The sequence below is a fragment of the Cucumis melo genome, chromosome 3, assembly GCF_025177605.1.
Source record: "Cucumis melo cultivar AY chromosome 3, USDA_Cmelo_AY_1.0, whole genome shotgun sequence".
NCBI lineage: Eukaryota > Viridiplantae > Streptophyta > Magnoliopsida > Cucurbitales > Cucurbitaceae > Cucumis > Cucumis melo.
Window position 1 is genome coordinate 1,567,699 of NC_066859.1, and position 144,179 is coordinate 1,711,877.

Sequence of the window (144,179 nt, forward strand, 5' to 3'; positions counted from 1 at the left end):
ACTCACAAAACCAATAAACTAACATCCAAGGTTATCTTCTGTAACCTAAACATGTATGTAGAGACATACAAGTGGATCATGTTTAAGTGATAACCTAAATGGTCTGTAGTAAATGGATAAGGCTGGATACCTTATCCTGGTGACACTACGAATACGGTCTGCTTTGTAGTTGTTACAATTGTTCTAAAGTGCTACAAATGATTTGATCCTAATCATTTATGTCGAGACATTAGAGCGGGGGTATTCTATACAAAGAGTTTGTATAAGACCGGACCATGAAATGAATAGTCTCTCTTATTAACACCGTTACTAGTTGAGACTACATTTCACCAGGATGACTATAGGTGACTTGACCTGAATCTTGAGTGAGTTGTGAACTCCTGCCTATGTAGGCGATCCTTTGATTTGTATGGGTGAGAGTGGCCTATGTAGCCGACTCAATATGCCTACCATTTTGGGGATTCGTCTGATTGGGGAGCTGGGAACGCAGCTACACAAGAAGGAATTCACTCCTTCTCTATAGATGGAGTAAGTAGAGAATTTGCTCTCTTAAGGGTTGATTTCAGGGCTTGAACAATGTGGCGCCACACCCTCTCTTGGCCTGAGAGGAGTTCAGTTATAGTAGGACTATAATTATTGTTCATTAGAGGAATCAATGGTACTTAAGGAGTTAGATGTAACTACAGGGGCAAAACGGTAATTTTTGGCCTAGCTGTACTTACGAGCAATTTGTGAAGGGTCATTGCACTGTTGATTGGTTATATCTAATGGACACAAAAATATATCTACAGTTAGAAGAGTGCAACTATTAGTCTTTAGTGGAATGACTAATAGTTAATGAATATAGATTAAATTTAATTAAAGAGTTTAATTAATTAATCTCATTTCATTAGAGCTTCAATCTGTAGGTCCATAAGGTCCCCTTGTTAGCTCAATAAGGATAAATGAGAATCAAATTTATTTTGGTTTAATTTGAATTGTTCAAATTGATTAAAGGGAATAAATTGTATATGATACAATTAATATAATTTATTTGATACATTATAATGTAAAGTTTTTTATGAGAGAAGTTAATATTTGAATATGATTCAAATAATAATAGTAATATGAATGAGATTCATAAATAAACTATAGGTTAAAATTGAATTCGATTCATATTAGAACTATAGATTATATGAGAGATCTAAATCATTGGTTATATTATATATGATATAATATAAAGTTTATATTATATGAGATATAATATATTTGTAATTAAATTTATATTAATTTTATGTTATATGAGATATAATATATATTAATTAAATTTATATTGATTTTATTTAATTTAATTAATATATATATATATATATATATTAATATATTTAAATAGAATAGAATAACTCCCTTGGGAGTTATTCTACGTGGGAAGGATGGGGAAGTTATTTGATAACTTCCCCCTCCATTGTTGAGATTTGTTTTAAAAGAAAATAAAAAGAAAGGTTTCTTTTTTAACAGCAGAACACAATCTTACGATCTCTCTGTATCCCAACAAAACAAAATCCTCTCAAAAGCTTCTTCCCTCACCAAAATTACAGAAGCCCACAACTCTCTGTGATTCTTTACTTGGAGAATAACGAGGAAGATTTTGTGGTGCCACGAAGCTTGGAAGAAGAATTGGTTCTACAAAGGTCAGTTTATTTTCACCTTTTCCATGAAAAGCATGTTTATTATTTTTCTTTGAATTTATTGGTTTCATAAATTGAATTTCACTCGCACGGGCGTTCATAAGCTTTCGCTTTAGGAATTCCATTCCTTCAAAAACATCATAAAGAAAGCATTGAAGACTGTCAATTGCAAACAATTGCAAAGAAAATAGCTTAGCTTGCAAAGAGTGCGACAAGGCTTGGGCGGGGTCGGACTAGTCATGTACCCCCTATAGTACATATTGAGATTTTTGGCCTTGGCAAGCTTGCATATGAAAAAGCCGAAATGTCACACTGTGGCTCGGCAACACGAAAACGAAAGAATTAACCTAGACTACTTTCAATACATAAAGATAAAGCAATTTGGGGGTATTCGGGCATACGGCCATAGGTAAATAATACATTGGACAATTATGCCCTTGACATTCTCCCCCACTTAAACGGTTGACGTCTTCGTCAACTAGCGAAGCTGAAGCTCTTTGATCTTCTGCATCCACGCTTCACGGTCTTTGACATGTCCTCCCTTGTTACCTCCACGAGGGGCTTCTTCCGCTTCACCAGGAATTGATGTGTCTCCCTCGTGGGCCTTCTACCAGTCCTTACTCTGTCAGCAAGGACTTCCTTGACTTCTCTGTCTTCCTCCAAGTCCAGGTTGACAGATAATCATACGGCGTTGTTGCACTGTTAATTGGAAGTTTGGTCATCCACTTGAACTCAAGAGGGCATCGCTCTCGATCTACCCCCTCCTCTATCGGCCTTGAAGCTTCTTCTAGGCACACTCGAGCGATGTCGGCTATCTGTCCCCGTTCCTCTTCAACTCTGTGATCTTGAGGGCTGTCCCCTACCTTAGGGCCATCAGCGAGCGGCGGCGATACAGAATGCCTCTTACCTTTAATCTAAAACAGACTTCTCTTGATCAGTGAGTCTGTCTGAGCACCATGACCGAATTGGGCTACCTTCAGCAGTTGAACCCAATTCTTTTCTCTGCCATCAACACAATGATGCAGATATTCTCCGAGCACACAGCTGAATTGCTCGGCTTTAACTTTGGGAGTCTTGGTCGTATCGACGACCCCAAGACTTGGCCCCTCGATCATGGCTTGCTTCAAACCATTGAAGGCGGCCTGACACTCGAGGTTCCCACTCCACTGAGTGTCTTCTTCTCTCAACAACCCACTTTGTTGGCACTCTCCCACATGATCCAGCACGTTTATTTGGCTCTGCACAGAACAACACTTTCCCCCCTTGGCATCGGTAAGACTCAATGGCACCACGGGGAACTCGTTTGCTTCATGTCCAGTGACACAAGTTGTCTCGAGTCCCTTTGCCTTCGTTGTTCTTACTCGACAACACCTCGATCGGATGTCTGACTTCGAGAAATACTTCACCCCATATGGGCGGTCAAACAGCCTGGTGAGAGTGGGGAGTGGATATTTGCAGCGAACTGTGAGCTTTTTCTGGATACGGCGGTCAGTACACTGTTGTGGGCTTCTGTCATTCTTCTTCAGGGAAAGGACATGGACTCTATACGGAGCTTATACAGGTCTACTAAATCATGTATTCAATAACATCTTCGATGGTTTCCGAAGTTTGGCTAACTCCGACGGCGCCATGCTATAAGCATTCTTCGCAGACGCTTTTGCCTCTGGCAACAATTCTATTCCATGGTCGATTGTCCTTCGCATCGACACGGATTTGGGCCAACTATTTGGCAGCACCTCATGGCATTTCTCTGGGACACACAGAGTGTCTTTGGGGACTGTCTCCCCTGGCTTTTCCAACGCCCCAAGCAGGATTGCCGCGGATGGTGGTTCCTCTTGGATGGTACTCTCGTTTAGTTGCATGGCTGATAACTGATATCATTTTGAACCCGTTAGGCTGATGAATATCTGCTTGTACTACCGTTGAGAAAGATCCGATAATCGCTAGACATTTGGCTGAGGGCATTGGAATGACTTGATGTTCAAAGAGGAACTCCATTCCTAGTATGACATCAAGTCGTCCATCTTTCCAACCACAAAATCTACGGGGCCTTTCCATCCTCCCAACTTTATCATCGTTCGCTTCACTAGTCCGACGATAGGTAGAGCAACGGAATTCACGACCTTCATCTTTCTTGAATCCTTCTCCCAACGGAGCCTTAAACATCTAGCTTCTGCCTCTGTAATGAAGTTGTGGGTTGCACCAGAATCGACCATAGTGCTCTTAGTCTGCTTTTGGTTTATCCAGGTGTCAACATACAGTAAGTCCCCTTTTTTTAGTACGTGTCTCTCTCCTGACTTTTTCTGGAGAGATGACATGTATTTTATGGCCCCTATTCTAGTCTTTCCGCTCCCATCTATCTGGCCCATTTCATCCTCAGCTTGATTTGACTTATCGTCTGAATCTACGATTAGTGAGACTTGAAACGCATGGAAGTCGACTTTATTCGAGCATTCTCTTGCCAGATGTGGCTTCCCACATATGAAACAACTGAGGGGACGCTTGCGTGGGCTCCGATTATTCGGCCTTCACCATGTGTTCTCTGTGCTTGACTGGTGAGATCTACGGTATTTACCGTGGCAATCGTCTCCCTCGACGGCTTTAGGAGAACTCAGACGACTATTCCTGTTCCTTCCACGTGAGGAACTTTGGTAACGTCTCACATCTTGAGAGTCACTTGTCAGATCGAACAACCATTTGGCTGCTGCATAAGCTGACGTGAGGTCTTGAACCCTTTGTTCATACAACTTGGCCTTTGCCCACGGTTTCAGCCCTTCGACAAAACAGAATACTTTGTCTTTCTCTGACATATCGCGAATGTCTAACATCAACCCCGTGAACTGTTTCACGTACTCCCAAATCTCGCCAGTGTGTCTTAGATCCCGCAACTTTCATCGAGCAAGGATTTCCACATTCTCGGGGAAGAATTGCGAGCGGAGTTCTCTCTTCAGTGCGTCTCAAGTATCTATTTTGCAACGCCTTTCCTGTATGTCCACGTATCGGGACCTCCACCACAACTTGGCATCTTCAGATAGGTGCATCGTTACCAATGTCACTTTGGCTTCCTCGGTGACGGTGTTTGTAGCCTTGAAGTACTGTTCAAGGTCGAAAATATAATTCTCTAAAGCCTTTGCATCTCTTGCCTCACAAAAGGGATTTGGTTCCGGGATCTTTACTCTGCTAACCGAAATTGCTTCTCCAGCTGGAGCTTGGTTTGCCATTGCTCGCATCGTGAGATTCAGCCTCGCGTTCACGTCTGCGATTTCATTCCTAACGACATCGAGGGTGACTCTAAAATTCTCCGATATGTCGTTTATCATCTTTAATAGTGTCTTTTAAGAGCTATCTAGCTCGCTGACATGTTCTTCCATGTGGGCAGCAAAGCCTGATGAACTGTCTCCACGCTCGTAGTTAACAGTTCTTCCGATGCTTATGTTTGTTTCTAGGGTGTCGACTCTTGCCAAAAATTTTTGTATCAGTAACCCTTCGACATGGCCAGCTACCGCATCGATTGTATCAGTTTTCTCGGAAATTTCATCGAGACGAGACTCCAAGTAGCGGATGGAGTCGGGAACTTCGACTAGGTAGAGCATCTGCTCTTCTAGCTCTGCTAGTCGATCTTTCTGGGCCTTGCCCGATGGATTCGCAGACGACATGTTTCGGTCTTGTCGTCAATTAGTCAATTTGGCTCTGATACCACTTGTCACAATCGTAACTTCTCAACACGATTGTGCGGCACTTGTTTAGCTCGATCAACAAGTTAGCTATTCAAAATTCGGAATCCGCGGACAAATTCGCGGTATGATGTAGCTTCCCTCCATGTTCTTGGGAAAATGTTTTTATAAAATGGGAGAGAGAAAGTAAATAGTTGAAAACATCATAAAGAAAGCATTGAAGACTGTCAATTGCAAACAATTGCAAAGAAAATAGCTTAGCTTGCAAAGAGTGCGACAAAGCTTGGGCGGGGGTCGGACTAGTCATGTACCCCCTATAGTACATATTGAGATTTTTGGCCTTGGCAAGCTTGCATATGAAAAAGGCGAAATGTCACACTGTGGCTCGGTGACACGAAAACGAAAGAATTAACCTAGACTACTTTCAAGACATAAAGATAAAGCGATTTGGGGGTATTCGGGCATATAACCATAGGTAAATAATATCTTGGACAATTATGCCCTTGACACTTGGCACTGCTAGTAAAATAATTATGAGAATTAATAACAGTTAGTAATGCATGATTAATGAAGAAGTTGATTAGCGAACGATATAGTTATAAAACCATATTTCTATGGACTTGTGACGGTTGAGGTATGTTGAAAACATTCTAAATTCTCTATTATCTAGCAATCTTTATCTAAATTATAAGTGACTTGATTGTCGAAGTATCAATGACCAAACACCACATCGATGCACAATTTTCTCTACATGTGTTGGACATTTGCTCGATTCCTCTTAATATTACAAATTCACAATTGAAACAAAGTTTTATAAATAACAAGATTAAATTTTTCTACTCGATGGTTTGGGTTTCTACCCAATAATAATTATTGTAATTGTTTCAATTACCTTTTTTATCTTTGCAATTATTAAGTCTGTTGGACAGTTTGGCTTTCCCCAATTCTTATCAATAAGAAGGTTCTAATTCTTTAGCCAGAGAGATGAAAATGAAGTATTTTAAGAGAATGTTTAGTTGGTTAATTATTATAGTAAGTAAACAAAGAAAGAAAGATAAAAAAAATAATAATAAAAACCTATAACAAATTGTAGACTAACAATGAAAATTTTGAAATATTATTAGTGGACTTAAATGTAGATTGACAATTAAAGGTTTTGTTTCTTTTTCTTTTTTCCCTTTTTTTTATAAAAAGAAAAATAATAGTTAAGATAGTTTTGATAAAAGAGGGGAAAAAAAAGAAATTTAGAAAATTTTCCAATAAATTCACATAAATATAACAAAATACTAAATATTCACGACAATATAACAATTTAAGGAAAATTCATGAAGCCGATTACTTTTTCATAAATTCTATATTTGCCATTGTTGAATTTTGATTATTGCAAAATGATTTTTCAGTTCTTTTCCTTCTTCTTTTTTTGTGATTTATTCTTCTCCTCCTCGTATTATTATTTCTCTTTCTTCATATTTCCACATCTTGTTTGCAATTTCTTTTTTTTCTTTTTTAGAATTTCTTCCTTCTTTTTCATCTTTTATCTTCTTTTTTTCTTTTTGGTATGATATTGATACAAAATCTAGACGATTGTGTACTAATATCTAAATAATCAGATAGACAAAGATAGACCACTATTACTGATAGATAGTTTAGCTTTAGTACAAGATTGTTTAGACTGGGTACATGATTGTTTAAACTAAGTACATGATCGTTAAACCATGTACAATAGTACAATATCGTTTAGACTAGGTACAAAATCGTTTTTCACGCGTGTGAGATCGATTAATTGAGGGGTATTTTTGTTATTTCACGTTGTGGGTTTGTGGACTTTTTTCTTTTTCAAAATTGTTTTATACGGCATAAATATTTTTCACGTTTTGTTCTTTTTTTAAAAAAAAAAAACCCATTTAATCTAACTATCCCTAATATTTATAATTTCAAACATATTTTTTGAAAAAAAAAATATTTTAACAACTTTGAAAAGGAAGGGGAAAATACAAAAAAAAAAAAAAAAAAAAAAAAAACTCTTCTACTTTAATATATTAAAATTTAGAAAGATAGTTTTGATTTAGAAGATGTATATTATATCTATCAATCAAAGCTTAACCCAACTAGCAGCTATAAAGTCGATAGTTGTATTTTTGAATTTTTAATTCATTTAAATCTAACCTCTCCTATTTACATTAATTATGAAAAGAAAATTTTAAATATCTCTGAACCTTATAATTTTATTAAATATCTAAAAATTTATATTTATTAACTCATTAATTTATATGACTTTGATATTTAAATTGTTTATTTTGAAGTATTGTTATTTTCTATTAATCTATTACAATAAAAGAAAGTGCAGATTTGAAAACATTTTCCATAAATATGAACAAAAAAATAAAAATAAAAAACTTTTTGTTAACATGTAGACATCATATTTGAAAAGAGAATTATCCCAATAAAGAAAAAAACAAAATAAAGATTAGTAAAATAAAAAGAAAAGATTTATAAAATATAAGAAATGATTACAGTAATTTTATAAAACAAAAATGAAGACAAAGTAGAAAAGAGGGAGAGAGGAAATGTTAATTAGTTTAGTAAAATTTGGTTTGGATTGAATGTGGAGAGAGAAGAAGATAAAGAAGTAATAATAGGGGGAATGCATGAGAATTTAGAATGAATGAACCAATGGAGGATTTTGGTCATCTGACACGTGGGCTTACAACATGATGGGAATATCTTCTAAAATCCGAGCTGTCTCGTGATGACGTGTACCATCAATTCAAAAGAAAAGAAAGAATTAAAAGCCGCAGTGTGTGAGCTGGAAACTATTGATAATGACCCCAAAGAGACCCTTCCAACCCAATTCTACACTTTTTTCTTAGATATTTTTCATTTCTTTTTTACTTTTTCCAATTTCCTTTCCTCCACAACTCTCTCTCTCTCTCTCTCTCTCTCTACATAAATTTTTATTTAATTTTTCATTTTCACCATACTATGAGACTTATATTTAAATATTTTTCTATATTTCTTAATTCTTGTGTCTTATATTGTATATATTAGGAGTGATCATCAGTCGAATGGGGACGATTTTGTACAAAAACTGACTCGATCGGTTTACAAGAGGAGAAACCAACCACTGGCTGTCAACAGCTTGAACCAATCTGTCGAACTGCTGGTCGATTTCGGTCGATTCAATATTTTCCAACCAAGATGAAGGAAGAAATGATATCCTAGGACTCATCTCAGTGTTTTTCGATCAAGATAAAGGACAAAAAGCTTTAGAGATATTGAGTTCTCGAGCTAATCCTGGTACTTGTCTGGCCAAGATGGAAAAGCAAAGAAATTAAGAAGCCTAGAACTCAAGTCATCTGAAAGAGTTCGACTAAGATTAAAAATTGTTAATAAATTAATATAATTATTAATAAGGAGGGTTCGAAGCTAACATGGGCTTACTAGGCTGGGCTAACGATTTTTTTAAAATTAAATGTGGGCTATTGGGCTTTCATTTCATTTTTAATAATATATATACGTAAATATTTTAAGTTACGGTCGGGTTCGGTCGATGAGGATATAAATTCAGTCAGGTTGGTTTGGGTTTTAAAAAATCCCTTCCTTAAACCGACCGTCGACTGCTTTTTCATAAAAATCGACCACTGAATATCTATTCATTGGGTTTCGGTTGTTTGGATCGATTTTTCAGGTGTTGATGCTCACCCCTATTATATACAGACATTTTTTGTTTGATTATTATATTTTCTATTGTCTCTACACTTAAACTACCACAAGACTATTTGAAAACACTTATCGTCTATATTGTTTACTATTTTGTAATCATCATCTTTTATCATTTGTAACTATGAACAAAACAATATGTAACCCAAATACAAACTAAAATAATCTACATTTTAAACATAGACTGCAATATCAAATCAATGTGTAAAAAAACTTCATAGTGATTGTTATCATTGCAGAGGAGGATTAAGAAGGAAAGAAAAAAAAAAGATGGGTCTATTTGTTTAGGAGAGGGGGAGTCTTCTCTTTTCTCTTTTTTCTTTTGGAAAAAGGATATGAATTGTTGGAGAATGTGAGTATAATTGGTTGGAATTGTGTTTGAAAGCTATCTATATAAAAAGGAACATTCCTTTTACAAATTGATAGTGAAATTGAGCACCATTGGATTGTATTTTATACGTAGGAGAGGAATAATAAAAAGACATTCGATTATATCTACACTATTAATATTATTTTTTTTCTTCACCACTCGATATTTGGTTATATCAATATGTTACAGATATTCTAAGAGTAACCTCTATGCATTGAACTAAGTTGATCGTGTTCAATTGATTAAGATATATGTTATCTATCCTTAAATTTTGAAGGAAAAAAAAGAACAATGCATCATAGTTTAAAGATCTGTTTTAAGTTGAGATTCTATTGGCATGGCATTACCGTATGGTGCTACATTCCGCCCTTTGATTATTGCTATAATTAAAAAGTTCTCTAGAAGAAGTATAATTATGAATACTTTATTCTCAAAAAATGTAGGAGCTACAAATAATTTTGGAAACCTAAAGAGAAAAAATATATATAATTTTTTTTAAAAAAAACAAACCCTAAACACTTGTATTGTTTTTGAACCAAGTATAATTAACATTTAAATTAAGAGGCTAAAAGGTGCAAAGAAGGGCTTCCACAACCTTTTTGAGAGAATTTAGAATAATAGGTTATAGGGTACAATAATGTGAACTTAGGTGAGAGAGATTCTTTAATGGCCCAGATGATTTCTAAGTTCTTTAAAATTCATCTTCTTCAGGTTTGGATTCTCATAGTAATTTGATTTCAAATAATTTAGGTGTAGGAACTTTCTAACTTTTTTTTTTTTCTTTTTCTTTTTACTATGTCAACCTTTGATTTGCATAAACCAAGACCCTAAATCGATCCGACGACTCTTAAGGATTCTGTTAAACAATCTTTACCTTAAGATCAAAGCTCTCCAAAAGAGAGTTTTTTTTTGACCAAGATGGTCGATTACACTTAAATCTTCTTGACGTACAACTCTAAAACATTGATTGTAAAATAAGAAGCAAAAATAGTCCAACTTATCACATCCAAGTTAGAAAAAGATAAAATTATATCAAAATTATTAGATAAAATATGAATAATATTTGATTTATTTGTGGTTTCCATCACAGCCAAAATTTGAGTAGACTGTGAACGAAAAATCTGTAAATCCATTTCTTCTGGACTCAAATATTTTTCAAATTCTAGAAAATAGAATGAATTTTATTTGATTTTTTAAATAACGAAAAATAAGTTTAGATAAAATCAAAAAGTAACATTTTTTTTTCCATCCATAGGTATAGATAGAATCAGCTGCTGGGAATATACTTAGGAAAGAATGTTGGGTTGGGGAATGTTAAGCCACTTGCCAAAGAATAAATGAAAATTGACTCGATACAAATTATAGTGGAACCCTTTTTATATATATATATATATATATAATGTAATGAATCATATTATTCTTTTCACACTAAATTATTGTAAAAATAAACCAATTAATTTAGTGGGATGCAACTTCAAATTGCATCATCTACAAACCATTTCCAGAAAACAGGTGAACCCAAAATCCTAAGCTTCCAAAACTGTGGCCACTAATTGTTTCCATGATGTTAATGACAATTACAACAAATTCAAACTTCTCATACATTACAACTCATTTGAAGAGGGATACAAATATTTAATGACAATGTTTGGTAAGATTTGGAAATGGCCTTTAGACCAAATTTGAGAAATGTTGAATATTTCAAACTGTTATTGAATTAACAGAGATTCAATAATTCAAAATGGGTTGGTTACCATAAGCCTGTGAGAGTCTCCAACCAGTTTTGGTCCTTGAGTTGATGCTGTGACTTGCAAAAGCAAGAATAAAACTGCATACAATTGATGCCGTGGCATGCTGAAATTTTTAAGCAAACGAAATGTTTCCTCAAAATAAGGAGAATTCATACCAACACAAGTTTGGTTTAGAGATTGTGGCATGCTTTTTCATGAACAAAAATGGAAGAATAAAGTAGGAGTAGCAGCAGGAAATAATACTCACAGCATTAACGCGTGGTTAGAAGTTACAAATTAAATAGGGAGAGGTTCTTCTCTAAGAACACCGCCCATTTCCATTCTCCATGAATTGTCAACTAAGCCAGCGAACTCTCTGAAAGGCACATAGAATTACAGGAGTGAAGAATACTGACATGAACAAACCTATCAAATGAAATCAGAATAGGATAAACTAAAAGGCAAAAGAATGACGTTGGTTTGGTAGAAGCAATAAACTGTAGTTGCATTAGGTTTGGTGCAATAAACTTGACTCTTGACAAATTTCAGAATTACTTGCAACCATTTGGAATATGGACACAACATAATGGTAAACTAATCGGGGGAGGATACTTTCTAGATCATTTTTTGAAGATACATCAACATCATTATTATCATAAAAACTTAACCAAAAGAAAAAAAGAAGCCCCATCAGCTTTTCATTAGTTATAAAAGCTAACATAAAGATAGCAAATCTATGGCCAAGTTGAATTAAGAGCTCCATCCATTGGACACAGGTGGACAACCCGAGCAGATATTGTTCAAGTAAGGTTGTTCCATTTAAAGAATTTTAAGAACATGATTCCAAGATAACATCAGTGTATCATCATTCATCAGAGGATGAAATTGGCACTTTTTCTCTCTACCATATCTATTTAAACTGACCAAGTAATGAAAGAATTGATTCTTCTTTTTGGGACAAGAAATTCAACGGATAGAACTAATAGTTGAAATAAAGCTTGGAAGAGGGGACTAACTTGAGATCATGGCTGACAATGAGAACAGTTAAGTCTTTCTTTAGATTCTTTAAAAGCTTCACGACATCAGTACGAGCCTTCCAATCTATCAAATAAGAATGAAAGGGCGTAAAAAAAAGCATAGGCCAAGATTACATCCTACGTTTCAAAAAGCATCATATGCTAAGATACCAAGAGATATGAACCAGTCCTTATAAAAACAATAGTAACATTCTTCTAAAAAAACATTTGTTCCTAGATATTATAAATAAAATAATGTAAGGCCAAGGAAAAATGAAAACTCAAGTATCAATAACTAAAAGCAACTTGAAGTGGAAGCTATTCATCCTTGCCCTCTGATTTAATTAATGGCAGACTAAAAGTCAAGTCCTTAAATTCCTGGAATTTTTCAATGATAAAAGTGCCATCAAGTCAACAGAAATACGTGAATTAAATGATGATCAAGAATTTCCTTGGTTGAATTTCCAATTTCATTGAATCCCCGAGTTTGTGATACATTCAACTCATTTACTTTGTAGACAACATTATTGTGTTTATAAGGATGCGTAAAATCGATCTTCATACCAAGACCAGCTAGAGGCTCATCCAGTATTAACAGATCTGGGATCTGCACCTGCAAAAGATGTGATTTATTCAATTTATAAGAACACAAGCATTGTGACTGGTAAAAATAAAACACTGAATTATGTTTTAACTAAATATTTTGGAATTAGAATCAGATAAAAGAAGAATAGCATTTATATTTTTCTCCATGTCAGCAACAGAAATTATTTAGTCAATAATAACAATAGTACTCCAACTACCCCAAATACTGTTGAGTAGACAGTATTTTTCATCAATAATTAAATATTCTATTTATCAAACTTTAAAATGATGTTAGATTAGACCAAAAATAAAAGCACAATTGCAGTAAAAAAAATTGTAGTCCAAATTATACTATAAATGCCCCAAGTTCACTCAAACATGTCTTTACCTTTCCCTAACAAATTGAAGGTCCCTACACTGAGTCCATTTTGTTATTTTAAACTTACCAATTGAATTGCCAAGGCAAGGCGGCGCTTGTAGCCACCACTTAGAGAGTGAGGATCTTTGTCCAAGGCTATGCCATTTAATCCCACCTACAGTCATTACTGAAAGCAATAAACACAAAACCAAGCTTACGTAGAAACCCGAGAATCGGGAGAAAAACTATGATGTTTTTAGTTTTATTATTTTCTAAAAATCATACAATAGGTACAAGAGGGGAATAAATAGAAAAGTACAAAGAGATAAAAAAGGAAAGAATATTTAGAGTAAATTTCCCCAATGGGCTAAGCCCACTAATTCTAACACTCTCCCTCAAGTTGGGACGTAAATATCAATAAGGCCCAACTTGCTAACACAAAAGTCGAACTTTGGTCTCAAAAGTCCCTTCGTGAGGACATCAGCAACCTGTCGGCTCGAAGGGATGTACAGAATGCATATGCTCCCACTGTCAAGTCTTTCTTTGATGAAATGTCAACCAATCTCAACATGTTTACTTCTATCATGCTGAACTGGGTTGTTAGCAATACTAATAGTGGCTTTATTATCACAAAAGAACTTTAATGGAGTCTCACATTCCTAATGAAAATCTGGAGCTAAACTGCCTTACATATTCCCAAACTCATTGCTCTATATTTGGCCTCAACACTGTTCCTGGCCACAACACTTTGCTTCTTACTCCTCCAAGTTATAAGATTACCCCAAACAAATGTACAATAATCGAAGGTAGACTTTCTGTTAACAATAGATCCTGCCCAATCCGAGTCAGTATATGCCTCAATGATCTTTCAGTCCGTCTTCCTAAACATCAACCCTTTACTAGGTGTCGTTTTTAAGTATCTTAGAATTCTGTTGACAGCTTCCATGTGTTCCTCATAGGGAGCCAGCATAAACTGACTAACAACACTCACAGCAAATGAAATATCAAGATGAGTATGGGATAAGTAAATCAATTTACGCACAAGACGCTGATATTGTTTTTTATCAACTAAAACTTGATCATCAGAGTTTCCTAGTTTACAGTTGAATTCAATAGGGGTATCAGCAGGACATCTCAACATACTTGTCTCGGTTAGCAAATCAAAGTGTATTTTCTTTGAGATACGGAGTGCCTTTTTTAGATCCAGTCACCTCCATTCCAAGGAAATATTTCAGATTTCCCAAATTCTTGATTTCAAATTCATTGCCCATTCTCTACTTAAGATGACTGATTTCTGCCTGATCGTCTCCAGACAAAACGATGTCATCCACATAAACTATCAGAACTGCAAACTTTTATAAATAAAGTATGATCAGAATGTCCCTAACTATACCCTTGGGACTTGACAAAGGTAGTGAATCTATCAAACCATGCTCTGGGTGACTGTTTCTGACCATATAAGGATCTCTAGAGTTTACAAACCTGCTGACCAAATTGGGCTTCGAAGCCAGGCATAGGCTCATGTAGACCTCCTTTACTAGATCTCCATTCGAAAAAGTATTTTTAACATCCAGCTAATATAGAGGCCAATTTTTGTTTACAGCAACAGAAAGAAGAACTTTGATAGTATTCAACTTAACAACAGGAGAAAAAGTTTTTGAATAATCAACCCTATAGGTTTGAGTAAACCCTTTTGCAACTAACATTGCCTTGTGTCTGTCAAGTGTTCCATCTACTTTGTATTTGAGAGTGAATGCTCTGAACTGTGGTGGGAGATTCTCGTATGACACATAATTAGATATAGAGTGCTTTGTACAAGACCTAGTACCTTTTCTCAATGCAATAGGAAGATCAAGAGAAATATCATACTCGTCAATTTGTCAATTTTCCCTTAATGACCTTGTTCAGTTTCATTGTTACTGGTTTCTGTTTTGACTTCAATCTCATCACCACTGTCCTTTTCTTCCACATTTTCAAGAATAACAACATCAGACTTGTCATTCTCACTCATTGTATTATTAGTACAAGGTTCAATAGGATTTTCCATACATTGATCTCAAGGAGGTTCTGAGTCTTGGACTGGAGCCAGCGGCTAACTAGTAGGGACTTGACTTTCTTTCTGAGATTTCTCTTGTGATACGTTTTCTAGGGAACTTGGTTTGTGGGTAGGATTATAGGATGAGGATCAATGTCAAACACGGAACTAGGAATACATTCGATAAATTCAAAGGTGCTGTTAGACTCTTCACTCACACTCTCTCCATGAAGATGGTTAACGAGAAAATAGGGTCGGTCCTCACAGAAAGTAACATTCATAGTGACAAAGTATTTCCTGGACAACGAGTAAAAACATTTATAACCGCGTTGGTCAAGGGGATACCTAACAAACACACAAGCCTGAGCCCGAGGGGTAATTTGGTCTACTTAGGGCAAAAATTTGTGGAATAAGCTGTACACTCAAACACACGAAGAGGAACTTCAGAAACAAGACGAATAAAGGGGTATGACTCCTTAAGACATTTTAAAGGAGTCTGAAGGTGGAGGATACGAGAAGACATTTTATTGATTAAATGAGCTGCCGTAAGAATAGCATCTCCCCACAAGTATGAAGGAAGGAAAGTGAAAAGCATAAGGGAACGGGCTACTCCCGGAAGGTGACTATTTTTTCACTTGGCCACTCTATTTTGTTGAGGATTGTAGGCGCACGAGGTTTGGTGAACAATCCCCTTTGAGGCTAGAAATTCACTAAGGTTTTGGTTTTGGAATTCCTGACCATTATCACTCCGAAGGATAGCAATTTTTTTATGGAATTGTGTTTCAATGGTGTGATAGAAGTTTTGGAAAATAGAGGAAACTTCAGATTTATCGGTGATAAGGTAGACCCAAGTAAGACGGGTATGATCATCAATGAAAGTTACAAACCACCGTTTTCCAGATGAGGTGGTAACCTTGGAAGGACCCCAAACGTCATTATGGATAAGGGTAAACAGTTGTGTGGATTTATATGGTTGTGAAGGAAAAGAAACCCAATGTTGTTTAGCCCAAACGCACACATCACAAGATATCGAGGAGACATCTATTTTAGGAAAGAGACTGGGAAATAAATATTTCATATAAGTAAAGTTCGGGTGACCCAACCAAAAATGCCACAACATAAAGTCATGTTCAGAAGTGCTAAAATAGAAAGATAGTAAACTAGTCCTAGAGATACTACTACCGGAGGTATCATCAAGGATGTAAAGTCCCTTGCTATGCCTGGCAGTGCCAATCGTCCTCCCTGAACTCAAGTCCTAAAAGCAAACAAATTTAGGCAAGAAAGTAGCTTTACAGTGCAGCTCACAGGTGATCTTACTGATAGATTAGGCACATGCAAAACATTCTGGAGAGAAAAACCGTCAAAGAAAACTATTTGTCCTTTCCCAGCAATCGGGGCTAAAGAGCCATTGGCTATCCAAATTTTCTCATCACCGACACATAGGGTATAAGAGACAAAATGCTCCGAAAAGCTTGTCAACTGATCTGTGGCCCCCAAGTCCAAAATCCAGGGATTCTTCTTATTAACACTAATAAGGCCTAGGGATTGAGACATACCTGACTGAGTAATGACGCTTGAAGTAGGAGAGCTGGTCTGGCTGGCAGTAGGGCTAGTTGGCTGAGAGGTGTTGGCACTCTCCCTAACATCGTTACGCCCTGAGTTCTGTTGCTCGTTGGAGGAACATTTGTTACCTCTTGGGGGTCGACCGTGGAGTTTTCAACATTGATCCTTAGTATGCCATTGTTTCTTGCAGTGCTCACAGACGAGAATTGGTTTCCCATTATTCTTTTCATTATCATGGGTCAAGGATCGAGTACTAAAGGCAGCAAAGTTAGTTATATAATTTGAAGGCACATTAAGAAGCGAAATTACTGGGTTCTTTGGAATACATCGGTAGATCTATCGATTTAAACTGTGCCGAGAATATACCAACTTAAAAAACAGCTCTCCTGTAGGTTTGGTTAATCCCGAGACCACAAACATATGGCTGTCCATAAATGGAGGGTGTCGATGACTCACCCGCTTCAATCCCCAATCTGTTATAGAGTTGGTCAGCCCCGTTCCTATAGAGGAAAGGTTTCTGTAAAGGGTCGTCGGACAGATTTGCATTGCTGTACAAATTTGACAGTTTTGCAGGTTGCTGTCTAGCGGCGATGCGACAGCAGATGACCGGAAGGGTGAGATGGTTGGACAGGCGATGACACGTAGAATCGAATGGGATGGGCGGTGAGATTAACAAACGGCGGCGCATGGGCCCACGCGCTCGACAGAGGCAGCGCGTGAGGTTGTTTCTGGCTAGAAGGTTGCACGGATGGTGGCAAGGGTAGGCCCATTGGATAGATTGACGGCGTCTGAATCCTTTGGAGTAGTTTTTCCATGGTGATGTCAACGGCGGTGGCGGCAGCGGCTTCTGTTTTGAACTGGGTTTTTCCTAAACTTTTTTCTAGGGTTTCGTTGTTACTTCTCTCTAATACCATATTGAAAGCAATAAACTCGAAACCAAGTTTACGTGGAAACCCGAGAACCGAGAGAAAAACCACGATATTTTTAGTTTTATTATTTTCTGATAATCATACTATAGGTACAAGAAGGGAATAAATAGAAAAATACAAAGAGATAAAAAAGGAAAGAATATTTAGGGTAAATCTGCCCAATGAGCTAAGCCCGCTAATTCTAACAGTCATCAACAGAAAATAATAAAGAAATCTATCGTGGCAATAATAATTAAAACAAAGCAATAGAAATATGTAAACAACTGTTGGTGAAAAATAAAAATTACCCAATTAATTGCTCTTTGGAGTTTCATGGCAAGGTTCTCTTTCAAATGAAAATCACTCCTTTGCCGGGGCCAGCCAAATGTGACTTCATTAAGCACACTGTCTGTGATAAAGTACCTACCTTCAGCAAAAGAATATTTTCAGATACTTATCTAGTATCATAGTATAAGCTATAAATGATGAAGAAGTTTAAGAAAAAAGTTAGATTTGTGCTTTCTGTCATATGGAACCTTGGAGATACTGACAGCAAGACCGTAGGAAAGCCATTGAAGAAGTTACCAATATTATTTAGCAAAGTAAGAGTACATTAGTCATTAGTCAAGGAGATGGATAAAATAGAGGGAGTAAGACGAGATGAAAGTAGGCACTTGTTAAGTGGATTTAGGCAGAGTATCTCGAGTGAGAAGTTCTAAGTATCTCGAATATTTGGAGAGTTATTGTATTCCTTTATTCTTTTACCTTTCAATTTTATATTATTTCCAGTTATTTAGGTTTCATCAAACATAAGCACAAACTATAAAATTTCTAGAATTTGACAATTTCAATAGTCAACGGGTGAATATATAAAAGATCGAACAAAATAAGTATTACTCTTACACTTAGAACTGTCAAAGACAATGGAGATAATGGTAATTTTTTTGCCCATTAAGTATACTTTCATGAAACAAATCAAAGATTAAAGAATGGTGAAGTTGATTGATAAATCATGGATTCATGAATCTCCATAATATTCTTGCCTTCTAGGAAAATTCTTATTTAGTTCTTTGCTCAAGACAGAGTGTATACTTATCAGTTATGAGGGGAAAAAACGTCCACTGATTTGGAAAATCAAAAAACATATATGATCCTTCTGTTCATCAGGCCACCAGGCCTTAAAGAAGGTTTAACATAATTGAAACCAACCCAAATACGACTTTTAATCCACTTAAATTAGTTTGTGTGAGAAGGCTTCAGAAGAAATTGATCACTTGGGTATTGCAAGCCTGAAAGAAACTTATGAGATTACATCGATTTCTACCATTTATAAAATTCCAATATTTAATTCTAAAATAAGAATTCTTCAGTTCAAATCCAATTTAGCGGTTTTCGCTTTTCTTGAAAAAAAAGTTAAGTGAACAGAACAGAAAGGTTTTATTGAGAGAAATGTAAGAAGCAGAACGAAATTCAAGATTGGATGAATGCAACTTGAAGACTCCCTACTTGGACAAGTTTTTTATTTCTCCTCTAGATTCTTTCTGACTAATTGAGGAGTTTTTCAATAATCTTCTTTGTTCCGTTCTTTCAGGTTGGAAACATAGTCCTTCTTACATAATTTGTTCACTACTACACATGGTTGCTGTCCAAACAAGTAAAGATATGATATGAACCAGTCAATTAAGCATCAAATTATTAATTAGATTTTTCTTAATAATTGTGATGTAATTTTAATATTTTTCATTTTTGTCATTTTTAATAACATTTAGGTAGGGTTAATTTAGTCTTTTCACAATGCATTAGAATTTTTATTGAGAGGCTATTTAAGCCTTGTCTTTAGGTTGTTTCAAGAAAGTTTTTGACAATTGAAGTTTTAGGACTTTTCTATCAATAGAAATCCTTTGGTAGATGACATAGTCTCATCACTACCTTTTTGCAATTCTTGATTCATAATTGCATGCCAAGAACATTTAGGTAAGCTTGTTCACTTTGCTTGTGGAGTGTTCGAACTTAGAGTGAGGAACTAGTTCTCCTTATCCCTTGGTTTTCGATCAAAAGGTAATCCAATTTTAGTCCTTCCCTTCGAATTGTTGTCAAATTGATTTTGGGGTTTTAGAATTTGATATTAGGGGTTCACCAATTGGGTTCCAAATTATTAAATTCTAGGGTTTTCATATCAAGATATAGCAAGCAAAAGGGAAAATGAGGTGATGTGTGCAAAAAGAAAGACCATATAACTTTATGAGGTTAAAGAAGCCTAGCAGTTTTAATGTTTCTTATAATCATATTTCAACGATTTTCTAAACTAGTTTCAAAATATTAGTAAAGGGTAACCAAATTGGACGCTACCTCTCTGGAAATTGAAAGACAATGCCAACTCTCTCAGGGGTTAATGGCTGAGAAGACTGACATGGTTTGCCATCTTTATCGTACTTTTGGACACAAATGGAACCTGACGTTGGTTTGCTTAGACCTGCAAGAAGCTAAACAAGAACATGAAGAAAGATTAACATATTTATAAACTATATATCAACAAAGAAAGCAGATAATAGAGAGCATGAGAGAGATAAGGGAAAGCCTTATACATTTAAAATTCAAAGAAAATGGCTTAACCTGCAATAAAGTAGTTTTCCCACTTCCACTCGGTCCAAAAATTAACCCAAAACTGCACAAATCAACAGAAAGGACAGTAATGTGGGAAGGATAATGAGGTATATGTGTACATTAATTAAACCGAGAAAGAAACCTTAGGGAAGAAGTTGAAATTAGAAATATGTTATGAAACATCCTACTATAAGGGAGAATAGACAAGTCTTTCACAAGTATTTCCTTGAATAGTTGATTCAGGTTAGCCAGGCTAAACTTCTTTATATAATTATTCGAATAGAACTAAAGAAAATTTTAGGCAGCTTCAGAAAGAAAACTTACTCAATCATCAACTTTTAAAACCAATTTCCTATCCATGCTCATCATTAGAGATTATGAGTTAACTTTAAGAAGAGTGCTGATTAATTATTGATAGAATTTTCAATAGAAGTTTTATTCATATAGTCAAATATCATGGTAAATTTGAAAAAAAAATTAATCAGTTGTAGTCAATCAAGTCACTAGAAGAAACCAAGTTATTAACAGCAGAAGTTCGAACCCCAATACAAAAATATACACTGAGAAATCAGAGATACAAATTGAACCTTTTCTCTCGAAGGGAAAAATTAACTGCGTTGAGAAGAGAATGCTCTGTCCCTGGAGGTCGATAGCTTAAATCCCTAACCTGAAGAATACAAAACAAACTCAGTAGCCGAATAAATTTTCAAAAAAAAGAAAACATCAATAACCCACCAAATTGCAGAAATTGAAACGAAATGAAATGGGTCAATCTCAATTAGGGCAACTAGAAACATGAACTTAAATTTAAAGAAGAAGAAGAGAGATAGGTGCTAAATGGGAGGGAATAAATGCATGCAGGCAGGCAAGGAAACAATTGTGAGAGTGTAACTCACTTCAAAGCAAGAGTAATCGGATTTGAGTAGAGCATTGGTTCTCCGGGAATTGGAACTACAAACGCCAAAATCAAAGTGATGGGGATGAAACAATGGCTTTGAATTTGCAAAAGGAAATGAAAGGAAAGTGGCGGGGGGTTGTTTGAATACCTGAAGGAGTGAGAAGCAGGTAGATATGATAGTGGGATTGGGTTTCGGGTAGCGAAGAAATTAGAAAAAGAAACAAAGCTCGCCATGGCATCTGCGTTCACCAGACTAATGGGATGAAGCCGAATAAATGGCGTCAAGGATCAAAAGTTGTCGAATCCTCTTAGTTCAGTTAAATTGAAACAATTATATATGTTTAGTTTAGAATGATTTTCTTTTATCAAATTACGAAAAATTAGGAAAGGATGATTCTTTTACTTTCTGTCCTAAACCTTTTCTAATTTTAAAACCAAAGTTCGAAAATTAAAACAAAAAAATGACATTCTAACCGCGAAATTGTCAAAAATAGGAAAAAAAAAAAAAAAAGAAAGAAGAGGGTTAAAAGAATTTTTAGAGAGTTAAAAGAATTTTGAGATTGATTTGGAAAAAGTTGATTTTTAGGACAATTTCAAGATAAATTATCAAAAATACCCTTCATTAAATTTTACTTTTACTTTTCCTTCCCGTTCCACATACAACAACCCCTAAAAAAATCAACTATTGGCATTCTTCTCTTTGCAAAACTTCTAAAATTGTTAGCTTTAGAGAATCGAAGATAGTCCGATATTGTTCATCGCTCCTCCATTTGCGAGTTCGAACCAATTCGATCACCTTTCAGAGTGTTTTCTCTTATTTCGATAAGTTTCATCTCTAACTCACTTTCAATCGATCTTTGTTTTGCATTACCCAATACCTAAAAATATGAAATTTTATAGGTTTAAAGATTAATCGATCACCAACCAACTCAGGGTTTGAGTCATTTTGGGTAACACCTAGTGGGTAAGAATACTCTAAACTTCTTTTGTACTCTTTTTAGAACTCTTATGTTACTATTGTTGGACTAATATCAGACCTATTCAAAAAGATTTCAGCAAGTGCCTAATCTCTTTTGAGTAGTAAAATTTGGTTTAGGCCTTTTTGAAATCAATGTATTTGTTGTAAATTAATTTAGTCCTTGAAATTTATGTAGCTTGAGTCTAAAATAGAGGGTTCAAATGAGTTTTAAGGCTTTTATAAAGTTAAGAACATATGTCCTTGTAATGTTAAGCAAGCAGGTATGTTGAGATTTTGTGAAACTATATGAAAGTAAGATATTCATGTCAAAATCAAAAACATGTTTGTGGTTGTTGGGCTGGAAACATGTTCTAGAAAGCAAAGTTTGAATTTATGTTGTATGCATTAGTTTGGAGTATTTTTATGCATGTTTAGTAAGTCTCTTAGGCTCTTATATTTTATCTAGCACACATCTCACACATTCCAAAGTATGTATTTCAAAATCAAATTGCTACCCCTCATAAGCCATTTTGAGTTATTCTATGCATGTTTAGTAAGTCTCTTAGGTCCTTATGTTTTATATTGCACACATCTCGCACAAGATTTCACACATTTCAAACTTTCATTGTGGGTTTCGAAATCAAATTGCTACCCCTCTTAAGCCATTTGGAGTGTTTTTATGCTGTTTAGTAAGTCTCTTAGGCCCTTATGTTTTATCTCGCATCCATCTTACACATTCCAAAATTTCACTATATATTTTTGAAATCAAATTGTTATCCCTCATAAGCCATGTTTTTATGCATGTTTAGTAAGTCTCTTATATGCAATTATATTTCATTTGCTCCTTTTTTGTTCAGGCTTCAGTTATAACATCGACATCGACTGATGGACCCATGTACAAGGTTAATCTTTCCCATCATTTTCATGCCTTAGTAAGTTGTTTGTCTCATTTAGAAAAAATACAACACGTAATATTAAGACCAAACTTAAATCGAATCGATTAGTCTTATTTAGAAAAACAAAGTTCAGCCACTTTTTGAACCTAAATATTGTCTTTAATGGGCCACTCATCCACTACTTATTGTTAAGGGAGGTGGAAGAAGAAGGGAAGGATCATATAAGTTTCTTGCTAAGGGGTGTTGTGTGTACTTTTGGTAGGAGGGAGTTTAACATCGTAATGGATCTATGGGGTCTTAAAAATGAGTCTTAAAAAACAAAGAGTGTATTTATATAAGCGACTTAGAGAACATATTTTTGGAATAAGAGGGTGATGACAATGATATGGTCAAATTAGCTTTGGTATATACTTTATAGAGCTATCCTTATTAGGAAAAGATAAGTGAACCAAAGTGGATTTGAATTTTTTTAAAGATCATTGATAATTGATTCGACAATTATGATTGGGGAGTGATTGTTTTCGGATGCACGCTTAGTGCCTTAAAAAGAGCCTTGGACATGCAACATGTCAATGCATCTAACAAAAAGAACATCTTTTATAGACTTTTTTACTACAAACTAAAATGTTTTTTCATTTCCAAAACACTTAATCTCATTGACAAATCTCTCTTGCAAAAAAAGTATTTGTCCTACATCCAACTCCTCAGTTGTATAGCTTTCTTCGAACCAATCACTTCTTTTTGTCTTCCACTTTCGGCTAAAGAAGTTGTAGTGAACTTTAGCTTTTCCTTTGTAATCTTTTGTAGAAGCATCTCTTTGTTGTAGGATGTCAAACGATTCATTGTTCATCTCAACTGACTCTTATGTAAAAGTATCATCTTTTGAATCATATGACTCATATGTAAAAGTATCATCTTTTGAATCATATGACTCATATGATTCCCATATAACTGAAGTGGTCCCTATCACACAAGCCAACCTGAACTTCACAAATATGAACTTCATTCTCATCTAATGTATCCATTGCAATTGGAGGATGAGAGTTTAAGTTATGAACTTGGTTGCTTCTGGATACTGAACTGTAATCTTTGTTTAAGATTTTCTTACTTTGATTGCTTCTAGGCTCAAATGCAACATATAGGGGGGGGGACCTTCAATGTATTTTCACTAAGAATATACAACTTCAAATCGATCATTGCTTAACTCAAATGGAGGATCTTCATTTTCCACTTTTATCTCATATCACTACAAGAGACGGGGGTACTCCCGACGCACAAATACGTCGGCGAAAATGCAAAGTACGTCGGGAAAGGATATCCCGACGTACAAAACGACGTCGGGAAGAACGTCGGGAGAAATGCGTCGCGAGAGGCTTTCCCGACGCTGTACCAAATCGATGTCGGGAAAGCCTTTCCCGACGCCGGAAGATGCGTCGGGAAAACCTTATTCCCGACGCCGTCTATGCCGACGCATCTCCCGGCGTCGGGAAAACCTGTTTTCCGACGTTTTTTTCCCGACGTAGTGAACGTCGGAAAATATTTTTTATATATTTTTTAAAATATTTTATTTTTACTTTTTTCCTTATAATATTTTGCTCAAACATTCACAATGATGTTCGGATTGCTCAAAAAAGTTTCGCGACGTTTTGGATTAAATTAAAATAAATTAATAAATATACAAACACAAATTAAAAAAATAGAATTAAAATTAATAATACGAATAAAGTTGACTACAACAAAATATAGTTCTCAATATAGAAAAAACATAAACATAATGAAAAATCTCCCAACGAGGTGCGTATGCGCGTCATTCTACACCTTCGGTCCTAAAAATGGTATAAAAATAACTAAGTTTAATACATAATCATATATTGCAAAAACTTAAGAATAATAGAGACATGTACGACGTACCGCAGAGCTAGGGATCATGTGGTGGTCCCTGTTGTGCACGAGTTAGGTCTTCAATCATCTTTTTCATAGCTTCCACTTGTGAAGCTAATGCTTGGTGATTTCTATCTTGTACTTCAATCCGTTCCAAAGCTTCATGAAGTTTAGCTTGTAATTCAATCTCTTTTTGTGTGGACTGCGAACAAGATGTCGACGAACTGCTTGCACTTGCCGTTCTGCGGGCCTTCAGCTTGGGTCCCCAACCAAGGCCTTTTGAGTAGCCTGGTCGTCTACCCAACACCTGATCGCATATCTCATCCTCAGAGAGTGGCTGACTACCCTCTGGGGTAGGCTGGGATTGGAGTTCCAGCATTTGATTCTGCAACAAATTTAAAAATTATGTTAGGTAACGCGCAAAAATATATAATAAAAGTGGATAATTAATAAGGGTATAACTTACATGCGCATCCTCGGCGGCTTGCGACACGAATGTCCCAGCTCGAACGTGTGTTTCCCGAAACAATTCCACACGATCGACCGGCTGCCCTCTTCTTTTAGCGAGCTCATACTGTCGTCGACTTGGACCTGCTACTATGATTGTAAGGCTGCTTCTGTCTAGCAGCCTTGTTTGTCCGTGATTGCTCCTGCATTAAAACAATTATATTGTTTATTTCTTATACATATAAAAACTTGTTATCATAATTAATCATGACAAATACCTGGAATGCACGGCTGATATAATGGTCGCAGAGGAAGTGTCAATCCTCATCACGTCCAACCAATGCGTTTGGTGGGTTGGCACGAGCCTCCTCCGGGTCGCTGTACTTTTTGAAATGTCTATGACAGTCGGCCCGGAACTCTTTAAAGATCGTGAGCATCTGATGCTCAACAAACCTGTTCATTGCTTGATCATTGAAATCAAGCACAAACAATCGCTGCACATTACAAACATAACACATTAGATTGGTTAAAGTTAGATATGTTTCAAATGAAATCATATATAAATGTGTAGTGCATTTAATTACCTGGAGGTCGCCCTTGACGACCTCAATGTATTCTCTCCCAACGTCCGTCCACTTAAGACAGCGGATGGAAAATGTCTTTCGCACACACACGCCTATCGCCTGGCTGAAGCGAACGGCGTGTGGAGAAATAGGCTTCTCCGCTCCAGGGGCGATCGTCATCGGAATGCACCCATTTATTGCAACGTGGCGCTCTAACTCCAAGAGTCGAGACTGCGCACGTCTCCTAGGAGTCGGAGTTGTTTGTTGAGAAGAAGACCCTGCTCAATAAATAGACAATAACATATAAAGTTAGAAACCCGTACATGAAATATTTGTAAGTTAAAAATGAAGAAAATTCTTAGACTCACCCGTATTGTCGCCCACAGATGACGACCCTCCCGCAATGTTATCTAAATCCTCCTCAAACTGGAGGAACATATCATCCGTCTCCATAAAATTTGATCGTCGATATGACATAATGACTATGGACATATAGAAAACAAACATTCAATAACCAAATACGAACACATAGCTAGAATCAAAATATATAAACTAGATATAAATATGTGCATACGTGGTTTAATTTGTCACTATAATTCCTCATCGCTTGCATGTGACAAGTGTTCATCCACATCGTCGTCAGTGACATGACGCACAACCGGTCTTTCAACAATTGTGGGATCAACGTCATTTCTGCATAGAGTGTCATCCTTGATGTGGTCATCCACTTGGTGGCTTACAACAACTTCTACTATATTAATATGGTCATTCTGAACATCCTCCACTTCTAGCACGTCCCAAATACGCTTATTTTGGATGACTTGCACAACTTTCCAATTGTTACCATTTTTTGGATCATCTACATTAAAAACTTGATGTGCTTGAGTTGCAAGAATTACAGGTTCCTCCGCGTACCAAAAACGGGATGTGTTGAGAGATTTGTACCCTACTTCAATGTGTGTCGTTCTTTGACTTTTGTTTACGTCCGTGTCATACCACCGACACTTAAATAGCCATACATTTCTTCCCAACGGATATTGTACGTGCAACACTTCGTCCAGAACACCGTAGAAATTATTGTCTCCAGTTCCACTTGCATCGCTTTCACCAATGACCATTATTCCACTATTTTGAGTACTACGTTGAGAATCAAGTTCAATAGTGTGAAATCTTACACCACCTACGATGCATCCATTGTAACAACGAACGTCAAAGGATGGTCCCATCGCTAGTGAGAAGAAATCATCAGATAGGTTTGCAGACTGATGCAGTTCTAACACCTGTGCTCGAAACCATTCAGGAAATGCTCGTTCATGTATTTTATACAAATCCATAGAATTTTGAGCATGTCGACGTTGGAGCCTCAAATTTTTCCTAATAGCGATGAGTTTAATTTCTGTAAGAACAATATATAACAAATATTTAAAAATTACAAAGATGATGAATATGCTTACTTGCGATACTCTGATATTTCGTCAGCATTATTCAGTATGTACCAATGGAAGAGTCGTTTCTCTTCCTGTGATATAGCACGAACACTTGATGCACCTAAGGGTCGTACTTTCTGCTTGAAAATTTCAAAGTCACCAATTACCTCGTTCTCTACAATGGTATCATCATTTCGTTCATCTCTTGTGAATCGAGTCTCTATACCACATAGGTAACGTGAACAAAAGGTACTAGATTCATTCATGACATAGCCTTCTGCAATTGACCCCTCAGGACGTGCTTTGTTTCTAACATACTGCTTTAACGTTCGTAGACTCCTTTCAATCGGATACATCCAACTATAAGAAACCGGACCAGTAATCTTCGTTTCATATGGTAAGTGAACGGCAAGGTGCACCATAACGCTAAAAAAGGCAGGTGGAAATATTCTTTCCAACTTACAAAGTATGATTATGATATCTGCTTGCAATCTGTCTAGATCACTTACTCTTATCGTTCGGGCGCACAAGTCACGGAAAAAATTACATAATTCGGTTATAACAGTGTATACGTTCTTCGGTAAGAATGCTCGAATACCAATTGGTAGCAGTCGATGTAATAAAACATGACAATCATGCATTTTTAGTCCTGATATTTTCCCCTCTCTTTCATGCACACATCTCGATATATTGGAAATAAATCCATCGGAAAACTTAACTGATTTCAGAAACTTACAAAACTCTACTCGTTCACTGGTAGTCAACGTGTAGCTCGCATGTGGCTTCACCAATCGGTTACCCACTTCTACAAGATGTAAATCCTTTCTTATCTTCAGATCTTGTAAGTCCAACCTAGCATTCGTGGTATCCTTCGTTTTCCCTTCGATGTTCAATAACGTATCAATCAAATTGTCACAAACATTCTTCTCAATGTGCATTACATCAAGTTTGTGACGTAACAAAAGTCTCGACCAATAAGGAAGATTGAAAAAAATACTTTTCTTCGTCCAATTAAGAGCTCTCTTTCTTTTCTTATCATGTATTGAAGGATGTTTACTCATAACTGGAAATTCCAACTAATCTAGTTGTTCTAATATTTCATGCCCATTCATCACCACAGGAGGAGCCTTACGCTCTACCTTTCCATCGTGTAGCCTACTTCTACGCCACATGTGATTCTGTGGAAGATAGCGTCTATGTCCCATGAAAGATATTCTACCTCGTACCCCGAAGGACGATCTATCACCCATGCATATAGGACATGCCTGATACCCCTTCGTACTCCACCCTGATAGGTCACCATACGCCGGGAAGTCATTAATCGTCCACAACAAGGCTACGTATAGCTGAAAGAACTGACCTGTAAGAGAGTCATACGTACGCACCCCAAAAGTCCATAAGTCTTTCAATTCCTCAATCAATGGTTGGAGATACACATCAATTTCCCTACCAGGAGATTTAGGACCGGGTATGAGCAATGACATAAAGAAATTTGTCTCTTTCATGCATTTCCATGGTGGCAAATTGTAAGGAAGTAACACAACAGGCCACATACTGTACGAGGTACTCATTTGACCAAATGAGTTAAACCCATCTGAAGCTAAGCCCAAACGCACGTTTCGTGGATCAGAAGCAAAATCAGGAAATTCAGAATCAAAGTGCTTCCACCCCTCTGCATCAGCTGGATGTCTCAAGACATCATCTATTTCAACACGTTTGTCCCTATGCCATCTCATGTCAGCAGACCCTTCCTGCGATACAAACAAGCGCTGTAATCTAGGTACCAAAGGAAAGTGGCGCAATACCTTATGCGGAATTTTTTTCCTCTATTATGATTAACCTTGTACCTAGCCTCGCCACATGTAGGAAAATGTTGCAAATCAGCAAACTCTTTCCAATACAATACACAGTCATACTTGCACGCGTGAATAGTCTCGTATCCCAAGTCCAAGTCACGAAGTTTTCGTTTTGCTTCATAAAATGAACTAGGAATAGTACTATTACACATTGGAAACGCTGCTCTTAAAAGTTCTAACAACATGTCGAACGATTTGTTACTCCAACCATTTAGAACTTTCACATGCATCAACTTAACCAAAAAATTCAACGACGAAAATTCAGAACAATCGGGGTACAACTCATTACGTGCTTGATTCAATAAGTCCTGAAATATATTATTTGTTGTATCTTCATCTATATTTACCCTAACATTCATCGCCATTTCATCTTCCAAACGAAATTCCTCTATTTCCTCTTCATGTTCAATAGGGGCTTGTAAATCATTTAGCATACCAAAGATATGACCTTCTTCATTAAATTGTGTACTACTAGTTCCTTCATTAAAAGGATTACTACTAGTTCCTTCCTCAAAGTTTTCTGTACTTCTATAGCTTAATGACTCTCCATGATACACCCATTCTGTGTAGTAGGGGGATATTCCTATAGTCAGCAGATGTCGTTCCACACCCTCTAATGAGCTCCAATTTAAATTCAAACATCTCTTGCATGGACACCTCAATCGTCCGTAAGCATCAACGTGAAATTTGGCAAATTCTAAAAATTGGGTCACTCCATGTCTATACTCAAGGAATAACTTATTTCTAAGTTTCATCCAACCCTTATCCATAACTGTAGGATAGCCAACACAACCTAATTATTAACAACAAAACAAAAAAGGCTACCATAACTGCAGGATAGCCATCCCAAACATAAACAAATTCAAAACAAAAAAGCTACCATAACTGCAGGATAGCCATCTGAAATCAACAATAAAAATATTCAACACAAACAGGCTACCATAACTGCAGGATAGCCAAAACAAATCTTAACACACATATTACATTCCCAATTCAATTTAACTATTAACTCCCCCGCTCCAATTTCAATTTTCAATTCAACTATAAATTCCCCCCCCCTCCCAATTTCAATTTCCAATTTAACTTAAACCCCCTCCCTCCAATTCAATTTTAAATTTAACTATACATCCCCCTAATTCAATTTAACTATTAACCCCCCCCCCCCCCCTCCCATTTCAATTTTCAATTTTCAATTCAAATATAAACCCCCCTCCCAATTCAATTTTCAATTTAACAATAAACTCCCTCCCCCAATTCAACCCCCATTCAATTTTATTCAATTTTCTAAAACAAAAATCCTAAACCATTCAAATTTCAAATTTCAATTCAACCACAAATTACACACACCCTATACAAAAATACATTTAACAAACAAAAATCTATTCCAAAAGAAAATCCTAAACTAATTTTCATAAAAAAAACCCTAAACTAATTTTCATAAAAAAAACCCTAAAACATAAACTTAAACTAAATAAATTTACATATTTCACTTACCTAAAGTGGCAGACGGCGGCGAGGAACAACGGCAAGGGCGGTCGGCGACGGACGGCGGCGGAACAAAAGGAAATTTGAACGACGGCGACGAGCGACTTCTTCTTCTCCTTTCTTTTTCTCCTCCTCTCGGTTTCGATTCTGTAATTCACAGAACTAAAACGAATTTAAAGGGGATTTCCCGACGCAGTGACGTGGCATCGGGAAATCCCTCAAAATGCGTCGGGAAAAAGGGAATTCCCGACGCTCTTTAAACCCCTTTTCCCGACGTTTCACGCGGCGTCGGGAAAACCCCCTATTCCCGACGCACTATTCACGGCGTTGGGAAAAACCCCTTTTCCCGACGTATCCTTGCCGACGCCTTCGTGGTGCGTCGGGAAAGATGGTTTTCCCGATGCATTGTTGAGGGCGTCGGAAAAGCCCTTATTCCCGACGTTCTTTATGCCGACGTGCTTTTTGGCGTCGGGAATGCTCCATTTTCTTGTAGTGTATATGCATCTTATCTTTATGTCGAACTCTGTAGGGTTAACTTCTGCAAGGTCATATAATTCAACCAGTAAATCTTTGTATGTTATTTCTTTACTGACAACAATGCCTTTTAACATGTCTCCTTCATATTTTCTTCGTCCCTCATCCCATGCACCACCGTAACACGTTAAAATTCGAACATGTGACATCCTTAAACCACCTTAAGCTTTTTAATAGTTCTTGCAAAAATTGATTTGAACCTAGATTTGACATATCACATTAAAAAAAGTGTATGACTTATTTGCGAGATTAAAAAAATAACTAAAAATTAAATAAAACATGCATAGTCGCACCTAAATAAGTATATGACAAATTCAACCTCATTTAAAGTTTGGAAGCTGCAAGATGTCTACGAGATTGCGAGATGCAAAAAATAGTAGCTAAAAGCACCCTAAACCGCATAAGCATAAGTATATAATTCATTTGAGATTAAGCATTTGAACTTAAAAACCCGCGAGATGCCTGCGAGATGTTTGTAAGATGAAAAAAAATAACAATCACTACAAGAAACGTTACCTTTTATGACATTTCATTACAAGAAAAATGGAGAGGAGAGAAGAAACAACTGTCATAATATGTCAAAATGCGCGTTTTTGGCGGGAAAAGACGTTGTTTTCGGAAATTATTTTCCGTGACAGTTATTTACTGTCATAAAAGGTTCTAGATTTTATTAAAATAATTTATTAAAATAAAAATCCCCAAATCTATTAAATTAATCGATTAAAAATTAAAAAAACCTAATTTTTCAATCCTTTCCCTTTGCCGCCGCGTCTTCCTCACCATATCATCTCCTTCCCAAACTAATCGCCTTCTTTTCGACGTCCGACGTCCGATTCTTCCGCCTCGATATTCTTCCTCCACGTCCGATTTTCTTGCGCCCAGTTTATCTTCCTGCCCAATATTCTTCCAACAACCGATGAGTTCTCAACCCCTTCCAATATTCTTCTGCCCCGATTTACCGTCGCTCACATTCGATTTCTCTTCTGCCCGCGGTCGGATGAACTCCTGCCGATCGTCTGTCTTCCGCTGACCGTGTGTCTTCCGCGACGGTTCAACGTCGGCCAACTATTCCGCCTCCGCCCACGCTTCAACGTCCGCCCAATCTTCTGCCAACAACCTGTGAGTTCTCAACCCCTCCCACTCTATCTCACCTTCCGAAACTTTTGAACTCTCCCAATTAGCCAAATACTCTAGCTATAGGTTCATGTTGGACTGCTAAGCAGTGAGCAGTTGAATAGTCCATGGCATGTCCGAGATGACTTCATGCCAAGGTGAGTGGAAATTATCTTGTTAGATAAATAATTGGTTATTTTCTCGATGAGAACATCATGTAAATAGCTTGAACATATATCAAACTCTTTAATAACTGTTCTCTTTTATTACTAGAGTGTGGTGAAATTAAACTTGGTGCAACGACTGCTAGATATATTAGACTAATGAACCATAAACAGGTCTGGTCACTTATAGAGTCGATATTTGCGGATGACTTGATGCCTTAAGGAACATATTTGAGGGAGAAAGTTGTTGAAGGTTTTGTTTTATATAGTATTATTATCTTTTTGATAAATACTGAAAATAGTCCCTAGAATTCATTGAGAAGGAATAGGAATGCCATTGCCTTCATTCATCCATTGAGAGGGAGAATGTAAGTGTGGTGGGGATCAAACAGGGGAGAAGGAGGATGAAGGTCTCTCCTTTTTTTCTAAGTCTCTCTATTCTCCCGTTGTTTGCCATAGACCTTTTGCTGGTTTAAATTGGTGACAGTCTTTACCCAGGATAAGCATCTTGAATGTTTCTTTTTTAAATTCTACAATTGCGGAACGGAGGATCAAACCAATTGGTTTTTGGCATAGTAATTGATGCCTCTATCTAGTGTGCTGTAGAGATCAAGAGTCCGGAAACGTAAAGGCATTGCACTGTTTAAAGAAGAAATTCATATAACGCTATCAAGGATTGAGCAAAAAGGTAAGATTAAGGATAAACTATAGCCGAAGACAAAAGGAAAGCCTATTAATGGTGGCCATGGCAAAATTTCCTTTGCATTCCAAAAGAGACAGTAACAGTATGAGCATCTGTTGACGGTTCAAGCAATCTTAATATCCTTGCTCTGGTGTTTCAATTGTGTTTGTGCAAACTTGGGTTACCTACTTTTTGGTCAAATAACTTAACAGTTGGAAGTGGTTGCATTTTGCTTGGATGGTGAGGTCTGCACTTGGCGTTAATGGGAAGAGAGGTGACCACCAATTGAGATTGGAGTGGATTCAAGTCAATGATCCTGAAGTTGTTCCATCCAACTTAGGAAGGGTTGTATGAGAAATTTGCCTATCATTTTGTTTTATTAGTAGGACAATATTCTTCTATAGGGTCAGTAGTTAAGTTTTTCTGCTACAAATTAGCAAAGCAAAAGTTTGACATCCAATTCAACTTTCTAGGCGAGTCGGTACTAGGGATGAACAAAGAAGAATTTGTGTTTATTCAGTTCTTTTTAAAGAAAGAAAAAAAGAAAAAAACACTTTCAAATACTATTCGAAAATTGTTTTTGTCACACACTCTGGTAGAGGAGAATAATGTTAGTTCATGTTTTAATAGCTTTAACCTTCTTCTTCAGGGTGAGTATCTAGAAAGATAGTTAGTTTTCATAAAATTATGAGTTTGATTGATCAAAATCTTTCATGTAAAAATTAGACTAAAATTAGGGTTGAGATCAAGTGTCAGTAGGAAGTTTTGATCTTTTAGATATAATATATAACTTAACCTGTTGAAGTAGTATATATTTATTAAGAATAATTTATTTAATTATATATACGTATAATATTCTATCAATCTACCTTTTTTCGAAAAAAGAAAAGAATTCCACAAGCAAAAGCTTTGTTTGCCCTAGGATTCTTGTTTTAGTAGTTTAATGAATCAAAATAAAATTTAAATGTTTATTCTCCAAAATTAACTATATATCCAATTATAACTTTTAGTTTCTTCAATTATAAACTTGGGTTAAATATAGGAATGTTTTAGCTAACATAAAAATCCTCAAAAACCTATACTACGACTTTCAAAAACCTCGTCCACTCTTGAATCACAACAAGAAACTTTTGAAGATATTGGATCCTAGACTAGAAGGATAATATTCATCTAAAGCTGCAATGAAGGTTGCTAATTTGACTTATCAATGTTTGAGCCAAAATCCCAAAGGCAGACCCCTAATGACCCCTAATGCCTAGTGAGTATTCATATATACATATTTTTGTGGTCACACACGGCTTATAAATGCTACAATTATTAGACAATCAATGAGGTTAGCTTCTTGACTCTTTTAATATCTTATATATGTTTTCCTTTTCAATGACTCAAAAATTCTTTGAGGGAGTTGAATAACAAGATATCTTCTCCAAACGAAGCTTGTGATGCCTTATGTCTTTTCTTATCAAGTTCAAGGTACTTTTGCAAGTTGAGTTCATTTAACATAGATTTTTTTTTTTCACTTCAAGAACCAATCTAGAAAGTCATCTTAAGTATGGGAAGTAGATTTTCAGATTGAAAATTCTGGGCTTCAATCTATGTAAGTAGTTTCTACATCCCTACCAAAATACATATTTGACTATTGTTGTTTAAAGTATATTTTGTATCATTTTAGTTTTGATGAAAGTGTTTTCTATGCTTTAAAAGTGTACTTTTGTTAATAATAAGTGTAATGATGATATCTACAACTATTTGTACTTCAAGGTTATTTAAAAGTGTTTCAAACTAAGTTTTAAGGCTCTTGTTAAGGTAAATTGCATTTTCTTTAAGTATGATAAATTTTTTTTATCTATGTGTTTGGTAAAGGCATTTTCTTTGCAAATATAATTATTATTCTTGACGTTGACTTTGATGTATTGGGTTGAATTCTAAAATGAATGTTGTTTTTTAATAGGTCTTGTGTGATTATAGAAGTGCAAAAACCACCTAACAAGTGTGCCTTGTATGTTTCTGAGAATAGAATCCTTTTTATCATCATTCTGTCATCCAAGAATGGAATTCTTTTCATTCTTTCTCTGAAAGTTTTGACATCACAGCTTAGTATTATTTTTGTATTTCCCTTGATTTAAACGTTATTTCTATAGTTTGTAATTATGGGTCTAACCCAATATTATTAATTTCTTTTTTTTTTTCTCTTAAAAGAAGAATCCAATATTTAAAATTCATTTCTTTGGTTAGCTTTAGTTAGCTTATACTTATTCTTTTTCTTATTATTTAGATTTTTAGACTATATGTTGAAAATTACACTATATCTACATAAAGAAATTAATTGGTTTTGTTTTATTTTCTTATGTGTCCACAGCCTCTTAGACTCACAATCAAGGTACACTTTATGAACTGTAAACGACCATGTTTATAAACTTAAAAGATTCGGATGTATCTTTTCCTTTTATCGTTTAAATGACTAAATGTAGGGATGTATATTATCGTTTCTTTGTCTTGTTATTTTCCACTTTTTGTATCTCCTGGTGTCTTACAAAGAGAGAAAGATCATATTTAAGATAGTCATATATAAGATGCGTATATGTAAGGCTTTCCATTTGAATACCCTCTACATTTCCAATACCAAGCTTAGAAGCTATAGAAAAGAATAATTTACTGCCAAGCTTAGAAGTTACTATTGTTGAAGTGTGTATGTGTTGTGTTGTTGAAGTGAATGTGTATTGTGTTGTTGAAGTGAATGTGCTGTATTATTGAATCAATTTTATTTTCTTTTTTTTTCTTACTAGGTTTTGCCAGAATCCAGTGGAGCAGTGAAGTCATATTTGCGGCAATTCATTGATGTATAGACATTTTTGTAGGTTTGTTAGGAAAACTTCTGGTTTGAATGTAGTTATTTAAATAGCTTGTTCGTAACAAACCATATATGTACCAACACTTAAAGCGATATTATAAAGTGTATGTTTCTTTATATTAAAGCGTCCACCGTTTCTTTTCATATGTGATTGTATTGGTCTGTGTAATGGTATGTGTAATGGTAGGGCAACGTGAAAAACAAGATTCAATAAAAAATAGTGCAAGAAAAACAATGATTAAAAACAAAATTATGACATTTAAGTGTAAAAAAAAACTGTCATCGAAAAAGTAATATTGGCAGTTAATCAGTGTCATGGAAAGTGAAATGATGACAGTTAATAAGTATCATAAAAGATAAATAATGACATTTAATATCTGTCATACAATATTAACAATGACAGTTATTTGCTGTCATAAAATGTAAATAATGACAGTTATTCGATGTCATAAAATATAAACAATGACAGTTATTAACTATCATCGAAAATAAATAATGACAGTTATACTCTGTCATAAGATATTGAATTCGTGTTTATTCTATGTCATGAAAAACCACATTTCGTGACAGTTTTGGAGAACTGTCATAAAATACTTTCCATAACTGCCGCATCAATGACTGCAAAAAACTGTCATGAAAGCTTTTAATGACAGCGTTTAACTGTCATCGTAAGCCATTTTTCTACTAGTGAATAACTTGAAGACATGCTTTGAAACAACTCTGAAATAACCCTAAATTAACTTGAAACAATTAAAAATTATATTATGTTTATATATTTAAGATTCAAATGTTCTACCAAGAGAAGAGCGAAAAAAAAAAACCATGTCAAAGAACAGTTTAGTGGAAAAAATAACAAAAAACAAAAAAATCTAAAAATTTACATCACGAGAACTTGATGAAGTGATGAACGACACCGGAGTAGCATGATATGCACCGAAATAGAAGCTGTGATAGTTCAAAGAAGAGTGCGAATGGGTTTGGTGTTTTGTTGTGTTATTTTCTTTAGTTTTTTTTTTTTTTTTTATGTGAATGTGATTTTTTTAGGTTTTTTTCCCTTTAGGAAGGTAAAATTTAATGAGAATATTTTTGGCAATTCACTCTCAAATTGTCCTAAAAATCAATTTTTTTAAAATCGATCCCAAATTTCTTCTAACCCTCCATTTTGACATACTTTTGGCAATTTTCCCATTCTAATTCTAATTTCAAATTTAAATAGATTTTTAAATTCATTTGAGGGAGGGATCTCACAAACTTCATATCCCTCTTCTTCATCCAAAAAACCCTAACCTTTCAAAAGGTTTTTTTCCCCTCAATGAACCTAATTTCAGAATGAAAGTCTAAACTTAGATGGAGGGAGGTTACCTTTGATAGAGATTTGCTCGCAACGAGTGACTTTTTTGTTTGGATCGCAACCTTTAGCATTCTTCTTCTTTTTTCGAGAAAAAATAGAGAGAAAGAGAGGGGTAAAAGAAAAAATTGTTGTCTTTTTATTTCTTTTTCCTTGTATTCTTATATTTTAATTTAATCACTTAAAAATTAAATTTGATCCAATGATCATACTCTTCGCTCCTAATTACTCTATTGATCTGTTAAATAGGAGAAAGAAGTAGAGATCTATCATTTTAGAAAAATAAACTTCTACAAAGAATGTACAAATGAAGTGGACATTTGGAGAAAATACTTTACCATTCTCTTAAAACTTATACACCCACTTTTTACTTTAAAGAGATTGTTTGGGGGAAGGATTGTCTTAAGACTATAATAAAATCATCTCTTGCTATAGTAAATATTAATTTGTAGTTTGAGCAATTAACTAAACATCAATATTATTTCAAAACCTCAATTTGCTACAATTTTTACTATTTTATATTTATCATTTTTTTTATTTGTTACCGTATTTACTATTACATTCTCAAATTAAAATAATCTACACTTCAAATACATACTATCGTAATTCAAACTAAATTAATCCACACATCATAGACACAAACTATCCTAACCTAACAATAATAATCTACTCCTTGCCCCAAAACCTCCTTAAATTTATCGACCTTAAATTTATCTAATTAAGTTTATCTCTTACGTGTTTGTGTGTGTGTATATATATATAGTTTATATAGCCACCCCACCTATCTTTACGGGCATAAAATATTTGGAGCCAAAAGTAAAATAAAAGATTTCACTAAGTTCTTTCTTTCATAATGCAAATAGCAATTTAGATGATTTTCAGAATTCCTTGAATCTAGCTAAAAAATATAACTACTAAATTTCTAGATCTTTTATTTGTAACCACCTAATTTTGTTCGATCTTATTTAAAATTAATTTAATTACTAGATTAATTTTTACCTTAATTTGAATTATTTTTAATTTTGTGATTAACTATATTTTTCTTAAAAAAAATGTTATTTAATTACTTTTAAAGTTTTGTGGGTAATTTGGTTAGAGTAACTAAATCAATTAGTTAGTCTAACTAAGGTAGGTGGAGAAATATCAAATAGGGTTACTTTTTTTAATTTGATCTTGGTTACTAAAGGCTCCATACCATTTTGATATGAATGCTAAAGTTAGTATTATTTTCAAATGCAAAAAAACACTAGCCATTTTGAATTTTTAGCCGTTTGAAGAAACATTTTTTTGCTATAAATAATCCTTTTCTTCTTCTTCCACAAAAAAAAAAAAAAAAAAAAAAAAACTTAGAAATTTTACAACATTCACATCCTCTCTTCTTTATCTAAGTCTCTAACCTTCATAGCCCCTACTTCTAACCTTCACATCTTCTTAAAAAAACCAAAAGATCTACAACGTCTATTTTATTTTCTCTAAATCTTCATCTATCTCCCTACAATGCCAATAATCCAACACACAAACAAAACTCTAACTTAGTTGGAGGTGTATGGTAAGGCTTTGGTCTCAATGATCCACATCTCAAACAACAAATGAGTTTAGTGTGTTTGGATTTCAATCTCTCTCTCTTTTCTCTTTTCTTTTTATTATTTTGTTTATTTTTCCTTCAAAGTTCTTTATTTTCTTTTCTTATTCTTACTATTCTCATTATTTTATTTATCTTTCTTTAAATTTCCATAAACATATGGAAAAAGAAAGACTAACTGATTAAATTTTTGCTTATTATTCTTGTTCTTATTTCTCTACTTTTTTTATTCTCTTATAATTATTTATTTATTATTTTGTGAACTTCACTTTTATAGTTTTTTTTATTTATTACATATTTCTTTATACATGGTTGTTTATCTCTTTTTTATTTATTGTATTTTTCTTTTATTAATTTATTCTTAAGTTTTATTCTCTATATATTGTATATTTAATTTACTTTTTTTTATATATTCAACATTTTTATTTATTTAATTCTTTTTTTATTTTTATAAAATTGATTATTGTTTCTTTAATATTTTTTTATCTTTATTATTTTTGAAAATAACTTTCTCAATTATATATACAGTAAACGATAATGTTCACATTTAATTGATAAAAATAATTTAGGATATGTTTGGTAGATAATTTGAAAAAAAAAGATTCAAGAAAAATATGGGTGTATTTTATGTTTTTAGATATGTGTTTTGTGGCAAATTTAAAAATTGAATTCCAATTTTAGAAAAATGTTCAAATGTGTTTCATACTCTCTCTCTCTCTCTCTCTATATATATATATATATATATTATAAAACCCGTCTTACTTATCCACTAGGATTTAGTTGACAATTAATTATTGTTAATTTATTTATAAATATAATTTATGTTTATAAAATTAGTTAAATTACTATTTTAATCTCATTGTTGGAAGAAAGTTAGACTTTAACCTATAGTTTAATAAAACCTCATATATATATAATCTATTTTATGGTTTGACAACCTTTCTCTTACAAATGAGACTATTTTGATCTATGGTTTTCTCAAACCAAATGAACTAAACTTATTACAAAACATAGAGACTAAATTGTATCCATTTAAAAAATCATAGGGACCAAATTTGTAATTGGACCTAAAAATTTATATAATTGTTATTTTGTATTATTATATACTTTTATAATACATAACATAATGCATATTATATTTAAAAAAGAAATTTGAGTTTATAACATGATATATTGTATTTTTAGATGTTTTAAATTTAATTGTGTTTTCTAAAATGTAAAATTCAAATTCCGAATACAATAAAAATATAAAAAAGTAGTTGTTTTGAAAATTTGCACTATTTAAATCATAGAATCTGAAAACAATTTTCAATAATAGAATATGTATTATATTCACTAAATATCTAAAAATATAAAATAGAAATGTACAAACATATAACATTTGATAAATTTACTATATTAAATTCACAACTAAATTCCGAGGCATAGTTTTCAAGTCAAATAAATTAATAACATGCATTTGACAAAATGTAAAAGTCCATACAAATTACGCGTGAAATTGAATTAGGGTAGATCACATTATCAAATATTACTATAATGAATCTCAGGTATAGCTTTTCAAGTCAAATAAATTAATGAGAGGAATATATATATATATATTTATATATATATATAGATTTGATTGATGGAGATAGTTTGTGACTTTGTTTGAAAATTTGAATGTATTTAGTTGAGGATATATAAGCACAACATTATTAAAAAAGTTATTAAAGAGCGATTAACGTAATAACGAAATAATAAATCAATTTACTAATTATTAGTAAAGTAAACTATGAATAAATATCTTTACTCGTCCAATATAATTACTTCCCCAAATTATACAAGTGGCCAAAGAGCTCCTTCGTTATTAAGTAAAGGCAAGGGTCAAAGAAAGAGAAACCATATGAATATTGATTATTAGTTACAAGTTAAATCAATAATAATAATAACTTTGTTTTTTTTCCAATCCATGTTGAAATTTGGACACACGGTGGGTTGCTGATGGACCTAATCATCCCTGTTTCTTTCAAACTTCTACTTCACCTGCCTTCTCGAACCTCCTCTCTCTTTCCTCTAATTACCCACCATTTTCTTTCAATGGGATCTCTTTATTCATATCTAAAGTCCACCCACATGTTTGACACATATCTCGTCTTTGTTTTTAGAGCTACATATAGCCATTCCTATATCATGTGAATTTCCGTTGCATTTTCAATAAGAAAATATACCTCTATTCTTCTATTAGAAAAAGCAAAAATTAGTTGTGTTGATGTGCAAAAATCTTGCTAATCTCAGCTCGGACTACTCTCCTTGATTGGGGATATGTCTAAACCAACCTACGAGTGTGAACTTGCACTGATATGATATGATGTCAAATCGATTACATTATATGGTAACAAGTTAGTACACACAGCTGTACTGTTTAGTTTAGCTTAGCACAAAAAAAATATTGCTTTACTCCTCAAGGTGGAGTGATGAAATTATACTGTTTTGAAGCTTGAGTTAGGACGACTTTCCACACCAAATGGTGTTTGTGATGTTATAACTAATGTGAAGATGTGATATAATTATTATATTTGGGTTATGAATTAGATTTAGAAAAGGGTTTGTGTAGATCAGTGTGTGTTGGATGGATTTGGAAAGAGGTGGGCTTTTGAAATTGAAATGAAAAGAATGAAATGATGATGATGAGGAAGATAAATCAAAGTCGCCAGCAAATAAATCCACTAAGTTTGACCAAAATGAATATATTTCGTGTCCTCTACGACACACCTACTCCTTTTCTTCTAATCTGTTATATATAATAATTCATTCATTCATCCCCAAACTCTTAAAATTATTATTATTATTATTATTATTATTATATGGATAGTAGTTATATAAACTTTCTCCCAACTTCCTCTTCCAGCTTCTTCCATAACTCATTAGCTATGGACGACCACGACGATGAGTTGGAAGAAGAAAGCAGTTTGAAAAAAATTAAAAGTGAAGCGTCTGGTGGGAAATTGAAGAAGAAGAAGAAGACAAGAAAAAGGAGATTCGCATTTGAAACGAGGAGCCAAGTTGATGTTCTTGATGATGGGTATCGTTGGAGAAAATATGGTCAAAAGGCTGTTAAGAACAACAAGTTTCCCAGGTCATCATCTTTAAATTAACTATTTCAATTTCTTCTTCTCTTGTTCATCATCAATTTATGTATATTTAGATAAATTTAAATGTTTTTTAACGAAGATATATGTCTTAACTAGTTAAGTTATGTTTAAGTTGACTCTACAAGATTTATAATAATGATGAATAATTGAGAGTTATGTTATATGAATGTGTAGGAGCTATTACAAATGTTCGAACGAAGGATGCAAAGTGAAGAAACAAATTCAACGGCTAACAAAGGATGAAGAAGTTGTATTGACAACCTATGAAGGAGTTCATTCCCATCCTATTGAAAAACCTCATGATTCCTTTCAAAATATCTTGACCCATATGCATATTTACTCTTCTTAGCTTCCTTCTAAATCCCCCATTTATACTTCATTTTCTTATTTTACTTTTCAATTTTCATTTCATCTTTTGCATATATTATAAATATATATATATAGAAATACTTAATACTCATTAATTACTCATTTTTAAGTGTGGTTGAACAAGAGAAATTTGATGATAATTCTTATTTTCTTATCTTTTTAGAATAAAATATTTGATAATATAATTTCATCATTTTAGTATTATGTTAGAATTTAAATCAATAGTAAAGACTCATAAAATTAAAGGTCAAAATAAAAAATATGTACTTTATAATATTTATAAAGGAAAATCGATTAAAATTATATCATTGGAAGTATTTAGATAAGAGTTAGGTTTGCCATTTTTTTTTTCTCTCATTTCTCTCTTTTATTACATGATAAACAAATAATAATAATTCAATAGTACTGTCTTTTTTGTTCTTACACCATATCTGCCCTCCCCATCGCATGGTGTTTAGTGCATCATTAGGGATGATTCTTGAGAATCTAGAAAATCGAGTGTCTCTCATACTTAATCATATTCGTAACTGCATCAGTTTTCTAATAAATAACATAGTATTCTTTATTTGTCAGAGTTTCATTTTTTTAATTTTCGACATATTTATATATTATTTGCAACATATTTACATTTATATGTTATTTTATATGTTACATTTACATTTTTTTAATTTTTGACATATTTACATCTAAATTTATATAAACTTCTGCCCCTATCATAAAGTTTTGGATTACTCCCAATATGTCCATGTATTCAATTTTTTTAAGACAATATTTGTGACAAATTTTAATTGGATGATTGCAGGAATATCCAAACACCTAAATATTTTTCTTTATATATGTATTATTTTAAAATTAATAAATAAGTGTAATCAAATCCAAATTTCACCAATCGTTAGGGTGTATGAAAGAGAATCACCCCTAAAAAATATCTATTTCATGCATGTCTTTTATTAATGTATATATATTCTATTGTAATTAAGAAGATATTATCTTATTTTGTATTATTTGTTGCCTTTCTTATCTCATAGGAACTTGTATTTATCTCCTCTTCTCCTTGATGTAAACATACAAGAGAAAATATTCAATAATAACTTTACATGGTATCAGAGCCTTCTTTAACCTAGGTTACTGTTCAAACCGCCGTTGTCACAACCCATTCGACGCCTGCGTTCGCCGCCGCCGACACCCATCCGACGCCCGCGTCTTCTCTGTGCACTTCTAGATCTTCGAAGCCGCGCCAGTTTGTGTGCGTGGGAGGCGGTCTCCGTGAAACCCAGTCAAAGCCAGGCACGAGCCACCGCCTCCATCGAAGCTTAGCCGCATCACGCTCCAATCTCTGACCTCCATCGACGCTCCGATCTCCGTGAAACCCGTCTCCAGCCGTCCGAAGCCGAAAGTCGAAAACCGCTCCATCATATGTCTTCGCGTGCCTATCCGACCCGAAAGTCGAGCGTGCGTCTCCATCAGATCCGACGCCGTCTCTTCACTGACCCGAAGCCGGAATCAGACCCAAAAGTCGAGCGTGCATCTCCATCAGATCCGACGCTGTCTCCTCACAGACCCGAAGCCGAAATTTGAGCGTGCGTCTTCATCTTCGTGAGACCTGAAGCCGAAATCCGAAACTCGCTCCAGCTCCTGTTTCCTCACGCCGAAACCCGACCCGAAACCGCACGCAGCCCCTAGCCTGAAACCCAAAACTGCCCTAGCCTGAAACCCTACCTGAAACCCGACCCGAAAACCCCCTCATTTTATTTATTTATTATTGTCGTTCGCTGACTTGGTTTCTTCTTGTGAGTAGATGGAGAAAAGTGAAATTGCTCGTCTAATTAGCACAATTCTTAATGGCTCTAATTATATTACATGGGCAAATCAAATAAAAAGCTTCTTAATTGGACAAAAATTATGGCGTATTGTCACGGGTGATATTACCAAGCCGACCAAACAAGACAAGGAAGATGATGACAAATTTATCGAACGCCTTGAAGAATGGGACAACAAAAATCATCAGATTATCACCTGGCTTAGTAACACATCAATTCCTGCTATCTATACACAATTTGATGCTTCTAAAAGTGCTAAGGAGTAATGGGATTTTCTGTCTACACGATTTAAGTCCGTCGGATTAGCGCATTACTATCAATTGCACAATAATCTTGTTAATCTTAATTAAGAAGCTGGTCAATCAGTCAATGAGTAACTAGCCATGCTTCAACCTATATGGACTCAACATGATCAAGCTAAAATTAGTAAAGATAATATTCGTCTTATTAAAGTCCTTATGGGACTTCGTCCAGAATATGAATCTATTAGGGCTACCTTGTTACACCGCAGTCCCTTGCCCTCATTGGATGCTGCTATCCAAGAAATATTATTTGAAGAAAAACATCTTGGCATCAATCTCTCTAAACATTCTGATGTTGTTCTTGCCAGCACTTATTCACCACCTAGAGCATCAAGCACATTTTGTAAGAATTGTAAGCTCACTGGTCATCAATTTATTGATTGTCCTAAAATAGAATGCAGGTACTGCTATAAACTAGGTCATATTATGGATAATTGTCCCATAAAACCACCTCGACCTCGAAGCTATTCTACAAGAGCAAAGAACTTCACTAAACCCAGGAACTCCTCTGTTGTTGCTGCTACTTCAGATAATCCTACCACCCCTCAGTTTCAGATAAGTGATCTCCAAAGTTTGCTAAATCAGTTAATTTCATCATCTTCCTGTGCACTTGCCGTCTCACCATGTAATCGATGACTTCTTGACTCTGTTGGGTTTTATGTCCTAAAACTCGTAGATAGTAAATATAATCAATTGACTGCCATTAATAAAGTGTTTTATTATTATAATTTCAATAATTGTTATTGATTATATTATTAGTTTTGTCTTAATAACCTAAATCCAATAAACTAACATCCTAAGCTGTTTGATGAGTCTTGTACAGTATGTAGAGACATACGGGGATCAATGTTCAAGATCAGCTTAAAGGGTCTATAGTATAGGGTTAACACTATGGATACGGCTCACTTTGTATTTGATACAAACACATTGATCCAATGTGTTCATGTATGCGACAGGCGAGTGAGGGTATCCTATGCAATGAGTTTGCATAAGACTAGACCACGAAATAGTAATCACTAGATGTAACTTCGTTAACTAGTTGGATTTCTATTTCATTAGGATGACCTAGGTGACTTAGTCTTAATTCTGAGTGTATTATGAACTCCTGTTTGCGAGGGATTGTCCTTTGATTTGTACGGGTGAGAGTGGTCAAATTGCCGACTCAATATGCTTATCATTTTGGGGACAAGATCGAGTGGGGAGCTGGGAATATAATAACACAAGATGGAATTCACTCATTCCCACATTTAGGGTAAGTAGATAAGTGTTCCCTTAAATGGTGTCTCCGGAACTTGAACAAAGGGTCCTACCCTTTCTATGACACGAGAGGGGTTTCTGTTTAGTGGTTGGACCATAAACAGGTTGTTCATTAGAGGAGCACTGGTATTTAAAGGCTAGAGGTAACCCATGGGTAAAATGGTAATTTGGCCCAGCTGGTATTACGAACACTTATGAAGGACTAACTTACTAGTATTGGTCTATATCCGTAGACACATAAATATATCTACAGTGAGAAGAGTTCAGTTGTGAGTCTTTAGTGGAGTGTACACATAGTTAACGAATATTGATTAATGTAGTTAATGAGTTTAGCTAATTAATCTCATATCGTTGTAGCTTCTAATCAGTAGGTCCATTAGGTCCCATTCCTAGCTCATAAAGAGTAATGAGATTTATTTATATTGGTTGTAATTTGAAATGTTCAAATTACTTTGAGAATAATATAATGTATATTGATACATTATAATATAAAGTTTATATTTTAATTAGACTTTATTATATAAATTTAATTTTGGATATGATTCAAAATTAAATTACGAGAGAATAAAATATTTGAATAAGTTCAAATATTAGTTTAATTTGAATTAGATTCATATTAAAACTATAAGTTAAAATTTAATGTGTATATGATACATATTAAAACTATAGGTTATGAAAGAAATTTATATTTGAATATGATTCAAATTATGGATTAAATTGAATATAAGATATTTAATTTAGAAAATAATTAATTTGAGAATTAATTAATAGTTTAGTTTAATTTGATTTAATTAAATTAAAACTATAGGTTATGCGAGAGATATTCATTTAAATATGATTTAAATGAAAATATTAATTAAATATGATTTAATTAATTATTAAATTAAATTAATTAATTAGTTTAATATATATTAATTTAATAATTATTATTAAGTTAATAGGGAACGTGGGTGGTTTTCCCACGTTCCCATTTATTATCTCAACTTCCCACTTCTTCCGTTTGAAGAAGTGGGAATACTTTGCGTAACAATCAAAAGGGGTGAGTTCTGCGAAGAAGAAGAAGCTCCATTCTCTCTAAAAAAATTCTCTCCGTACAGAAAAATTCCCTTATTCCAATTTTGGTTCCCACAAACCATATCAATCAGAGAATAGGAAGGTTTCCAAGGTGGTGCCCAAATTGGTGTGGTAGATTCAGAGTCGTCAACGAGCGTACGCTTTCTTCTTTGTATTTTTCTTCAAAGCATGTTTAACTATCAAAATTGTTTCTGTAATTCTTCCGCTGTAAAGGGTTTTCATCCCTTCAGACTCTGCCTGTTGCAATTATATGACATCTAATTATTCTCTTATGAACACTCCAAGTTCTGTTAAATTTTTACCTCCCATTTATGCTGCAGATGGCAATTGTATGAATATCACCCACATTGGCACCATTAATACTCCTAGTTTGAATCTTCCTCATACTTATTGTGTCCCAAACTTAACCTTTAATCTAGTATCTGTTGGTCAATTGTGCGACCTTGGCTTAACTGTCTCTTTTTCTCCTAATGGTTGTCAGGTTCAGGATCCGCAGACGGGACAGACGATTGGGACGGGTCGCAAAGTGAGAAGATTGTTTGAGCTCCTATCACTTCAGGTCCCTCCTCCTTCCTCCATCTCTGCCCCTATCACCGACTCTGATACATATCAGTGGCATCTTCGTCTTGGTCATGCCTCTCCAGAAAAATTGCGTAATATTTCTATTAACCATTTAAACAGTACTACCAAGTTTGTCCCTTTTAATTGTTTAAATTGCAAACTTGCTAAGCAACCTGCTTTGTCTTTTTCTACATCTACTTCTATATTTGATAAACCTTTGATTTAATCTATTCTGACATTTAGGGTCCTGCCCCTACCTCCACTGCCCATGGTTATCGCTATTATGTTTTATTTATTGATGATTTCTCTCGATTTACATGGATTTACTTTCTCAAACACCACTCTGAATTATCTCGCACTTATATTAAGTTTGCTAATATGATTTGTACCCAATTCTCTTGTCCCATCAAAACCCTTCGCACCGACAATGTCTTGGAGTATAAAGACTCCATTCTTCTATCTTTTCTCTCCCAACAGGGCACTCTTGTTGAGCGCTTCTGCCCCCACACTTCTCAACAAAATGGACGTGCTGAGCGCAAACATCGCCACATTCGTGACTCAGTACGTGCCCTCCTTCTTTTTGCCTCATGCCCTGAGAAATTTTGTGGTAAAGCAGCTCTTACATCTGTCTATACTATCAATCGTCTTCCTTCCTCCGTCTTCAAAACATCTCTCCATTCGAAAAACTATATGGTACTCCTCCCAACTATTCTAATCTTAAAACCTTCGGTTGTGCTTGCTTTGTTCTCCTGCATCCTCATGAATACACTAAACTTGAACCACGTGCCCGCCTCTACTGTTTTCTTGGCTATGGCACTGAACATAAAGGTTTTCGTTGTTGGGATCCCCTTTCCAATAGACTTTGTATATCTCGCCATGTCATATTTTGGGAGCACACTATGTTTTCTCGTTTGTCCTCCTTCCACGTCTTCTTCTCTAGTCCTCAACCTTTTTTCACTGACACATCTATTGACCTTTTTCCTCTCTCTGAGTCCCCTTTTGGTAATGAGCTTGCTCAATCTGCACCTACTTCGGCAACCTCAGACCAATCGTCCATCTCTGATGGTAGTTCTTAACCTACTCCAGACACCCCTCCTCGTCGTTCTACTCGGGTAAGGGAACCTTTTATTCATCTCCAAGATTATCACTATTTTTCCACTATTGTTTCCCTTGTTGAACCTACCTATTAACAAGAGGCTAGTACTGACCCTTTATGGCAGAAAACGATGAATGATAAATTACAGGCTCTTGAAAAGATGCACACTTGGGACTATGTTGACTTACCTCCTGGTAAAAGACCCATTGGCTGTAAGTGGATCTACAAAATCAAGACTCACTCTGATGGTACTATTGAGAGTTATAAGGCTCGTCTTGTAGCAAAAGGGTATTCCCAAGAATATGGTATTGACTATGAAGAAACATTTGCTCATGTGGCTCGAATGACGTCTGTTCGAAGTTTATTAGCTGTTGCTGCTGTCAAGCAGTGACCTCTTATTCAGATGGATGTTAAAAATGTTTTTCTTAATGGGACTCTTTCTGAAGAAGTCTATATGAAGCCACCTCCTGGTACTTCTTCTCCTCCTCACAAGGTGTGTCTCTCACGTCGCGCACTATATGGCCTCTAACAGGCTCCACGAGCTTGGTTTGCCACATTTAGCTCTTCCACTCAACTTGGTTTTACTTCTAGTTCTTATGACACTACGCTCTTTACTCGCCACACACCCCAGGGTATTGTTCTCCTTCTTCTCTATGTTGATGACATGATTATCACTCGTAATGATCCACAAGCCATATCCGATCTCCAACATTACCTTGGTCAACATTTTGAAATGAAAGACCTTGGATCTCTTAACTACTTTCTTGACCTTGAAGTCTCTCGACGCTCGGACAAGTATTTATTGTCCCAAGCTAAATATGCCTCTGGTCTTTTAGCTCGCTCAGGAATCACCGACTCTAACATCGCTTCAACGCCGTAAGATCCCAATGTTCATTTGACCCCTTATGATGGTGTTCCTCTTGAAGATGTCAGTTTGTATCAGCAACTCGTTGGCAGTCTCATCTATCTAACAATGACTCGTCTAGACATTGCATATGCTGTTCACATGTTAGCCAATTTATGGCTGCTCCTCGAACCATCCATATATTTTACTGCCGTACTATGTATCCTTCGCTATATCAAGGGGACTTTGGGGCATGGACTTCAGTTTTCTTCTCAATCCTCTCTTGTATTATCTGGCTATTTTGATGCAGATTGGGCTGGGGATCCCACTGATTAGCGTTCTACAATAGGCTACTGCTTCTACTTAGGCTATTCTCTCATTTCTTGGCGTAGTAAGAAACAAAGTGTTGTTTCTCGTTCTAGTACTGAATCAAAATATTGTGCTCTTGCTAATACTACCGCCGAACTTTTATGGCTTCGTTGGCTTCTTGTTGATATGGGTGTTCCCCAGCAGGATCCTACTCTCCTTCATTGTGATAATTGTAGTGCCATCCAAATTGTCCACAATGATGTTTTCCATGAGCGTACAAAACACATCGAAAATGATTGTCACTTCATTCGTCATCATCTCTTGAGTAACGCACTTCTTTTGCAACCTGTCTCCACCACTGAGCAACCAGCTGATATCTTCACCAAAGCCTTACCATCTACTCGCTTCAATCAATTGCGTACCAAACTCAAGCTGACAGCTACTCTACCACCTTGAGTTTGAGGGAGGGTATTAATGTATATATATTCTATTGTAATTAAGAAGATATTATCTTATTTTGTATTATTTGTTGCCTTTCTTACCTCATAGGAACTTGTATTTATCTCCTCTTCTCCTTGATGTAAACATACAAGAGAAAATATTCAATAATAATTTTACATGTTTAAATACAAATAAAATATATCTTTTCTTTTCTCTAAATTAAAGAATAAAGAAAATCTTTTGATAAGACGCCTGATTTGTGATTAGATGTTTAACTGAACTATATGAGAATAAATGTAACATAAAATGTTTTGTGTATAAATATAATCAGTTTCTCATACGCAATTTTTTTACCGAGTTGCCATCAAACAGATTATGGTTAGTTTAATAAGCGTTTAAACCGAGCCTAAACAGGAATGAGTACAAACTAATCATCCATCGATCAATTTAAGATTGGTTTAAGTCCTTAAAGTTCATCAAAAAAGTTGTCAGCTTAAATTTTAATTTTCAGACCAACTCTGATCAAATCCCTCCTTATCTCTAATTAAACATCTTCAATTCGACCAACTTTGATCAATTTGTTCAGTATTTTGGTCTATCATATTCACATCTGAAAAAAAAAAACTTAGGTATATTTAAAAATGATGTTTTAGAGTTGAAAGAAGTAGACCATACTCACATAAAAATTGTGTTTCTTCGTGATAAAAATGGTTCTGTCTAAACTTGGCTATAACATATGGATTTGTGGAATTGGTAATGGAAAGGATTGGTACGAGAAACCAAATCTTGTTCAGAACATTTGTCTTATTAAAGTTGCCATCCATTATTATAATTGAAGTACAATGTAAGGTTATCCGATTATATCGATTTTGGGGAAGAAAAAAACTAATGAATGCAGTTTCATTCTCAGTTCCACAATGAGGAGTAATGAAGAAGATGATGCTTCATTTAGGGCTTTTTCTTTCTACCATCTCTATTCCATCATTATTCACCTCCTCAAAATTCCTCCATTACCATTCCCCATCCTCTCTCTCTCTCTCTCTCTCTCTCTCTCTCTCTCTCTCTCTCTCTCTCTCTCTCTCTCTCTCTCTCTCTCTCTCTCTCTCTCTCTCTCTCTCTCTCTCTCTCTCTCTCTCTCTCTCTCTCTCTCTCTCTCTCTCTTTCTACATTCATTTTAGGCTTTGTTGTGTTGTAATCCTATTCTATCATCGGTTGAGTTTTAATCAGATTTTGTCACTAATTTCTTTGCAGTTTCGGAATTTCCTTGCTGCTCGCCGCCAACTTAGGGTTGCGTGGTTTCTTCCTAATTACCACTTCAAAAATCTTCTTTTTATTTCTGTTTTATTATTGTAGTTGATTTTTTTTTTCTTTTTTTAAAGTTTTAAATGGTAATATAGTTCTTAAGCCCACGATTAAAATACTAACCATTTGTGGATAGAAATATATATATAAAAAAAAGAGTTTGTCATCTCTATTAGCTTTAATAATAATAGCTTTAAATCTTACTTGCTTGATTCAACTTTTGAATTTTCTTCGTTTTACATCTCTAAATTTAAAATAGTTTATTTTATTTTGTTCAAGTTTTGTTTAAACATTTGAAAATGTCAAACAATTAATGTATAAAAACGGTGAATTACTAAAATCTTCGAACGAAAAATCACTTTTGAGTTCTATAGAAAATTCTCTTACCATCTTAGGTAAAATTTTGTAGGGTGAGTAATTTATTTGGCAACCTACTTTACATTTCCATGTTGTTAAAATAGTTAATAAAATCTTAATTAGCACTTTTTTTATAAAAAAAAAACTCAACCCATTTTAAAAAGTTTAGGTATGGACATAGAACAACATAGAAATCCAAAGAATAAAATAGGATTTAAAAACATTTAATATAATAGAAATTCTAATATATATGAATCTTCCTAACTTATTATTGTTGTTATGTTTGGAGTAATAACAACTCAATTGTTAATCTAAATGGTTTTTACCATTTTTCTTTTTTGTTTAACAAAATTGGAATATTGATATCAATAATTCAATATTAGTGGATAATTCTCATTTAAAAAGGTTTTGGTATTTCAATCCCATTGTTTAACTAAAAATGAAATGACAATTTCCTTTTCTAGATTAGATTTCTGGTTTAGTTGATAACAAAACATAATTTGATAATTATTTTATTTTGAGTTTCCTATTTTTTGTTTTTTTTTTTTATATTTTTATTTAGGTTACGTTTACCCGTATAATAAATCAATGGTAGTATAAAAAGTATACACCATTTGATTACGTTTGTTCTAGTTTACCAGTATTCAATATATTCATAATGAAATGTGAGATTCACTTCAAATTATGTAATCAAAGAACGAAGAATTGAGGGTGTTAAATTTAACACTACAAGAGACGTCGGTACTCCCGACGCACAAATACGTCGGCGAAAATGCAAAGAACGTCGGGAAAGGATATCCCGACGTACAAAACGACGTCGGGAAGAACGTCGGGGGAAATGCGTCGCTAGAGGCTTTCCCGACGCCGATTTGGTACGGCGTCGGGAAAGGCTTTCCCGACGCCGTGAGATGCGTCGGCATCCACGGCGTCGGGAAAACCTTATTCCCGACGCCGTCTATGCCGACGCATCGCACGGCGTCGGGAAAGCCTATTTTCCGACGTTTTTTTTCCCGACGTAATGAACGTCGGGAAATATTTTTTATATATTTTTTTAAATATTTTATTTTTACTTTTTTCCTTATAATATTTTGCTCAAACATTCACAATGATGTTCGGATTGCTCAAAAAAATTTGGCGACGTTTTGGATTAAATTAATAAATATACAAACACAAATTAAAAAATAGAATTAAAATTAATAATACGAATAAGTTGACTACAAGAAAATATAGTTCTCAATATACAAAAAACATAAACATAAGACCCAATCTCCCAACGAGGTGCGTATGCGCGTCATTCTACACCTTCGGTCCTAAAAATGGTATAAAAATAACTAAGTTTAATACATAATCATATATTGCAAAAACTTAAGAATAATAGAGACATATACGACGTACCGCAGGGCTAGGGATCATGTGGTGGTCCCTGTTGTGCACGAGTTAGGTCTTCAATCATCTTTTTCATAGCTTCCACTTGTGAAGCTAATGTTTGGTGATTTCTATCTTGTACTTCAATCCGTTCCAAAGCTTCATGAAGTTTAGCTTGTAATTCAATCTCTTTTTGTGTGGACTGCGAACAAGATGTCGACGAACTGCTTGCACTTGCCGTTCTGCGGGCCTTCGGCTTGGGTCCCCAACCAAGGCCTTTTGAGTAGCCTGGTCGTCTACCCAACACCTGATCGCATATCTCATCCTCAGAGAGTGGCTGACTACCCTCTGGGGTAGGCTGGGATTGGAGTTCCAGCATTTGATTCTGCAACAAATTTAAAAATTATGTTAGGTAACGCGCAAAAATATATAATAAAAGTGGATAATTAATAAGGGTATAACTTACATGCGCATCCTCGGCGGCCTGCGACACGAATGTCCCAGCTCGAACGTGTGTTTCCCGGAACAATTCCACACGATCGACCGGCTGCCCTCTTCTTTCAGCGAGCTCATACTGTCGTTGTAGAAACGACTTCAAGCTATCCTAACTACCACCCCTTGATACCAGCAAATTCAAAACAAAAAAGGCTACCATAACTGCAGGATAGCCATCCCAAACATAAACAAATTCAAAACAAAAAAGGCTACCATAACTGCAGGATAGCCATCCCAAACATAAACAAATTCAGAACAAAAAAGCTACCATAACTGCAGGATAGCAAAAACAAATCTTAACACACATATTACATTCCCAATTCAATTTAACTATTAACTCCCCCCCCCCCCCTCCAATTTCAATTTTTCATTCAACTATAAATTCCCCTCCCCCCCCAATCTCAATTTTCAATTTAACTTAAACCCCCTCCCTCCAATTCAATTTTAAATTTAACTATTAACTCCACTCCCCACCCCCTCCCCCCCCAATTTCAATTTTCAATTTTCAATTTTCAATTCAAATATAAACCCCCCTCCCAATTCAATTTTCAATTTAACAATAAACCCCTCCCCCAATTCAACCCCCATTCAATTTTATTCAATTTTCTAAAACAAAAATCCTAAACCATTCAAATTTCAAATTTCAATTCAACTACAAATTACACACACTCTATACAAAAATACATTTAACAAACAAAAATCTATTCCAAAAGAAAAATCCTAAACTAATTTTCATAAAAAATAACCCTAAACTAATTTTTATCAAAAAAAACCCTAAAACATAAACTTAAACTAAATAAATTTACATATTTCACTTACCTAAAGTGGCAGACGGCGACGAGGAACAACGGCGAGGGCGGTCGGCGACGGACGGCGGCGGAACGAAAGGAAACAACGGCTGCGGCGACTTCTTCTTCTTCTCCTTTCTTTTTCTCCTCTCCTCTCGGCTTCGGTTCTGTGAATACAGAACTGAAATGAATTTAAAGGGGATTTCCCGACGCAGTCACGAGGCGTCGGGAAATCCCCCAAAATGCGTCGGGAAAAGGGGAATTCCCGACGCTCATTAAACCCCTTTTCCCGACGTTTCACGCGGCGTCGGGAAAAACCCCTATTCCCGACGCCGCTCCCGACGCACTGTGCACGGCGTCGGGAAAAGCCCTTTTTCCCGACGTATTCTTGCCGACGCCTTCGTGGTGCGTCGGGAAAGATTGTTTTCCCGACGCATCTCCCGACGCGTGGTTGATGGCGTCGGGAATGCCCTTATTCCCGACGTTCTTTATGCCGACGTGATTTTGCGGCGTCAGGAATTCTCCATTTTCTTGTAGTGTAAACACGTTTCAAATTTACATGGGATCAATTAGTTGTTAGTGTTATTGTTACTGTTACAATAGTAGAATTATGAACATGTCAAATCTGTTGTTATTGTCAATAACCATATGCCGCTATGAGTTTGCAATGTGAAGCAGCCGACTTGGTTCCCAAAGAGAGAAAATTGGGATGTTATCCATCTTAATTTAACTAGATGATGTGATTGGACACCCCAAATAAAGATAAAAAGGTTCAAAGGTTTTTTTTTATAACAACACTCGTTCAAAGAACGAAGTTTATCTTTGTTCGATTAACAGAAAATGGTCTTGAAAAAAGAGTAGTTTTATGTTCTTTTAAATGTTTCATTGGGCACTATTAAAATAAATAACGACGAGCGACAAATTAAAAGAGGAATAGAAATTTTTATTTGAATTTAATTTAGCCTTCAAAAAGTAAATTCATCACCTTGGCCTCTTGAATTCCTTGAATATATGTAATGACTGTGACACATAAAAGTATATATATTTTTATTATTCTTTGATTAATGGAACAGTACTAAATAAACATGTCATATAAAAGGAAATAAGAATTTGAATAATAAAGGAAATGGAAGGATGAAACGTGGATTTAAAAAAGCATATTTCTTGATAGCAGTATTGGAGGTTTGTTGTATAAACAACGACGACACAAGTACGATACTTTCTTCAAACAACACAAGCTTAATTAAGACAAAGTTGCTATGAATTTTGAATATGGAGAGGAGTAAAAAAAAAAAAAAGAGAGAGAGAAATAAGAGTCAATTGGAAAAATGTGGTAGAGTTTTTTTACGTAAAAAAATTAAAGAAATGGAGAGAAAATAAATATATTGCGATATTAATTGCTCAAAATTGTTTTTTCTTAAAAGCTAACAAATTCTGAATGTTGTTGCACTTCGGTGGAGCTAAGCATCCTAGTAGGAAAACCTGCAAAACAGAAGCATGGTTGAATCACAGATTCCGCTTTCTTTAAGACATTATGCGACTATGTTTGAATGTGCAAATAGATGTAAAGTGCTTCGACGTTTCTAAGATAAAACAACTTCTAATTCGTTGATAGGAACTGCAGTGGAACCAACATGTATATCAACACTCTCTAGATATTTAGTTGCTCGAAAAACTTAAAACAAAAGGCAAGAAAGTTGTTTCGAAAAGTAAAAACAAAATTGGATAGAGTAAGGGAGACAAAAGAAGAGAATTTGAGGGAGAATAGGAGAGCTTTTGTGTTTTCGGTGAATAATCAAATGAGAAGGGAAAGCGCGCACGTACACATATATATAGCTGCAGACGAGGGAGCCTTTGCAACTGTAAGGAATTTATGATAGAACGGTCAGCAAAATAGCCCAACGATTGGAATATTATGAAAGCCAAAACAGAACCATTTAACATTAGAAATGTAATGGTTCAAACGGTTTTATCAACTATGCACAAAATTAAATATGAAACGGTTATTAATTGAACAAAATGAAAAATCGATTTGAAAATAATTTTTTTTTAGCAAAAATATTATTTTATTCCTCACCTCACCACGTCTGACCAAACAAACAGACACTGACTAAGCCACTTTTGCTTATCTCCTCTCCTTCTCCAAAACATGCATAGGTACCCTTTGACCCAAACCCACAATTGAATATGTGAGTATTTAAACAAACTTTTTAAGCAACGTGGGAATGCAATCTTAAATAAAATAATATTTCTTTTTTTACTTTCTAAACAATTTTTCATTAACACTAAATTATGACAACGTCACGAAAAATTAACAAAGACGAGGATTGTGAAATAAAATATCAGACAAACTTAGGGATATCTATATGTCATAAATACGACAAATTCTATCTGGTAGTAACCGTAGCGATAATAGTAATAGTAAAAATGACAAATTCAGAATTCTAAGTAAGCAAGAACAAAAACGATATATCCAACTAGGTTTACGATTTAGATTCACATTACAATTCATCTCAATAAAATTTCATTAGGATTACATCATTTTTTTTTTAAATTATGGTTTGACTTTTATTTTTCAAAAGAAATTTTTTTACTTTTGTTAAAGAAACACATCAATCATCAATCAAATTCCAAAAACACAAAAACAAAAAACATTAAAATGATTTTTTAAAAGCTTTCTAAGTGTAACTTTCATTTTAAAAAATATCAATAGAAAGTGAAAAAGACGACATAGAGTCTTTTAGAATAATAAGATGATTAACTTGTGGGTAGAAAATTTAGAAGGATGAAGAACAAAAAAGGCATGAATAAAACGTTGAATTAAAGTTTGGGTGTGGGATATATATATATATATATATATATATATATATATATATATATATATATATATATATGAGAATAATAATAATAATAATAAAAAAAAAAAACTTTAGCTAATGATTTGATATATAACCTTCCTTTAAAATATACGAAGAAAATGAAATTAAATGGAATTTATTGAGTTAACTTTTAAGTTTAACGTTATATTTATTAGATGAAGTGAGGTAGATACTGATCATATACATCAAATTCCTTTGATTAATTATAAATTAAATTACAAGTTAATTTTAACAATATAACGGTGTTTTGCGCTTTATTTTAGAAATTTTTATAAGAACTATATTCCATAAAAAAAAACTCTTTCTCAAATTTTCTATTTTTGACTCTTTTTAAATTATAATTAATAAATACTAATTCAAATTATTTGTTTGATTTTTACTAAAAAATACAATTTTTTTATTAGATTGAGAAAATATCCTTTATATCTTTAAACTATGATTTTTTTATCAATTTGTACTCTTCACTGGTAATTGTATTCTTTTAAATTTGAAACTTGAGTGGTTGTATTATTGTATAAATTTAATTTTCAAATTAGTAATAGTGTATTAATTTAAAGCGGTCTTTTCAAAAATATAAAAAAGGCAACAAAATATTTATATTATATAGAACAATTTTGAAAATAGAAAAAGCTTAGAGGCCTATCGTGTAAAATACAAAAAATGTTCCATTAACTACGTCGTCAACAACGCGCGTAATATATTTGCGATCGTTTAGATTTGGCTATTGTTTGGTACACGATTGTTTAGATATGACTACAATTTATTTTTTCAATTCTATCGTGTAATTTTGTTACACGATCGTTTAATTTGGTTACGTTTAAATTTGGTTATAGGATCGTTTAGATTTAATCGTTAAACGAATTTTTTTTCAAATCTTCATACATGATTGTTTAGATTTGGCTAAACGATTTTTTTAAATTTTTTTACTACATGATCGTTTATCTTTTTTATACAATCGTTTAGATTTGTCTACATAATTGTTTAGATTTGGCTAAACGATTTTTTAAAATTCTTTTGCTACACGATCGTTTATTTTTTTCTACAATCGTTTAGATTTATTTACACAATCGTTTAGATTTGGCTAAATAATTTTTTAAATTCTTTTGGTACACGATCGTTTAGATTTGTCTACCGATGATTTATTTTTTTACACGATCATTTACATTTAGCTACTCCAATCTGAATGATTTTTTTCAAGATTTTTTATACATGATTTTTTAGATTTGCTATTTTTTTGTACACGGTCGTTCAGATTTGGTTATCCAAATTCAAACAACGTAAAAAAAAGAAAAGGAAAAGAAGAAAGATAATGGAAAGAAATCACAGCGAAAAAGAAGAAGAAGAAGAAAGACGATGGAAAGATTAAACGACGTAAAAAATAATCAGAAAAAAAGAAAGACGAAGAAAATATTAAACGATGTAAAAAAGAATCAAAATAGAAGAATATACATTGAAAGAAATCGCAAAATCAGAAAAGAAGAAAGACGATGGAAAGAAACCGCAGCGAAAAAAAAAGAAGAAAAGAAGAAAGACGATCGAAAGATTTAATGACGTAAAAAAAGAATTGAAAAATAAGAAATATTATGGAAAGAAATCGTAGAAAAAAAGGAGAGGAAAAGAGGAAAAGAAGAAATACGATGAAAGAAATCGCAGGAGGAAGAACATGGAAGAAATCGCAAGAGGAAGAAGACGATTTCATCGCGAGGAAGAAGACGATTTCATCGCGAGGAAGAGAAAATGATGGAAGGACAAACCTGGAATATTTAAAAAATGGCTAACTTTATGGGTTTTGTTACTAAATAGTTTGGTATTTTGTTACATCTATGTAAGTTTTCCTAATTTAAATCATTAATAGTATATTCAAATAAAACATACATGAGGGTTTAAATTGAAACAATCATAAAAGTTGAACATTTTCTATTACTAAAATATTTTTTTAAAATTTAAAGTATGTAATTTTATTTATTTTAGATAAACAAATGTCAAATAGTTAATAAAAAGAAGAGTAAGAGGTTATTAAAGAAAGGAGCGGAGAAAAAGATTGAAAACTAGAGAAATAAGACCATATTAACAGTTTCTATTCATATAACTAGAAATGTGTTTTTTTTTTAAAATTTCTTTTAAGTTTATGAGTATTTTTAAAACTTTGAGGGGCTGTTTGGGGTTAGGGTTAGTACTGTGGGCTTGGGTTAGCCCAACCCTAACCCCTGTTTGGCCCATGGTTTATGGAAACCCTAGTTTTAGGGTTTCCATAAACCGGTTTCATAAAAAAAATTTCTTTGAAACCCCCTGTTGAATTTCCTTTTCAATTCGTGTTGTGCCTCGTTGAACCCGTGTTGCCGCCTTCTTTCAACCGTGTTTACGCCTCATCTTCTTCCTTCACTTTTGCCTCCGTGTTTTCGCCTTCTTTCAACCATGCATTACGTTCGATTGAGGCCTCCATGTTTACACCTTCGTCATTGGGGCTCCATTGGTGAAATTTTTTTCTTCTTTTCGGCTTCGTTCACTTTCGCCTTCCATTATTTTCTGTATTACGTTCTTGAAAGCTTCCGTATTTTTTTGTTTCTTTTTTGTTCTTTTAGCTCGAAAATCTGCTTATCCCCGTTATTTTAAAAAAGGGGTTTCATACACGGAATGGAAGTTGTCGATCTTGATCTCTCTCATCCTTCTCTCTCACTTTTGAAAACGGACTGGGGTTTGTTGAAGGTGACCCTCCACCGACGCTGCCTCCAAACCGAAACCGTTTTCGAATTTCTTTGCGTGTTCTGTATGAACACGCATGTGCGTGTTACCCTTGAAACAACCATTCCTTGCTGCTTGGTGTTCAATTTACCGTTCGACCTTACCCTGGACTGATGTAGAACATATTCGATGCTTTATCTTCGTCAGCAATTGGTCCTACCCGAGCATGGTAGGGAGGTATACTTCTGTTTCATTACTCTTTTTGAAACACAGCCGATGATGAGTAGTCAATCGATGATAGATTTCTAAAAATTTTTTTTTTGCTCTATTTCATTCATTGATTTGGTTTATATGAAATCTGGTTTATGCAATTTTTTTTTAATTTTTCACATATATCTATTGTCTATTTTTTCCCCAATTGTATTCAATATAGTGGCCTCCAAATTGTCATGAGTATCCTGTCCTTTAATCTGTATTGTACTCTTTGGGAAAATGTATACATTTCTCATTGTTTGGCTCTTTCCTTTGTATTCCAAATTGATCTTTCGTAGGTAAATATTTCTAACATTTTCATACTTTTTTCTCATCACACTTTCTCCCTTGTTCTCTCATGGTTTCTACCTTAGTTGCTTTGCTCTTTCCTTTTCAAACTTTTTTGCAATCATAGTTTCTGTCTGTTCATACTTTTCTTACGTAAATGCTTTTAACCTCTTTCGTATGTTTGTGTACTTTTTGACGACCAATGTTTATGTCTTGTTTCTGCCTTTTCATACTTCCTCAATTAGGCACTCTTTTGTATGTACTTGTTTTGTCTATTGTATTGATGTTTACCTTATATGCTTCTTTGTCTTTTTTTCATTCGCTTTTGATGTTTCTACTACTATGGAATTTCATTCATTATGTTGCATGGATTTCAAAACTCTGAGACTACCAATTTCAAAAAATAGCATTTTCTTAAACTTTCCATGTTGAGTATTAATGCCTTTAGTCATTCAATGTTGATTTCAGGTCGTATTTTGGTCGTCATTGAAGGTATGTATACGTAATATTCTTTCAAATATTTTTTATTCTATATTATGTCTTATGTACAAATGTTAACAATGATGTTTATATCTTATGCAGGATCTCACCATTCATGAGTATACTCTTCTTAGAGGTACTATTGTAATTGCCGTTTGTAGGCATTCAATTGTTTCGTTTCATATATTATGGTCACTTACACTAAGGATCGTAATTTATTTTCTATTGTTACAAACTTCAATATTTTTTTGTAATTTATTTTTATGGGTTTTGTATGAATTTATTATGAATGTTTTGTTAAACTACATTTAGTTCCTAATGTGTATACATTATGTAGTTTAAATATCTTCTTTACGTAGTTTTTACATATGCAAGATCAATATACATATGCAATATCAATATGTTTTTCAACTTTCGTCTATCTTCATATCATGCAATTAAGTACTATATAATGTAAGTAAATTAGTATAACGGGAATGTTTAACATATAACACAGTAATCAACTAATGTATTTTTCAAATTAGCTAACGTAAAATCATACTTTTCATAATAAAAATACCAATTTACATCACTTCTTACCACCATCAATTCAAACATATAAATGAGAGGTCAAACTATGTTACAAAGTTAATAAAATAAAATTGCAAATTCGTAACAAACAATTCATAACCATCTGTAGATAAACTTTTAATTAAATTGCAATTGGATAATCTTTCAAAATTTCATGCAGGCGTTGTACCACGTAATTATATATGTTCAAAATAGGGGACGTCGCTATCGCTAATTACAAATAGCAAACAATTAATTTGTATTTCTAAATAATGTTTTTTAATAAATTTTTCATAATATGTTCATAAATTAATTCGAAATTGAACAACTGTCTTTACTAATTTAATAACATTACACATAGAATAAATTATTTGCAATAAGACGGATTCGACGCTTTTGTAAAAAAGTATGCAATAAAATTTTTTTTATCATATTTACAATCTAATTTAAAAAATATTATACTACATAAAAAAAAATTATTAACTCAACCCATATAACACTTTTCCCAAATAAATTTTATCGTAAATTCCACATAAACCTACTCACCTAATCCTTCCCACAAACACATCTTATCATAAAATCCCCATAACCCTTTCCACAAACACATCTTATTCATAATACTATCATAACTCTTCCCACATAACTCTTCCCCCAAACACCTCTTTATCATAAAACTACATTTCTAAATCCTTCCCCTAAACAAGGGTTATGATAAAACTAGATTTAATATAACACTAACCCTTCTCTAAATCAACCCTTCCCCAAATGCACCCTGAAAGTTTATGGGGTGGTTTTGACACCAGACACAAACGATTTATATCCAAAACTTTTGGTAAGAGTTTTTTTTAAACTCATTTGAAAGTTAGAGTTTTTTTAAAACTTTTGAAACTCCAAGAACATTTTTTTACACGAATCGTAAGTTTAGAGGCATTTTATGTAATTTATCCTACATATTAAACATTTAAAATTCTTAAAACTTTTATATCACAGTTCAAAGTATAATCAGTTCTAATTTTAAAATTTTATTGTTGTTCTTTGAAATTTCTAAAAGTGGTTCTTTCACTTAAATAAAGATGCCACACGACAGGCCATATGAAGTATATAAACAATAATAAAAATAAAAGAGAGAAACAATTGTAACATACAAAATTGGTAACCTAGTTCGGTGATTATCAACACCTTCGTGGGGAAGTGTGCCTAAGAAAGACAATCCACTATTATAATAGAGTACTCAAGCAATTACAACATTATACTTATCTGTATACTCTCAAGATTACACAACGACAACCATTGAACTAATTTAATGGACATCTGGACTCCTTCTAGATGTGAGAGGATTCCTCTTCTTAAGGTTTAGGCTCCCCTTAATTAAGTATGTAGCTAATATTAGTGGTGAATTACTTCAGCTCTCCGTAAGTATGTGAGACTCCCTCTCACTTGAAGTAAATGACAACTCTCTTCTCAATTGAATTGGTTTTAGGTTCCCCTAAAAGCCATGCATTATGTGGTTGGAATGAAGGTAGTCTTCAACAAAACTATTCACAAGAACAGTAACCACATACACAAATGTGTGATTACAGCTTTGAGCTCAAAAACATCTTTGAAAAATACAATGAAGAACAATTTGAATATATATGTGTGTGGCAACCTTAACAACAATTGCCCTAATTCAATATGCTTTATTGATATCATTTTCAATAATTCATCCGATTGATCCAAAATTAAAGCTTAAACTTTTTATATCATTCCAAAGTTTGATAAGTCATTGGTGGTGAAAGTTTAAAAAACAAAACGTAAATTGTTGTTGGTTACATTTCTTGGGGTGAAGTTTGTGGATATGTTGGCCACTTGTGTTGCAGCCCTATCATGTGTGATGTTCTGTAGCATATCTCACCCGATGGCTTTATTGTTTAAATTTGTTTTCTTATACAACAAATTTTGTGTAAATATCTATTTTTGTAAGCAATTCTTTTCTTTCTTTGGGTGTCAACTCCAAGGCGTGTTTGCTATCTTTCTAATGCTATATGTGTATATGAAATTTCCTCCCCTTGGCTTTAGGGTCGTTGCTCTTCTTAAAGAATTTGTTTTGTTTCTAAACTATCTCAAAACGCGATTTCTTTTTTGAGAAGGCATTTTCATACTTTGTAGGAGTTTAAGTTGCTCGAGTGGATAGCTCTTTGATGGAGGACAAGAAAAGATCAGAGTCACAATAGAAAGAATGTCTGTGTTTTTATTTAACTAAAGTTAGGTTGCTCGTGAATCAATGCAGATGCTCTTTGTTTACATATAAGCACAATTAATGTAGTAATTACTTATCTACACATTAGTAAAATTATCTTTTTTTTTTTTTTTACACTACTCTAGATATAAGTGATACAGATTCGAACTGAATTATTAAAGGTCTATTTGGTAGAGAATCTAGATTATGTTTTATACTTTTAGATTCACTAAGTTCAGTGGATATACTTTTATAATCCAGGTATACATGTTATAAACTCAATTAAATACATATAAAAACATCTAAACGTACAATATATTATGTTATAAACTAAATTCATTTTTTATATATAATTTGTATTATGCAATGTATTATAAATTATATAATAATACAAAATTAATAATATATAAATTTTTAGGTTTAATTACAAATTTGGTCCATGTGATTTTAAATAGATAGAATTTAATCTTTATGGTTTATAACTAGAATTTAGTTCATTTGGTTTGATAAAATAATAGAAAGTAGTCTTGCTCTCTAAGGACTATTTGTGTAGGTTTGACAAACCACGATGATTATATATGAGATTTTATCAAGCTAAAGATTAAACTCTAACTTTCTAAAAAAAATAGAGACTAAAATTGCAATTTAACTTAATTGGACATTTTTTAAAAGTAGCAAAATAAATTAAAATATTTACAAGCTATAGAAATTTTTTTGGATTCTATCAATGATAGAAACTAATAGACTTCTATCACTGTCTATCAACGAGGATATAAGTGTCTATTAAATGTTTGTTGTCGATAGAATCTGAAACTTTGCTGTAAATATTTTATCAAATTTGCTATTTTTAACAATTCCTCTTAACTAATTTTGTAAACATAAATTATATTCATAAATGAATTAATAGTGGCTTATTGTTAATTAAATTTTAGTGGATAAGTAAAACAATTTTTTTATGATTTATGTTTATATATATATATATAGTATGAAACACATTTAACATTTTCTCAAAATTGGAATCTAATTTTTTGAATTTGTAACCAAACACGTGTCTGAAAACATAAAATAAAACTTAATTATCTGTTTTTCTTGAACCCCTTTTTTAGAAAATTGTCTTTTCAAATTCTCTACCAAACAGGTGGTGTGTTTTTTTTTTTTTTTTTTACTTGTATATTTTTTTATCAATATACAACTTGTTTTCTAGATTGGTGTAAACTTTTGTGTGACAAGCTATTTTTAATTATAATAATAGTATTATTGGAATACATTTAGCATAATTATATATTAAATTGTTATACGTACACAAACTTTTTCTTTTTCTCAAAGTAGAAATTGCATCTCTTTGTTGTCCTTTGGGGATGACAGAAAAAGAATAAGTTAAGAATTGTTTGGCAAGTCTAAGTTAGGTCATTAAAGTTAAAAAGATAGACTTAATTCAGTAAAGGTGTAAAATATATATAAAAAATGAGAATATAAAGTTACTCGATAAATAAATGCACAAACTCAATAGTGTTTATTATCAAAGTTTGAGCTGTTTTTCAAGTAAAGTAGAATTAGAGAATCAAACTTCTAATCTATCGAGAAGAATATTTTGTCAACCTTCTGGTATGACTCGTAAACATTTATTAAGTTTTAATATTGTAATAAATTTCTTTCCACTTATAGTAGTATATATTCCCATTGATGGTAAATGGTACTACTACTCTTATACATTCATTCCATAAATTTCTTTTCATTTGATGTGGCAGTCCATTATCCAAATCCAACACTATAAACAATATTTAACATAATGGAAAACAATGTTTAGCATCCACATCAACAATGATTCAGGTCAGTTTAATACTTGTTTTTGTTTTCGAAAATGAAATATGTTTTCTTTTAAATAATCAACGATTTGCATCTTTCTTAAGTCAAATAGTTAAAATTTCTGGCTAGATTTTAAAAAAAAAGACGATTTTAATAAGGTTTGTTTTTAAAAATAATCAAATGATCTAAAATATTTATAAATATAGTAAAATTTCATTGTTCTGTCAATTATAATAAACAATGGTAAACACTGATAGACTACTATCATTTACCATTGATATACATTGATATATGTCTATTGCAGTCTATCACTAATAAATAGTGATATTTTGTTATATTTATAAATATTTTTAGCAATTTTGTCTTTGCATCATATGTAATTTTTTTTAGAAAAAAAAGCCCATAGCACCTCTTTTTGTAAATATAACAAATATGACACGTAATTTACTACTTTTGCAATTTAGAAAATGTAGTGACATGGATCCTATTATCATATATTTTTTTGCTATTTTTGTAAACGTCCCTTAATAAAAAAAGTAGATTTTGAAACAAGAAATTTAGAGGTTGAATGAGGTTTTATAAGTTTAGTTTTCAAAAACTTAAAAGGAAAAAAAGAAAAAGAAAAGAAAAGAAAACAAATGCATAGCCAACGGGGCCTTAGGTATAATTATATTCTGAGTCACTAGTGTATGTACTATACGTTAAAGTCTTAGACCACATGCTTTTCCACTTAAATAGGTAGCTCAGTATAACTGTTGAAATCCTAATAGATCAATGGAAATAACAACTAAAAAAAAGGGGCCTCTTTGGTTGTTTGCTTATGTTCTACATTTGTAGTGATACGAGGACCCACATCCAAATCTGTTAGAAAATAATGCAATCAGATTGAATCTGATTAATGAGTTGAGAACACTCAATCAGATTGCACTTGAGAATCATGTCGTATTAATATTGCTACTGTTACGGTTACTGTTACTGTTAGAATTTATATTCCTAAAACTAGTAGTTTGTAACTTTAAAATGATATTCTATTTAATAAAGTTGTTATTGAGAAATTATTAATGAAATTGAATATTATAATCTTGAATCAAATAAACTAAGATCCTGAGGCTATCTTGAGTAAACTTTTAAACTTTATTTATATACATAAATGTGGATCAAGTTCGAGAGTATAATGCATAAACAGTCTATAGTATATGAATAAGGTTGGGCGCCTTATTTTGGGACACTATGGATGCGACCCGCTTTGTAGTTAGTATAAACAATGTGATCTTAAATTGTTCTTGCAGAGACATGAAAGTGGAAGCATCCTATGTAAAAGGTTTACATTAAGACTGAACCATTAAATAATCATTTTTACGTTATAACATCGTTTACTGTATAAAACTAGCTATTTCATTTATTAATGACCAAGGTAACTTAATCTTAAACTTGAGTTATATTGTTCCATCTCTTCTCTCTCTTGGTTCCTTCATCCATTCGATCCCTCAACCTAGTTCTGAGTACGAAAAATAAGGTCAACAATAGTGATGGTTCGAGTTCGTGTTCGATTGTGTGGAGATTTGAGTTATAGGGTGATAATAAGGTAGGACTTTACCAACCCTAATTTGATTTTATGTTACGGTTTATCATGTTAATTTAGTTTAATTAGGGTAAAATAATCATACTTCCACTGCACATATGTTTAATGTATCCATCAGTTACAACCACCATTACTATTACTGTTGAAAAATTATCAATTTTGATATCGAAATTTTTATTGCTACTATTATCATTACTGTTACCGCTTGGCTCTAAAAAATAGAGGTAGCTAGAGGTGACGGTAACAGTAAAATTTAACAAAATTCATAATTTTAAGCAAAAAACGCGAACAAATTAATGCAATCCAATTACGTTTACAATTGAAGATTATTACAATTGATCCATCAATAAAATTCCATAATGATCACATCAATTTTCATTATGGTTTAGTCAACATGGCCTAAAATAAAATATGTGTCAATATCTTGTATTTTGATCCACATATATGTAAATATCTTATTCTTCGATCCACGTAAGATTTGAAAGTTTATGTCGTACAATTGAGTTCATCAATTAATATTGGTCTAAGAAACAACTTTAATTTGTTTACGTCATGATATACACTTTTGTGCTATCATGAGATGACTCGTTTAAGTCATGAGACTCATTAGTGAAGAGTCAACAATATGCTTCTACTGTTGTAGATTCTTAAGAGATATTTAGGATAAGTCGTCAAAGTACATGAAAAATAGTTGCAAAGAGTCGCTCGTCAATATGAAATACTCATATGAGATCTTTAATCAACCTAAAATTTGATGCATGACCCTATATCATTAATTTGATAGGACACTCTTAATGTAATCTTCTCATACTTTTAGGTCATTTACAATAATCTTGTCAATGAACCCCTAACCATTAAAAAACCATATCGTTAGTTTAGAATTGATATAATCATTGAGTATCAACCCTAAACTTAATTTAAATGAAACTATTACTTAAGTACTTAAAATAATCATGTATATAGCCAATGAAGAAAATAGAAAAGATAATAAAGGGAGAAGAAAGTTGAACCTTAAGCATAAAAGAAAACATTGAAAGCATATTTAGGACAATCCTTATTCAAGGGGTAATTTAATTAAGATGCCAACAAGTACAAACCTTTTGCTTCCAAACCAAGCAAAAATACACCTTTTCCATGAGAGACAATCAAAGTACCTACAAACTAGGGTTAATTTTTAAATATAAGAGTAAAACAAAATAAAATATTTATCGATATAACAAAAAATTTATTCATAATCAATATATCATCATCTATCGTTGATAGATACTGGTAGGTACTGACGTCTATTAATGTCAGACTATAAAACAATCCGTTTAGACTCTAGAAACTATAAGCTTTGGATTAATTACCAATCCGATTTCTATTATGAATCCCAATTTGAAAGTTGATAGACTTATGAGAAAAAGACCATTGTTTTGGCACAGAGGGCAACTATATTTTGCCTTATTAGGAAGGGAAAATGAAGAGAGCTAACATGTGGAAGGTCTTTATCTAAAAGACTGGATTCTCCACACCAAAAATTAAACAAAATATTAGAAATTTAATCTACAATTTGGCCTTTAATCATATTCCATTAATCCTTTATAAAATTCATAAAGAAAAAAGAAAATTGCCATTAACTCTATATAGGGTTTCTTAGTAAAAAAGACTAAGGTCTCTATCCATATCTTACCAATATATCTTTTTAAGAGCATTAATCTTTGAATATTATGCTCTTAGATATTTGTTTTTTCCTTTGGTGGGTCACCACTAGAATACAGTGAAAAATTCTCTCATATCCATCTCTTTTTGTTAATGAATCAGATGACAATTAAATATCACTTCCTCCTTCACATATATAAATAGATAACCCATTCCCCACACTTGGAAACATAACACACATTCAAAAACAAAACTTAACCATAGTGAACTCATCATCCAAAGAAAAATAATGGATTCAAGATGCAGAGCAAGAGGTCTTGTGAAAGGCATGGTTGGTCCTCTCCATGGGGAAGCTATGACTGGCAGCAGAAAGATGGCGCCCACCACGTCGAATGCTTCACTATGCTCGAGTCATATTTCGTTTACAGTTCATCATCAAGAAAGGGTGATGATGGCTCCATCGAATCGTCGAGTACTTGTTCATGATCAAGCCATGAATAATGTTCACGAAGCGACCTTGTGGAACCTTTATGGTGTTGGCGTGGATGAGCATATCGATCGGAAGGCCGCTTTGTACATATCATCGGTGCAAGAACGCTTTAAACTTGAGGGCTTAATAAATTGATATATAAGGCAAAATAGATCAACAATGATGTTTCCATCGTCTTTTTTTACCGCAAATACAATAATATTTTTAAAGTTACTTGTGTTCTTTGGTTACAATTGAGTTGTAATTGGGTTTTTTTTTTAGTTAAAAAAGTGATTACTTTACACTTGGTGGAATTGTTTAATCTATGTGGATATTAAATATGTATGAATTAAGAATCTGAAACTTATAGACTCAATTATATTGACACTTTATTCTGCTGCTTTTTTCTTTCTTTCTTGAAAAAGTTATTTAATTAGGTGTCATGTTGAAGAGTAATCATCAATATGTGGAATCAGTTTGTTTAATATTAAGTTCCAAGACTAATTGACCGATGTAGAATCATTTGATTCACTCTCATATATTTTTATATATATTAGGTCTCTAACAATCAGTAAAACATAATAGTTATTTTTACTATAGGACTAACTCATCATTTTATAAAAAAAGTGTGAGCTTCTTAATCCTCAAAATATGAATTCTTTAACATGCTTCTTCGAGATGTGTCTCTTTTGGAATTATCATTTTTTTAATTCGATCTCAACTTTATTTTTGGATCGAATGTCTATTTAGGCGACTGACGTTACGTGCTCGATGACTTCACACCCAAGGGCATAAATAGGTAACCATTGTTCGGACTCAAATGCGAACAACAACACACTAGTGTTACTTTTCTTAATCAATGGGCAATAAGAGAACTAACTCATCTCTCTTACACAAGCTCTAATTTTTTTTTACAAAAAGTATTTGTATAGTTACTTCGCATTATAAACAAGAACGCAGAACAAGAGCAACCATCAAGTAGTGTATCTAATTTCATGCACATCATTTTTCTTAACAGTAAAAGAGTAAAAACAAATAAAGTTTTGCAAAAGATTGACACGTGGTAAATTTTTAATGTACAATTCTCCAAGCCGGAGAAAGATAAGCACGGTTGTAGTAAATAAGTATATCGTATCAGTGATAATTGACATTACATTTTATCTTAGAAATGAGAAGTTGAGTCACCTATTTCTACATCAATTATTAAACTAAAGAAAAAATCGAACAATGTTTGAACTAAAAAGAATCGACGACTTGATTATTTTCATCATGGGTTGCAAAAAAATAGTTGCAACCCAACCAATATGTATTGAAATATTTGATTGAAACATAATAAAATAAGAAACTTGGGAATTATAATAAGGGAAAGAGAAGATTTGTTTAAGAAAAACAGAGAGACAACGAGAACGAAAAACAGAGAGAAGAAGAAAAAAGGGGGGGCTTTAGTTTTAACTTCTACCCAGAGGAAATATGAACGCCAATGGCGATGACAAAGATAGTGATGAGGCCAAAGAAAATGATGGAGTGAACGAAGACGGAGATGGCACTGGTCTGCATATTGACGAACTGCACAACTCTATCGTTTCCGGGAAGCTGAAACAGAACGCCGGGGCTAAGAACTACGAACAGTATAACAGCTATTAGAACAGGGCCCCAATCCCCCATTTCTTTCTTTTGTTTTTTCTAGAAAAAAGAAACAGCTTTGATTTGATGTTAATGGGATTTAGAATCGAGAGGTTTATGTATAAATAAATGGGAATTGGGATTTGTTGGCCGTTTCGGGGTTCCCTGTTAAAGGAAATGACAAATTACTTAATGCCGATCCGATTCGATACTCACGAGCTCCGTTGAGAGTGATGGGATTTGTCTTTTTGAGGCCGCCGGCACGGTGGTTTAATGTGAAGTTCGGATTAGTTCAATTTTTTTTCATGGAGTTTGTTTGGTCTTGAATGACTCTTCATCTTTATCATATATGGTCATTGATTAAAATATCTTCTTCCTGATCCGTACAAATAATTATCTTATCTATAAATATTTTTGTTAATTAAATTATTGTTTTTTTTTAAATATTACAAAATTTTAGATCCTATCTAGGTTAGATCTAAAACTTTGTCATATTTTTTAAATATTTTTAACAATTTTAATATTTACAATAATATCTCTTTAATGTTGAGTATATGTTGAACATGCTTGGATTACTACCTATAAAGATTAAGTCATCTACATACAACTAAACAATCAATACATTATTATTTTGAATTTTGATCTAGAGTGCATGCTCCTATGACACTTGATGGAACTTCTTTGTTGTAGATATTTGTCTATTTGAGCATTCCAGGCTCTTTGAGCTTGTTTCAATGGATAAAGTGTCTCTTTTAGCTTGGTTTCCCTCAACTTTAAAGTTTTGTGATTGTTCAATATGAACTTATTCCCCAAGAACTCCATTGAGAAAAGTAGATTTCACATTCATATGATGGTTTTTCCAACTTTTTTTGGTTGCTAATGAAATTATTAATCTAATAGTTCCAAGTCGAGCAACAAGAGTATGTACCTCTTCATAGTCGACGATACTAGCTCTTTGACTATAACCTTTCGTCACTAGTTTTGACTTGTATCTTTCGAATTCTCCTCTTGCATTCTTCTTGCCTTTGTAAACTCATTTCACACAATTACCTTGTGATCTTTTAGAAGTGAGACTAGCTCCCATGTGTCATTCTTCTTGATTTCATTAATCCCTTCATCCATAGGCGTTTTTCCAATTTGGATTCACCATAGTTTCTAGAAAGTTCATAGGCTCACAATCGAGAAAAGATAAAATAAAGAAAGATTATTTTGATTTGTTTGTTACCTCATAAAGCTCTGGTAATCTTCTTAAGCGTTGAACTCTTTTACTTGAGTTTCTGTCTTCTTAAGAACTTGAAGTTGGTGAATATAGTGGTGTAGAAGGATCCTCTCTTGTTTTCATTGTACTTGTTTGCTCCATATCATTTTATTCGAAATATGGCAAGAAGTTGTAGTCTTTGTCATGTCTTTCCCTCATTCTTCTTCTTTATGAAATACTACATCTTAGTTTAGGATTGTAAAGCCTGTATCCATTAGTATTGGAGTCATAACTGATGAAGATGTATTTTTCACTTTTAGCATAAAACTTGTTTCTCTTTTCGTCTGGCATATGCACATGAGCAATGCTTCTAGAAACTTTGAGATGGAAAATTCTAGGTTTCTTTCCACTCCATGCTTCTTGTGGCGTTTTTCCAGATACGCTTTCTTGTTAAAGATCAGTTAAATAGGTAGATTGCACATACTACTACTTCTGTCCAAAACTCTTTTGGTAATTTTTTGCTTTTAAATATACTTCTTATTATGTCCACAATTGTTCTATTCTTCCTTTCTGCTACTCTATTTTGTTGAGGGGATCTCGATGCTATTAAAAATCAATGAATTACATGGTCTTCACAATATTTTTGGAATTCATTTAATGTGAATTCTTCTCCACGATCAGATTTCTGGGCCCTGATCAACATATCACTACTTTCTTTCTCTACCAGGGATTTGAACTTCTTGAAAATTCTTGAACACTTTTGATTTATGGTTCAAGAAATACATCCATATTTTTCTTAAGAAATCATCAATGAATACAAGAAAATAGTTAATATTTCCAAGTGAGTTTGACCTGATTGGTCTGCACACATTTGTGTGTACAAGTTCTAAAGGCCTTTAAGCTTTTGAAGTTTGATTCCTTTGGGAAGCTTTTCTTGAATTGCTTTTCAAGTAGACATTCTTTGCACATTTGATCGAGGTGACTTATGTAAGGTATAGTTCTCTCTCCATGTTACTCTTGAAAAATGACTCTAATCCCGCCAAATTGAGAATCCATATCAAAGATGTCAAAGTCAAGATGCATCTTTGTAAAACATCTTCATCTTTGTAAAACATCTTGAAGCCTTTTGCAATGTCATTTTGAATAATGAACACAAACCTCCTATTTTTGGTCATTGGCACCTAAGCAATCAAATTACTTGCACTATCTCTTGTTGAAAGGTCATTATCTTTTAATTGAATGTCATAACATTTCTCTAAGAGTTGGCCCAGACTCAAGATATTTTTTTTTTATGTGTCATGCTCAACATTCTTTAATTAGATGAGAATGTAACCTCTTCCTATTAGTACTTCTACCTTACATTCATCACCAAATACTACATTACTACTCACTTATTCATCAAGCTTCAAGAACATGCTTTTTACTCCACAAATATGGTTGGTTGCTTTGGTGTCCAGGTACCCATGTATTATCTTTGCTCCATTCGCTATTTGTGCAAACCATCAACAAGGTGCCATATTCTTGATTCTATGTTCAATGTATTTTGTCTTCTCTTCAACTCTATTGTTTCTAGGAGCTCTAAATTCGGATGTATAATGACCAAACTTCTGACAATTGTAACAGTTAATGTTTGATTTATCATACCTTAATCTTATGTTGCCCTATATCCACGGCCTCTTGTTGAGTTTTTCGTCCTCTTTGGTAGTTTTTGTTGTTTCCATTGAGTCTCTACCATGCATTTGTTCTTGGCCTCTTCACACACTTCTAATTTTTTGGCTGGACATCTCTTTCTATTTATAGTAGTTGGCACTATTAAATGTATGACAATGATTTTGCCAACAATTTTTGATCTAATGGTTATAAATGTTTCTCTAATATTCTCTACTAATACACTTCTTTCTCGTATTTTCTAGATACTTTTACTCTAAGTATCTATTACAATTAATTTCTCTAAAAAATTATAGTAATTATAAAAATAAGAGAAACCACTTAATTTATTGATTTTTCACAAATGTCTTAAAATTTCATTTATTTTCATTAATAACATTTGGCTACTTTTATGCACCCATTTATCTTTCACATTAATTTTAAATATTATATATTTTTAAAAATATATATAATCTATTGCCATAAATATTTTATTCTACGTTTATTATTTATCATCTTTTCCTCTCTCTCTATTATCAACATTAAATGTGGATATTTTTTTCTTTTAGGCTCAATCTTTGTGTAAATTTATAGTACTTCATTAGGACTTTCGTGAAAACTATGTTTATATTGTGTCCAACTGGTAAATAGAGATTCCTATAAGTGCTAGTAATTATTGGGTCTAGAAAATTGACTTTTATTTACCCTATATCCAAATATTATTAATTCAAAATCAAATACGAGTTTAGTTCGTCTAACTTCAATAAATTTTTAATAATCTTTAATTTATTGTTCCTTTTTAAAAATATAATTAGGTTTCCATTGGTCTTTCCTCTCTAACTTGTGTAAACAGATTGGTGGTAAATTTTCGTGCATAAAAATCATAATTTCTTCTTAATCAAGTTCGATAAAAATAAATTGTGAATAACCAAATTTAAAATTTATTAAAAATACATCAACTGAATTTGGATATTAAAAATATATGAAATGAAATTGAATAACATTTAAACTACAAAAATTAATATATATATATATATATTCTTTTAAGGTATGAATTGTAAATCGAGAGTTTTACTGAGGAAATACATTGACTTAAATCACCCATAAACCCAAAAGATAATGGATGAATATAAATTTAGTATAATATCAAACAAGTGAAAACTAATATTAAAATTAGAAAGAATGCATGATTCGAACACGTGACTTTCTTGAGATCGTTTACTTTGATACTATGTTAAATCATCAATTGATCCAAAATTTAAAAAAATGGACGAAGGTAAAATTTAATATAATATCTAAATAAAGATGGCTCCACTCTATTTGAACAACAATATTATCACCCCTTTCGATGGTTAAAAAAGACATAGGGAAAGGGTGAAAGGGAGAGAGAAAAAAAAAATTATTTTCTAAAATAAAAATATATTTAAAATTTGTAATAATGATAAAAAAGAATATTGGTATTGACCAGTTTATATAACTTTGTTGAAAGAGTATCAACTTCCTTCCATTCTTCCAACAAATCTTGAGAACACTAATTGAGATTTATTGACTTATATTTCACTAAATTAACTGTTTTCTTTTCTTTTCTTTTTTGTCAGAATATCTTCAATTATTTAAATATTGTTATATTTTGCAAGTCCATTTTTATTCAAATGATATCTTTCTTTTCAAAATTGTAAAAATTACCTTTTTACTATTTTCCTTTTTCCCACTAAATATTCAACCAATAATTTAATTATTTTTTCTTATAAAAAATAATTAATAAATATATCGTACTAAAATTGGATGGGTTCTCTTTAAAAAGGTTGTCCCATAAAAAGAAGAGGAGAGAGGCAAGAGTGATGAGTTGAAAGATGGGGAAAATAAATTTTGTCTCTAAGTTTGAAGTTTAATTGAATGTAAAGTTCAATTTATACTTAATAGAATATATAATCTTTTAAATCACGATCTAAAAGATAATTCGTATATCATTCCATCTCGATGTTTGATCCTTTACTTTATAATTGTTCTATTACTAAAAATACGATTTTTAGGCTCAATATAGTTGATAATCGATAGGCGAGTTTTATTTAATTCTAAGAGACTTTGTTATTACTTATCTCTTAAGGTAAAATAATATGGATTGTTGTACTTATTGCTATTTTATTTCTTCCATTGACTTAAATGTTAGTTTCGGTCACTGTAGCTATGGTTTATTTTAGTTTCTATATTTTTAAAAGATTCACTTTTGCTATTTGGACTCTCTAAGTCTTGTCCAATTTGGTTTACGAATTTCCTAAATTTTATCTTGGTCATCTACTCTCAAAAACACCATTTAGGTTATTTTCATTTTACTTCATTTGTAAAGGGATAAAAATGGTCATTTTTTACCAAATTGAATCAAATTTGAATGTACAAAAACCAAAATGAACTAAAGCCAAAAGTGTGGGACTAAAATAATATTTAAAAATCATTTGTTTGATTGATACCTATTCACACTTTAGAGGACATGACTGATCTTTGATTGCTACAGAGGTGAAGAAAAGAATAGACCCAAAATTACAAAAAAATCTCAAAAGCAATGCACAAAGATAAAAAGATATTATGCAACCACAAAAAATATTCTCTTTATTACCCAAATCAAAGTATGTCAAGTCCAATCTGCCTCATAAAATCATATTCATACTTGCATCATGCTATAATGATGAAATTCTCAAACTTTAATCATCTTTATGGCAAGACCAATCCTTCTAAGCTTTTGCCATAAAGAAACAATCAAACAACAAACAGCAAAGCATTCTCAATACTCTAAGCTTAATAAACCCACCTTTACACTTAGCACACACATCCATTTTATTCTTTAATCAAAAGCTTCCACCTTCATCACACATCCCTAAAAGAAAGAAAAAAGAAGGGAAAAAAAAAAAAAGCTCTTCAAATGAAGGTAAATTTAAATCCTTTCCTTTCCATGTTCATAAAGCAGATCCACTTCCATCAACTCATCCCACATACCTTTCCCTTGCTTATAAACCATTTTCTTCTTTGTCTCCAAGTTTGGCATCGCTTCAAACTCCTTCTTCATTAAGCAAATCAACACACTTATTCACTCCTTATAATCCCCTTCTTTACTTTCAGCTACATCCAATTCAACCCTTGAATTCTCTCCCTTTCATTGACACTTGAAGCGTGATTCTATCTACTAGTTCAATTTCAAAGCATACCTCATTTTGTGTGGGTAGAGATGAGTGCAGACTGGGGTCCAGTTGTGGTGGCGGTGGCGTTGTTCATTCTCCTCTCGCCGGGGCTGCTTTTTCAGTTGCCGGCGAGAATCAGGGTGGTGGAGTTTGGGAATATGAACACCAGTGGGATTGCCATTTTGGTACATGCCATCATATTCTTCTGCATACTTACCATATTGATCATTGCAATTGGTATTCACATACACGTTTAGCAATTTCATCATTTGCTTTGGCTATACCTTCAGCAAATGAATTGCTTGATCCTTTTTTTTTTCTCCATTTTCACTAGGATTTTAGCATACTTCTGCCTATATTTTCTTCCATTTCTTGTTTTCTTCTTCCCTTTCAACAATAACTTACTATGTTGTGATCTGTCTAAATGTAAACTATAATTTCCATTCTTTTTGGGGGTTAATAAGAAAGGTAAAGTTCTGTAAACACTCATATCTCGAGCAAAGTTCTCAATTTTCTTACCAATTGATAATAATATACTTATTGTAACTTGCTTTCATTATGAAACAAATCAGATTTATTCCAAACATATTGCGAGATTATCCGCACTAAAACGAATTTCTTGTTCTCGAGATGCGTGAAATTTGTGAAATTAAAGAATAGAGTGAAAGAAAAAGAAATTTTTCGATAAGAAAGAGTAGCTACAGAGCCCAGTGTTAATTAGATCTACACTAACAATGGAGGAACAGGCGTATGTAAAAACAAAAAAAACGTACAAAATGCCTTTTATGTCTTCCAAGTCTCCGACTACAGAAATAACAAATAGAGACAGATCAAACAAGATCCGCTTCAAAAAGAAGTACAACACACAAGGCAGCAGAGACATCAGCAGCTTCAGTTGGTAAGAATCTGGAAAGAAAAGGGAAGAGAGACAAGAAGAAGAGGTTACCGGATCAGCCAGTGTAGATGTGGATATGGAGAGCGAGAATGAAAACAGCATAGAGGACGAAGAAGATGAGAGTGTGTATAGCAACAGCTTTTCCGTTGGTCTTCATGCTCCCGAACTCAAACTGACGATTATTCCCGGGAAACTGAAACAGAAGCCCGGGAGAAAGCAGTACGAAGAGTACAACTCCGATGACCACGGGTGCCCAATCCGACATAGTTTCACAGATATCGTAAAAGAGTAAAAGAAAAGAGAAACTCAAAGTAGAAGAACGTAAAGCGATTAGATCTTTAGAAAGAAAGAAAAAAAGAGAGAAAAAAATGGCTTTGCAGTAACGCGAAGAAGAAGAAGAAGAAGAAGAAGAAGAAGAAGAAGAAGAAGAGAAATGGAATTGAGCAGAGTTCACGGTTTAGTTGAGTGGGATTCGAAAATTACGGGAATGGGAGAAATTGTTGTTAATTACGAAATAGACACTGGTTAGTGAGATTTCAAAGAAGGAAGTGTTTAAATGGGCCCGAAGGCCCATAATTAGATGAAGAAGTGGGGCAAGGGGATGGCCCGGGGAATTGGCGGTTTTGTTAGGGTCGGCCGCAGAATAAGCGGGAAAGTGGGAAAGGGATGGTCCTGAAATAATGGTGGATTTATGTGCAATGTCCTCTTTTGCTTTTCTATACCATTAAATTGCTTTAAAATTTGTGCCCCCAACTTTGGCCTCCTCTCTATTTACTAATATTTTAATCTTTTGGAACACTACAATCTTATTTCAACCCTTCCCATGAAATCAAAAGGTTGGGTATGAGAATAGAAAATAACATAAAATCTTTTCATATGATTCTTTGTTCCCTAGTGAATTGGTGAAAAAGTGCTCAAAGTGTGTGTTTAATCATAATTGGCACTCCCTAATATATGGCCATACTCCTAGTTTGATCTTTCTTATCGCACAAAATTAGGTTGCAATTCTCTTTTAGAAATTACATATTTTTCTATTTTAAGGTGTCAAATGGAGTACATCTCTAATGATCTTCGTTTCATAGTTGTTTGTTATTCATGCAACTCTAACAATGTTAAGACGTTTGATGCTATAAGAAATCGAACAAAAGCACAACTCTATTATTTTTCGTTTTTTAGGTTACATATATGCTCGTCTGTGACGATTTTAATTTTTCTTAAGATTGAGTCGACTTGATTATGGGTGTTACCTCATTCAAGAGTGAAGAATAACAAATATCAAGTAAAGTAAATTTATATTAGAATATTGATGATGTTGATGAGGAATAGGATAGGATTGGAGTGGAGTGGTGGACATAATTATGCAAAGCAAGGGCAAGGTGTCAAAATTGTGTGGGGTTATGGACAATGTAAAAATAGAATAAAGGAAAGGAAAAAGAGTAAAGAAAAAGGTGGTTGGCATTTAAAGGTTGAGGTTTTAGAAGAAATTCTTATTCCTCATCCCAATAGAGAAGAAGAGAAGAGAAGAGATAAGAAGATCAGAAGAGAAGAGTAAGAATATGAATGATTTAGCAGGTCCATTGATAGCATCAATATTGTTTGCATTTCTATCACCAGGAATGATAATACAGATGCCTGGATCAGAAAAACCACTTGAGTTCATGAACTTCAAGACAAGTTTTGCTTCCATTTTTGTTCATGCTGTTGTCTTTCTTCTCCTCCTTATTCTCTTCCTTGTTATGCTCAACCTCCATATTTACATCTAATTATGTAATCTCTCTCTCTCTCTCTCTCTTTCGATTATCCATGTTATCATTTGTAATTTCATCTTCCTTTCTTTCTCCTTCATTTAATGCAAAACTACGTACTTTTCTCTTCTTCATTTTCAACTTCTCTCTTCTTCTTCATTTACTTTACTTTACTTTACTTTTTTACTTCACTTTCAACTTAAATTACAACTTTAGTTGTTATAATTTTGATGTTTTTGTTCTATTCGGCTAATATTTTAGTTTTATTTGTTGAATGAAACCTAAATTAACCTTCAAAAAAATTTAGATGAATAGGTAAATTTTAAAGATTCAAAACTTTTTAAGAAATCGGGACTAAATTTTTAACTCGATCCTTTTTTAACTTTGAAAAATAAAAAACTTTTAGATTTTGTGTTCTTGGACTTATCTTTTATTAAATTTCAAACTTTGGATTTTATTTTCAAAGCTGTTTGAATTTGAAAAAAAAAAGAGTCTATACTATAAAAGAGAATTGACAACTTTAATAGTTTGTTTGAATTTATTAGACACTGATCTTGTAATGATTTTGTTAGATACAAATTCAAAACTTTAGCAGATACTTTTCTTTCATAAAAGCTTAGTTTTTTAATTTATAGTTAAATTGGGGAGTAAAAATGATTCAAACTTTTAGTCCATTTAGTTGCGTAGGAAGTTGACTCAATCAAGTAGTCTATAATTATTCGGAAGAATAAAGCCATGGATTGGTGTTGTTGTTTCTAGTAATTACTATATATGATTCTCTTTTTTACAGCATAATTAAGTCCATGATCTTGTTGTTAAATTAAGATTCCATCTACTAAATCATGATTATTATTGATTCTATATATATAATATTTAATTTATTCAACCAAAATAAATGTAATTAACCTTTTGTGTTTGTAAAAAAAAATTTAACTTTTGCCCAACACTAACAACAACAGCATTAGTAAGTGTGGAGTAGAAACAAGTTAAACACTTTAGGGCACATTGGTTGTATTACTATTAATGTTAAGAGTTAAGTTTGGTAGTATGCATAAAAAATGTAGTCTTACATAATATATTTCACATCAAATTTTACTGTGACAAGAACCATAGGAATGATTTTTAAAAGAGGAACCGCGCTTCAATTTTCGAATATAAATATCTTGTCTAATACTCCGGATAGTACGACATATATTTTAATTCATTTTGCTATATTTTTTGAAATATTGTAAAAAAAAAAACTTATTTAGATTTTTCATTTTGTTATAACAAAATAGCACAAGTCCTATGTTTCTAAATCTTGAGATTGATAGATTTGAAGAATCAAATACCTCAAAAACGGAGAAGAGAAAGTTAAGAGAGAATGATGCTATACCAATTCCTGATATTCAAAGATGACAAACACACATACTTTATTAACAAATCAAAGGAGATTGGATTGGATTGGATAGTGAAGGAAAAAAAATGGGATAGAAAACCAAGTTTAATTTAAAAGACAAAATTAAACAGGATTAGATGATTAAAAGCAAAGAACATTACTGCAGAAATTAAAGAAGTGAAATTAGGAGCCCATGTAAACATGAACACGAACAGCCAACAAGAAGATACAGATCAATGCAAAATAGAGAATTGAATGAACCAAAATGGAGACTCCACTCGTCTGGAAATTCCCAAATTCAACAAACCGGCTCTTCCCTGGCATCTGAACCAACAAACCGGGAGTTAACAGGACGAACAACATCACCGCTACAAAAACCGGACCCCAATCCGCCATTATTCTCTTCTCTCAGATACCTCTGATATCGCTCTCAGCAACAAACACAGAGACGACGAACTTCAAAAAGCAATGGAAGCTCAGATGTTAATAGCGGTGAAGAAAAGGACAAAAAGATGGTGGAGGGATGACTTGGAAAGTTGAAGCTTACTCAATGAAGTTATTCAGATTCACATGTTTTCTTTTTAATTTCATAAGTGGGGTTTTGCTTAATTGTTATCTAACGTTCGAACACGATGTAGCAATTAATACTTTTAAAACGTAAATTTAATTTATATTTAACATATATAATTAATTTTAGAATTTAGAAATTGAACACCATATAAACTCGTATAACCTAAAAGAATCATCATCTTCTACTCTACGGGCATAGTTAATAAATAATCAATAAACAACGTAAATTTATGTTATATCGATCTTTTTTTTTTTCTTTTTTATTTTTGTTTGTATTCTATGTTTGACAATTATTTCGTAATATTTAGTTTATAGGAGTGATTGTTGATGGTTTCTTAAAAAGAAGTAAGTGTGTATTTGTGGTTGGATTAAGATAGTAAGATCATGTCTAATTCACCACTATCAAACTTGATATTTCTTTTTTTTTTTTGTCATGTGCACAAAGTTCCTTCATGTTTTATTCTTGGCTTTCTATTCCTTCATGTTTTATTCTTGGCTTTCTATCCAATCATTAATAACCTTTACAAATTCATCTATAACTTTACGAAATAGGTTGTTCATATACTTTTATATATATTATTGATGGTAGGAGGTGATATATTAACTTGAATATAGTTTAATTGGTAATGCTTTTTATCATTAAGTTATTTTGGATCAGTAGTACTGGTGTTGTAGATGAGTATTGTGGAGTGGGTGCTCCTCAAGGTATATGTGCTGGAGGGGCTATCATAATAATTGGGCTTGGCCCATTTTACAATAATCTGTATGTCGCCCATTTCGAAGATGAAGGAAATGTTACTAAATAATATTCATAGTTGTGTAACATCCCTCACATCAAAAATTCACTATCGAGTTTATTAAATCAAAATGTGAGTGTGCTTAATTTTTATATGTATGTTGTGCTCAACAAATTTAATTTCAATGTTTAATACACAATTTAAAGATCAATTTAATTTTGACCCACTGCACTAATCAAAGCTCACAATTCACATCAAATTTGAACCATATAATTTTTCACCAACCAACCTACATCAATGAATTAAAAATATTTCTGTTTTACAATTTAAAATAAAAGTAAGAAATAAAATATAAGAAATCATATCGTAATCAAATCTCCATTTCTTTCGAATAATAATAAACAGAAAACAATTATACACTTCAATTTTTAAAAAAAAAAATAAAATAAAATAAAACGTCGACAGCAGGGTTCGAACCTGCGCGGGCGAAGCCCAACAGATTTCAAGTCTGTCTCCTTAACCACTCGGACATATCGACTGTTTGTTTCCTCATCTCACCATTTCAAATATAAAATAAATTTAGTACTAATGAAAACATTATTAATATTATATATATTTGTTTTGTTTTGTTTTGTTTTGTTTTGTTTTTTATATAAAAGAAAAAAGATTTTTATTCCATTAAAAAGATAGAGGTTGTTTTAGGATATTTCCAAAGTCATATTCAATATGAAATTTAGTAATACGACAATTAAAATTTATGGACTCATATACAACACTTGCGATGTGCCGGTGATCTTAACAATTCTTCATTCAATTATCAATTTCCTCCACTTATCATTATTTCACTATCTTTTCAATCCCATCCTTTCACCACATGTTTTAATTTCAATTGTTTTAATCTCGATTTAATTAATTTTTGGCCCCATTTACTATCTACTTAAATGTTGGGATTATGTAAATAGGACTATATCATAGAAGTGTTGCAAATATTAGTAATAGAAGATTTTGAAAATTAGATCACCAAGTGTGAAACTAAAATAATGAGAATGAGGATTTTGTTGAAAACTGTCTTAACCATCGGTAAAAAATATTTAATTCAAATATGAGTTTTAGACTATTAAAAAAATAAGAAAATTATCAAAAATAGAATATTTTACAATGTAAAACAAAGATTGAATTTAATTATAAAATGAATGTATGAGAAGGACAAATGTGAGGGCCTAATGAACATTATTATTATTTTAAACATATAAAAACAAAACATGGTTTTTTTGTCTTTGATTTAAGTTTAAAGCAAAACAAAAAGAAAAGTGCAATTTTTCTTTTTTTTAAAAAAAAAAAAATGAAGAAAGTATAAAGAGTTTGATACGTGGAATATTTCCTTCCAAGTGGATTAGGGTTTGCGAATGACTCATCATCATTATCCACTTACATTCAATTTATAAATAAAATCCAATTTCTTTTCTTTCCTATACTTATATCTTTATTTTTACCCTTTTCTTTACTTCAAATATCAAAACTCTACCTTTTCTTTTTCTTTTTCTTTACACAATTATAAGTTTAACAAAATATTTACATTTACATTTACATTTACATTTTTTTTTTTGTTTTTTTGGTGATTTTTCTAAATAGTATGTATTTTTCAACGTTAGAATTAGTATGCATACTTTGAAGATTTTGGTTGTTCTAATACTATTGGATGACACGTCATTTTTAATAAGTTTTAGTTGAATACTTAATTCTTTAAAATTAATTTAAAAAATAGATCATTTAATTAGTACATTAAAAATATAAGTATTCGTATCATATACAAACTTTTTGTAGAAGATCATGTATGTCTCGTTTTGAGCTTTTTTTTTTTTCTTCTTCGTAGTTTGACATTTTATGCTTGTTTGACTAAAAAATACTTAACTTCAACGTTTTGGATTAAAGAACACGTATATACAATAAATTCAAATGATAATTGGCTTCCACTATTAATAAGAAATAGGGGAGAAATTCACTATTTTTTTCTTTTAAATAATAATTGCTAATTTGATCCTAATTATTGGGTGAGATCAATATTAATCTATCTTATATTACAAATCAGTCATTTCCCCCGCATTTATTTTAAAAAGAAATTCGTACTCCCACAATTATTAAACATTAAATGATAAATCATTTGCACTATTAATTAGTAGATTAAGAAGTCACAAATCATAATTACAAGTGGACCTTCTAAATTTTATATGATGTACCCAAAGTCTTTTTCTAAAACAAAAACATATATGTATGTAATATAAGTGCTGTTCTAAGTATATGTTTAGGTAAACAATTTTTCATGATTTAAAAATAGCTAAGGGAACTAAAATATTAATTTATAAAATATAGTAACATTTTAGATTCTATCAATGATAGATATTGATATAAAATGATAATATTTTGTGGAGGTGTACATGAGCGTTATTTATCTTCTTCCGTTGAGTTACCATATTCAAATAGTTCAAATAGAATTTTCAATCCAAACCGATTCAAAACTTTAAATTTTGGGTTTTTTTTTCTTTTTTATGTATCTTTCTTTTCATTTCTTTTAACCTATTTTCATTTTCTATCGTTAGATTTAGTATATGCATGCGTTAATATCCTAAATTATTTGCCTAATTTATTGTGTGATATATTTGTTATTTCTATTTGACTTTCATTAAAAATTTCTTGAAAATTTTAAAATACTTTTAACCTTAATTGTATGTAATTTTGAAATCTTTTTTACAATTTTTCTCTTTAAACGACTTGGAATTTTTTGTTGCTTTAAAATTATTTCTTCTAAACTCAAAATTAAATATATATTTCATAAGGTTTCCTAATCTACTTTTTTTTCTATAATAACCTGATTTCGCTAAAAAAAATCCTACGATGGAATCTAGAAATTTCTGGAAGTCCGTTATTTCTAGATTCTTGAGGTGAGGGATCAATATCTTTGGAAGTCCAAGATTTCCAAAGATATTGATCCCAAGAGAAAATAAATTTAACCAATGTTTTAAAAAAAAACTTTATTCGAAGACTAACCTATGATAAAATTTGAAAAATTGTAATAATTTCTCATTCTCTTAAGGTGAGGAATTTTTCCTCAATATAGTCTAATTAATGGGTGTATCCCACTTATTTTATGGGATTACTGCTCCAAATATTGGAGTGGTGAGCAATGAAATAAGACATAGTTCTTTTTTAAAAATGAATTTACTCAAGACATTAAATTTGGCCACCGTTTTCTAAAACGGGTGTTACGGGGTGTTGGATGTCACCCAAAAATGAATTTTACTTGCATGTCACCTACACGAAGGTGTTGGATCACTGCGTTTGTATCAAATACAAAGTGAGCCATATTTTATAGTGTTACCAGGATAAGGTACCTTGTCTTATATCTATATATTATATAGACCTTAAAAGTTGGATCTCGAACATTGATCCCAGCTATATGTCTCTATATAAAGTTCAAGATTCATCAAACAACTTAGGATTAAGATGCTAGTTTATTGAACTTAGGTTATTAAGACAAACTAATAATCATTAACTCTTTATTGAAATTAAAATGATAACACTTTATTAACAACGATCAATGTATTACATTTACTGTATACAAGTTTTAGGAAATAAAACATAAACACTTATGTAGTTTGATATCTAATATTTGATCCTTTGAGGATGTAGTTCAGCTTCTGGAGTTAGGGAGTATATTGATCATTAGGAGAATTCTATTTAGACTCTAAGAAGACTAAAAATTCATGAACCTCTGCAAATAGACAATGAAGAGAGCTTCTCTATTTATAGAGTTTTATAGCCTTGGACTTAGTTGGTCAACGACTTAAACTCCTAGGCTCAACTATATTCGATTTGAGGCTTACTTAACATTTAGGCTAAATTAAGTCTATTCGTAGACTCAATTGAACTAATTCAATTTTAATTTAGGACACTTTAATTAGTCTTAAATAATAATGAGACGCGACTTTGTTATTAGTACCAAATATTTAATTGAAGAATGACATTAAATATAGTGTAGCATTAAACAACAAAAACAATATTGGGGCTGCTGCAAACAAGAGTATCCAACAATCATAATCAAAATGTAATATGCTATATCACACATAAAAACATAATTAAAAAGAGTATTCTAACATTAAGCAATTAAATATATTGCGGCGGCAAACAAAGCATCTTTCATCACACAATTAGTTTAGAATCTAATTTAATTATGAAAGTTAACCCAACCAAACATAACAACAATACTCGATGTTTAGATGGTTTATTATTCTTATAATATATAAAAGATAAATAAATATCTTCCAACTTGCACACTCAACCATAAATATCTTCCTATGTTTCCTTTAAATATCTATTTCTTAAAGAATAGTTATAATGTCTGGAAACTTTCCTAGATATAACAAAATACCAAACTATCCAGAGTTCTTGTAATAAAGTCTATAAAGTTATTCATTTTTTAAATGTTCTAGATTTGTCCCTTCTGTCTTTCTTCTCCATTCGTCTGTTTCATCGTCGTTTTTTTTCGTTCTTTTCGTTTTCGTCTTTTCCATCATCTTTTATTCTTTTCATTTTTTTTTTGTTCAAGATCGTGTATCAAATATAAAAAATATATATATTTTTTCAAACTTTTATTTGGTTGTTCAAGATCGTGTACTAAATATAAAAATTGGAAAAAAAATATCGTTTAGATTTGGGTAACCAAATCTAAATCTAAACGATCGTGTAAAAAAAAACGATCATATAGACAAATCTAAACGATCAAGTACTAAAAGAATCTTACAAAAAAAACCGTTTAGCCAAACTAAACGATCGTGTACATTGCGTAGAGAATTTAAAAAATAAATCTACTGTGAGCCTGTGGACCTGTGGGTTTTTACCGTTTCTAGAATTATTCTATGTAGTGAAAATATTTTGCCGCTTTGTTATATTTTTGGAAAGACCCCAATAATTTAACTTATTTATACCTTGTCGTTAATTAGTGTTGGTGTGAATTTAAGAATATTAATCTTTAAAAAATTGCATAAACCAAACTCACCTCTCAAAGTTTGCTATAATTAATTATATATCTTTAAACTAAGAGACCCTTGTGTTGTGTTAGGTTAGTTGATGTTTAATTAGAAAAGGCTAAACCTCTTAATTCAAATATATATATATATATTTGAAAATTATACAAAAAATGGAAAAGTATGCAAAATATCAAAACCAAATGTTTGTTGTTTAGTGAGTTTTTGGCATAAAATATAATATTTGGTTTGCTTATTATTATTATTGAAAAAACCTATGATTGTTTAGACAACATGTGAATAGACAGAGTAATTATTTATGATTTTTGTAATGTAAATACATAAAATTTGAAATTATTTTTACTTTTATAAAAATTATTAGACATTAATTAGTGTTCCCTCACATATTGTCACGTGCTTGAAAAAAAATGGCATACATAAATTGACACATCCTTTGAAATAAAATAATGAAGTGAATGCCTCTCATTTTCCTAATAAATAAATACAAGTAATTGACCTTATCCTCATACTCTAACTTTTGTAATTCTAATCCAATTGTGTGTCATTGTCACCCCAAAAATTAGACGAAATATATAAAATCAAAAGCAGAATGTGACACATTATGATAGGAAAAAAAAAAAAAAATAATAAAACATAATATTCAAATTTGCCTAAACAATTTTTTGTGTATTATTGTACCAATTAAAGTTATTTGCTTATTTTAAAATTTAATATTTACAAATAATAAAATTACGATTCGGGTGGTAGACTCTGGGGATTGTAAATCATTTTCTAATATTTTTTTTGCTCCAACAGTCCAACTTACTTTCAACTCTTTCGTTCTTGTTTGTTTGATCTATGAGGACATCCTCTTTTAAGATGAACTCTAATTGGATTGACAAGTTAGATATATATATATGCTCATATATGCTCACTTTATGAATGGGGGTTTCACCTATCAAATTTGTATTTGAAAATACAATGATGAGTACGAGATTTTGGCAGTAAATGAGGTGTGGCAATATTATTATTAATTAAACGTTGAAGGGGCAATTGGGGAATTTTTTTTGCCCTCGAAGGCAATTATGGATATTTACGACCAATTTGCCTCCGAAATATTTGTGTTAGAAAAGAAAGGGAGAGAAAATCTTTTTTTCTATCGAGACATCAAGAAATGGAAAAAAAGAGTAAGCAAAGAAAATTTTACCCACAATCTCAATGATTGAACTTCAAAAGGAAAAAACGTTTGGAATTGGATCACCGTTGGAATCCCAAATGAAATAAGAATCAAAATAGTAATAACTCTTGAATGAAGAAGATGACTTTTCCTTCATTAATTTTGCTTCGTTGTCGTCTTCTAATTTGAATCGCCATAGCCACCACAGGCCACACCCATAGCCATAGCCGAACTCCTACTTTCTTGTGCATCGTGCATAACAGAACGCAGTGATGAATCGCCAACCCCTATGATGGAGATTTTTCTAATTAATTATCATAAACAACCATTTTTATTTTGCCACCCCATTTCCCATCAATCGACCCCACGTTATCATTCCCATTTCTCACCTCCTGCGCTGTGTTTTGTCCCACCCATTTCTCCCAATTCCCTTTTAGAGGCAACCCCATTTCGTTTTGATTATCTAATTTTGCTTATTTTCTTAAAGCACGCAAAACCTAGGGAGATTTGTGTTTCTGGGCATTGATGGGTCGGTGGAATGACAAACTTGTTGCCTTTATCAACAACAGATGGTTGGTTTTTGTTGCTGCAATATGGCTTCAATCTTGGGCTGGAATTGGGTATCTTTTTGGAAGTATATCGCCGGTAATCAAAACCAATTTGAGTTACAATCAGAGACAAGTTTCTCGTCTTGGTGTCGCTAAAGATCTTGGCGATAGCGTTGGCTTTTTGGCTGCCACGTTAACGGAGATATTGCCCTTTTGGGGAAGTCTCTTGGTCGGTGCTATCCATAACATTGTTGGGTATGGTTGGGTTTGGCTCATCGTCACTGGTCGAGCTCCCGTTTTGCCTCTCTGGGCTGTAAGTTTTTTGCTCTTTATCTTTTAATGCTCTCTGTTTGGGTTTTGACCTTTGTCTTTAGATGTTTCTAATGAGATATCCATATTCAAATCTTGATTGAATGGCTTCTGATTGAGATATTTTGCTTTTGCGAATTAATTTCAAAAGTTACATAGTGATTAGCGGTCAACGAGTTGGAATCTGTTGTTGGCTTCAAAAGTGAATCTGGGGATGGGGAGATGATTCTTTCGTGGTTAGCCTTAATGAGGATTGTTAGATTAAAGTTGCTATTTGTCTTAGAATTTTCTCTGAATGGTTACTCTAAGTTGTGTTGTAGTAAAATGCGATTGGATGCAGATTAACTGTTTGATAATTTGTTTTCTACGACTATAGAAGCAATTTTATTGAATATTTCATGGATGCAGAACTGTTTGTTGTGGATAGTACTTTACAAACAGATCTGCTGAATATATAGTTTGGTTGAGGCTATTGAAAAGTCCTTTTGGAAGTTCCAGAATCAATCCTTCTCAACCTGTTCATTAAGATTGGTAAAATGCATCATCTTCTAGCCTTTTTACTCTAGAATTGAAGGAAATGAGGGGTGAGATGCACGAATGGCAGTGACCAAACCACTCTAACCAATTAAAGTTTGAAGAACAAATTGTTCAGCTATTTTCTTCTTTTACCATTTTTGTTTAGTTAAGTATGGATATCATTGCGCAGATGTGCGTTCTTGTATTTGTGGGAACGAACGGGGAGACGTACTTCAATACAGTTTCTTTGGTTTCTTGTGTACAAAACTTTCCGAAAAGCAGAGGCCCTGTGGTCGGGATTCTGAAAGGCTTTGCTGGTTTAAGTGGTGCAATTTTGACTCAGATATATGCAATCATCCATTCTCCTGATTCAGCCAATCTTATATTCATGGTTGCAGTAGGTCCTGCACTGGTGGCTATTGGTGTGATGTTTTTTATCAGACCTGTTGCCGGTCATCGACAAGTAAGGCCGTCCGATGGCATGAGCTTTTCTAGTGTTTATGGTGTCTGCCTCCTTTTGGCTGCATATTTGATGGGAGTCATGCTTATTGAGGATCTTGTTACATTGAGCCCCACTGTGATAACCATATTTACTGTGGTTATGTTTGTCATCCTTCTTACGCCCTTTTTAATTCCCGTGACATTGACTTTTAGCTCGGAGACGACAACATATGCTGAGCAAGAGGCTCTCCTACCACCCTCTGAGAAAGAGGAACCTGCTAGAACTGAACCAGATGGTAATGAAGTGATATTTAGTGAGGTGGAAGATGAAAAATCCGAGGGAGAGGACTTACTTCCTGCATCAGAGAGACAAAAACGCATTGCTCAGTTGCAAGCAAAACTATTGCAAGCAGCCGCAGAAGGAGCAGTAAGAGTCAAGAGGAGAAAGGGTCCACGCCGAGGGGAAGACTTCACTTTGGGTCAAGCTTTAATCAAAGCAGACTTTTGGCTTATATTTTCCTCCCATCTTCTTGGTTCCGGAACTGGCTTGACCGTGATTGATAACCTCGGACAGATGAGCCAGTCTTTAGGTTACGATAATACACATATTTTTGTATCCCTGATCAGCATATGGAACTTTCTCGGCCGTGTTGGTGGTGGATATCTCTCTGAGATTGTTGTGAGGTACAAAAGTTTGTTTTAGTTGTCTCAATGCCAGTAAATAAAACTTTTTACTTCTTAAAATGTTCCATTGTATCTTACTATCATTTTTTTCAACAGAGATTTTGCTTATCCAAGACCCATTGCAATGACGATTGCGCAAGTCCTTATGATATTTGGACATGTCTTCATCGGTATGGGATGGCCCGGGGCAATGTACATTGGCACTCTCATAACAGGGCTCGGTTACGGGGCTCACTGGGCCATTGTACCTGCTACTGCCTCTGAATTGTTTGGCTTGAAAAAGTTTGGCGCTTTATACAACTTCATCACTCTCTCAACTCCTATGGGATCTTTGATATTTTCTGGCTTAATTGCGAGCAGTATATATGACAGCGAAGCCGAGAAGCAAGCTCGTAATCATCTCACACAGTTCCAGAGCTCCTCGTCATTGTGGTTCACTAGACTTTACGCCGAGGGACCACACAAGTGCGAGGGTGCCATATGCTTCTTTTTAACTTGTATGATAATGGCTGGATTCTGCGCGATTGCAGGGATATTAAGTTTAATTTTGGTGTATCGGACAAAGGGTGTTTACCACAACCTCTATGGAAAATCTCGTACATCAACACTTTCGTAGAATGGTTTCAAGTTTCATATCAATGGTGCTACCGTTTTGTGTGTTCGTTATTTGGGGATCGAGTTGAATTTTTTGCTCAGATGGCTTTGAAAGAAGCATTTCCAAGGAGCCAAGGACTCGAAATCGACTTGCTTTCACAGTTACAATTCACCCTTTTGGTATGAAGAAGCTTTTTGCCTGTGTGTTGGAGAATGAAGTTGGGTGGAAGAAAATCATACACCTTCATGTCCATTCTTCCACCAGAAAAGAAAAAATTGTATGAAATATAATTGTTGTGAAGTATATGATATTTAAGATTCACCATTATTTCATCAGTGAATAAAAAAAAAAAAAAAATATGTATGCTATTTATTTATTTAATTTTGTATTTTTTGTTGTCATCTCTCTTTAGATTGTCATGGGTAGGCTTTGTATAATTGTGATTTTTTCAACACCTACTGTTGCACTGTCTGTGACATTTTTTTTTCAATATTTATTGGAGAACAATATATTTGTTTTATTATTGTTGTTATACATTTTAATAGAATATCTAATAACGTAATTTTCTGCTGAGGTGGGGGTAGAGGCAATTGGGAGTTTTGGCGTTGAAATTTTTAGGATTTGAATGATAAAAATGAGAAATGGTCGGTGAGAAAAACATAATATAATATATATTCCCTTTACTTAATATATGAATACAAATGAAGAAGGCTTAAAGGTCGATAGCGATTGAAATATCGAAGTACGATATTTTGATGGATATTCTATGTAAATTATAAAAACAAAAATTTCAAAATATATTTTTAAATTAATAGATATATATTTGATTACTTTCAAATAAGAAACACAAGTGAAGTTAATTTAAAATTTGAAAACAAGTGAAGTGTGAGGATTAGTTGTATAATTAAAATAAATTTGTTGTTAATTCATATATACTTTGAATCAAAGAATGCATGAAAGAGTATTTATAAAGAATGTGGGGTTGGGAGAAAGAAAATGTGGAAAACGAGAGGGTTTGTTTTTGGGTAATGGGTCCAGGTTGGTTTATTAGATATTTTTCAAATAATTGAAGGATATACAAAACAAAGATGTGATTACAAATGGGTAAAACTACCTTTCAAAATATGTATGTTTCCCTTAATTTAGATAATGTTATCTCTTTGGTCTCCAAATCTATAGGAACAGATAGTCTTTGGTTTCTAAATTTTTTAAGAATTAAAATGATAATTGTCCCTTATAAATTTTATTATTATTAAGTTAGTTTACTATTATTACGATTAATATTATTATATAAATCAAGGATTATATATATATATATATATATATAAAAAAAAGTAGATTTGTGCAGTATGGTAAACCAATGGATGATTATTATTTTGATAATTTATGCCACACGTCCGCAATTGATAAAAGGTCGACCTTCTCTCCATGCATCAGAGATATAGCTATCCGGATGCGACGTTGGAAAATTTTTTATCGACGTTGTAGCTACCTAATTTGTTTGACATTATTTAAAATCAATTTAATTGTTAGATTAATTTTTGCCATAATTTGGTTTATTTTTAACTTCATGATTAACTACCTTTAAAAAAAAGTGTTATTTAACTACTTTTTAATTTTTGTAGGTAGTTTGGTTAAAGTAACTAAACCATCTAATTAGGGTAACTAAGGTAGGTGGAAAAATATCAAAGATGGTAACTTTTTTGAATTTGATTTTGGTTATTAAAGGCTCTATGCCATTTTGATATAAACGCTAAAGTTGATATTATTTTCAAATACAAAAAATCCCATCATTTTGAATTTTTAGCCATTTAAAGAAATGATTTTGACTATAAATATCTCTTCTTCTTCATACACACAACACAACATAATGAAAAGTTCATAAATAAAATAAAATAATAAAAAAAAAAACCTAAAAAATTTTACAACATTCACATCCTCTCTTTTTCATCTAAGTCTTTAACCTTCATAGCCCCCTACTTCTAACCTTCATATCTTCTTAAAAAAAAAAAAAACCAAAAAATCTACAACATCTATTTTATTTTCTCTAAATCTTCATCTATCTCTCTACAATGCCAATAATCCAACACAAAAAAAAAAAAAAAACTTTAACTTAGTTGGAGGTGTATGGTAGGGCTTTGGTCCCAATGATTCACACATCAAATAATAAGTAAGTTTAGTGTGTTAGGATTTCAACCTCTCTCTTTTCCTTTTTCTTCTTCTTATTATTTTGTTAATTTTTCTTCAAAGTTCTTTATTTTTTTTTTCTTATTCTTACTATTCTCATTATTTTACTTATCTTTCTTCAAGCTACCATGAAAAATGTACAAAAAGAAGAAAGAAAGAAAGAAAGACCAAATGATTAAATATTTGCTTATTGTTTTTGTTCTTATTTCTTCACTTTTGTTTCTCTTATAATTATTTATGTATTATGTTGTGATAATTTTATTTATTTATTTATTTCTTTATACATTGTTATCTTTTATTTATTTATTATCATGTCTTTCCTTTGTTAATTTATTCTTAAGTTTTATTATTTATATATTGTATCTTTACTTTTTTTTTATATATACATAATTAGTATTTTTATTTTTTTTTCTTTTTATATCATTGATTATTTCTTCTTTAATATTTTTCTCATCTTTATTATTGCTTCTTTAATATGTTCTTGCCTTTTAGATATTATTTAATATTGTATTTTCTTCCCTTCTTTTCTGGTCAGTTTAATATGTTATTGTTAATAATTCTTTTAAAATTTGTTAATATTTTAAATTATTTTTTTAAAAAAACATCCAACGATGGAATCTAGAAAATTTGGGAGTCCAATTTTTTAGAGTTTTTGAAGTGAGGAAATCGATTCTTTAGAAGCCCGAGATCGATCTCCAATATATTTTTATTAAAATCTCAATATGTTATTTTATGTTTGCATAATTTATTATGATGTTTCTTTACTCTTGTTTATTTCTACTTTATAAGCCTCATTTTGTTTCCTATTTAAAATTTTCAACTCTTTGGAATTAAAATTCTCAATGTTTTAAAATCTTTCTAACTTAAAATTATCCAAGTTTTAAAACATTTCACAAAATCATTTAGATTTTTTTTCTTTTAAAGTTACAATTTTTTTATGTTTTCCAAACGTTCAAAATTTAGTCTATGATTTCATAAGGTTTCCTAATTGATCTTTCCTAATAACTTATATCATTTAACCTAAATGAAATCCTACGACGGAATCTAAGAAATTTGGGAGTCCGATTTCTAAAATTCTTAAAGTGAGGAATCACATCTTTAGGAGTTCAAGATTTGATCCCAAAAAAAAATTATTTTAATTAATGATTTGATCCCAGCAAACCCTCTGGGATGGGCTGGGACTAGAGTTCCAACATCCGATTCTGCACCATACAAGTTATAAGTTGTGAGATGACAGTTGTTAGTTGTAAGCTCCTCCCTCTCTATACTCAACCAAGAACTTATTCCTAAGTTTCATCCAACCCTTGTCCATCGTTAAAGACCTAAAACATAAATATGCTTGATTAGTCTTATATTCCTCCTCTCAAATGCTAAAACTTACTCCATGAATAAGTTACACCTCACAAGTACCAAATATCCCAACTTTTACTATAGCTAAGTTTAAACTAAAAAGGTTACAAAAACTGCAGAAAAACCTAACCACATATTACTTCAATCTTTCAAAGCTACCCCAACAATTCCAACAAACCTTACAAGCTACCTAACACTTTTAACGAATTATAAACTACTAAAAGGCTACCATAACTGCAAGATAGCCAGAACGAATCAATAAAAATGCATGCTTCAATCACTACTACAAAATCTACTTTACTTGACACTAGCTACTTTTACATACTTGACGTTTTTATTAAAAAAAGGTCAAGAGTTTTTACAAAAAAATTTGAACTATTTTACGTTGGCTTTTACTTAACGTTTTTTCCGTGTCAAGTATAAGGGAGAGTTTACTTGACGTTGTATATGTGTCAAGTATAGTGGATATTTACTTGACGCGAAAAACGCGTCAAGTATAGTTTGAAGAAAAATAAAAATTTTGAATTATTTTACGTTAGCTTTACTAGACGTTTTATTTTGCATTAAGTATAGTAGAGATTGTACTTGACGGTTTATTAAACTCAAGTATAGTGCAGAGTTTACTTGACGTTGTGGTCGCGTCAAGTATAGGTAATATTTACTTGATGTGAAAAGAACGCCAAGTATAGTTTACATTTTTATTTAAAAATGTTTTGGAAATGTTAAATATAAAAAACAAAAAACAAAAAACAAAAAACAAAAAGTATAAAAATACTATTTATTCCATTCTTTCATTAAATAAATTTATTAAAATAAACTTAATAAAATAAGCTTATTAAAATAAACTTATTAAAAATTATTTTAATAAACCATTTATTAAAATAAATTATTTTATTAAAACTTTCCCTCCTAACCCTTTTCATTTCCCCCCTTTCTCTTCTAAATCCATCTCACGCCTCCATCTCACGCTCTCTCACGCCTACATCCTATCGACCGTCGCATTCTCTCACACCTTCATCTCATTGTTGTATGCCACCGCACCCGCTGTAAGCCGCTGCACCCACTGTACGCCGCCGCACACTAAACCCGTCGCCATGCAGACCTAAAAATGCCAACTGCCGCCACATTTCGCTGGTATGTCACTTCGCTCCTATAATCTTCAAGTTTGTTACATCATGGATTGATTTAGTTTTTGTATTGAATACTTAATATCTTGACTTAGGTCTTGGGTAATTTACTGTTTGTTTGGCTTCTATGGTAGAGATGCTATTGATCTATGTTGGAATTTATGTCCTAAAACTCGTAGTTTGTAGTTAAAATTATATTCTATTCAATAAAGTGGTTATTGAGAACTTATTAGTGAAAATAGAATACTATAATCTTGAATCAAATAACTAATGTCCCGAGGCTATCTAGTGTAGACTTGAATTTTATATAGAGACATAAATGTGGATCAAGTTCGAGTTTATAGCCCAAACGGTCTGTAGTGTATGAATAAGGTTGAGCGCCTTATTTCAGGAATACTATGGATGCGACTTGCTTTGTAGTTAGTACAAACGATGTGATCCTGAATCGTTCATGTAGAGATATGAGAGTGGGAGCATTCTATGTTAAGAGTTTGCATAAGACTGGAACCATGAAATAGTCATTTTTCAGTTGTAACACCATTGACTATATAAACTGGCTATTTCGATTATGATGACCTAGGTAACTTAATCTTAACCCTGAGCTAACTATGAATTTCTATTCAACCAGTATTATCCTTAGATATGCATAAGGGATGACAACTCAATGATGCTGGCCCAATAAGCCTCCCATTTCAGGAGTAAGACCGGGTGGATGGCTAGGAACATAGGATGCAAGATGGAATTCACACCTACCTACTTCAGGGTTAGTAGATAGGTCGTTCCCTTAAGGACAATATATTCAAATGTAATTTAAATCTTGAGAAAAGGAATGTGGATTCATGTTTAAGAGGTCGAAATTAGTCAAGATGGACAAAATTGTTTTGACTTTTGGTTTGAAAAGTCAAAGTTTGACTTTGACCAAACGATAATTTTGCCCTTTGACCAAAGTTAGCAGAAAAATTCAACATTTTGTTGAATAATCCCACTAACTATAGTGGACTAGGTGTTAGCACACTATGAAGATATTAAACCCATTAATGGTTAGGGTCATATGTTGTTGACTCATGAGCTTGCATGCACATGCATCATTGCATGTGAATTCTCTATAAATTGGACTTTGGGGCCTTATGGAAAGGGTTGGTAATGTTAAAAGAAAATAAAAATTGGGTTGTTGTTTTTCCTATTTTATTTTCTAAAACAAAAAATAAAAACCCAACCCTATTTCATAAATCTTTTCCATCTTCTTTCTCTCTCCCAATTTCTTTTATCCAACGGGTCCCACAACCTGGTTTTAAGTCTGGACACTACAAGAAAAGGTATCTACTATGACAGTTTATTCCATCCAAAATTAAAAGGAAGGAAGAAAAAACCGTCATAAAATGTCAAAATGCGCGTTTTTGGCGGGAAAATGCGAAATTTTTCGGATTTGAAGAATTTATGACAGTTTTTAACTGTCATAAATCTATGAGAAATTTTAACTGTCATTGAATAGAAAGAATAAAATAATTTATTAATTATATATTTTCTTATCTACTTTCTCCCTACATTTCCACGAAAGGCTTCAAAAACCCCAATCTCAATCCTCTCTATCTCCACCTTTACCGACTGGCCACACCTCTCATCGGTAACAAACCACTTTCCTAAATTTTCCCTTTCCCCAAAGTTTGTTAAAAATCCCTAACTCCCCCCTCATATTTCTCTTCACGATTGAAGACTTCACGATCGTCTCTTTCGTCTGCTCGCAAGCCGTCGCTTAAGACTTCTTGCGTTCGTCTGTCGCTCAAGCGAAGTTGGGTACGTCTGTCGTCGTTCAGAAGTTCGTCTCGCAACAAGTTCGTTCGTAGCAAGCCACAAGTTCGCCACAAGCCGCCGCTGCTGAAGCTTTGTTGCGTTCGTACAACGCTTTCTAGTGAAGTTGCATCCGTCCGTCGCCTAAAAGGTTTTTCACGGTAACTTAAAATGGGAGATTGAATGGGTATCTACGAAATCTTTGTACTGTGTATTTATGTTGCTGAAGAGGCGTGGTGGAGAGTTTGAAAATGTAGTGTTTGATGTTGTGATGCGGAGGTTGAAAATGAAGTTGAATAGACTATGGGTTGATCTACTGGCTCATATTTTTGCTATGATCACCTCCTTCACCGATTTGGCTCAGTAATTCATTTTCAATTTTGGCTTTGTTGAATTTTTTTTCTTCATTTGCTATTTTTACTTTCCCCTAATTTTGAAGGTTTATGTGATTGTGGAAAAACGCAGGGCGTGTGGCGTATGTAGAAAATGGAAGGAAGGAGTTAAATTGTCTCTCGGTAGGAGGAATAGTTTGAGCTTGCTGGTTGGAAGATGGATGATAACTCCACTGCTCGCCTTATTCGCCATGCCTACAGTCTTCGGGACCTCGACATGTAATCTCTCTCTCTTTTGAAAATTCAGTGAAATTTTCATCAGTTTGTATTTCTTCGAGTAGTTTCTTATTACAGATAGTTACTGGTGTTGTGTGTTATGAGATGAAACTAGTTTTTCAAATTCGTTAGGTTAATTGATTCAATTGGCCTCGCTTTCCGATTACGAACCACAAAAATAGAGGCAAAAAAACAACTTTAATCAACCATTGGTCTTTAGCGGAAAAAAACGATGGCTACTACAACAACTACCAAAGAAATCCGAAAAACCATCGTAAGACCAACCAACAAATAGCTGACAAAGCATACTAAAAACTCTTCGACAATGCACGAAGTTGCCTCAACTCCTTATAAACTCATTATGATCTCTTGTGATTGATAATATTTGTGTTCCTTTATGGTTTATAATTCAGGCATCCTTCTATATAAACTGCTTTATGGATACACACCCTTTAGGGGGAAGACAAGGCAAAAGACCTTTTGCCAACATTCTCCATAAGGATCTTAAATTTCCAAGAAGTATATCGGTAAATACTTTTCAAAGTTATCTGAGCTCATTAAATCTCTTTTTACTCACTATTAAATATATCAATGTTTAGAAAGTCTTTTATATTCTTATGTATATACAAATCTAAGATGTGAGGCCTTTCAAATGTTGTGTTTCAGGCTAGTCTCAATGCAAAGTAGTTAATTTTTAGGTTATTGCATAGAGACCACAAAAATTGATTAGGTTCTCAAGAAGGAGCCAGTGAAATCAAACGACATCCTTTCTTTTGAGGCGGCAATTGGGCGCTCATCCGTTGCATGGTAAACTCAAAACTCAATCTCAAGAGACATCTTAATGGGAAGCTTCATTTCCTAACATATCTGATTGTTTTGCATAATCCTCCCGAGCTCGAAGCGCCTCTTTTCCAAACCACTAATGGCGAAAAAGATGCTTATAAAGCATCAGATTTTGATCCAAAAGAACTTGAACTCAGTGTTTTCTGATCGTAAGTGTGCTTGTTGGTTCTGGCTTGTGTTCACAAAGAAATGGTTCTCTTCAGATAATTCTTTTATGGTTCATTTGTTTTGATCAAAATCACCTTCCTAGTTCGAAGCCTGTGAAATTTTTTAGAATTCAGGGCTTTAAATTTTGTGTTTATTTAAAATCCTGGCCTACCTTAAAAAACTAGTATTTAGTTCTAGTGGTCTGTCTTTATTCGGTTCTTCAACCATTAAAATGATGATTGCACTAGATTTATAGTCAATAGTGACAAGCATGTGGTCATGTTCATGTTTCAGTTTCAATGTGTTGCCATACCATTGTATACTTGGGGAGACATTTTTGTTTTAGTTATTACGAAATGGAGTTTTCTTCTAAGCATTAGTCCATGCCCAGGAATTTATCAACTTAAAACTAAACAATCAGTTTTTTGCCTTGTCTGCCACACGACACAAGAAATATTGTTCACATAGAAACTAGAAAGTTCTTCTCGATTCTCGAGTCAAGTATATAGGGGATTACTAGGTAAAGTTTCCTATTAATACTAAAAATTAATTTCATATATACGTGGATGCACTCTTACAGTAAAACTCATTTATCATGTTCAAAGTGCGATCTTTTGTTCAAAGTTGTTTGCTTAAAAACTCATTTTCCTAGAAAGTTCTTTTGTTCAATGTTGTTTACTTTTTGGTTTGTCTTTTCATTCTTTGTTATCAGACTGATGGTAGCGTTCCAAATATTAGTATTAGGGTTCCAAACATGAGCAGAGTATATTAGTATTAGGGTTCCATACTTTAGGTCCGAGTTTCACCTTTTCTGACTAGATCCAATTTGCTCATTACCAGGGATATAAAGTGGAATACCGAGTTGAAATATATGTCATCTACCTTCTTTTGCCGATATAGAGATGGATAGTGGATTAGTAGGATTTGGACTTTCTTGTTTGAGATACACGATCATTGTTTATGATTTTCTTTGCTAGTGCTTATACTTATTCTTATTCTTATTATTTAGATTTTTAGACTCTATGTTGAAAATTACACTATATCTACATATGGAAATTAATTGGTTTTGTTTTATTTTCTTATGTGTCCACAGCCTCTTAGACCCACAATCAAGGTACACTTTACGAACTGTAAACGACCATGTTTATAAACTCAAAAGATCCAAACGTCTCTTTTTCTTTTTATCGTTTAACTGACTAAATTGTAGGGATGTATATTATTGTTTCTTTGTCTTGTTATTTTTCACTTTTTGTATCTCATGGTGTCTTACAAAGAGAGAAAGATCATATTTAAGATAGTCATATTTAAGATGCGTATATGTAAGGCTTTCCATTTAAATACCCTCTACATTTCCAATACCAAGCTTAGAAGTTATAGAAAAGAATAATTTACTGCCAAGCTTAGAAGTTACTATTGTTGAAGTGAGTATGTGTTGTGTTGTTGAAATGAATGTGTTGTATTGTTGAATCAATTTTGTTTCCTTTTATTTTCTTACTAGGTTTTGCCAAAATCCATTGGAGCAGTGAAGTCATATTTGCGGCAATTTATTGATGTATAGGCATTTTTGTAGGTTTGGTAGGAAAATTTCTGGTTTAAATGTAGTTATTTAAATAGCTTGTTCGTAACAAACCATACACGTACCAACACTTAAAACGATATTATAAAGTGTATGTTTCTTTATATTAAAGCGTCCACCGTTTCTTTCCATACGTGATTGTATTGGTCTGTGTAATGGTATGTGTAATGGCAGGGCAACGTGAAAAACAAGATTCAATAAAAAATAGTGCAAGAAAAACAATGACTAAAAACAAAATTATGACATTTAAATGTAAAAAAAAAAAAAAAAAAAAAACTATCATCGAAAAAGTAATATTGACAGTTAATTAATGTCATGGAAAGTGAAATGATGACAGTTAATAAGTGTCATAAAAGATAAATAATGACATTTAATATCTGTCATACAATATTAACAATGACAGTTATTTGCTTTCATAAAATGTGAACAATGACAGTTATCCGATGTCATAAAATATAAACAATGATAGTTATTAACTGTCATCGAAAATAAATAATGACAATTATACTCTGTCATAAGATATTGAATTCGTGATATTTATTCTATGTCATGAAAAACCACATTTCGTGACAGATTTGGAGAACTGTCATAAAATACTTTCCATGATTGCCGTATTAATGATTGCAAAAAACTGTCACGACAGCTTTTAATGACAGCATTTAACTGTCATTGTAGACCATTTTTCTACTACTGAAACCAAAACTGCAATTCAAATAAAAACAAAGAATATAAACACGTACAAGAAGATACATAATATTATAATAGGTTCCTAATCATAAATATAAACACGTACATAATTTATTAAAGATAAACACGTAAATGCTTCGAATGCTAACTATTATAACTCACCGGTACTGGTTTTGTGGTTTCAGTGAGATTTTTTTTTTTTTCAAGTTCAAGAAACTTGTAAATAGTTTTTGGTAATATGCTATCTTTGGTTTCTATATTGAAGCATGCAACTTGTAAATAGTTTTTGCGATCAATCTACACAAATTTAATCACACGTTTCCAAAGTGTTATTAAGTGGGCTTTAAGGACATAGTGTTATTAAGTGGGCTTTAAGGACATAATATATGTTTTGCGGAAGCTCTTTATGACACGTTTTGCGTTGTTAATTCCCATTTTTCTAGTAGTTCATGGTAAAGATATGGAAGTCGATAAGGTAAGGAGTTGATTTTAATGGATTCTTTTCTTTTCTTTTTCCTTTTTTAGATACTCCTTTGCTTTATAAGCGATTACTTTGTTGGTTTCATATTTCATTTTCTCCAAATTAAATTGATCTGGCCAAGAGAAATTGTAGAAGGACTAGAGGAAATCGTTAAGTTGAAGAAAATATAATTTAAGCTTGGTTTATATTAATTTTAATATATTTTAAAGAATTTTAATGAGTTCATTTTAAAATATATAGCAAATTGAACCAAAATATTTACATAATATATAACAAAATTTTATATTCTATCAAACAATAATAGTTGTTGATAAACATCAATAGAACTTCTATTGATACTGTCTATCAATTTGCTATATTTTGTAAGCTTATCAACTCAAAGGAAAAAGTCCCATTGAAAATTGGTCATATGGGTCCCTCAAGAAACTCGATGCTTTAGTATTATGAATCATATATGTAGGTTTAAGTATTATCACTGTGTCATACAAAACTAGATATGATGGGTGTTAAGGGGGTGTCCACCTAGTGGTGATGTTTGGGCGCACCTATTGATTCATTGTATTTTTTTTTTTTTTAAAGCTAGATATATATGATAGAGTTAGATGATATAATATTTAATTCATATTTACCCATCACCTTATACTTTTAGATCAGTCGGTGATTTGAGATGATATTAGAAACAACATTGTTGTTTTATCCCCAATTACTATTCATTATTACTTATTAAGCCGTCATTATTCAGTTCTACAAATGAGTAAAAGTGTGGAGCGATAATATTTCAAACCCACGCTAAGAGACTTAAGAAGTAGAAAAAATATTAAAAATAAAAAAACAAAGACCATAAAAAAGTAGAAATATAGTATAAACTGAAATATCCCCTACTGCATTCTTGAAGAGAGGTTTTCTATATTTATTGATGGATATATATAAGAGATGAAAATGATGCATAAGAAAGCACCATTTTCATTATACATAGCATGATTTCTTGGTTTTTAGATGTTGATTTCTTCAACATACTCGAAAGAGACAAGGTATGGAATGCCGAGGAGTGGACAATTGACTTTAACCACAGCCAACTTACTAACATAAACATCACCAACCCTGACCTTTATCTTCAACTTAAGGATATATATTTTGCCACCTAGCCCACCCTCACACACAACATCCACAACACCTTCAATTTCGGCATCAATTCTAAGTACAAGCCGAATATGATTAAGCACAAGCGGATCAATAATTACGTCAACAATTAGTTTCTGCACTGAAGCTTAGCTTCAATTTGAAGTCCACCAATAATCCCCAATCCAAGAGTCATCTTTCAAGTTATAAACTAATTTGATGATATATTTTATATATATTGGATATCTATATAATTCCTCTCACAATTAAGCTTGGATCATCTTTACTTAACTCTTCACTCCTCTTTACATACAATACATATCACTTACCTTCCTCTCCTCCAAATATTTACTATTAGAAAGTATACTTCTTTTTGTTTAATAGATAAATTTGAATCCGATTCACTTATTTAATTTAAGAAAAATAGAATACACTCACCTTTTTTACTAAAAGTCTATAGAATATTATATGTAAAATTGAGTTGCTTCAAAACTCTCATTCTTCTTCTTCTTCTTCTTCTTCTTTTTTTTTTTCCTTCTTTTTTGTAGTAGAGATGTAAAAAGATGTGATTAACTTTTCAGAATAATCTATATAATTAATAATATATAGATTATATTAATTCGTGTGAAATACAATAAATAGTGTAACAAAAGAGGAAAAATATATTTTTGTTTTTCTCTTTTGTTCTTATATTTTTATTAAATGTCTATTACTTTATCTACTCTTCGAATATAAATGTTCATTGAAAGATGTTACGATAATAATGTGTAGTTTTTGTGACAATGTACTAGACATGACTTTGGGTGTAGATGGTTACACACTAAACTAGTGCATCTATTTGAATGGATGTGATCATTCATTTATAGAAATGAGGTTTTTGAGTTTGGGTTAGAAACAAACAAACAAAAGTGATTCCTCGAATTTTCACCATACAAATATAAATTATATTTGTAAAATTAAAGTTTAATTTTAAGTTCAAATTGAGTATAAAATTTATGACAATGGAATGTTCTTAAAGTGTAGGGGGTGTTACACATATCCGAGCCAATGCATCCCTTGTCAATTTTTAAAAAGTTAATGCTCATATATTATTATAATTTTATAAAATAAACTTATAGTTACTTATAAAGTATACAAAGAGTAGTAAAAACCATTTTGGTATCTTATTATAGTAGTAAAGTTAGATGGATCAAGAGGCATGTATCAAACATGTCCATTAATAGACATAGATCTTTTTAGAACTTTCATCATCTTATTTCAAGATTTATTTTATTTTATTTTATTTTTTTTTTTCTTAATCTTGTCTACGAGCTTTGAGCTTTCTTTAATTTAAGTTTTCTTTCTTTTAAGTTGATATATAGCTTTTTGCGTTGATAGAAAAATCATGGTCAAAAACAAAAACTCTTGTGTAGTGATAATTAGAGATTTCGAACCATAAAACATCTTACTTCTCAACACATATATATGTTAGTTGAGTGATAAGCTTTTATTAAAAAACAAACTATATATGATCAATTTGTCTTTTGTTTTTCTAATTTCTCTTAGTCAGAGAAAATCTGTGATAATGTGTCATATGTATGATATTTAAAAATAATATAATCATTATTATGATTTCAATTTTTAATGTTTAAGTTTAATGTATAACTGTTGCCCTCCCAAATTAAAACACATATACACTTTATTTCTTTCAAGATTCATATAGTTTTTTTTTTTTGTTTTTTCATAAGATTTACATTCCCAGTGTTGGAATAATATGGTAAGAAAATTTGTTAAAGAAAGAAAACTGAAAAAAAGTGGTGGTTCTCCCAATATGAAAAATATATGAACTAAAATAAAATTTTAAAAAACAAAGGTTGGAAATTCTTTATAAATAACCGAGAAATAAATATTCTGATTTTTTTTATTTTTATATACGTATACAATTTCAAATTATAATAAATATAAAAAATAAAAATTATTGTATAAATATGATAAAACTATACTAAAAATATTTACAAACATAGTAAAATTTTACGGACATTTATAGACTTAATATCAATTTTTATCAATATCACTAATAGATACTGATAAAAGTCTATCAGTGTATGTTACTATCTATCATTTGTGGTATTTGAGATTTTCTTATTTTTTTGTAAATATTTTTCGTTTATTTTGTTATATTTGAAAAATGTCCCAACAAAAAGATTATAATTAAACAAAAACTCGTTGTTAGTTTAGTTTTGTGTTAATTTAAAAATATTACTTATTGTTTAATTATTAATTACTAATTTAAATTATATAGTAATTAAGAATATTTCAAATTATAAGTAGATGGTAAAAAAAAAAAAAAACAACAACATTTTCATATAGAAAAAAAAAAAAAGTTGAAACTATTTATAAAATATAATAAAATCTATCTATAGTATGTTAAAATTTTATTTTTACTATATTTGATAAATAGTTTCATATTCATGATCAAAGAAACGAAGAAGGGTTAAAAATGTGGTTATTAACTCCACATAAGTTTAATTTAGGTTGATATATATCTCCTAATAACTAATTTTACCTATGATTGAAAAGATTGGCTAAATAGAAAATTTTTTTATTCTTAAATAAATGTTGCAGCAAACTTTTATTCGAGCAAAAGTTTTTTTTTTTTTTTTTTTTTGTAATTTTAAATGGCAAATGTTATCTTTAAATACTTTGACTTCGAATCATGATCCCTCGTACGTCTAATTTAATTAGATGTTTGATGTGACATAATTAATTTGAAGTTGCAGATTGAAAACCCATACATAATTACAACTTAATTAATTAAATTTTATGAGGCTAAAAAATGAATATATCATACAAGTTAAAATTGAAGATGATACTAAAAATGGTCATTCAACTGCGATAAACATGACCCTTCCTAATTCGGTAATTAAGTTATAGAAATGTGAAAGTGCGCTCTGATATAATTAAAAAAATCGTAGATTTTATACCTTTATGAATGACGAATCATTGATCATAAAAACGCTTGTGGATCATCTTTATCAAAGTCTAACTATGTCTCCCCAACTTCTACGCTTATGTATTAGTGTAGTTTTGTTATCCATGCCTGGATCGTTACATCTCTAAGTACATTTTAGAGTTTTTGGATAATTGTAAAAAAATAGTAAAATTTGATAAAATATTTACGTTTTGTAGCAAATTGTTTGTGGTAGAATTTTGTCCTTAGAGTATATTTTTGTTATGAAGAGTGAATATTTGGTTTGTTGTTATTATTCTCCTATAATGTAACCCCTTTTTTCTTTTCCTTCTTACTTTTTTTTTTTTTTTTTTGGTGTATTTCTATACATTTTATACTTTCTTTTTATCCTTTTTACACATATTCAGAGGTCTACTTTAAAAAAGATCATCAAACAACATGTAAATATATTTTGTAACCGAGAATTGTTAAGGATAGGAAGAAAAAAAACTATTTACAAAATATAGCTAAATTTATCCAATTTTCTATAGATTTTATATATATACTTTTTTATAATAATTAGCATATTTTATAAATATTTTCTAGGAAAATTTTCATAAACGTAACAAATCGACAAAATATTAACGGCCCATGTAACAAAATGAAAAAACCCATGAAAGTATCCACTTTTTTAAAAAATATTCTAGGTTTGCCCGTCCTTTTCATTGTCTTTCTTCTCTTCCTCCTCTGCGATTTGTTTTTCTTTCCATCGTCTTTCTTCTCTCCTTCTTCTTCGTTTTTTTCCAAACTGTTTTTGGCTTAAGATCGTGTATCAAATATAAAAGATCTATTTTTTCTTTTTCAAATTATTATTTGTTGTTCAAGATTGAGTACTAAATATAAAATATCTTAAAAAAACGTTTGTTTAGATTTGGGTAGCCACCCAAATCCTACCAAAATCAATCTAATGATCGTATACAAAAATAGTAAAATATAAATGATCGTATACCAAAGAATCTTAAAAAAAATCGTTTATATTTAGGTAGCCAAATCTAAACGATCGTCTGGGTTTAATGTCCCAATCCAAAATGCTAGAATTCCATACATCTTTAAAAGAATCAGATCGAATAGTAGATAAAGCAAATAATCTAGATTTGTATGAAAACAAAGTACTGACCTCACACCAATTTCCTTTCCAAAAAGAAATATTTTCACCATTGTTGATAGACCATTTAATTTGGGCATGGAACCAATTGACACCTTTGATAATACTTCTCCTTGCGGCTTTCATAGAACTGTATTTCCCAGTAGTAGGCAATGTTAAAGTATATATCAACACTAACTAGAATCTTCTAGAGATATTAAATGTGCAGATTAAAATTCTAGAATTATGTAAACTAAAGAAGAAACCTAGAAATATCTTAGATTTTTTAGGATAAAGAAATCTGGAGAATTCTTTTAGATAAGGATAAGAGAGAAAATAAGTACCTAGAATAGGTAGAACTCTAGAGATCTCTTTTTGGCTTGGGCTCCAAGGAATTCATGCCTATAAATAGAGGTGTGATCCTCATTTGTGGACCAAGCAAATCAAAGCAAGTAAGCAAAGTAAGGAAGAGAGAAAGAGTTAGTAAGAAACTTTGAGTGAAAGTGAGTGAATGCTATCGCTAAAGGTGTCTATCATTTGTAAATTGTCTTAATAAAACTTTCTTTCTTCCAAGTGATTGTCTCTTTATTTAGTTCCAATTTCTTCAACAAGTAGTATCATAGCAAGGTTAGCTTAGCCTGCAGTGTTGAAGCTCTTGCATATCAAGTACAGTCTGGAACTGTGAAGCTTGTTGTCTGGGACACAACTGATCGTGGAGCATTCACCATTACATGATGATGGGAGACCTTTAAGTTGTTGGAGGAATCAAGAAGCTTAACACTTAGAATTACAAAACATGGTCAACATGCATGAAGTCATATCTCCAAGGCCAAGACATGTGGGATGTTGTAGGAGGCACTGAAGTTAATCCACCAGAGGATGTTGCTGCTTTGAAGAAATGGAATATCAAGGCAGGTAAGCCTATGTTTGCAATTAAAACTACAATTGATGAAGAAATGTTGGAGCATATTAGTATTATGGAGAAACCAAAGAAAGCATGGGACACGTTCGCCTCACTCTTTTCAAAGAAGAATGATGCAAGGTTACAATTTTTAGAGAACGAGCTCCTCTCAATTACTTAAAGGGAGATGACTATCAACAAATATTTCACCAAGGTAAAATCTTTATGCCGTGAAATCTCTGAATTAGATCCTACTTCAACCATTTCAGAATCAAGAATGAGAAGAATTATTATTCATGGTCTTAAATCAGAATATAGAAGTTTTATTGCTGCTATTCAAGGTTGGGCGTGTAACGACCCAACTCTTTATACTAAGCTGAGGTCATTACTAAAAAGAAACAATGCAAGAGACACTTTTTTTTTTAGGAAGGAGGAAAACTACATTTTCATTAAAAATAGAATGCTGAAATACTGATACATAAACGCGGAAGAAAAACTGAGTCCTCATATGGCATGTCACGGATCCTTTTCTGTCACTCGCCAGCTTTCCTATACCTTTACCTTTACCTGAAATATAAAACATAGAAAGAGTGAGTATAAATATATACACAGTAAGGGACCTATCACTAGTCCCGCTAGGTGTCTGTCAACTTCCCAGAGTCCTGAAAAGTGGTACCCAAAAGCTGGCACGTTCCCGAACACGTGCAACATGTGATCCCGGAGAAACATTACTGGTCTTCGATGATCCCAAAGGAACACCTAGGACAAACTGGTCTGTAGTGTACCCAGAGGAAACACTAAGACAATCGGGCTGCGAGCGATCCCATCGAATCACTCAAATCATGTCTTTGTGAATGCCAGACTGGCAATCCCGTCGGACTACGCAGTCCTAAAAAGGTGATGATCCCGAAGGACACCCATGCCGGTACGACTTTAATAGACAAAGTTAACAGAACACCCTATCGATAGCATGTAGCATAACATAACATCATAACATGGCATGAGTATTAATCTTAACATCCTTAATCATGTGATTAATATATCATGCATTAACATCAACAACAACAGTCATTATCATAATATCAGTCATCATCATCAATCAATATAATGAGTTATGCATTTTAGCTACCATCAATGCATAATCATAATTACATGTAGTCTCTTAAATTCAGTTCGAAGGTCTAGTAGGAGAATTTCTTACTTGGAGATTTTAGCCAAACAAAGTACTCCTTAGCTGACAGTAAAAATTCTCCAATTAACTTGATCCTAATCATAAAAGGAAAACTCAGTATCTTAATTAATGAAATTAGCAATTGGCTAACATCCAAAAATTCTCCTAAAATAATTAACTTTCTAAAAAATTTGGGTTGAAACCAATTCAAACCTTGATTGGAAAAAATCCAAGATTTAAATCTTAAAAACTTAGCCAATTGAACCTTTAAAGAAACCCCAAATAGATCCAAAATTAAATTAATAAAATATTAATTTAATTTCATTAGCTTACCAGGGTTACTCAAATGGAGGTTGAAAAATCCCCTTATCCTGGATGGGAAAAATTCATCACTTTAAATCCTCAAGCTTCCAAAAAGACCAATCTTAATTACAACTGGTAAGGCGGCGACTGCAGAGGGTTATCTTAGAGAAGAAGATGAAGAATCTTTTTCTTTTTCCTTTACTTTCTAACTTAAGCATTCCAATGTTATTTATAGATCCAAATAATAACAATAATATTTATTATTATTATTTTCTTTTCCTTTTAGGATATATATATATATATATATATATATATCAAAAAATATACATATATCTTTATTCCCATTATCTTTCCTAAATAAATGCCTTAAATGCACAAAATCTTAAGCATTTATAATCATTAATAATAATAATAATACTTCTTTATTATTATTATTTTTCTCTCACCAAAATCTACAATAAACATATATATATTTATTTAAACCATAATAAATATATATCTTTTCTTGTCCAATCAAATCAACCATCTCTCTTCTCATGGATTATCTTCTTTTCCAAATAAATATAATTATATCCCATAATATAATTAACTACACTTTTCCAAATTATTAATTAAATATATATATATACTCAATTAAATCCAATTTCACCCAAAACTAACTTTTCCCTCCAAAAATCTCAAATTAACTTAAAATCTCGATTAATTTAATCAATCGAATCTTTTCCAATAAATCATTTATAACTTCCAACATAAATTATCTTAACCCAACCATAACAACTTCACTCCAGAATCAAGATTTATCTTTGTGCATAATAATTAATTATCTTTCACAATAATTAATTATTGTTTATTTTTTTTCAAAATAATTAATTATCTTCTACAATAATTAATTATTATTTATCTTTATCTAAAATAATTAATTATCTTCCACAAAAATTAATCATTATTTATCTTTCTCCAAAATAATTATCATTTTACAAATACTTTACTTTTTCTCCCTTACTAAGTATTCTTTCTCCAAAATACAATTACCTTTTCCTTAAATAATTATATTTCAACAAATATAATTATCTTTTCTTTTAACGTAATAATTATATATATATTTCCACATATACATATAATTATTAAATCTCCAACAAACTTTCCACTCTACAATTTAATTAAATAACATCCATAATTATTTAATTTAAATTCAACTTCAACAACACTAAAAATCTACAACTGTACTTAATCCTCTTAACCTACTATTTAATCAAAATCTCAACAAACACCACATGTCAAAACCTCTAATTAATTAAATATTCATCCAAGAAATATTTAAGTAATTTCAATTCCCACATAAACAAATAATTCTCATTAAATGAATTAAAAATAACGCCCAATAAATTAAATCTAATTAAACAAAATTAAGATAATTAACTCCAAATTTATCTTAATTTTTTGGGCGTTACAATCTTCCCTCCTTTATGAAACTTTCGTCCTTGAAAGTTTTAATCTTTGAACAACTTGGGATACTTGGCTCTCATGTCTTAGTTAATAACAATTTCTACCAAACTCCAAAATCTTTAATTAAATATACACACCCATGTATATATATTTAATTTGTATATATATTTAATTAATCCAACACAAAACACCAAATACATTCCTTAACTTCGAAGTCCACTTAATGTAATATCCATAATAAGTTTCTTAAATTTATGGGGTGTTACAGGGCGGTCCAACCTTCTTTGATTGACCTAGAAAGTATGCTTGCCAGTCAAGAAACAATAGTTAAGCAAATATCGGAGGTCACAATAAAGAGCAATAATGACGAAGCACTTTTTAGTGGCCAAAGGAGAGGTCATTCAAAATTTTAAAAGAAAGTATGGTCAAAAGGAGTTGAAGAGACTCCAAAAGGTTCTCAAGTAGGCGGAGCTAGTAAAAATGATCGTCTACACGGTCAATAAAAGAAGGGTGAATGTTACAACTGCGGAAAGATAGGCCACTATGCGAGAGAATGTCGCCGCAAGAAGAAGATAGCAGAAAGCAATACAGTCACCTCCCAAGCCGAGAGCATTAGTGAAGAAGAATATTGGAATATAGAAGCATGTTGTGCAACCACAGATCCCAACCCCCAGTTGATATCCAATGTGGTGGAAAATGAAGTGTTAGCTTTCCATGCAGAAGAGGTAAATTATGAAAATGATAGGATTGTTGATTCGGGATGTTCTAACCATATGACAAAAGATAAGTGAAAGCTACAAAACACAATAGAGTACAAAGGAAGTCGAGTTGTTGTAACTACAAAGAACTCGAAGTTGCCAATAGCTCATGTTGGCAAAATTATGATAGTGCCTCGTTCTAATTCCAATCAAGTGGAATTAGATAATGTATTTCATGTGCCTGGAATGAAGAAGAATTTGGTGTCAGTATCTCAATTGACTTCAACAGGAAACTTCGTCGTATTTGGACCTGACGATGTTAAGGTGTATCATAATCTTAAAGTAAGTGGTACACCGTTGATGTAAGGACGAAGGATGGACTCCATCTACGTTATGTCAGTAGAGACCACCTACGTGAACAAGATGCGAAAGAATGAAACAGTAGATTTGTGGCATGCAAGACTTGGTCATGTTAGCTACAGCAAATTAAAGACAATAATAAATAAGTCCATGTTGAAGGGGTTGCCACAACTCGATATTAGAGAAGACATGGTACGTGCTAGTTGCCAGTATGGGAAAGCACATCAACTACCATTCAAGGAGTCAAAATTCAGAGCAAAACAACCATTGGAGTTGGTACATTTAGATGTATTAGGTCCTGTCAAGTAATGTTCAATCAGTGGAATGCGTTACATGGTGACCTTTATTGATGACTTTTCCAGGTATGTTTGGGTGTTCTTTATGAAAGAAAAGTCCGAAACAATTACAGAATTTAAAGAATTTAAAGAACAAGTTGAAAATTAGTTAGGAAAGAGAATTCAATGTTTACGTTCAGATAATGGCGGAGAATATATCTCTAATGAATTCTCTCAATACTTGCAAAAGTATAAGATATATCATCAGTTAACGTATCCAAACATTCCACAACAAAATGGAGTGGCAGAAAGAAAAAATAGACATCTTGCAGAAGTATGTCGTAGCATGTTACATGCAAATAATGTTCCAAGAAGATTTTGGACTTAGTGTATGAGAACAGCGACCCATGTGGTTATCTGGCTTCCTCAACAAAGGCTTGAATTCAAATCACCTTATGAAAAGTTGTTGAATATCAAGCCAAAAGTTGGACACTTCCGAGTCTTTGGTTGTGTATGCTATGTATTCATACCAGATCATTTGAGAAGCAAGTTTGAGAAGAAAGCAATCAGATGCATCTTTGTTGGATATGACAACCAAAGAAAAGGGTAGAGGTGCGTTGATCCTATTAGTGGACGATGCTACACATCTAGAAATGTTATATTTGATGAAGCATCATTGTGGTGGGCACCCGAATCAGAAAAGTCAACCAAGGATGAGAAGTCTTTCAAAGAAGGATAAAAAGAAGAGATAAGTCAGGTACAACAGGCTCTAACAGAAGATGAAGAAGAAAAAGACGAAGATGAAGAAGAACAGATAAGAACACAAAGTCCTTAACAAAGTGGAATACATAATCAAGAACCAAAATTATCAAGTGACTGCAAGCCAATATCCACACCAATGGAGGTTAACAAAAAGTCTTGCATGCATGAAGGCAAAGATCTTGCAGATCTAACAATGTACCGTCAGTTGGTAGGTAGTTTGATCTACCTTACCTTAACAAGACCTGATATTTCATACCCTACCGGAGTTGTAAGTCGTTATATGCAAAAAATGAAGAAGCCTCATCTTGAAGCAGTTCGGAGAATTTTAAGATATCTCAGAGGAACAACTGCATATGGCCTTTTATGTAAGAAAGAGTAGGATTGCAAGTTAGAACGCTTCTTTGATGCTGATTATGTAGGAGATCATGATACACGACGATCAACTACTGGGTACTTGTTTAAACTTGGTTGTGGAGCAGTTTCTTGGTGTATCAAGAGACAACCAACAGTTGCCTTATCTACCACAGAGGCAGAGTATAGAGCAGCAGTCATGGCAGCACAAGAGAATATGTGGATAAAGCAACTAATGAAGGATTTGCGCCAAGAGATTAATCATGCAACAACTTTATACTGTGACAACCTATCTGTAGTTCGCTTAGCTGAGAATCCAATCTTCCATGTAAGAACCAAGCATGTGGAGGTACATTATCACTTTATAAGGGAAAAGGTACTTCAAGAGGAAATTGAAATGAAGTCAATAAAGACTGAAGATCAAATTGCAGTTATTTTCACAAAAGGTCTACTTGCAACCAAGCATATGAAGTTTCTGCTGTAAGTTGGGATGATTGAAAGACCAAGGATAGTTAGTGTTAAGGAGGAGTGTTAAAGTATATAGCAACACTAACTAGAATCTTCTAGAGATATTAAATGAGTAGATTAAAATTCTAAAATTATGTAAACTAAAGAAGAAACCTAGAAATATCTTAGATGTTTTTGGATAAAGAATTCTTTTAGATGATGATAAGAGAGAAATATCTAGAATAGGTAGAACTCTAGAAATCTCTTTTTGGCTTGGGCTCCAAGGAATTCATGCCTATAAATAGAGGAGTGATCCTCATCTGTGGACCAAGCACAATCAAAGCAAGTAAGCAAAGTGAGGAAAAGAGAAAGAGTTAGTAAGAAACTTTGAGTGAAAGTGAGTGAGTGTTATCTCTAAAGGTGTCCATCATTTGTAAATGGTCTTAATAAAACTTTCTTTCTTCCAAGTGAGTGTCTCTTTATTTAGTTCCAATTTCTTCAACAGGCAATTCACCAATGTATGACTAATAGTATTTTGCAAGGATGATTTTCTTCTAAGGGGATCAATTTCAGTATGAAATTTCCAAAGCCATTTACATAAAAAGGAGAAATTGGTATTATAAAGTTTGTGTATGCCCAATCCTCCAATATCAATAGGAAGGGTGACTTCAGACAATCAGAGAAGGTGAGTGAGCTTTGACTTGTTATATTATTATAATAATTTGTGAAAAAATTCACAATCCAAGAGATATGTTGGGGTAGGCATCAAGCCATCTCAACTAGAGTCGTTGACACTTCACTACTATAAAACTGGATTTACTTGACGCTTTTACAACTGATATACTTGACAGTTTTAAGAAAAACTGTCAAATAACATAAAAGAGCATCAAGAATAAAAAAAATTGAAAAATTCAAATTTTTTGTCTTTTTGTTTTGAATACTTGACAGGTTAAAATTGTCAAGATTATTTTTAATTACTTGACATTTAAAAAATTGTCAAGTAATATATATTTTTTTCAATTAAAATTTTTCCTCTTCTAATTTTTACTTTCCCAACCTTTTTCCCCAAAATTTTGTAAAAGGAATTAACCTAACTTTTCCCCCCTCCCAATTTCTCTATCTCCCTCACGCAAGGCTCCCCCAAAGCTACTGCCACTGCTTGCCATCCGCCACTCGTCTGTCGCTGCTCCTCTAAAGGTTTCTCTACAGCCCCACGTACAACACAACCCGCCGAGCACTGAAGGTTTGTCTGTCGCCCTACAATGCAACCTGCTCGTCTGCTGCCGCTGAGCTGAAGGTTCGTCTATCGCCCACGTACAATGCAACCCGTCAAGCGTTGAAGCTTCGTCTGCCGCCTCACGAACAACCCAACCCGCCGCCACTACACGCTTCTTCTTTCTCAACCCACCGCCGCTACACGCTTCGTCTTTCGCAACACGCCGCCGCTGCAACGCAAAACCGCTGCCGTCCCCTGTTGTCCTCCTATTTTCCTCCTAATTTTATCGGTAATTCATTGTAATTAGATGATTTGTTTTGATGTCAATTTTTTTTTCATTTTTTATTTAGTTTCATGGTAATTTCTGCATCTATTTATTATTTGTTTTCGATTTTGTTTGGTGTTGGAGATTGAAGGGATATAAAGTTTCTTGATGTTGGAGATTTAGTGTTCACTTTAGCCCACTGTGTGTATTGGCCAATACGGCTTTGTTATTGTATTATTTTCAATTTAGTTTATAGGGGAAATCATGGACCACCAAGCTTTTCTATTTGGGAGATCATTGAAGTTATCTTATAGGGGAAATCATGGACCACCAAGCTTTTCTATTTGGGAGGATATTGAAGTTATCTTATATGAAGTACTCACTAGAAACGTTTAGAAATTGTTTTGGATGTACTTTATTGTTGATTTCATCCACTTAAAAAACCTAAAAAAACAATCAAAATAAGCACTTATAGTATGTATTTTGATATTCCTTTATGAAGAAGGTAGAGTATCTATTTAGATTTTGTTTTAATAATTGCATTTGTTTGCATGCAAGTTCTTGTTCGTGGTAATTTTCATATTTCATATATAGAGATCATATTAGACTTATGAGACAATTCCTAAATATATTGATAACAATAAATATAATATTGTATTTTGATTGTTGGATTTTAATTTTTGAACTTAATCTCCTAAATTGTACTTTCACCCCTAAATTTGTATTATTTTTGTTTGTATTAATGGTATCAATAATGTTATAAATTTGGTTATAGCCTATAGTAACTTGTATTCTTTTTGTTAGTAGGAGTTGCTAAAATCTTGTATTCACTACTAGAAAACTGACAATACTTGACGCTTGTATAATTGATATACTTACAAAAACTGTCAAGTAACATAAGAAAGCATCAAGAATAAGAAAGATTGAAAAAACCCATAGTTTTTATTTTTTTGTTTTAAATAATTGACAGGTTAAAAGCGTCAAAAATAATTTTAATTACTTGACATCTAAAAAATGTCAAGTAACATATATTTTTAACTCATTCAATTAAAATTTTCCCTCTTTTAATTGAACTTTCCCAAATTTCCTTTTCCCCCAAATTTTCTTAAAAACCCTAACTCTCCTCATATTTCTCTTCGACGAAACAACAATACCAAGCTGTCGTTTCCAATCCCATATTTCTGCCCATATTTTCGATCAATTGGCAGCATTTCCAGTCAATCTCTGCAACATCCGCCACAAGTTCGTCTGCCATCAATTTTCGCCATCGCCACAAGATATCACACGTTTCCACCGTCTCTTCCACTTCCAGTTCGCCACAAGTTTGTCATCCCATTTTCGATCAATCTGCTCAAGCCGCTGTCGTCTACTCGCAACATCCACCACCAGTTCGATCAATCTTCTCGGCAGATGTTCTTCTTGCCGGATGACCACCTCGTACGCATCACACAGACGACCATCTGGTACGTTCTTCGGCCACGCATCTGAGATGACCACCTCGTACATTCTTTGGCCGATTATCATAGATGTACCAGACGTACATTCCTCGGCCGCGCATCACACAAATCGCCACACATTCCTCAGCCGCACATCATAGAGACTCCTCAAGGTATGTTAAGCTTTGATCAGTCTGTAATTTCGTTGTTACGTTTTGTTTGATTTACTAATTTTCGATGGTGTGGATTTATTTCCAAGAGTATATTATCAAGGGTCACCAGTAATGGCACCACCGCATTACGCCGCCCCATCGCCAAAATGACAGTAAAGTTTCTTGGAGGGATGGTATGCCAAAAAGCTTCTTCTTTCTCCCTCTTTGATTAATTGTTTTGGTTTTGCTTGCATATACCAAAACTGAAGGCTTAAACTATGAATGTTAGGATGGTCTAAAGAAAAAGCATATCGAAGTGATGAGATTGCTTAAAGTTTGAAATACATCTTTCATGCTGATATAATTATGTCTTAAAAACTTATTTCATTTTTTACTTGCTTTCTGTTATCTGCGGGGTTTACTAAATTATCTTCACATCTTTCCAATTTTTAGATTGTGTATTTGATTCTATGGGCTTATGATGATATTTCTAATAATCTTATCCAATTTTAGTGAGATTTTTTTTATCAATGATCTAAATGTTACACACACTAATGCCTATTTTTAACTTAGTATATTAGACTTGTTATAATGTAGTTTAGTTTGGTAATTGGCAATAATGTAATACATTTTCCTCTGTTTATGACATCTAATTTAGGTGGAGATGAAGCTAGGATAACAGAAGACTTTAATGTGTTATGGGCAGTGGACGTAAGTTTTAATTAAGTTATGTCGTGAGCCTAAGATATTAAGTTAGCTTCAATCTTATGAATTATACCTGGACAAAGAACTGTAAGATATTAATTTATTGGTTATCACTCTAATTATTTTCTTATTTGATGCAATTAGCATACATTGTTACTTAATCCTTTTGATATTTCTCGCTATGCCATTGTTCAATACTTTAGTTAGCAAGTTGGTTTATGAAGATTGTAGCTTAGACATGTATATTTTGTTTATATTAAACAAGAAAAGGTTCATCTTGTAGCTTAGACATGTATATGGTTCATTGATATATATATGTAATTTCTTTGATGAAAAGTTTGAGTTTTTTTAATTGATGTGTATTAATATTGTTGGACTTGAAAATAGGTGAACGATAAAATATATGGATATTTTAAAATATAAATTTTTTCTTTGAACAAACCTTATATACTTGATACCTATAAACTGTCAAGTATAATTTCACTTGACGTGTAAAATCTGTCAAAAATAAAACCCTCTTATTCTTGACACTGGATTAGTTGACGTATAAAAACTGTCAAGTATAATTATATACTTAACGCTTTTTCAATGTCAAGTATAATTATACTTGACACTTATAAACTGTCAAGTAAACCTCTCTAATTCTTGACACTGGATTAGTTGACACATTGAAAAGCGTCAAGTAAACCAATACTTGACAGTTAAAAAGCGTCATATAAACCCAATTTTGTAGTAGTGATTTCTTGTATTCTTTCATATGAATTTCTTGTATTCTTTCATATATTATAATTCAAATTGATAACCATTACTCAATAAATTCTCTTAGGACTTACACTTATGGATAGATCATGGATGCACAAGAGTAGGTTATCCAAAGATTATGAATTGGGTGTAGAAAACTTCATAAGTTTTGGATTTTCTAATACAAAAGATGCCTCTATTCGTTGTCCTTATTTGAAATGTGGGAATTGTGAAAAGCAAAGTCGTACTACTATTAGAGATCACTTATATGTCAATGGAATAGATGAAAGTTATAAAGTTTGGTTTTGGCATGGTGAACAACTACCTGAGTCATTCTTATACGAGGAATCTTCTAAGTTTGACACTTATATGTACGAAGAGAATGATGTTGGAAGTATAAATGAAATGATTGAAGTTGCTCATGAGGAGTATTCAAAAGATCCAAATGAATTTGCGAAATTGCTTAATGATGCCGAAAAACCACTATATGAAGGATGCAAAAAATTCACCAAGCTGTCCACATTAGTGAAGTTGTATAATTTAAGAGTTAGGTATGGATGGAGTGATATTAGCTTTTCAGAACTATTGAAAACTTTAAAGGAAATTTTGCCTACTTCTAATGAGATCCCAACATCCATGTATGAAGCGAAGAAAACTTTAGGTGCATTAGAAATGAGTTATGAAAAGATTCATGCATGCCCTAATGAATGTTGTTTGTATAGAAAAGAACATGCTAATGCAACTGAATGTCCTAAATGTGGTGAATCAAGGTGGAAGTATGCTAATAATAACGGAGGGAAAAAACAGATTCCACCGATTCCACATTTCAAAAGATTGTTTCGAAGTATTGACAATGCTAAAAATTTGATTTGACATTCTAATGAACGAGTAATTGATGGAAAATTACGACATCCTGCAGACTCTCCAGCTGGGAAATTAATAGATTTGAAGTGGCCAGACTTTGGTTCTGAACCTAGAAATATTCGTTTAGCATTGTCAGTAGATGGAATCAACCCACACGGTGAAATGAGTTCTAAATATAGTTGTTGGCCCGTAGTGATAGTTATTTACAATCTTCCACCATGGTTATGCATGAAAAGAAAGTTAGTGAAGAAATTGAGAAGCTTATCGAAGAGAATGAAAATCTTCGGTTGAGAGTTCAAGAATTAGAGAATATTCACATATCTACACAATCTACACCGACATCTGCACATGGATCTTGCTCCAGACCAAGATTGGAATACGATATTCAATGTAAAAAAAATCTGGAAAAGGAGGTAGTTAAAGAGGAGGTGAATGTAGATGTGATTATTTTGAATGATCTACAGGAGGATGCTATAGAGGTAATTAGTTATGTTTTGGCACAACTTGATGCATGAGTTTCTACAAGTCTTATGAAGTTTATTAATGTTGGATTTATGTCTTTCTTAGGTTCGTAATGAAAAAGAAGTTGTATGTGAGTCCAATATCAAGATGCCACTACCTTTGAAGACAATACTCAGATTTGTTAAAAAGGTAATGGACAAAGATTCAGGGATTCGTTACCAACTACCATTCTCGTTGTTTGGTATCGATAGGAAGACGTGTGTTCTTCGAGAAGATATTATTGATTTTTGTAACATGCGAGAAGTGTAGACTTTGATATTGGTTGCATATATGGCGTAAGTACTCATTCATCCAGTCCAATCATTTTATATAAATACTTGTTTATTGATTTCTCTATCTTTCTTAGGTATTTTCATTCACAAGATGAACTTTCAAATTACATCTTCGTTGATCCATCCCTTATATCTGTTGGACACAACACCTAAGAAGTTAGAGCTTGCAATCTTTGCAGTAGAATAATGACTTCAAAACCAAACTAACTCGTTCTGGCTCCATTCAATCCAGGGTAAGTAATTGCTATACTAATCAATGAATTATGTGAAGACAATCTTGTGGTGGTGGTAGGGGGGTTATGAAATTAAGTTATATGAAAACAATCTACCATATTCTTTCTATGTAGTGGTCATTGGGCACTTCTAGCTATTAACGCATACGATGAGACAGCCTATTATCTTGACTCACTTCAAACAACATCAAGAGTAAATACTAGATATGTCACTGACACGTAAATAAGCTTTCTTCATATATGATGTTTTCCATCTTAAAGTTTACTTCATTATAACGTTTAGTTGTTTCTTGGTATTAGGGCTATTACTATCTTCCGATCTCAGAAGAATATTCAAACAAGTCGTAAACAACCAATATGGAAAACAGAGAAGGTAAGTGTACACATATTTTTTGGCAATATGCATTATATTGGGTAGTATGTGAATGTTTCTTGACAATATGTACTATATTGGATACTATGTAATTGTTTCTTGGCAATATGAATACTATGTGGTTGTTTCTTGGCAATATGCATTATATTGTTGAGTATGTGATTGTTTCTTGACAATATGCACTATTTTGGATACTATGTAATTGTTTCTTGGTAATATGAATAGTATGTGGTTGTTTCTTGGCAATATGCATTATATTGGGTACTATGTGTGGTTTCTTGGCAATATGCATTATATTGGGTACTATGTATTTACAGTGTCCCTTGCAAGTTGAAGTAGTTGAATGTGGATACTATGTGATAAGATACATGAGAGATATAATCACCAATGGGAGCATAGTAGTCACAGATTTGGTAAGTTGTGTTTAAATGATTGTTTGAATCATTTTATAAATTAAATTCAAGTAATCAAAGTATTAACTTCAATATTTTGGGTTTCATATCAGATTGATACTAGGACCTCATACAGTCAACTCGAGTTGGACGAAGTACGAATGGAGCTTGCTGAATTTTTAGGTGCCCACATGTGACATGGTCATAACTAAGTTCTTTTCGGGTTAGATAGACAAATATTGTTGATACTGGATATAGGTGAACTAGTTTTATTGTTATTTTGTTGATACTGAATCTAGGTGAACTAGTTTTGTTGATATTGGGATATAGGTGAACTAGTTTTGATATGGTAGCGACACATTTATGCTACACATATATTTTGTTTATATATCGACATTGATGGAAAGTTTAGGCTATTGTTAGAAGTTTAGGCTATTGTTAGAAGTTTCGGCTACACACATATATATGTTGTAATTAACTATGTAATCACCAACTTATATATGTGGTTTATTGATATATATATGCAATTTCTTTGATGGAAAGTTTGAGTTGATTTCAAATTTTCAATTGATGTGTATTTTAATATTATTGGACTTCAAAACAGGTGAATGATAAAATACATGGATATTTCAAAATATTTAATTTTTTATTTGAACAAACCTTATATACTTGATACCTATAAACTGCCAAGTATAATTTCACTTAACGTGTAAAACATGTCAAAAATAAAAATCCATTATTCTTGACACATAATTATTTGATGCATAAACACTGTCAAGTATAATTCTATAATTGATGTGTTTTAAATGTCAAGTATAATTATACTTGACACTTCAAAATTGTCAAAAATAAACCCCTTATTCTTGACACTGGATTAATTGACGCATAAAAACTATCAAGTATAATTATATACTTAACGCTTTTTCAATGTCAAGTATAATTATACTTGACACGTACAAATTGTCAATTAAACCTTCCTTATTCTTGACACTGGATTAGTTGACACATTGAAAAGCGTCAAGTAAACCAATACTTGACAGTTAAAAAGCGTCAAGTAACCACAGTTTTGTAGTAGTGCCACTTTAGCAAATGCATCCCGCCTAAGACGACCAAAAGTGATGTCATAATTAAATTAATAATAATGAGAATTATTTGATTTAATGAGAATTATTTGATTTATGTGGAAATTAAAATTAATTAAATATTTGTTGGATGAATATTTAATTAATTGGAGGTTTTGGCATGTGGTGTTTGTTGAGTTTTTGATTAAATAGTAAGTTAAGAGAATTAAGTAAAGTTGTGGATTTTTAGTGTTGTTGAAGTTGAATTTAATTAAATAATTATGGATGTTATTTAATTAAATTGTGGGGTGGAAAGTTTGTTGGAGATTTAATAATTATATGTATATGTGGAAATATATATATATAATTATTATGTTAAAGGAAAAGATAATTATATTTGTAGAAATATAATTATTTAAGGAAAAGATAATTGTATTTTGGAGAAATGATATTTAGTAAGAGAGAAAAAGTAAAATAATTATATTTTGGGAAAATATAATTATTTGTAAAAGGATAATTACTTTGGAAAGATATAAATAATAATTAATTATTGTGGAAGATAATTAATTATTTTGGAGGAAGATAAATAATAATTGATTATTGTAGAAGATAATTAATTATTTTGGAGAAAGATAAATAATAATTAATTATTGTGGAAGATAATTAATTATTGAAAGATAAATCTTGATTATGGAGTGGAGTTGTTATAGTTGGGTTAAGCTAGTTCATGTTGGAAGTTATAAGTGATTTATTGGAAAAGATTTGATTGATTAAATTAATTGAGAATTTATGTTAATTTGAGATTTTGGAGGGAAAAGTTAGTTTTGGTGGAATTGGATTTAATTGAGTATATGTATATGGATATATGTATATTTAATTAATAATTTGGAAAAGTGAAGTTAATTATATTATGAAATATAATTATATTTGTTTTGAAAAGAAGATAATCCATGAGGAAAGAGATGATTGATTTGATTGGACGAAAAAAAATATATATTTATTTACGAGAGAAAATGATGGTTTAAATAATATATATGTTTATTATTAATGGTTATAAATGCCTAAGATTTTGTGCATTTAAGGCATTTATTTAGGAAAGATAATAGGAATAAAGATATATGTATATTTTTTGGTATTATTTATCTATCCTAAAAGGAAAAAGAAAAGGAAATAATAATAATAAATATTATTGTTATTATTTGGATCTATAAATAGCATTGAAATGCTTAAGTTGGAAAGTAAAGGAAAAAGAAAAAGGTTTTTCATCTTCTTCTCTAAGATAACCCTCTGCTGTCGCTGTCTCATCAGTTGGAGTTAAGATTGGTCTCTTTGGAAGCTTGAGGATTTAAAGTGATGTATTTTTCCATCAAGGATAAGAGGATTTTTCAACCTCCATCTGAGTAACCTTGGTAAGCCAATGAAATTAAATTAATATTTTATTAATTTAATTTTGGATCTATTTGGGGTTTCTTTAAAGGTTCAATTGGCTAATTTTTAAGATTTAAATCTTGGATTTTTCCCAATAAAGGTTGAATTGGTTTCAACCCTTCTTTTTAGAAAGTTAATTAATTTGGGAAAAGTTTGGATGTTAGCCAGTTGCTAATTTGATTAATTAAGATACTGGGTTTTCCTTTTATGATTAGTATCAAGTTGATTGGAGAATTTTTACTGTTAGATAGGGAGTACTTTGTTTGGCTAAAATCTCCAGGTAAGAGATTTTCCTACTAAACCTTCGAATTGAATTCAAGAGACCGCATGTATTTATGATTATGCAATGATGGTAGCTAACATGCATAATGTGATGCTATAGATGGTGATTGATATTGTGTTGATGATGATTGATATTGAAATTGATGATGATGACTGATACTATGATTGACGATGATGACTGGTATGTTCATGATGTTTATGATACATGATATATTAATCACATGAATAAGGACGTTATGATTAATATTCATGTCATGTTATGATGTTTATATTGATGTTACATGCTTTGGATTGTGGTGTGTCTGTTAACTTTGTCTGTTAAGCTTTTTACCCCACCTGTATTGTGGTCTTATCTATGGGGTCACTCGCACGACTAGGGGTGTTCCTACGGGATCACTCGCACGATTTAGGGGTGTACCTACGGATCACATGCACGGTTAAGGGACAGTTATATTGTGTATACGAGGCCACTCGCACGACTAGGGGTGTTCCGACGGGACCACTCGCACGATTAGGGGTGTACCTACGTATTACATATATGTTTATGGAGTGTGTACATGCGATCACTCGCACGACTAGGGGTGTTCCTTCGGGATCACTCGCACAATTTAGGGGTGTTCGTAAGGTCTCACTCACTCAGGTGTGCTCTATTGGACACACAACGTTATGATTATGTTTTTAACGGAAAGTTAACAGATCACCTAGCGGGACTAGTAGTGGGTCCCTTACTGAGTATATTTATATACTCACTCTTTCCTATGTTTAACATTTCAGGCTAAGGTAAAGGACTTAAGAAGCTGGCGAGCGTCAGCGAGGGATCCGTGACATGCCATATGGGGATACAGTTCAGCTTCCGCACTCATTTATATATCTTTCAGTATTTTTAAATTTTAACCATTTTACTTAAAGATTTTATTCTATTTATTTGTTTTTAGTTCTTTAAAATTGTTAGAACCCGCGGGTTACGTTTTCAAATTATTTTCGTTAATTTTGATAATCTTATGTTTTTCGTGAACATTTTGATATTAATTTTATAAAGATTTTAGTTATCCTCTTTTAAAAAAGTGTCTTTTGATGTTTACCTTTTTAGTAATGACTTAGTTTAAAAAGTTCGGGTCGTTACATAATTAGTCGATAGAAAGATGCAAAGTAAACTAGAGAGAAGTTCGACAACTTCTTGAAAAGATTATAGAAACTAGGGGGCGTAAGAATAACCCGATCACAACCCGAACAATTCAAACTACCCAACCCATGTTATAAGAGGTTGGGTTGGGTTGGGTTGTTTTAAATTTAGGATTGTGTCGGGTTTTTTTTCTCCGGTTGGGTTGGGTCTCAAGTTGAGGTTTCAAAATTTTGATTCAACCTAACCTAACACGAATTAAAATATTACATATTTATATTAACTTTTATAATATGATGGTTGGAATATATATATTTTTTATTTTTTATTTTTGAAGTTTGGTCATTATCTTTTACTATTCTTAAGTAATACAAGATGTTTTAAATTTTTGTGTTAAGTATTATTATATTATGGATTTTTTTGGATTTGTGAATTTATGGATATGATGTGACAATGTTTTTCAAATTTCGCAAATATTATTAGAAATGGGAAAAAAACTATATAACCTGATAACTCCAACCCAATCTAACCCATATATTTTAGGGTTCGGTTGGGAATGCTTCTCTGGCCATTCGGGTTGTCAATCCAGCCAACTTGAAAATTTGGGTTAGTCCTAAAACACCCCTCAACCCAATCCAATCCAACTAACAAAAACACATACACTCAGTATAAAGCCCCAAAATTTTGAGGTCATTTCATATCACTTTTACCCTTAATTTCTTTTTATCTCAGTTTGTTGAGGTGTAGAATTAATTTAGTTTGGAGAAGGAAAAGAAAAAAAAAAAAAAAAAGAAAATAGTAGCTTTAGGATCTAAAAGAAAATTAGAAACATAAAAAGGCGGAGTTTGTGGAAGTAATTTTTTAACTATAGTAAATAACAAGCATTAAGAGATGATTAGATTAAAGTAAAGTTTTTCTTTCAAGTTTAGTAGAGGGACTTTTTCTTGGGTAATTACCATGTTTCTTATTAATCTTTTCTTGAATATGCAAGAATGAAATTTTTACAAAAAAAAAAGTAACCAAATCTCTATTAAAACATGATCAATCTTAGCGATCAAAGCATGTTCAAACTAAGGCAAAATTTATCCTATTCAAGATTTCATAAGGAGGGGATAGCCACTACCCTTAGCAAAATTAATGCCCATTTCAAACTCGTTATGCAAGAATCAATTAGTAAAAAATTAAAGGCAATCTAAACAATTAATTCATCATAACAAACCATTGCAAATCAAAATTTAAGTTCAGCACTTTAAGAGTTTGTAAAGAAATTTCAATGAAAAATTGATGAAAAACTTATTTGTTTTATTGAAATTTCAAAAGAAATTGCAAAGGGAAAGAAGCAATCAAATAAAAAATTGAAAAGATATAGAAAGGAATTTAATTCTCAAAGAAAACATGGTAATTTAACCCAAGAAAAAGTCTCAAAAGATTACCTTAGCCCATGAAGATTGATGTAATCCTTGAAGAGATATTGAGGAAAGAATCCATTTCTTTGACAAAAGTAATCTTTTATTTAAAAAATTTCAAGAATTTTGCTACAAGAATTGAATGAGAAAGAATATTTTTACATTCAATTTCCTTATCTTTCTCCCGAAAAAATAAGAGAGATTTTATAGAAGGGAAAATGGGAAAAAAAGTGGTATTAGTTTAAAAAGTGGAATTAGTTTAAAAACTGCCATTTTGCAGTTAATTTTGGGGAAGATGATGAACTGGGTCACAAATAGGCTTGGGTCGGGTCTTGGGTTGACCCAATTGAAGAGAAAAAAAAAAAAGAAAAGAAATGCGGCTGCTGAGATTCGAACTCACGACAGGGAGAGGCGTGCACGGACGAGGGCTTGACATGTGGTAGACTATGCGCGGGTCGCGTACCAGTTCACGGATCGGGTTGCCAGGTCGGGTTTGGGGTCGTGTGAAAAAATGAAAGGAAAAATAGGGGTGTGCCTGGGGTTGGAACACGCGACTTTGAGACGGACGCATGGCGTGATCTGTTGATGCCACGTGCTGCGATCTGGTTCGTCCGATCTTTTCCAATTTCTCAGTTTTGCCCTTGAACTTATTTTTTACCGTTCTTCTTCGTTATAACTCTGATTTAAGTGATTTTAGTGGCGTTGGACTCGTATCGGGGTGTAGTTTCATATTCTGTATAAAAATGACATTTTAGTGAGTAAATGTATAAAGGTTGAGAAAAATTAGTTTAATAATGTTAGGTCTAAAATAGCCCTAACAAAATACCCCCAACTTAAGACTTGTTCGTCTCGAGCAAGAAAATTAAAAATGTGCTAACATTCAGGCATTCATCATGCAAGGGTTTCACACATTATTTTGCAAGAATTAAACTTAAACAATCATGCAAAATTTTTGATGATGTTTTCAAGCAAATATGCAAAGGATGTTACTCATACCTTAACAATTCAACAAAGTAATTTTTTTTATTATCAATTAAATATTCAAGAGAAGCAAGTAGTCAATTTGAGGTTGATTTTTAGTAAAGTTCATTTATTGAAATCATGTTTAGATAAAACATCTAAGTGTTGCTATTTCGACTCACTAGATATGCTTTGAAAGAATTAAAAAATGCCCTAGGGTTGTTTTCCCTCTACTCTGAAGCAGGAAGGATCGCTCCTTAAACTCGGCCCTTGGTCAAAACATTGAAACTAGCTAGAAAATTCTAAGATAGAATTGTACGGGTTTTACAAAGGCAAAGGATAGGCTTTTTCCGTAGGGATTTGTACCTCACTAACATCGGGTAATCTTAACTGATCACGAAAAAAATCCTAACGTTCAACTTAATCGTACTTTTTATTTTATATAAAAGTATTTTGCTACAAGTATGCATTTTGCTACATTTTTTTTTTTTAAGGATTCTAGTTTTGGTAGCAAGCTTTTTGCTTAGTTCCGGCTTGGCTAACTCTAATCTTGGATTTAATCTATTAGGTTCTATGATTGACCGTTCTTTCGAGGTTACAACAAACGAATTTAAGCGTTCTATCCTTTTCTAAAGACTTCTAGGTTCATCATGGCTCCACAAAGGGGTTTTCTAATTCATGAGTCAAAGAGATAAAAAGTTTAAAAATTAACCTCAATTTCATAAATGGTTCTTTATGCTATTTAAAATCAAAAGAAAAATTGCTAAGAGAGCTGTATAATAGGCAATCATCATAAGAAACTTTGCAAAAAAGTTAACATCCATGCATTTTCTTTTGCAAGAATTCATTCAAGCAAGCAACATTCATTTCATTCATGCATTCAGAATAATACTAAAAAAAAAAAAATTGATCAATTTTAATCTACCCAAGTCATGCAAATGCTTAAAAGAAGAAAAAAAATTACCAACCTAGTTTAACTAGTACCCACCCCCAACTTAAAAATTTTGCTTTGTCCTGAAAGCATATTTATGTAAAAAAATGTATGAAAATACCGAGGAACTGAAAACTCCCCTGGATTTAAGGACTTTTGATTTTAAGCTTGTTTCAAAGCGAAGTGGTTGCTTCCTTTTATGATTCTTTGATTTCTTCAAGTGAAGTTGCCCTACATATTAAAAAAAGGGAATTTCTCTCAATTTTATTCAATGCAAAACTAATCTAGGAAAAACTAAAAAGACAAAAATTAAAGAAAAGTAAAGACGGAAAGCGATAAAATCTTGACGCCTGGCTGCTTTGGCTTTATGTGTAGAGGGGGAGAGAAAGTGTTTCTATAGAATATTGTTGTACGGATTGCCCTTCATGGAATATTTTTAGTCTATGCCCATTCACTTTGAAATTTTTTCCTAATTTTCAACACTTTTTATGGAAACTACACCAAAAGTAGAGATATCAATCACAACAAAAGGACGAAACCATTTAGATTTTAACTTTCCGGGCATGAGTTTAATAGAAAAATTATATAAAAGAACTTTTTGCCCTATTTCAAATTCTTTTCTTAGGATTTTTTTATCATGCAAAAGTTTAGTCTTTTCTTTGTAAATCCTAGAATTTTCATATGCTTCTAATCTAAATTCTTTTAATTCTTGCAAATTGAGGAATTTTTTCTCCCCGGCTTCTAGGAGAGATAAATTGCATTGTCTAATTGCCCAATATGCTTTATGTTCTATTTCTACAGGGAGATGACAAGGCTTACCGTACACAAGCTTGAATGGAGATGTGCTAATTAGATTTTTATAGGCCGTTCGGTATGCCCAAAGTGCATCGTTGAAGCGTAGGCTCCAATCCTTCCTTTTTGTGTTGACGATTTTCTCTAGGATATTTTTTATCTCTTGAATAGAAGTTTCGGCTTCTCCGTTCGTTTGAGGATGGTATGGTGTGGAAATACGGTGTTAAACACCTTATTTTCTCATCAAGGCTTCAACGGTTCGATTGCAAAAGTGTGTTCCTTGGTCGCTAATGATTTCCCTTGGGATACCAAATCTAGAAAATATATTAGAAACTAGAAATCTTGAGACAACGAAAGAATCATTAGTCCTAGTGGGGATTGCTTCAACCCACTTCGATACATAGTCAACGGCTAATAAAATGTAAAGATATCCAAAAGAAGAAGGGAAGGGACCCATAAAATCCATGCCCCAGATATAAAAAACTTCACAAGTAATAACAGGGTAAAGGGGAATTTCATTTCTCCTACATAGAGATCTGGTTCTTTGACAGTTTGCACATGATTTACAATGAAAAAGAATCTGCAAATAATGTTTTCCAAAAGAATCCACTATCTAAAATTTTCCTAACCGTTCTTTAGGACTAAAGTAAGCTCCGCATGCATGATCATGACAAAATGATAAAATTGATTCATATTCATGCTCGGGAACACATTTCCAAATGATTTGGTCAGAACAATATTTCCAAAGACATAGTGGTTCTTAAAAATAGTTTTTTAGCATTACTACGTAATTTGGCTTTTTGTAAAGAAGAAAAGTCTTGAGGAAAGTTACCAGTGACTAAGTAGTTTACAATATCGGTGTACCATGGTGCTTGAAGATTTATTTGAAAGAGATGTTCATCAGGGAAGTCTTCTCGAATTGGCATACTTTCTTGCTTTTGTACAATTCGATTAAGATGGTTGACTACATAATTGTTGGCTCCTTTTCTATCCTTGATGGTTAGGTTGAATTCTTGCAAAAATAAAACCCATCGAACAAGCCTTGGTTTTGATTCTTTTTTTGATACAAGGTACCTAACCGCTGCATGATTAGTGTAAACAATTACCCGGGAGCCAATAATGTAGCTTCTAAACTTATCTAAAGCAAAACGATAGCAAGAAATTCTTTTTCAGTTGTGGTGTAGTTAGATTGTGCTTGGTTAAGGGTCCTAGATGCATAGTATATAACATGCAATTTTTTATCTATCATTTATCCTAAAACAGCTCCTAATGCTAAGTTGCTTGCATCACACATCATTTCGAAAGGTAAATTCCAATTAGGAGATTAAAGGATAGGGGTAGAGACTAACCTTTGTTTGAGATCATCAAATGCCTTCTTACAATTGTCATCAATCAGAAATGGTACATCTTTTTGCAAGGGATTAGTTAGAGGTAAAGAAATTTTAGAAAAATCTTTTATAAATCGTCTATAAAAGCTGGCACTACCAAGGAAGGATCTAATATCCTTTAAACATGTTGGATATGACAATTTTTGTATAACATCAATTTTTGCTTTATCTACCTCTATTCCTTTTGAAGACACCAAGTGTCCTAAAACTATACCATGAGACATCATGAAATGATACTTTTCATAATTCAAGATAAGGTTAGTTTCTATGCATATATTTAGAATTAATTCTAGACTGGCTAAACATGCATCAAAACTATCACCATAAACTGTGAAGTCATCCATGAAAACTTTAATGCATTTTTCAATAAAGTCAGAAAATATGCTCATCATGCAATGTTGGAATGTGCCCAGTGCATTACAAAGACCAAATGGCATACGCCTAAATGCATAAGTTCCATAATCACAAGTAAAAGTTGTTTTCTTTTGGTCTTCACATGCTATAGGAATTTGGTAAAAACCGAAAAATCCATCTAAGAAACAAAAATATGATCTACCCGCTAAACGTTCTATCATTTGATCAAGAAAATGTAAGGGGAAATGATCATTTTTTGTTACCTCATTGTGTTTCCGGTAATCTATGCACATTCTCCAACCATTTTTCATTCGCATCGAAACCATTTCACCTTTATCGTTCTTCACAACGGTCATCTCGGTCTTCTTTAGGACAACATGAATTGGACTTAGCCATGTACTATCCGGGACGGGATAGATAATTCGATATCTTTTAGCTTTAGTATCTCTTTCATGACAACTTCCTTCAATGTTGGGTTAAGCCTTCTTTGTGGTTGGATTTTGTCTTTTGCTCCTTCCTCCAAGATAATACGGTGCATGCAAAAAGTGGGAGATACGCCCTTGATGTCGTCAAGAGTCCAACCAATGGCTTGCTTTTTCTTCTTCAAGAATTTGATAAGTCTTTCTTCTTGTTTTTGGTTTAGTTCCCTTGAGATGATTACGGGAAACGTATTCTTTTTTCCTAAGAATATGTATTTCAAGTGTGGTGGGAGAGTTTTGAGCTCAATCCCTAGTTTCTGTGGAGAAAAGAAAAGATGATCACAATTATTTTTTTCTAAAGCATAGTCAACATTGCGTTCTAACAATTCTCTTTTTTCAACAATTTCTTGTTCAAAAAATTCATCATGTATAGACAATTCATCAACTTCATCATGCAATTCTAATGAACATAAAGACAAGCATTCATCCGGATATCTCATGAATGCAAAAATATTGAATGTGACAATGTCTCCATCAAACTCTACACTCAAGGAACCTTTATCAACATTTATAATGGCTTTTGTAGTTTTAAGAAAATGTCTTCCTAATAAAATAGAGTGAGATAGTTTTAGGCATGCTTCATTCATTTCTAATATGTAAAAATCCACCGGAAAAATTAGTTTGTCAATTTTCACAAGGACATCTTTAACTATTCGTAATGGTGAAATAAAAGATCTATCCTCTAGTTGTATGCATACACTAGTTTTTCGCAAATTATTGAGTTTTAGATCTTCAAAGGCGTTGTATGACATGACATTTATGGATGCTCCTAATTCAAGAATTGCATGAGAAATTAGCCTATTTCCTATTACACAAGGTAGAGAAAACATACTCTTAAGAAGAGCCGAAACATTTTGACTTACCATTGCTCTTTCTTTTGTTTTCCTCTTGTTGGTACACAAATCTTTTAGAAACTTTGAGTACCTCGTGACTTGTTAGATTGCATCGAGAAGGGGCAAGTTGATTTGCACCTTTCTAAACATCTCCAAGAGTTCTTCCTCCTTGGGTGTTTCCTTCTTTTTTGGGAACCTAGAGGGAAAAGGAGGTTTAGGTATGTAAGGAGTAAAATCATTAAGAGGAGATTTATCATTTCTAGAATTAGATGGTGAGGGGTTTGTTTCAACCTTTTCTTCCTTGGACTCGTTCTTACTATTAAGAGGTAAGGGTTTGGAAGTTACCTTTTTCACTTTGGTGGTGGGGCTGTCAAGAATCTTACCACTCCTTAGTGAAATGGCACTTACATTAGCATGGTCCGATTGAGCCGGAAGTTTGCCTTTTCCATCCATCTTGCTTATGGCGGTAGTAAATTGAGTCATTTGTTGTTTCATCTCTTGTTGAAAAGAAAGAGTGTTAGTTGTTAAAGCTTTGATAATATCTTCAAGATTCGTACCTTGTTTTGAAGAGGTGGGTGGTGCTTGTGTATGCTTTTGGTTGTCATTCCCCCATCTTAAGTTTGGGTTGTCTCTCCACCCCGAATTGTATGTATTACCGTGGGGTTCATATCTTCGAACAATGTTTACATCCCCGATCACCTCGGGACATTTGTCATTTGGATGACCAACCAAGCCACAAACTCCACACTTGGTTATTTTAAGAGGAGTACCTTGTACAAAAGAAGTAAGAAGAGTAGTCATATTTAACATTTGTGATTTTAATTCACTTACCTCTTTTGTTAAAGAATTGTCAAGCTCAAATGCTCTATTACCAAAGCTTTGAGAATTTTCCGCCATTCTTGAAATGAGCTCCCATGCTTCGGTGGGGGTCTTATCGGCTAGAGCTCCTCCCGCTGCCGCATCTACCGTATTCCTGTCGAAAGACAAAAGATCGGAGTAAAAATATTGAATTAAAGAAGGGTCGGAAATATGATGGTGAGGAAAGCTAGCATAAAGCTCTTTGAATGTTTCCTAGTATTGCAAGAGGGATTCTCCAAAGGCTTGTCTTATCCCATAAATTTATTTCCTAATATTGTGTGCTGAAGAGGCGGGAAAAACTTTCTCTAAGAATTTCTTTCTTAGACTACCCCAAGTGGTTATGGAACCCGGTTCTAAGTAGTAGTGCCATCTCTTTGCTACATCCATAAGGAAAAAAGGAAAGACTCGTAAATTTAGTTGTTCTTATTAGATGCCGCGGGGCCTCATGGAATCACAAACCATATGAAAATCCTTAAGATGTTTGTGTGAGTCCTATCCGGAACTTCCTTTAAAGATGGGCAAAAGATGGATAAGTCCCGGTTTTAATTCAAAAGGTTGAGTGGTTGGGAGTATGATTATACAAAGAGGTCTTTAGTCTTCATCAGGCTCGGCAAGCTCTCTAAGGGTATTTTCTCTAACTTCACCCATATTCTCTCTACCAAGGTTTGGATCTAAAGGAGAATCTAGGCTAGGTTCTAAACCTCTTAAAGGTTCTTGGTTAGAAAGATTGGGGATGTTATTAAATCTTCAAAGTAAGAAAATTATAAATTTGAAGAACGGGTCATGCAAGAGAGGAGAAGAGAGAACACAAAAAATTCTACACGATCTCTTTATGCCTATATATTTTTTTCCTTTTTTTTTTTTTTTTTACAAAATGAACATAAGAATGAAGAAGCTCTAAAAGAAAGTTTGAAATCAAAAAGTCTTGAAAACTACACAGTGCTCCCGGCAACAGCGCCATTTTGGAAAGGATGTTATTTGAGGTAAGTCGTTATCAAAATGATAGGTTGTTATGGATGTAAGTATGTAAAACAAGAATTTATTCCTAGTCTAAAATAAAAGAATACAAGAATAGAGAAAGACAAGATAAAATATGAGGGTCAGGGATTACCTCAATTACCTTTTAAAGTTATCTTTTTAACCCTTCTTACCTTTGTGGAAATTGAGAGTAGTATGGGGAAGAAGGGTGTCGAACCCTAGAGAGCACTTAAGATTCAAAACTTCAAGATTCACAAACAAGATCGATTAGTAGCTTTAGGATCTAAAAAAAAATTAGAAACACAAAAAGGGGGAGTTTGTGGAAGTAATTTTTGAACTATAGTAAAGAACAAGCATTAAGGGATGATTAGTGACAACAAGTAATTCAAGTAAAGTTTTTCTTTCAAGTTTAATAGAGGAACTTTTTCTTGGGCAATTACCATATTTCTTATTGAAAAAGAAAGAAGATCAATTAATCTTTTCTTGAATATGTAAGAATGGAATTTTTACAAAAAGAAAGTAACCAAATCTCGATTAAAACATGATCAATCTCAGTGACCAAAGCATGTTCAAACCGAGGCAAAATTTATCCTATTCAAGATTTGCTAAGGAGGGGATAGTCACTACCCTTAGCAAAATTAATGCCCATTTCAAACTCGTTATGCAGGAATCAATTAGTAGAAAATCAAAGACAATCTCAACAATTAATTCATCATAACAAACCATTGCAAATCAAAATTTAAGTTCAGCACTTTAAGTGTTTGTAAAGAAATTTCAATGAAAAATTGATGGGAAAAACATATTTGTTTTATTGAAATTTCAAAAGATATTGCAAAGGGAAACAAGCAATCAAATAAAAAATTGAAAAGATATAAAAAGGTATTTAATTATCAAAGAAAACATGATAATTTAACCCAAGAAAAATCTCAAAAGATTACCTTAGCTCATGAAGATTGATGTAATTCTTGAAGAGATGTTAAGAAAAGAATCAATTTCTTTGACAAAAGTAATCTTTTATTGATAAAATTTCAAAACTTTTGCTACAAGAATTGAATGAGAAAGAGGATTTTTACATTCAATTTTCTTATCTTTCTCCCAAAAAAATACGAGGAATTTTATAGAAGGAAAAATGGGAGAAAAAAGTGGAATTAATTTAAAAACTTCCATTTTGCAGTTAATTTTAGGGAAGATGATGAACTGGGTCATAAATGGGCTTGAGTCGGTCCTGGGTTGGCCCAATTGAAGAGAAAAAAAAAAAGAAATACGGCTGCTGAGATTCGAACTCATGACAGGGGAGAGGCGCGCACGGACAAGGGCTTGACACGTGGCTGACTAGGCACGGGTCGCGAACTAGTTCGCAGATCGGGTTGCCGGGTTGGGTTTCTGGTCGTGCGAAAAAATGAAAGGAAAAATAGGGGCGCGCCTGGGGTTTGAATACGCGACATCGAGGCGGACACGTGGCGTGATCTTGTGATGCCTCGTGGTGTGATCTGGTTCGTTCGATCTTTTCCAATTTCCCGATTTTGCCATTGAACTTGTTTTTTATCGTTCTTCTTCGTTATAACTCCGATTTAAGTGATTTCAGTGGCGTTGGACTCGTATCGGGGTGTAGTTTCATATTATGCATAAAAATGATATTTTAGTAAGTAAATAGATAAAGGTTGGGAAAAATTAGTCTAATAGTGTTAAGTCTAAAATAGCCCTAACATACTATTATTATATTAAATTTTATTTTTCTTTCAAAATAACCTTAAATTCCTTTATCTTCTCCTTATCCCTCGCGCCGCAGATGCCCCTTCTCCCATTTCAATTTCTTCTCTTCCGTTCAGCCTCCACTTTGTAGCCCAATCTTTTTTACCGTCTTCAATCGCAAATTGGCCCTACCTTCGTTGTGGATCGTCTCCGTCTTCAACCGAACGTCGCCAGCACCGTCTTCAGCCGCGACGCCGTTTGGAAATGTCAAGCGTCTGATTCCTGCTCCTCCGTGCGCCGTCGCATTCTGTTGCTACACGCCGCCTGGGGTCGGTCGTCTTCGACCATCGTCCGCGAAGCCGCTAGCCGCGCCGCCCCCTTGCTCTCCGTGTCATTTCTGTATTTAACTCGAGCCAACATTCTTCTTGTAACTGTTATTTTTTTCTCTCGTCGTCATTCGTCGTGGTTACCTCAGTTGTGCGCCACTGCCTTGCTCTTGCCGTAGACCGCCGTAAGTGTTCGATATAAGAGTTAGATTGGTAAGCTTTGTAGTGGGTTCCATAGCTGATTTCGATATAATTATTGGAATAAAATGTCAGATTAATTAGGTTCATTACCATGGTTTTTCTTGAAGTTTTGAAAGTCGAATTCTTGGATTCTACGATGAATTTGTTTGGAGTTTGATTCTTCATTAGCTTGGGTAAGTGGTGGATCTGGTGAATTGGGAAGTTTGATTAGACGACTTGCTTGATTTAGTATTTAAATTCCTTATGTTATGTTAGCGTAGCTAAACCTTAGGTAAGGGTTCTTACTACTGGACTCAAATTTGAGATTTCCAGATAAGGGTTCCTACTACTGGGCTCAAATTTGATACTACTGGGCTCAAATTTGAGATTTAAACGTAATACGTTATGCTAAAGTATATTTTAGAGGTTGCATTAAATTGATGTTTGTGTGCTCACATAAAAGTAGTATTGATATATTCTTGACTGGTTTTGAATGACACAATTGCTAAGTGTAGCTTGATTTACTTTGATTGGTCGTGCTGTTGGTTTATTATTGATGATGGAGAATTGACTGTTATTCGTAACTGGATTATCGTTGATTTGTGCTGTCAATGTTTGATTTTATTTGGATGTCCTATGTAATCCATGCATACTGTTGAGCGATATTGTGCATGGATGATGGATTTCGTAACTGTTACGTGTAGGTTATGTATTTATTGATAAGCGGTGTTGCAGACTGAATATAGACTTTATGTATGGTTTAGATCACTTGTAGTTCGTGTTGTTGTTGGGCGGAGAAGATGGGATTGTTAGGTGTAAATTGCATAATTACGTTTTGTTTTGTCGATTGGATTTGGGTAGCATGACTGTTTGGTGTGATTTGTGTTGGGGTTGATGCCTTAAATCTCGTGGTCTTGTAGTTTGTAATTGTATATATTATACAAACTTTTTATTTATCTAATAAAATAAAGTGTTTTATTTTATTTGATATTTAGTTGCATTAACTCACAAAACCAATAAACTAACATCCAAGGTTATCTTCTGTAACCTAAACATGTATGTGGAGACATACAAGTGGATCATGTTTAAGTGATAACCTAAATGGTCTGTAGTAAATGGATAAGGCTGGATACCTTATCCTGGTGACACTACGAATACGGCCTGCTTTGTAGTTGTTACAATTGTTCTAAAGTGCTACAAATGATTTGATCCTAATCATTTATGTCGAGACATTAGAGCGGGGGTATTCTATACAAAGAGTTTGTATAAGACCGGACCATGAAATGAATAGTCTTTCTTATTAACACCGTTACTAGTTGAGACTACATTTCACCAGGATGACTATAGGTGACTTGACCTGAATCTTGAGTGAGTTGTGAACTCCTGCCTATGTAGACGATACTTTGATTTGTATGGGTGAGAGTGGCCTATGTAGCCGACTCAATATGCCTACCATTTTGGGGATTCGTCTGATTGGGGAGCTGGAAACGCAGCTACACAAGAAGGAATTCACTCCTTCTCTATAGATAGAGTAAGTAGAGAATTTGCTCTCTTAAGGGTTGATTTCAGGGCTTGAACAATGTGGCGCCACACCCTCCCTTGGCCTGAGAGGAGTTCAGTTATAGTAGGACTATAATTATTGTTCATTAGAGGAATCAATGGTACTTAAGGAGTTAGATGTAACTACAGGGGCAAAACGTTAATTTTTGGCCTAGCTACGAGCAATTTGTGAAGGGTCATTGCACTGTTGATTGGTTATATCTAATGGACACAAAAATATATCTACAGTTAGAAGAGTGCAACTATTAGTCTTTAGTGGAATGACTAATAGTTAATGAATAGAGATTAAATTTAATTAAAGAGTTTAATTAATTAATCTCATTTCATTAGAGCTTCAATCTGTAGGTCCATAAGGTCCCCTTGTTAGCTCAATAAGGATAAATGAGAATCAAATTTATTTTGGTTTAATTTGAATTGTTCAAATTGATTAAAAGGAATAAATTGTATATGATACAATTAATATAATGTATTTGATACATTATAATGTAAAGTTTTTTATGAGAGAAGTTAATATTTGAATATGATTCAAATAATAATAATAATATGAATGAGATTCATAAATAAACTATAGGTTAAAATTGAATTCGATTCATATTAGAACTATAGATTATATGAGAGATCTAAATCATTGGTTATATTATATATGATATAATATAAAGTTTATATTATATGAGATATAATATATTTGTAATTAAATTTATATTAATTTTATATTATATGAGATATAATATATATTAATTAAATTTATATTGATTTTATTTAATTTAATTAATATATATATATATATATATATATATATATATATATTAATATATTTAAATAGAATAGAATAACTCCCTTGGGAGTTATTCTACGTGGGAAGGATGGGGAAGTTATTTGATAACTTCCCCATCCATTGTTGAGATTTGTTTTAAAAGAAAAAAAAAAGAGAAAGAAGAAGGGTCTTTTTTGCTTTTAGAACAGCACAACACAATCTCACGATCTCTCTGTATCCCAACAAAACAAAATTCTCTCAAAAGCTTCTTCCCTCACCAAAATTACAGAAGCCCACAACTCTCTGTGATTCTTTACTTGGAGAATAACGAGGAAGATTTTGTGGTGTCACGAAGCTTGGAAGAAGAATTGGTTCTACAAAGGTCAGTTTATTTTCACCTTTTCCATGAGAAGCATGTTTATTATTTTTCTTTGAATTTATTGGTTTCATAAATTGAATTTCACTCGCACGAGCGTTCATAAGCTTTCGCTTTAGGAATTCCATTCCTTCAATTGGTATCCGACTATATGATAACATACAAAATACACGGCCCGGAATAGCTAACACGTGATCCATATCCACAAGGAAACACGCGGCCAAACGAAGCTCACGCATTCTTAGCACCTACCATGGTAACAACATACCGCTCCTATGTGCACATAGAGCCACCCAACCATGGGTTAAGCTAGGCCCGAAGCCATATCACAATCCTCCATCCACGTCTTCACCTAGGCTCAGGTTCTCAAATCCCCGGTCACGGCCTCTTTCAGCCCCAGAATCCCCTGACAACCATAGGTGGCGCTACGGAAACACATTCACGTAGCCTTAAGGGTAGTCACCAACATCCATAATATCACATAATTCAAGTTTAAAACCAAATATGGTTAGAAACTCATTTTCACATCATTTTCGATCTTTTACCATCATTACATACTTTTAGAACTTATTTAAATCTAACTATAAATCAATGAAGATTTTAGAAATGAGTTGTCATGTAGAACTTGCTTAGAAAAGTTGGTTTCAACCACAATTACGAAATACAAGAGTTCATAGAATATCCTCTATATTTATTTGAATATCCTCTATAATTTAACTGAAGGAAGGAAAATGGATTCCATTGATTGCTACAGAATTGGCCCGAAACAGAGAGTGTTAAAAAACGGAGTCTTCTGCTATCCCCTAACTTGTTTATGAAATTAAGCTTACTTCTAATCATATTTAGCTCACATTTTCTTCATAAAAGTTGTAGTTTCTTTTATTTACATCATCATCATCATCATCATCATCATCATCATCATCATCATCATCATCATCATCATCATCATCATCATCATCATCATCATCATCATCATCACCATCATCATCATCATCACCATCACCATCATCATCATGATGATGATGATGATGAAATAATAATAATAATAACAATAATAATAACAATAATAATAACAATAATAATAACAATAATAATAACAATAATAATAATAATAATAACAATAACAATAAGAATAACAATAACAATAAGAATAACAATAACAATAATAATAACAATAACAATAATAATAACAATAACAATAATAATAACAATAACAATAATAATAACAATAACAATAATAATAATAATAATAATAATAATAATTAATAATAATAATAATAATAATAACAACAATAATAATAATAATAACAATAATAATAATAATAACAATCATAATAATAATAAGAATGAATAATAATAATAATAATAATAATAATAATAATAATAATAATAATAATAATAATAATAATAATAATAATAATAATAATAATAACAACAAACAAAAGAATATCATCGACAAACAAAAGGATATCATCGACAAATAAAAGATGAGTAAGGTTTTGATCACTATCATTGAATAGGATCACCTTGAATACCACGAGTGGGTTGAATTTTCCTCTTGGACGACCATTGATAATGACTAAGTATTGTACACTGCTAATGCAAGAATTTATCCTTCTCCATTTGTGAGGGAAACACTTTTTCATGAGCATAAAATCAATGAAGCGCCAATTTATTTTATGAGGGAAACCCTTTATTCTTAATAACCAGCTTGATCACAAAGCCTTTAATTATTTTTACTTTCTAGAAATCTATTTCCCCATTTGCAATCAGAATGACATCCGTAATCTGCCTGCCTCGAATGAACGCCATTTGATTTTCATTAATGGTGTTGGGGAGAGTCTCTTTGAGTTTGTCAGCAAGAACTTTGGCCAAGAGCTTGTAAAGGGCAGTAGTCAAACTGATGGGTCTATAGTTAGAGGTCAGGGAACATTATTTCTCTTTCTTTGCAATAAGAGCTATATGAAATAGGCATTCACAACTTTGTTGATGATACCATTTTCGTGAAATTCATTGAAAATATTACAAATATCACCTTTAATTTAATGTGGTTCCAAGTAGCTTTGAAGAATTTCATGGCATAACCATCTGGATCGGGACTTTTATTGTTTAAGAAAGATTTGAGTGCTTTGAAAATCTCATCTTCGGGGAAATACTTGCAAGGATTTACTGTATCCTGTAAAGAAATAGGATCCTAGTTGAGATTATCAATAAGTCAGAGATTGTTGTTTCTGTTTTTGTAAATATCCTCGAAGTGTTCAAGAAAGGGTTTTTTAATATCCTCGAATGCAGTACATAAAGTCTCCTCCGTTGTAGTAGTGCTAGAAATAAGATTTCTCATTTGTCTGACTGTGCAAATTTTATGGAATAAAGAGAAATTTTCATCGCCTTCAAGGTTCCAAAGTCTCTTGCATTTTTCTCCCAAATTTGAACTTCCTTAAAGTCATATTGATTGAGATGAGTCTTTAATGCCAATTTGCGCAAACTGATAGTCTCGTTTAAATTGCTTTCCGCTTTAATCTTATCAATTTCAACAATCTCTTTAATCCAGGTCCTTTTGTCATTCTCGTTTTTTTTTTTTTTTACATTTTTGCTCCAAGTTTTTATAGTATTTGACAGTTGCTCAAGCCTTCTCATGATACAAAATTTTGAGTTTATAAGGGGGATCAATTAAACAGTAGCTGTTAATCAAAGCATTAAATTTGTTCATGCTATATTTGGCAGGATTTATAGCAGAAGTTTCTGAGGACAATCTTACAACATTAAAGTCTCAAGCCAAACACCAATTTTGAAGACAAATGTTTTTTAAATTCTCTAATTCATCCCATAAATTTGTAGGATTTCTCCTACTTAGTGGACCATAAATGGCAGATAACCACCAGCTATTGTTGCTAGAGCTGTTTGGAAAATTGATCTTGATAGAGGCCGAAAACAGGCCAGCCATGAAATCAGTGACATTGAAGTAAAGATCATACCACGTAATTAAAATACCCCCAGATTTTCCAATCGCATCAACAACATACCACTGAATACTGATTAAGCTCCAAAGAGATATAACAATTTTCTTATTGACAAATTTCAATTTTATTTTAACAAGTATCACAAAATCAGGATTGTAAATGGAAAGAAGACATTTTATTTGTGCTCTTTTTGAGGGTGAGCATAGCCCTCTAGTGTTCCAGCTTACAATTTTCATAGGGATCTATTTTGCCCCATATCAATGATACCCATATCAGAGTTTTCATTATTTATAAAAGTTTCAACATTCAAATTAACATTATTAGTCACATAAGCAAATTTCAAATTATTATTTCTGAGCCAATCCACAAGTTTTTGCTTGAAAGCAAAATCGTCGCCCTCTTGAATAGCTTCTTCATTTTCCTTCTCCTCGTGATCACTAATCATCATCGGTCCTACACTATCTTTTACAATATCAGAATGTGTTGGTGAAGTCATAGATGGAGTTGGGGAGAACTATTCTAGGTTGAATATAAACTCATCAGACATAGATGAATGTGACCTTAAGTCTACTGTGAGACTTATTTCAGTTGGCTTTTTGATGTCTTCATTCGGCTGGATTTTATGCCCACTTTGTTTTCTGTTTTTTTCTTTCAATGATTCTGAGTGAGTGATTAGGTCGACGATACCCTCTTGTCCATTTGATTCTACCATAAAGTTTTTCGTTTATGATTGATCACATAATATTGCACATTTCTAATGGAGGCTTGGATCCATTGTCTCCATTTAAGAGGGTAGTTTTTCATGCTCATCATGTACAAGTTGTATGAATGCTAATATTATAAGCAACAATGTAATTTTACGGTACTTTCTTTTATATATAAGGACACTTTATTATGGTGTTTTTAAGCAACCATAATAGGATTTCATTGAAACCGAGTCAAATAGTTACATGGGCTAAAGAGTAGCCTGGTAACAACGTAATGAGTTAGAGAATACATTGAGATTGAGAGCTATCATGCTTTGAGAATAGTTTTTGAAAAGGGATCTCCTAGAGGACCATGTGCCAATCAGGGTGGATATGTTTTCCCATGAATTCCTGTAAGTGGAAGCTTTTTCTTTGAAGATTTGGTTGTTTCTATCCAACCAAATTGTCCATAAAGTTGCCGCTGTTGCATTGAAGCGAATGATTTCTTTTATGTTGCTATTTTTTAGAGCACATAAATATGAGCATTAGAGGGATTGCAAAGTTCAGCTCATGTTGCATCTTTATCCAGAATTGTGTAGCATTGGGGCACGAGAGGAAGAGGTGATTGATGTCTTCGTTTACCCTTTTACATCTAACACATCAATTTGGGCTGAGATAGCATGAAGGATTTTTCTTTTGAATGGCTTCCATGGTACTAAGTTTCTGGTATAGAATTGTCTAAACAAAAAACTTACATTTCGGAGACATGGTGGATCCCCAAAGATTTTTGTAGCCTTGGCTTGGTGTTGATTGAGAGAGTTGAGAGAGTTGAGCTTCTTCTAAAAAGGCTTTTTTTGCTGATATGGTCATGTAAATGTGTAACGACCCAACTCCTTATACTAAGTCGAAGCCATTACTAATTTAAAGATAAATAAATTTGTAAAGTTTGGAAAAATAAAATAAAACAAAACCTCAAAATTTTCATTTAGAAGCGTAGACAAATGTGATTAGAGATAAGTAAAAATATAAAATCCTAACTCGGGCGCTATCTAAAATTTAAAGAGATAAAATAACAAATAAAGAATAAACTAAATTGCAAACGTTAAGGTTTGAACTATGACGTGAAGTGGAAGCATAAGATCCCTATGGCTCGCCACGGTCACTTCTGGTCGCTCGCCAGCTTGCCCTTGCCCTTACCTCTACCTCTACCTCTACCTGAAAAATGGAAATGGAAAGAGTGAGTATAAAATACGCAGTAAGGGACCCACTACTAGTCCCACTAGATGCCTGTTAACTTCCTATTTGAGTCCTGAAGAGTGGTACCCTGAACTGGCACGTCCCCGAATACGTGCAATCTGTGATCCCGTAGGAGTAT

The 144,179-nt window shown here is 32.8% G+C and overlaps 8 protein-coding genes, 3 long non-coding RNA genes and 2 other non-coding genes across 21 annotated transcripts; 5 read left to right on the top strand and 8 right to left on the bottom strand.

Moving 5' to 3' along the window:
- Positions 1-10,944: 10,944 nt before the first annotated feature.
- On the bottom strand, positions 10,945-21,451 carry LOC103485466 (ABC transporter I family member 11, chloroplastic). 6 transcript variants are annotated; one of them, XM_008443088.3, is made up of 11 exons: positions 21,277-21,450; positions 21,127-21,181; positions 20,818-20,897; positions 20,240-20,291; positions 19,976-20,109; positions 17,935-18,049; positions 13,209-13,295; positions 12,742-12,790; positions 12,178-12,262; positions 11,430-11,537; positions 10,945-11,259 (listed from the first exon to the last, which is right to left on the bottom strand). In XM_008443088.3, the coding sequence occupies exons 1-10, from the start codon at positions 21,360-21,362 to the stop codon at positions 11,459-11,461; spliced, it is 822 nt and encodes a 273-aa protein (XP_008441310.1). In that variant the 5' UTR covers positions 21,363-21,450; the 3' UTR covers positions 10,945-11,259; positions 11,430-11,458. The 6 variants fall into 6 exon arrangements, 4 of the variants coding, with proteins under 4 accessions (XP_008441310.1, XP_008441309.1, XP_050937973.1 ...); XM_008443087.3 differs by having other exon boundaries at positions 10,945-11,285; XR_007819416.1 differs by lacking the exon at positions 12,178-12,262 and having other exon boundaries at positions 21,277-21,451.
- A 3,261-nt stretch (positions 21,452-24,712) lies between these two features.
- Positions 24,713-25,406, bottom strand: LOC127148419 (uncharacterized). Its single transcript, XR_007819418.1, has 3 exons — positions 25,330-25,406; positions 24,894-25,248; positions 24,713-24,808 (listed from the first exon to the last, which is right to left on the bottom strand). It is a non-coding gene; the product is annotated as an uncharacterized LOC127148419 (long non-coding RNA).
- Positions 25,407-25,457: 51 nt separating this feature from the next.
- On the bottom strand, positions 25,458-54,585 carry LOC127148420 (uncharacterized). The gene is made up of 3 exons (XM_051082017.1): positions 54,458-54,585; positions 26,242-26,355; positions 25,458-26,151 (listed from the first exon to the last, which is right to left on the bottom strand). The coding sequence occupies exons 2-3, from the start codon at positions 26,348-26,350 to the stop codon at positions 25,628-25,630; spliced, it is 633 nt and encodes a 210-aa protein (XP_050937974.1). The 5' UTR covers positions 26,351-26,355; positions 54,458-54,585; the 3' UTR covers positions 25,458-25,627.
- On the top strand, positions 41,721-42,517 carry LOC103485469 (probable WRKY transcription factor 75). The gene is made up of 2 exons (XM_051082018.1): positions 41,721-42,030; positions 42,221-42,517. Exons 1-2 carry the CDS (start codon positions 41,759-41,761, stop codon positions 42,393-42,395), a joined length of 447 nt encoding a protein of 148 aa, XP_050937975.1. The 5' UTR covers positions 41,721-41,758; the 3' UTR covers positions 42,396-42,517.
- LOC127148422 (uncharacterized) lies at positions 43,342-45,268 on the bottom strand. The gene is made up of 2 exons (XR_007819419.1): positions 44,135-45,268; positions 43,342-44,099 (listed from the first exon to the last, which is right to left on the bottom strand). It is a non-coding gene; the product is annotated as an uncharacterized LOC127148422 (long non-coding RNA).
- On the bottom strand, positions 52,953-53,734 carry LOC127148423 (uncharacterized). Its single transcript, XR_007819420.1, has 3 exons — positions 53,610-53,734; positions 53,174-53,528; positions 52,953-53,088 (listed from the first exon to the last, which is right to left on the bottom strand). It is a non-coding gene; the product is annotated as an uncharacterized LOC127148423 (long non-coding RNA).
- A 15,923-nt stretch (positions 54,586-70,508) lies between the features above and the next one.
- On the bottom strand, positions 70,509-71,176 carry LOC103485470 (uncharacterized). Its single transcript, XM_008443098.3, has one exon. It carries the CDS (start codon positions 70,935-70,937, stop codon positions 70,728-70,730), a length of 210 nt encoding a protein of 69 aa, XP_008441320.1. The 5' UTR covers positions 70,938-71,176; the 3' UTR covers positions 70,509-70,727.
- Positions 71,177-76,808: 5,632 nt separating this feature from the next.
- Positions 76,809-77,481, top strand: LOC103485471 (uncharacterized). Its single transcript, XM_008443099.3, has one exon. It carries the CDS (start codon positions 76,961-76,963, stop codon positions 77,168-77,170), a length of 210 nt encoding a protein of 69 aa, XP_008441321.1. The 5' UTR covers positions 76,809-76,960; the 3' UTR covers positions 77,171-77,481.
- Positions 77,482-77,863: 382 nt separating this feature from the next.
- LOC103485472 (uncharacterized) lies at positions 77,864-81,461 on the bottom strand. The gene is made up of 3 exons (XM_008443103.3): positions 81,141-81,461; positions 78,971-79,001; positions 77,864-78,074 (listed from the first exon to the last, which is right to left on the bottom strand). Exons 1-3 carry the CDS (start codon positions 81,325-81,327, stop codon positions 77,864-77,866), a joined length of 429 nt encoding a protein of 142 aa, XP_008441325.2. The 5' UTR covers positions 81,328-81,461.
- Positions 79,259-79,687, top strand: LOC103485473 (uncharacterized). The gene has a single exon (XM_008443102.3). The coding sequence runs from the start codon at positions 79,365-79,367 to the stop codon at positions 79,569-79,571; it is 207 nt and encodes a 68-aa protein (XP_008441324.1). The 5' UTR covers positions 79,259-79,364; the 3' UTR covers positions 79,572-79,687.
- A 1,233-nt stretch (positions 81,462-82,694) lies between the features above and the next one.
- TRNAS-UGA (transfer RNA serine (anticodon UGA)) lies at positions 82,695-82,776 on the bottom strand. The gene has a single exon. It is a non-coding gene; the product is annotated as a tRNA-Ser (tRNA).
- Positions 82,777-88,543: 5,767 nt separating this feature from the next.
- Positions 88,544-91,930, top strand: LOC103485475 (protein NUCLEAR FUSION DEFECTIVE 4). Of its 4 annotated transcripts, XM_051082836.1 has the most exons (4): positions 89,150-89,297; positions 89,702-89,824; positions 90,000-90,934; positions 91,031-91,930. In XM_051082836.1, the coding sequence occupies exons 3-4, from the start codon at positions 90,000-90,002 to the stop codon at positions 91,548-91,550; spliced, it is 1,455 nt and encodes a 484-aa protein (XP_050938793.1). In that variant the 5' UTR covers positions 89,150-89,297; positions 89,702-89,824; the 3' UTR covers positions 91,551-91,930. The 4 variants fall into 4 exon arrangements, with proteins under 4 accessions (XP_008441326.1, XP_050938793.1, XP_016899448.1 ...); XM_008443104.3 differs by lacking the exon at positions 89,702-89,824 and having other exon boundaries at positions 88,544-89,297; XM_017043959.2 differs by having other exon boundaries at positions 89,702-90,934.
- A 25,840-nt stretch (positions 91,931-117,770) lies between these two features.
- Positions 117,771-117,858, top strand: LOC127148739 (small nucleolar RNA R11/Z151). Its single transcript, XR_007819815.1, has one exon. It is a non-coding gene; the product is annotated as a small nucleolar RNA R11/Z151 (small nucleolar RNA).
- Positions 117,859-144,179: the final 26,321 nt, after the last annotated feature.

Excerpts from the sequence above, each read along its gene's own strand:
- LOC103485466 (XM_008443088.3), bottom strand. The coding sequence starts at position 21,362 with ATGGCGAGCTTTGTTTCTTTTTCTAATTTCTTCGCTACCCGAAACCCA. Across the intron at positions 13,296-17,934 it reads TCCAAAGAGCAATTAATTGG|GTGGGATTAAATGGCATAGC; the intron begins GTAATTTTTATT and ends TAATGACTGTAG. Across the intron at positions 12,791-13,208 it reads TTGCCTTGGCAATTCAATTG|GTGCAGATCCCAGATCTGTT; the intron begins GTAAGTTTAAAA and ends CATCTTTTGCAG.
- LOC127148420 (XM_051082017.1), bottom strand. The coding sequence starts at position 26,350 with ATGTCATATCGACGATCAAATTTTATGGAGACGGATGATATGTTCCTC. Across the intron at positions 26,152-26,241 it reads ATCTGTGGGCGACAATACGG|GGTCTTCTTCTCAACAAACA; the intron begins GTGAGTCTAAGA and ends TTTATTGAGCAG.
- LOC103485469 (XM_051082018.1), top strand. The coding sequence starts at position 41,759 with ATGGATAGTAGTTATATAAACTTTCTCCCAACTTCCTCTTCCAGCTTC. Across the intron at positions 42,031-42,220 it reads AAGAACAACAAGTTTCCCAG|GAGCTATTACAAATGTTCGA; the intron begins GTCATCATCTTT and ends ATGAATGTGTAG.
- LOC103485470 (XM_008443098.3), bottom strand. The coding sequence starts at position 70,937 with ATGGGGGATTGGGGCCCTGTTCTAATAGCTGTTATACTGTTCGTAGTT.
- LOC103485471 (XM_008443099.3), top strand. The coding sequence starts at position 76,961 with ATGAGTGCAGACTGGGGTCCAGTTGTGGTGGCGGTGGCGTTGTTCATT.
- LOC103485473 (XM_008443102.3), top strand. The coding sequence starts at position 79,365 with ATGAATGATTTAGCAGGTCCATTGATAGCATCAATATTGTTTGCATTT.
- LOC103485472 (XM_008443103.3), bottom strand. The coding sequence starts at position 81,327 with ATGGCGGATTGGGGTCCGGTTTTTGTAGCGGTGATGTTGTTCGTCCTG. Across the intron at positions 79,002-81,140 it reads TATCTTCTTGTTGGCTGTTC|ACGAGCATATATGTAACCTA; the intron begins GTGTTCATGTTT and ends AAATCGTCACAG. Across the intron at positions 78,075-78,970 it reads TGTAACCTAAAAAACGAAAA|TATGTCGGATTGGGCACCCG; the intron begins ATAATAGAGTTG and ends TATCTGTGAAAC.
- LOC103485475 (XM_008443104.3), top strand. The coding sequence starts at position 88,962 with ATGGGTCGGTGGAATGACAAACTTGTTGCCTTTATCAACAACAGATGG. Across the intron at positions 89,298-89,999 it reads CCGTTTTGCCTCTCTGGGCT|ATGTGCGTTCTTGTATTTGT; the intron begins GTAAGTTTTTTG and ends ATCATTGCGCAG. Across the intron at positions 90,935-91,030 it reads CTCTCTGAGATTGTTGTGAG|AGATTTTGCTTATCCAAGAC; the intron begins GTACAAAAGTTT and ends TTTTTTCAACAG.